This window comes from Scardinius erythrophthalmus (assembly GCF_964197995.2).
Source record: "Scardinius erythrophthalmus genome assembly, chromosome: 18".
Lineage (NCBI taxonomy): Eukaryota > Metazoa > Chordata > Actinopteri > Cypriniformes > Leuciscidae > Scardinius > Scardinius erythrophthalmus.
The window spans coordinates 31,970,617-32,114,795 of NC_138238.1; the positions used below are offsets into that span (position 1 = coordinate 31,970,617).

At 39.4% G+C, this 144,179-nt stretch overlaps 7 protein-coding genes and 1 long non-coding RNA gene across 12 annotated transcripts; 2 read left to right on the top strand and 6 right to left on the bottom strand.

Annotated features, from left to right (window-relative positions):
* Nucleotides 1-9,487: 9,487 nt before the first annotated feature.
* On the bottom strand, nucleotides 9,488-27,856 carry eef2k (eukaryotic elongation factor 2 kinase). Of its 4 annotated transcripts, XM_081392815.1 has the most exons (19): nucleotides 27,554-27,856; nucleotides 26,869-27,153; nucleotides 26,012-26,068; nucleotides 24,606-24,706; nucleotides 21,866-21,926; nucleotides 21,702-21,739; nucleotides 19,723-19,894; nucleotides 19,433-19,582; nucleotides 19,212-19,344; nucleotides 17,590-17,717; nucleotides 16,121-16,316; nucleotides 14,208-14,263; nucleotides 14,025-14,102; nucleotides 13,547-13,603; nucleotides 12,520-12,654; nucleotides 11,332-11,520; nucleotides 11,106-11,230; nucleotides 10,392-10,570; nucleotides 9,488-10,221 (listed from the first exon to the last, which is right to left on the bottom strand). In XM_081392815.1, exons 2-19 carry the CDS (start codon nucleotides 27,124-27,126, stop codon nucleotides 10,112-10,114), a joined length of 2,223 nt encoding a protein of 740 aa, XP_081248941.1. In that variant the 5' UTR covers nucleotides 27,127-27,153; nucleotides 27,554-27,856; the 3' UTR covers nucleotides 9,488-10,111. The 4 variants fall into 4 exon arrangements, with proteins under 4 accessions (XP_081248941.1, XP_081248943.1, XP_081248942.1 ...); XM_081392817.1 differs by lacking the exon at nucleotides 13,547-13,603; XM_081392816.1 differs by lacking the exon at nucleotides 26,012-26,068 and having other exon boundaries at nucleotides 27,554-27,855.
* A 3,608-nt stretch (nucleotides 27,857-31,464) lies between these two features.
* On the bottom strand, nucleotides 31,465-36,188 carry mosmob (modulator of smoothened b). The gene is made up of 3 exons (XM_081392416.1): nucleotides 35,568-36,188; nucleotides 32,081-32,293; nucleotides 31,465-31,981 (listed from the first exon to the last, which is right to left on the bottom strand). Exons 1-3 carry the CDS (start codon nucleotides 35,671-35,673, stop codon nucleotides 31,797-31,799), a joined length of 504 nt encoding a protein of 167 aa, XP_081248542.1. The 5' UTR covers nucleotides 35,674-36,188; the 3' UTR covers nucleotides 31,465-31,796.
* A 1,200-nt stretch (nucleotides 36,189-37,388) lies between these two features.
* Nucleotides 37,389-47,206, bottom strand: uqcrc2b (ubiquinol-cytochrome c reductase core protein 2b). Its single transcript, XM_081393435.1, has 14 exons — nucleotides 46,821-47,206; nucleotides 44,670-44,756; nucleotides 43,239-43,388; nucleotides 43,092-43,156; nucleotides 42,781-42,837; nucleotides 42,559-42,683; nucleotides 42,125-42,222; nucleotides 41,719-41,776; nucleotides 41,533-41,628; nucleotides 39,342-39,541; nucleotides 39,177-39,257; nucleotides 38,627-38,703; nucleotides 38,364-38,517; nucleotides 37,389-38,142 (listed from the first exon to the last, which is right to left on the bottom strand). The coding sequence occupies exons 1-14, from the start codon at nucleotides 46,851-46,853 to the stop codon at nucleotides 38,059-38,061; spliced, it is 1,365 nt and encodes a 454-aa protein (XP_081249561.1). The 5' UTR covers nucleotides 46,854-47,206; the 3' UTR covers nucleotides 37,389-38,058.
* Nucleotides 47,207-48,357: 1,151 nt separating this feature from the next.
* Nucleotides 48,358-50,833, top strand: snu13b (SNU13 homolog, small nuclear ribonucleoprotein b (U4/U6.U5)). Its single transcript, XM_081392415.1, has 3 exons — nucleotides 48,358-48,773; nucleotides 49,045-49,165; nucleotides 50,132-50,833. Exons 1-3 carry the CDS (start codon nucleotides 48,771-48,773, stop codon nucleotides 50,392-50,394), a joined length of 387 nt encoding a protein of 128 aa, XP_081248541.1. The 5' UTR covers nucleotides 48,358-48,770; the 3' UTR covers nucleotides 50,395-50,833.
* A 550-nt stretch (nucleotides 50,834-51,383) lies between these two features.
* crym (crystallin, mu) lies at nucleotides 51,384-58,413 on the top strand. The gene is made up of 8 exons (XM_081392605.1): nucleotides 51,384-51,631; nucleotides 51,718-51,868; nucleotides 53,284-53,346; nucleotides 53,430-53,531; nucleotides 53,619-53,802; nucleotides 56,738-56,859; nucleotides 56,988-57,072; nucleotides 57,893-58,413. Exons 1-8 carry the CDS (start codon nucleotides 51,465-51,467, stop codon nucleotides 57,955-57,957), a joined length of 939 nt encoding a protein of 312 aa, XP_081248731.1. The 5' UTR covers nucleotides 51,384-51,464; the 3' UTR covers nucleotides 57,958-58,413.
* Nucleotides 58,214-64,268, bottom strand: rac1a (Rac family small GTPase 1a). The gene is made up of 6 exons (XM_081392606.1): nucleotides 63,899-64,268; nucleotides 63,217-63,288; nucleotides 62,511-62,628; nucleotides 61,071-61,133; nucleotides 60,464-60,623; nucleotides 58,214-60,266 (listed from the first exon to the last, which is right to left on the bottom strand). The coding sequence occupies exons 1-6, from the start codon at nucleotides 63,931-63,933 to the stop codon at nucleotides 60,136-60,138; spliced, it is 579 nt and encodes a 192-aa protein (XP_081248732.1). The 5' UTR covers nucleotides 63,934-64,268; the 3' UTR covers nucleotides 58,214-60,135.
* A 3,624-nt stretch (nucleotides 64,269-67,892) lies between these two features.
* On the bottom strand, nucleotides 67,893-100,900 carry LOC308707346 (SUN domain-containing protein 1-like). The gene is made up of 4 exons (XM_081393738.1): nucleotides 100,646-100,900; nucleotides 69,366-69,481; nucleotides 69,075-69,242; nucleotides 67,893-68,536 (listed from the first exon to the last, which is right to left on the bottom strand). Exons 2-4 carry the CDS (start codon nucleotides 69,423-69,425, stop codon nucleotides 68,420-68,422), a joined length of 345 nt encoding a protein of 114 aa, XP_081249864.1. The 5' UTR covers nucleotides 69,426-69,481; nucleotides 100,646-100,900; the 3' UTR covers nucleotides 67,893-68,419.
* A 2,454-nt stretch (nucleotides 100,901-103,354) lies between these two features.
* LOC308706750 lies at nucleotides 103,355-112,593 on the bottom strand. Of its 2 annotated transcripts, none has more exons than XR_014032083.1 (6): nucleotides 112,412-112,574; nucleotides 112,049-112,111; nucleotides 107,072-107,187; nucleotides 106,818-106,965; nucleotides 104,795-104,887; nucleotides 103,355-104,148 (listed from the first exon to the last, which is right to left on the bottom strand). It is a non-coding gene; the product is annotated as an uncharacterized lncRNA (long non-coding RNA). The 2 variants fall into 2 exon arrangements; XR_014032084.1 differs by having other exon boundaries at nucleotides 103,360-104,148; nucleotides 112,549-112,593.
* Nucleotides 112,594-144,179: the final 31,586 nt, after the last annotated feature.

A 144,179-nucleotide genomic window follows, 5' to 3' on the forward strand; every position in this document is an offset into this window, starting at 1 on the left:
GGTTCACCCTTCCCGGCTCAGGCGGAGCTCGACCTGCTCGAAATGTGCCGGAGGGCGGCGGCAAAACTCTCCATAGACTGGCCATCACAGCAGTCGGGCCAGGGGGCAGAGAGAGATCTCTATGACGGCAAGAGACTGCCGTCACGTGCCCCACCAGCTAAGCAGCTCATTCCAGCGGTCCCCGCGTGCGTTTCGGAGATGAAACGTTTCTGGGATAAGCCATTTTCTCACAGAGTTCCCGTAAAGGGATTTTCTAGGCTGGATGTGGATAAAATGGAGGAGTTAGGGATGTCAAATTCCCCTCCTGTCGAGCTGTCGGTTGCACACCATCTCCACCCTAACCGCAAGACAGCTTTTTCCTCGGCTTCAGCCTCACTGCCAGGACGCACTGATCGTCTAACGGCCTCAGTGTTTCAGAAAATTTATCGCTCTTCTGCACTGGCAGTGAGAGCTCTTAATGCCACCTCTCTCCTCACTGCTTATCAGGCAGAGCTAATGGAAGAGATGGGGAGGCAAATGGATGCTGGGTCTCCAAACCCAGCCCTCTGGGAAGAGATTTGTGTTATTGCAGATCTCAACCTGAGAACTTCCAGAGGTGCGGTCCAGAGCTGCGGCCGCAGCATGGGCTTGGCAGTGGTCGGCGAGCGAGCTCTCTGGCTGGGGCTGTCAGGCCTGTCAGACAGAGAGAAAGCAGACTTCTTGGATGCTCCAGTTGAGCCCAAAGCCCTTTTCGGGGCATCGGTCACTGCAATGAGAGAACGGTGCGATCAAAAGAAGCAGGAGGGTGAGGCTTTCCAGACCTGCCTCCCTCGCAGATCCACCGTTAGGGTTTCTCATCCACCACGGCCTAGGTTTGAAGCCCCACAAGGGGGTGGTCGGCCAGATTTTAGAAACCCCAGACCTTCTCAGCCTCAGCGTTCTGAGCCACAGTCAAAGCCAGCTCAGCCGAGGGGTAAACCTTCCTTCGCGGCGGCTGCAGCCAGACACCGTCCGGCAAACCCTCAGGGAGGGAAGAAACGGCGGGCAACCTAGTATTTCGTCAGGTTCAGAACGAAGGGATGAGCAACAGCACTCACGGAGTATCTGTTGCTATCCTCCCTCGAAGAGAACGGTCATTTTCTCCCCCTCCAGCCAAGAGAAGGCGTCGGACAGGGAAATTGTTCACAAGTTCTATAATGACCAGTTCAGATGTGAAGTTGGCACCAGTTCCCCCAGTGCCTCACAGAAAAGTTTCCCTCCCTCCACCCACGGGGTTACAACAGAGGGCAGAGGGCTGTTTTCCAAAAGACATGTGTGCTATGGAAATAATAAATACGTTCCCTGTGCATCCAGGCAGTGTGCCGAGGGCACAGCTATGTTTGAAAATAAAAACACACACAAAAACAAAATTGTCAAAATCAGAGCTGCAGTCCCCAGCTCCACCACTAGTGGGCGCCGCCGCGTCACTAGTGGACGAGAGCTGCTGCGGTCCGCTCGCTGCTCAGGCGGAGAGCTGGCGCGCATGCGCAGTACACCCCTGGGTTTTATCCACAATAAGCCGGGGTTATCGTCTGCAATTTGCTGTAAAACCTCCACTTTTCAACAGTGTGTTAATGTCAGCAGCAGAGGGGGAGTCAGCTCAGGTTGTGGAGGAAGAAATAGCCTCTTTATTGAGCAAAAGAGCTATTCGAGTTGTGCCGCCGGAGGACAGCCATCAGGGCTTTTACTCCCGGTACTTCGTTATTCCCAAGAGAGGGGGAGGTCTCCGTCCTATTTTGGATTTACGGAACCTCAACAAACACCTCAGGAAATACAAGTTCAAAATGTTGACCTTAAAAACGTTATCTCAAACTATTCGTCCCAAGGACTGGCTTACGTCAGTCGATCTGAAAGATGCATATTTTCACATAAGCATCTACCCAGCACACAGGAAATTCCTCAGGTTTGCCTATCGAGACACAGCCTACGAGTTTTTGACAGTTCCCTTCGGCTTGTCTCTAGCGCCCAGGGTATTCAGCAAATGTGTGGAAGCAGCGCTCACACCGCTGAGAGTGATGGGTCTCAGAGTGTCAGCATATTTGGACGATCTGCTGCTGTGCGCGCCGTCATGGCAACAGGCAGAGAGAGAGACAACAATGCTCGTGTCTCATTTGCAGAACTTAGGTTTCAAGATAAACGAAACGAAAAGCTGCTTGGTGCCTACACAAGAGATAATTTACCTGGGTCTCAGACTAAACTCAGACCTGTATCGAGCTTCTCTGTCCGAGGAGCGCGTCAGGTCTATTCGCGGCTGTCTATCCCTTTTTCAGAAAGGAAACAGAGTGTCATTCAGACTGTGTTTACGTCTTCTAGGTCTGATGGCCTCGACAGTTTCTGTCATTCCCCTGGGACTGCTGCGAATGAGAGAGTTTCAGAATTGGACGGCGGCGCAGGGCTTGTGTCCAAAACGTCACCTCAACCGCAGAGTGATAGTGACGTCACGCTGCATGCACGCTCTCCGTCAATGGAGAGATCGGTCCTTTCTCGAGTCAGGGACTCCGCTGGGAACAGTTTCTCTGAGAAAGGTGGTTACGACGGATGCGTCGCTCACAGGTTGGGGTGCAGTGTGCGAGGGCAGGATAGCGAAGGGGAAATGGCCCGTCTCGCTACAAAACGCACACATAAACTTCCTGGAACTGTTAACAGTTTTTCTGGCTCTGAATCATTTTGTGCGGTTCTTAAGGAACCACCACATTTTGATCAGGTCGGACAACACAACGACGGTGGCATACATAAACCGCCAGGGAGGCACACGTTCCCACCGGCTTCACAGTCTAGCACAGAAAATAATCTTGTGGGGCGTGAAGCATTTTCATTCACTACGGGCAACCCACGTCCCGGGAATAATGAATGTGGGGGCGGATCTCTTGTCCAGGGGGAATCCTCTGTATGGAGAATGGACTCTCCACCCTCAGGTAGTGAGCCAGTTGTGGGAGAGGTTCGGCCGGGCTGCCGTAGATCTCTTCGCCTCGCACGAAAACACTCATGTGTCCTCTGTTCTTCTCTCTGGCGAGAAGCGGTGCGCCTATGGGTGTGGATGCTCTGGCGCACCCGTGGCCAAACGCGCTACTGTACGCGTTTCCTCCACTGAGTCTGATCTTTCCAACTTTAAGAAGGGTAAGAGAGTTCGGTCACTCGGTTATAATGATTGCCCCGAACTGGCCAGGGAAGTTGTGGTTGACGGAGATAATACAGCTCCTTTACGCACAGCCCTGGCCCCTCCCGTTGCGCAGGGACCTTCTCTCGCAAGCGCGCGGGGAGATATTTCACCCAGCCCCAGACAAAGTGGCTCTTTGGGCCTGGCCCGTGAGAGGTTAAACTTGAGTGTAACAGGTTTGCCTCCTAGGGTGATTGAAACAATTCAGAACGCGCGAGCAGCTTCAACGCGCTCGGCATATGATCGGAAATGGGCTGTGTTTGAGCGATGGTGCGCACACAGACATATTGTTCCTTTTCTCTGTTCTGTCGCGGATACGTTGTGTTTTCTGCAGGAACTTTTGGATAAAGGCAGAGCCTTTTCAACTGTTAAGGTTTATCTTGCCGCAATTTCGGCGTGTCATGTGGGGGTTGACAGAAACACCCGTCAACACCCGCTTGTATGCAGGTTTATGAGAGGTGCACGGCGTTTGAACAGGGTTTCAAAGCCACTGATTCCGCCGTGGGATCTGTCGGTGGTCCTTAACGCACTATCTCAGCCCCCTTTTGAACCTATAGAGAGTGTTGAATTAAAGCTCCTTTCGCTAAAGACTGCTTTGTTATTGGCTCTTTCGACCGCTAAGCGGGTGAGTGAACTTCACGCATTTTCGGTGCATAACTCCTGTATGCAGTTCGCTATGGACTACTCGAGAGTAACTCTCAAAAGTAATCCAGCGTTTGTCCCTAAAGTTAGCGAGTCAGCTCTCTCCTATAAACAGGTGGATTTACTGGCTTTTCATCCACAGCCTTTTCTCTCGTCAGAGGATGCGCGGCTTCATTGCTTGTACCCTGTCCGTGCGTTGCGTCACTATGTGGACAGAACAAGAGCGCTAAGGAAGAGTAATCAGTTGTTTGTTTCATGGGCTGATTCTCATAAGGGGAAACCTATTTCGCGTCAGCGCCTGTCCCACTGGGTAGTGGAAGCTATTATATTAGGTTATAATAGCAGTGGTCTCTGTCCTCCGGAAGGGCTGAGGGCACATTCTACCAGAGGTCTGTCTACCTCATGGGCACTGTTTAAGGGCGTTTCAGTTCAGGACATATGTGCTGCAGCAAGCTGGGCTTCGCCTCACACATTTGTTCGATTTTATAGAATGGATGTCACTGAGCCATCTCTGGCTCATTCCGTCTTAAGTGTATAAAAAAAAAAAAAAAAAACCTCTTCGGGGATTGTTATGTTACATACATCACAGTTGGTTGACAGGCCTGCTTCAGACAGCATATCTGCAATACGGGAGTTGTCTATATCCCATAGTGAGATACCGAGCGAATGTTTGAAAGAGAACTTTAGGTTACTCACGTAACCCCGGTTCTCTGATAACATGAGTGAGGTATCTCACCACACGTCCCTCCTTGCGGTGCACGGAGAAGAGATATGCAGAGAATGAAGTAGGGACCACTACAGTGGTTTATATGTGGGTAGGGGACTCCCGCATCACTGTCGTGATTGGTCTGTCAACTGACAGACGTGGTGTAATTGGTACTTCCAGATCTGTCACGCCCAGAGGCGTTTCCCATAGTGAGATACCTCACTCATGTTATCAGAGAACCGGGGTTACGTGAGTAACCTAAAGTTTTTTTAGCGCAATTTTCCTCCGGACAAAATTGCGATTGTTAACTCATGATTTCTGTTCTGTGCGTCTGTGCGCACCAATCTTGCACTTCTATCTACTCCTAAACCAGACCACCTAGAGACTTCGGGTTTTCGGTATTATGTTAAGGAAGGTCTAATCTCGGGAACGCACAAAAAAAATCCAGGAAAAGATTTACTATCTCTTAGTGTTGTGATCCCATGAGGTGAGAAAATTGCGCTACACTCACCGAGTTTTTATTACTTGTTTTTATAATAACAACTTTATTTAATGATATAAGTAAAAGTATAATAAATATGTAATATAGTAGCCTACACATAGTTAGCAAAATACTCTCTATAGCTCTTTTTTTTTTTTTTTTTTTTATAGTGCTATAGCCCATTATGGTCATTAAATGGCTTTTCTGGTAAATGTTATGTGACATAATTGCTCTGTTTGATTGATTGGTCGGTATGAGGAATATGCATTTCGGTAAGTTGTTCTGTATCTTTCAACAGTGTTCATTCGTGTTTATTTACTAGCTAGAGATGATCGGTTCACGTGCCGCTATAGGGATCTGTCGCGTCACATTTACAAGCGCCAAAACGGCATTTATTTGAATTTCGTAATAAAATTGACAGAATCTGAGAGCTGAGATTTTTTTTATATCATAAGACAAGTAACCCGCTCTGTCTAGTCTGTCGGTCTCCGTGTCCTCTTTGCTTCGCAATTTTTCTGTGCGTGAGAAAATGGACGTGAGAGCGTGTGAAAAGTGTCAATTGTGCAATTGCGTGAGTCTCACGGTGAATGCGTGAGGGTTGCTGCCTTTTATTTTGTGAGTATACTTCACATCATGTCTAAAAACAGCAGTGAATATGGACAAGTTTCCATATGACAAAAATTATAGTGGGATACAGATTTTTTCAGACCGTATTTTCGACCTGCCAAAATACGTTGGCTATCCCCCCTCCAAAATCTACAGATGATGGCCTAAAATTGTAGCCTACATCTGTAAATAGCATCTTAAACTGTACACCTTTAAATAACATATCTGTACACTCATATAGGCCTATTTCTATAACTGTAGCCTACTATCTTGCATTATTTAAATTTTGTTTTATTTTTAATATTGTTATTGTGTTATATTTCTTTATTATTATTATTATTATTATTAATTATGTATGCTTGCACTATCATGTATGTCTCTGCACTATGTCTCTAGCTTTCGTTCTTCATTAGAAGCACCTGTAACTATAAGACAAATTCCTTGTATGTGACAACATACTTGGCAATAAAGATTTTTCTGATTTTGATTCTAAATATTCTTCTTTGCGGCACTGTGGTCCAAGTGAAACGATATTTCGTTCCCCTGTGTATATGCGCGGAAATTACAATAAAGCTGTCAAGTTTCTTCTTTCCTATAGCAAAAGTTAAGTGTATTTTCACCCTGCCATAAAATGTAATAATATACTTAAATTGTACTATACTAAATGCGTATTAAATGTATTATTTTGAAACAACTTTATAAGCTATTGGCAATATTGTGTTAGGCCTACTTTTAGAAATATATTGAAATACAATTCTATATATTTTTGATGCACTTCAAATAAGCATGCTGGGAAATAGCCTATAATGTATCAAAAACATAGTCTACTATTTGAATTTCAAGTTTATTTTTAATACAAATAGGCTAGGCTACTTTTCACCTATACATAGGCTATATTACACAAGTATGAAGGAGTTTATAGCTTATATTTAGGCTATATAAGTTACAGTGGTTTGCAAAGTAACAAGTGTCCTTCGCCAACAAACCATACATTTTTATAACATTTATACTACGTATCACGTGGTTCCGTCCTCATTAATAATGCAAATCAGTTAAGATCGCGCCACGGGTAGGCCTATAGGTTACCAGTCAATTATCTGCATTTGATTCTTACGTTTTTAAAAAAATCCCACAATAACTTTTGTCAGGAAACAAAATAATTGTCCATATTCACTGCTGTTATTAGACATGATGTAGGCTACAGTACTCACATAAAACACTTGATAGGCAGTCATCTGTACAATCACTTTTTATGACATTTCTCAATATTTAAGTGCAATGCATTATTAAATGATTTTGATAATAATTCACCGTGGAAGGAGGAGGGGGGATTCAGTACAATTTAATATCCAAAGGTTGTGAAACGGTATGGTCGTCTTAATTTTTCAGTAACTTTAGATTCTCAATTCAGTGCAATGAAGTTCGATCTTTAGCCTACAGAAGAATAAAAGCATTTATTTTGATAGATGTAGGCTACCACGTGATAGCTGTCTTTGCTAAACCTCGTTGATGAAACAACATTAGTAAAACGATAACTTAAACAATTCACGTGTTATAGTTTCATTTACTTTGGTCAAACCAATGGGGCCCGCCTTTACTGCTAAATGCGTGTGCGCTCCCGTGACCGGGGATACATTTCCTTTCAGGGGTAAGTACCTTGCACGCCACCTGTCATTTTACGGCTCTACCCTCTCCTGTCAAGAGTCAAAACGAGAGCGAAGGCTCTTTTGTGCCTCCGCTCTCGTTTTCCGCTCGAGTTTAATGCACAGTTGCACCGCACGCTATTATTCCTCTTGCGACTAAGCGATTAAACAACGAGTAGGCTTTAGTTAAATTAGGACATTTGTGTAGCTTTTATTAACATGCCTTAAAACATTACTGTGTGCATCTTGAGACAAGACAATGGCACTGACATATTTTAAGATATTAGTGCAAGTTGGTTCCAGTTAAAACAGCTCAATAACGCATTTTATTCTGGGACTAGCTTAAACTTTTTCTGTGGCTGTGAAAATTAGCCTAGGCTATATGGTCACTGAAATTGTCCATTATTGTATTACAGTAAGTGCACTATTTTCCTGTTATTTCTTTTTAATTGCAGAACAAGAACAAATCCAATATTGCTGTATACAAAAGCAGTAAAAAATATATAATACAAATTTAGATATCAAAATAAAACACTTAGGGTAAGTGTAATTAAGCCCATGTATCTTTAAGCCCACTCTCCACTCTGAAGTAAAAAAAAAAAAAAAAAAAAAAAACTTCCCTGACATTTTTTATTGCATACCAATCACATTTGGCAATGTTGAGTTAGCACCACCCATGTGCTTGCTGTCTCAGGGGACATCACACAAAATCACCCCAAAACATTGGTGTTTCGGGACCCTTCAGAAATCAACACATTTCTGCAAATTTCAGCCATTTCTTTGGTAACTACATTGATATTATGTAAAATAAGAGATAAATGTATTTGTGTGTGTGTGTGTGTGTGTGTGTGTGTGTGTGTGTGTGTGTGTGTGTGTGTGTGTGTGTGTGTGTGTGTGTGTGTGTATGAACGAATAGTACTTTATCATTTTATTTAATTTTCTTTTAAATTGAAAGATGAGTTTTATTAGCTTGCGCTCAGAGCTAATCTCAAGCTCAAACCATTAGCCCTACAGAAAGGCTAGACTGCCAAAGAATTAAGCATGTGAACTGCAAACACTAAATGTTTTGTGATCCATTTTTCTGAATGCAAATTGTATCATAGCAAAATGATTTTTTTTAATACTTCCCTGTCACTGAATAAATATAGCCTATTGATGTTTTACTTCTTAAAAATCAATTAATTTTTATATTTTGGCTTATTTGGAACACATGCCGCTTAAATGGTGCCAAAGTTCCAATTAAGCCCATGCCAGATTTCTGACTTTATTCATAAAATATCTTAATTTTATATTCTAAAATGTACATCAACGAATTAATTCATTTTCAAAGGAGAGATAAACCTTGCATTTTAACAAATGATTTTTGTTAAAATGCCAACGAATTAATTCATTTTCAAAGGAGAGATAAACCTTGCATTTTAACAAATGATTTTTCTTATAAACCATGTCAATATCAATGAAGAAAACGTAGACTTAGATTTTGGTGGGCTTAATAGGTACACTTACCTCTACCTGTACAGTAAGGAATAGAAATGTGGATAAATTTAGATTCAGATAAAATTTAGATTTAGATTAGCCTATTGATTATTCCTGTAGCTCAACCAATACAGCATGGCGCAAGCATGCTGTTCATAACATTTATTAACATAAATGTTAATGTTGTTGAAATTTGCAATATTATACTTAGCATGTAATGATAAGTGGTTTTATGGAACTAACGAGGGTAGTAACAGGCCCTTTTAATTTTATTTGAGGATAATAGTTTCTAACTTCTTTTGCCTCACAAATGTGTCAGTAATAACAAAACGTTGTCATTGAAATACGATACATAAGTAATTATCACATAAAATAATTTAAATATTTACATTATGTCCAAGAACTGTATCTGAAATTGAAATGAATGCTGATAAAATCTAGAATAATGGGCAATAAATAAATCCTACAACTGTCTACATAAGAAATGACATTGTTGCACACATTATGCTGGCATTATTGTAAAACTCCAGACTCAGAGATCAGAATCTTATACCACCCTGAAGGAATGTATTTTATCTTTGTGGTGTGCATTGAAGAGCTAGAGTTGCTGGATGTCCTTGTCATGCCTGAAATTCCATCTTATTCCATACTTTATTTTCTCCTACCATTCATTTATCTGCAAAGACATCTTGGTATGAACTTAAAAGACAACAGATCATATTACTTTCTAGTTAAACAGGCATATTGTGAACTGAAACTTACTTTTTAAAAATATTTTATTATTATTATTTAACTTAATACTCATTAAAAAAAGCACAATCACACACACTGGTACAGCCCTTGATTATGGTGAATTCCGAAAGTTAGTTTTGACAGTATCAATGCAAAAACAGGTTAAAACTCACAGCAATAACTTTTCATGCTTAAAATCCTTACACGTCAGATCTAACAATATAGTAAATTAATTTTACAGAAGTATGTTAAATCATCAATGATGTCTTTTTTTTAACAGTCACAACAGGTTTATTAAGAAAACATCCAGTTGACCTTTTAGAATAAAAATAATTAAATTACTGACAGGTAATGCGCATATCCCAAATTCCCATGAAGCAGCTAGAACAGGCTGCAGACACTGTGCAACTATTTTTAATTAAAAAAATTAACCATGTGAGTGTGTGTATTTAGCACCTCAGTATATTACTGATATAGAATCAGCGCATGCCCTTGTCACATTCATTAAAAACTCGATCCAGGATCAACATTATCAAGACCAAAATGGAACATTTGTCAAATAGACCATCGAAAAAAGCATGTAAACAGGAGCTGGATGCAGAAAATGAACCATTTCGTGTTTGTTTGTTTTTTTTGGCTAATCTGCGCTTTCATTCTTCCATCATAGCCCATGCTTCCTCTGCTTTCATGTAGTACTGATTGGCCAGTCTACCCTTCATGGCCTCCATTGCTGCATCAGCTGCCTCAGTGAAAAGATCACCTACAAAATGCATGCAATTCCAATTTAAAACATTACAGCAAATTCAAGACGCATTTAAAAACTAAAATTGTCAATCTGATATCATACTGTTGTAATATTTTCTGATGTTAAATCTGAAGTACTGAACCACTGTGTTGGATGTTGATGAATGTAGCGTGAGATACACTCACCTGCTCTTTGGGGGTCTGCATCCAGGTTGAACCCTCCTTCCTGGTACATCTCAGCCAATCGTGCCAACAGAAGGTAGCGTGGCTCGTCCTGCATCCCATCAAACTCTCCGCCCTCATCATAATCTGTCATTTTAAGGGCAGAGTCGTACCAGTGCACGGCGTGCTTCCAGTCCAATGCCCTGCGTTTTCAAAATAAAACTTTCAGTTCTAAAGTGGGTTCCAACAGATTTTCCATTTTAAAATTCCATACTTTTCCAGACTTCTCTGTAGATTTTTCAGACCATATTTAACATGTGATAAATGGTTTCAAAATACAAAATTGCTATTACATATGCTATTATGTTGCCAAATAACTGCTGGAATACGGTAGATAGTATATACTGTAGATAATTCAAAATCAATGAACACCAAACCCAGTTCATAAATTTATATACCTCTGACATATCAGTTTCATTCTGTAATGATGGTTTAATGTTGCAGTCCCTTATCTGTTGCTGGTATGTAAATATGCATGTAATATCATTTATTCAATTATTTATGTTTTAGACAACTAAATAGGAGCAACAGTCTGAAAAATTAATCTGGAAATTATCTTTTTTTAATATTCTGTCTGATACTAAAAAATTCCATACTGAGTAGGAGAATCCCTGTCTAAACACATTTTGGTCCATACAGATAAAAATTTATGTGAATGATGTGAAAAAATGATCTTACCTATCAGAAGGGAGTTTCAGACCCGTGTCGAATGCTCGTGCCACTTGAATCATACAGGGCCGATCTCCTGCCTCGGCGGCCTGCAGCAGGAGGCCGAAGCCCTTCTTGCTATTTTCTTCAGACGCCTGAGATTAAACAACACAGACATGACAGAGGAAGAATAAGCAGGGCAGAGAGATAAAATAATATATGTTATCATCCATGAGACCATTTGGGGAAAAAGCACCTCTAATTCTATCTCTGGTAGAATGTGATGTGGCAGCTGAAGATAACACTGGCCAAGGGCAACTATAGCCTCGAGCTCCCCACACATGGTGGCCCTCTCCAGATGGTATATTGCAGAAATCTCGTCCCACGGTGCATCCTTCTCACAGAAGCGCCCGCCCTCGTGGTAGCGGACCATGGCTAGATGAACCTAAAAAGGGATAGTTCAACCAAAAATTAAAATTCAGTCATCATCTACTCATCCTTATCTTGTTCAAAACCCATTAGACTTTGGTTCATCTTCAAGGCACAAATAAAGATGATGTTAATGAAAGGTTTCTGTCCCTCCACTGGAAGTCTGTGCAAACAAAACTTTCCAAAAAGATACAAAAAGTTCATAAATGCGTTGTAAAACTAATCCATATGAACTAAGTGTTTTAATCCAAGCCTTCTGAAGAGATACATTATATGATCAACAGATTTAATTTAATTGAACAAAAAATACATAGAGCACATCAAATATGGTAAAAACAGAAGCTCAAACGTGTATATGCCTCAGGAGAACCAGTGAGGTTTGTTCTAGTGTATGACACATGCAAGTTTGAGCTTTCATGTTAAAGTCAAATACACGGCTAAATTAAATCTGTTCATCATATAAAGCGATTGTATCTCTTCACAAGACTTGGAATAAACTTAATTCATATGGATTAGTTTTACGACACCTTTATGACCTTTTTGGACCTTTTCAAAGTTTTGGTTGCATGGACTTTCAATGGAGGGACAGAAAACTGACAGAATTTTCATTAAAGGTAAGGCAGGCAATGTTTTTCATAAACACTTTTTGTTATACTGGTTGAAACTTTCTTCAAATCCTTATAGCAATCAATAAGAAAAGTAGTCTATTTACAGTATATATATATATATATATATATATATATATATATATATATATATATATATATATATATATATTTTTTTTTTTTTTTTTTTTTTAATTACATTTATCTTCTGTGGAAAAATATTTCATCCAATCATTGTATTCAGTTTTAAATGCCTATCTAATTGGTAGTCTCTCAAGCCTCTCCAAAATTGCCTACCCTATCTTTAAAGCCTGAACTGAAGCCTGAGTCAGAAAGTCAGAAATAAAGTATAAAAAATATATTTGTCAGTTTCAGGGCCAGGTTTGTATACACATGACACAATTTCTTACCTTGCCTAGGATGGATTTGCCAATTTTCCTTTCAAGAAGCATATTGTTCAGTCTCTCCACCTCCATTGCCACACAGGAGGATCTGTGTATGTGGGAGCGAGATGAATGGTAAAAACTCCATTTTTCTTCTGTCAGCTGAGAGAGACAACAAAAATACATATTATCCCTAGAGTAATAACTGAGGCAAGAAATGACAACAACACTGACTTTATGAATTGTCCCATGTCCAAATTTTAAATATATCCACACTTTTTTATCCATTACTGGCCAAGACCAAGGTCAGAAATAGACTGGGTTTAGGAACAGCATATAGCTTAGAGCGCTAGTCTGTTGTGATATAAAATACAGTGCTGGTCTGTGAAGTGGTCCTTTATTGTCAATGAAAACAGTTTGTCATTCGACAAACTGTTTTTAGATGTAACTGCTTTCACTTTTTTTTATATATAACATTCCTTGAATCCTTAAATATGGATAGCAGAAGAACTAACATCTGTGAGACTTAGAAAACCACAAACAAAATAAACACTTAAAGTCACTTGAAATATTTCTGCACAAAAAAGCAATGCATGCAGGAAATCACATGCAGGGTTCCCACATTACTTACTTCTCCAGTCATTCCAGATTTTTTTTCCCAATTTATTTAATTTATTGTAATAGAAATTTCACTCACAAGCAACAACTGCTAGTCAATGAAATATCTTTTGAGCACAACTGCATGACTTTTACATGCCATTCAAAAATCACAATTTTAAGGTTTTCCATGATTTTGGGAACCCAGCATATGCGTGTACAGTACGGGAAAGAAGAGCTTGCCACTTGTGAGGGGGTTAAAGTAAGATGAGATAAAGGGGTTTAGATGAAAGAATAATGAGATGAAAAGGTTTAGAGGTTTAGATAAAAAAGAAGTAGATTACAAGACAGCACCACTTTAAATCAATGTTCTACGAGAAGAAAGATTAGGAATCAATGGGTGATGGGTGACTATCGTGATTAGATACAGGGATTTTATCAACGGTTTTGTAGTTACCCGACGAACACTGTCCTCATCCGATTCTGAGAAATGTCTGTTGTAGAAGGGACGTCCCTAAATAATGATGAATGAATTAAAAACCTACCATCACATATCTTAGGAGCCCAAAAGTGTATAACTGCTGCGTTTCATGATGCACGTAAGCACAGCACACAACAAGTTTATAATGCAGTAGAAAGGAAATTTTGTTATGGAGTAACAAAGAAATCAAGCAAGAACAGATTATAATTTCAACTACATTTCTCAGCAGCCTGGCACTAAACATATGAAATATCTTTATTATTAACATAATCTATATCCATCTATATCTAAAAAACAAAACAATAGTAGTAAACTAGTTTAATTTAAATGTTCTGTATTTGTTCAGATTTAATGCTGACAATCATCCAAAACCCTGTGCTGGATACAAATACTGTTGTGATTAATAATAAATAAAAAAAATAATAAAAAAAAATATCCAGGTGATATTCGATACCTGGCTGTGATGTTCCACTAAGTCTCCTTCACTGCGTTTCTCACTAGGGTAACCGCTGTCTCCTCCATTCTCAGAGTCCTGTGAATGCAAGTACAGTTAATAGTATAAATCAGTTTCCACAAAATATCACTGAATTTAATACCACTGTCAACAATGGATATATATTCTTGTTCACATACTGACCTTTTGATCTGTGTTAGCTCGATGTGTCTCATTCATTTCATTCATAAATGACCAGCCTGTTATGAAACATAAATCGAGAGACATAAGTGGTGGTGAAATTAATAAAAATGAGAGTGCATTTGTCCCAAAACAAAATATGCAGTGCTAAGGCTGTTCAGCATGCACCTGACATACTGTATGAGAGCTAACTTTATATATGAGCTTGAATGCCTTGATATGTTGCAGTTGTTTTGCACATGAATTGAGGAAAAGCTTAAAACAAATCAATGTGTTTTAACTCAATTTAATTACATTGGCGCTATTGGTAATAATTGCTTAAACACTTTTGTCGATACTGTTTCAAATCAATGTTAAATTGCTAACATGACAGTTTTGATATTTTGGACAAGTGTATATTCTACTAAAGCTGTGTAGAGCTACTGTGTAGGTAAATTAGAATATGTGTCCTCAGTTATAATATTCATCAAAAAGTAAAAGGTCAGTGCAAACAGGTCCAGGAAGGTTACTTAGCAACATCAGCACCAGCTAATTAATATTCATGAGCTAAGCCATAGATGCAGTCAGCAGTGCATCATTCTCTAGGGGGAACATCAATTAGCATTAGGGAAAATAAACCCTAACTACCTACCATAGTTACTCATTCATTGTCATTTCTAAGGGGAAGTTTCTGATAATTGTGGCTATATTTAGACAAGTCACACTGCTGCAGACTTACACATTTAGAGCATCCCTTATTTCTATAGCAGTTTTCTTTTACCCACATTGCTGTCAAAATAAAGATGGTTCTGGATTTTTGCTTTATAAGTGTCAAACACAACTTTTCTCTCTAAAAATGGCCAAAGCCATTAAGTATTTCCTTGTTTTCCCATAGAAATGAATTGGTAATTATATTAACATCACAACCAGCCAGTCAAAGGCCCACTTCAGTTATCGGCCAGCTGACAAGAAGTGGAGGTACTTCTAGTACTTTAAATACATATATTTAAAAGAAAATGTCCAGGTGGTTGCAACATACTGACAGCTAATAAATTCTGACTGCATGAGGTTAGCTAAAAATAATAATAAATAAAAAAAACTATAGATGCAAGGATTCATTCCTTGTTATGTCTGTTGTCTTCAGTAGAGGGCAACTAACACACTGAAATTACCAGAGACAGTCTATGGAGGAGGCGGATAACTGCATTAAACGTTAATTAGACCTGTCTGAAAAGTATACAGTAAAGAAAGTGAAAATTATGATACCATTGTTGTCAGATTGTATTGTTCACAATAAATAAATTATCAAAACAATCTTAACAAAACAGTTTTGGATATTTCAGTTATTTCTCCAATCAAGATTGAAACTGTATGCTTGTTACCTACGTAAAAAATATCTGTCACCAAAGTGATCTGACTTGCCTTAAGGGGGATTTGGTATTCCTCAGGTGGTCTACTTAAAGGGATAGTTCACCCAAAAATTCAAATTAGCCCATGATTTACTCACCCTCAAATCATCCTAGTTCTTCTTTCAGACGAATACAATCAGAGTTATATTAAAAAATGTCCAGGCTCTTCCAAGCTTTATAATGGCAGTGAATGGCCATATATTTTTTGAAGTCCATCAAAGTGCATCCATCCATGATAAAAGTGTTCCACACTGTTCCGGGGGGTTAATAAAGGCCTTCTGAAGTGAAGCGATGAATGAATAGATGCATTTTTATGGACTTAAAACAGAAACGGCCATTTACTGCATTATAAAGCTAGGAAGAGCCAGGACATTTTGTAATATAACTCCGATTGTATTCGTCTGAAAGAAGAATGTCATATATACCTAGGATGACTTGATGGTGAGTAAATTATGCGCTTCTTTTCATTTTTGGGTGAATTATCCCATAAGTGCATTCACACACAGTACCGGGTTAGTATAGAATTACCCATGGATGATCGGTCTGCAGAGACGCCAATACTAAGTGGAGAACAGGGAACCGAGTCTGTCTCGCTGTTTTCATCAACTGAGGAAGTCTCAGAGAGCCGGGACAGAAGAACAGGCATGTGGCCGAGAGAGATTGTCCGAACCCTGGGCGAACCACACTGCTCTTCACATCCACGGAGGACAGTCTGAGCTGAATTCTGCTTAGAAAAAATGTATTTATTTAGAAAACTCTCAAAAATATTTGTTTAAATAATCCAAATTCATAACCAATTTCAACAGATTGTGAATGCAGGGCTGAGAGACATGAATTTTATTCTGTTGGTCTGATCGGGTCAGCAGTTCCACTGATATTTTCACTGGCAACGCCACAAAACACCCATACTTTTAAATTAACTATCAGAACCAAAGTATATTATTTTAGTACAGAATGTTTAATTAAACATGGAAAAAAAGAAGGGATCGACATTTCAGCAGGAATGATGTATTTTTGTAGGCCAAAACCCGGAAACGATTTAGTATTTTAGCACTTCTGTCCTGAAGTTTTTGGTTAAATGCCTGAAAAAAGGTCTGTGGTGAACATAAGTGTAACACAGTTCAAGCTCAGGGAAGGAGGAGGCGGGAACCGGCAAATGGTTAACCTAAAGTTTTAATCACAAAATTAAACGAACAACAAAACAAAACAAAGTGGCAGCCGCTTCAAGGCCGACTACCACACACAAAGCATTAAAGGAATAGTTCACTTCAAAATGAAAAAACTGTCATCATTTACTCACCCTCAAGTTGTTTCAACCTGTATGAATTTCTCTCTCCTGCTGAACACAAAGGAAGATATTTTGAAGAATGTTGGTAACCAAACAGTTGATGGACCCCATTGACTTCCATAGTAGGAAAAAAAAAAATATGGAAGTCAATGGGGTCCATCAACTGTTTGGTTACCAACATTCTTCTTCAAAATATCTTCCTTTCTGTTCAGCAGAAGAAAGAAATTCATACAGTTTTGAAACAACTTGAGGGTGAGTAAATGATGACAGAATTTTCATTTTGAAGTGAACTATTCCTTTAAATGTCCCAAACCTGGTCCTCTCGCTTTCCATTGTCATCACTCCTCCTTTTATCCTTATGGAGCTCCTCCGTGGGACTCGAAATTCAAAATTAATAAAAGTTGTTTTCATTTGTGATGTTTACCATGATGAACAAAATGTCTAAGAATCATAATCTTTCGTTGGTCAGAGCTTATTTTCTGCATAAATCCAAAAGCTAATGGTAAAATCCGATTGGGTTTTTGTTGAGGGAACCAGGCTGATGCTACTTCCAGGCTGTCATGGTGTCATCACTGCAGCATATAAATACAGCACAGTCTATATTGGGCGGTTCCATCAACTAGCCCAAACTTTTCACACTAGCCCCAGGCAATCCTACTGTTGAGCCCATGTTACGTATATAGAGCTTACATAAGGATCTTGTACAAACCAGCAATTTGTTGGTGCAGTCCAGTTGTGCGATTTCAGCAGGGGACAGGTCAAAGCGAGTGAGACTCATACTCCTACAGATCTTATTACACAGGTGAGAGTGGAAGAAAAGAGCCATGCCACGCACACCTGAAACACACACAACATACATAAGACAACCATTACTAGTGATCCACAGAAACAAATTTTTCCCGAAAGCCAAAATATTTCAAATGCACAGAATAAAAAGGAAGTTTTATATACATTTTTAATAATATAAATTATGTTTCTACTCCAATTCGTTGTTTAAAAATAAATATTTATTCGGTGGCTGTAATAAAAACTTGTTTTGATGAGAGATTTGTTCAAACATACATAACATAATGAAGTCACAGGTTAAGTCAAATTATAATGAATGTGTTATATATTGCATATATTTATTTAAATGCTCCTCTCTAGAGTTATTTTCAGAAAACTTAGATTTTGTTCCATATCATAGATCCGATGGCGACGCAATGCAGAGCCAGGCGCGACACTAGTATTTTTTGCTAGTTTCAGCCCGACGCAGTTATCATTTTCACGTCTTGCTCCACGTTGTTTAAATAGCAAATGCATTTGCGCCCATCTGTGCACCCGTGAGCGTGCTGGTCTGAAAACGAGGTGTGTGTTCAGGTGCATTGTTGGCGTGTTGCTATTTTGAGGCAACAGAAATAGACAGCACCATTGACTTTAGACCAGGTTTCAGTTGGTCAATGGCGCAGTCTATTTCAGTTGCCTCAAAATAGCAACGCACCAACAATGCGAACACACCTCGTTTTATTCACAATATTTGTTTTGTTATTTAAAGAGCGCGTTAGTAAAATGCGTCTATAGGTGGGTCAACAACGCACGTACACTTTGTCCAGATCCGTTTCCTCGCTAGAGAAGTGTTCAGTTTTTCCGCATTCAAATTCCACCATGTAAATTGCGAATCCGCCATGGGACGAGCGCAACTGGCTTTTAAGGGGAATGGGAGATGAGACTCTGATTGGTTTATTGCACGTTACACCCAAAGCACACCCATTACTCATTAAGAGAATAGGGACAACCCTTTTAGACCATGCGCCGGGCACACCGACCATTTTTCCCCTCGTTAAACTAGCGAAAGTGGATTCGGACACCCCCTAAGTGCGCTTACGCTGTGCGCTTTAGACCATGGAGCTTAGATCGTTAAAATAGGGCCCCAAAAGTTACAAAGCTTGATGGTAGGTGCACTACAAATAATGTTTTGTGCTTTGAAAACAGCATAGACTAAAACATCTTGGTTCATCAAAATGAAGATCGAATAAAAAACGAAAAATGTATATAGTCCACACAGCTGACATAATTACCTGTTGTAGTTTATCCACATCGTGTGCATGAAAAAGACACTTACATTAAAAAAAACCCCGCATCATCGGAGAAGTACTAATTAAACTTCACTGTTTCAGTCAATGTTTCATCCATAACTGAAAATTAATTTCGGCCAAATATTTTCAGTTGCCAAAATTTCAGTGCATCACTAAAATGTTCCTCATGCTTAAAGTACTTGTGCTTAAGACAAATCAAATTTATAAGAAGTCTTCAAGTTTATAAGGAGAAAAAATGCAGGATATTGATAAATACCCAGGTTGCCATCTCCAAAGTCAGTCCCCTTCTCAGTGTGGATCTGAGGATCTGTATAAAGGTCCCCAACACCCTGAATGTCCACCACTATCAGCTGGTGTCCAGAGCGCTCAAATGTGAAATGACTAAATGCCTAAAGCCACAAAAACATCATTGCCAATAAATAATCACACATCATTTCACTGGGACAACAGATTTAGATTTGATACATCCTTGACAACCTGGGGTGTAAGCCGTATGTTATCGTCCCTCACGAAACCAGAGTTGGAGTTGTACTTTGTGTACTTCCCCTCAATGTAGTGTTCCAGGTGAAACAAAGGGCTCCCAGGGCGACTAGTCATTTCCACAACACACATCTGCATGATGTCAACCTAATAATGATGGGATATGTTAAAGTAGTACATAATTATCTGATATGATTGTTCAAACCAGTTTTGAATGGTAAAACCTAGTTTACATTCAAACTGTGACAGTGTTTTATGAAAATTTACAACATTCACCAGAGAAGTACCTGTTTGGGAGGCCTGTGGCGATTGAACTCCTCGCCCCATAATTTAGCCTCCATTTGTAACTTCACATCCTCAAAGTAAACCTCTCTGTCCACAGTCTCCATGTAGCGCTTAGCCACGTAGTTTGAGGCTGATTTCCATTTGCTGCTGTGGGAAAAGTTTGATAACTTCTTCCTGTGAACGATAGAGAATAGAAGGCTACAGCTCAACAAAAATCCATTTTAAAACAAGAGATGAGAGTATCAAATTTAGGGCTGCCCCTGACTAAAGAATTTCCTAGTCGACTATTAGTCGTTCATTTAAGCCATTAGTCGATTAGTTGGGGGAGAAATACTAAACCATAATAATGAGCATTTAAAATTTTAAATTAACCCCTGCTTTCACAGACAAGGTTTAAGCCTATGGTCCCAGACTAAAATGCATGTTTGATCTGTTTTAAACGTTTAAAAAGTAAAACAAAAAAAAGTTGGTTATGAAGGTTTGATTTATGAACATTATTTTATATAAAATGTATATTTTATGAAACATGTTGAACTATAAAACTGCTAGAAAATCAAAGCCATAAATCTAAACAAGTTGTGTTCCAAATGTAAGGTTGATATCTCAAAGAATGAGCTTTCAGTAAGATTTTGTTTGGGCGCAGTACCAAATTTTCCTCATTAGATGCCAGCAAAACTCACTGGGACACACAGTGGTTGGATTTGGGATTTGCAATAGAGTTTTTCTCTCTCAAACAGTGTTTCCCCAACCATTGTTTTGGGGGGCTGGGTAACCCTAACCTAGCCCTAACCTCCCCAATCCTTGGGGAAACACTGCTCAAATATTACAGGCACATACACGCACACGTTTGTTTTATTACACACATACAAACCACACTCTGACATCCATACCAACACACCCACACAATTATCGCTGCATTATTTATTCAATTGGCTCTATTATATGCAGAAGCAGAAAACAGGAATAAAGCGAGTATTTGCTTTATAGGCTAAACCTGAAAAAATGGCACCATCTGGTACAAAGATTGCATCATGTTATAGTCAAATGGCCCTGGGATTAAAAATTGCAATTTTAATGGGTTTCAACTGGGACATTTTTTGTCTAAAAGGTCATGAGAGGAACTATTTTGTGTACCTAGTGCAAAACTGATTTTTTTTAAAGGAAATGGCGGTGAAATAGTAAAATTCCAATTAAAATACACACCTGCCAAAATGTATGCATTTTACATTAACACAGGCAAAATGATCAAAAAAACAAAACTGAAAAAGACAAAAATGTCCATAAGGATGCGCAAGGGTTAAATGTCTTGAAAGAACTAAGGCCTAATCCTGGCTTAATCTAAACCAGGATTAGACAGACGGACAAGTATAGCCTTAATATCGAACGAAAACTCAGGTTTCAGTAATAACACAAAACAAATATACATTATATAAAAACTAATAAATAAAATACAGCAGCAAACTGAAACACTAGAACAATATGGACAATCAGGCTCTACCTGATTCACCGTCGCTATTTATTCCCTCTGATATCAGTCTCTTTGTTGGGGAGAAGTGAGCTCTGTGTTTAACATTTAGTCGATTATTAGGGGGCAGCCCTGATAAAATTATCACTTGAATGGAAGATACATCAATAACAAAGTGACATACTTAGGGATTTATTTTTTTGTACAGGATAACAAATAGAATCTTCATTGGCATTGGTCAATTGACTAATTTGGCTTGACAAACTAAACTATTCTATACAATATTTTCCTAATCCTTTTAATATAGTAATGTGCAGTTTTTATGACAGCAATTACATGGACTATTCATACTTTTAAAAAAGTATACCTTATATTAACTGCAAAAAGGCTAAAAAGGTGAAAAAACCTGAAAAACTGAATAACACTTTCACTTCGATTCCAAATTTTCATTAACAAACAGTAATATTTACCTAGGCTATGGTATATATATATTCAATATATATTTGGTTGACTCACGATCTGAAGCATTCTCTCATGGCTCCTCTTCCAAATGGCTGTAAAAGAAATATATCCCAATTAATCCAAAAGAATACATAATTAATCAGTATTAGCAACATATTTACATATAAATGCAACTTCCAGCTCATACTGAAAACAAGTGTATGTTGGCACCAAAGTACCTGAGAGGAAATCTTGATAAATATGTCGTCTTTTGCCCATTCACCAGTAACCGCATTGTATCTAAAGAGCAAGAATACATGTTTACACAAATGTAAATCACTTTAAATGTAGCTTTCTATTCCCTTTCATTCTCAGGAAGAAGTTATCAAACTTTCACCCACAGCAGTGACTAGAAATCGGCCTCAAACTACGTGGCTGAGAGCTACAAGATGTAAATGCATTTTACCATTAAAAAAAGTATCTTCTATATTATGAAAATAATATTTGTAAAATACACAAGTGATTTTTCTTCTTCTTTGGGACAGCAAGTGAAAGAGTCAATACAGCAAATACTACATGATGGGAACAGTCCTAAAGGCACACGCCCAATATTTACATAAGTGTGTGTTATTTTTTTCCATGGCCCAGAACACTGTGTACCATGTAGACCAACCCATCAAACACAGTTATTTAATGGCACACACAACCATTGGCAAGCAGTCAAGGGATATTTTTAGAAATGTGAAGTTACAAATGTTTAAAATTAGAGTCTGGAACTGTGAGACATCTGACATTATGTGTCTCTTATTTAACATGCTTATTTAAATTTTATTTAAATAATTTTTTTTTTTTAAATCAGGCTCCTATGTCTATTCAGTAATTTTACTTTAATAGCAATGAAAAGCTTATTAGTCAGTTATTGAAATGCCTTAATTTAAAAAATGTCACTTTAGTTAATTTATTGGTATAACAAATTTTATTGTCTTTTGCTGCAAAACCAGCTAAGTTCATGTTTGCTCTTCATTGAAAAACCTCTTAGAACAACAAAACATGATAATCAGTTGTAAAATCACTAAAGATGCTACTGGAAACATTGCAAATGATGAAAGCAGAATTCAGAATGTAACAATGAAGAAACTGATCCAGTAGGGGGAACTGTGATGCAAAGTGGCTGCCATGTCCATCTCGTATTACAGCTGATCTTTAATGTAAGTTATGGCAGTTTCTGTCAGTTACAGCAGTACACAACACATTGTTGTGTTTACATGCTACTCGTGAAATCCTGTCATTATTGCCACTGTAACTATTTTCTTTACAAGCACGGCATTGTCATGACAAATCAGGTCCTTCTGTGAAATCGGGTCTCCATCAACTATCAGAAGACCTTTCTCACAACTTCCGTATTTGTGACCGGAAATTGTGGTAATCTACTTCCTCCGCAGTCAAGGCAACATAAACAAATGGCGCAAGCAACTAGCAAGAGCTATTGACACGCTAATGATGTGTCATTTTAGTTAACAGTTCAGTAACAGTTAGCCTCGCTCTCTACTTACCTTGATATTTATGGACAAATTCCGTGTGGAAAATTTTTTACCCTTTATTTCGTTTTTTCTTTTTGGTGAGTTTTCCTCTACGAGTCGTCACATCAGCAAATGTAATATTTGGCAAATCCGTTAATGAAGTTGTGTAGACTCTTTGATCCATTTTAAACTTGCCCGCGTTTATGTTTTTCTGGTGTGTTGACGCTTGACAGGAACTCCGCTTCCACAACGATTACGTATTTCCGGTTATTGTGAGAAAGGTCAATTAATGATACTACTAAGTACATAAGAATGATAATAATTAAAAATATGTATAGCTTACTATATTGTGCATAATAAAACAAATTGTACGTAATTTCTTTCACTTGATTAAACTGTTAATTAATAAATTAATAATAATAGCCTATTAAGTGAATAATTGAACATTACATTGTTCTTTTTATAACTTAAATATTTTGACATTTTACACTTAATTGAACACACAATTACATTAAAGATGATTGTGAATACATGCGAATACATTTGTCAGTGCAACCGCGTGTTTAAACTAAGCTATCAGGCTAATCTATATGTGTGCTATGCTAGTACATAAGCTAACTAATACAGATACATTAAATGGTCATTATACCATAGTTAAAACAGCTTTCATTATCACATGTTTTGTGGGAATTGTAAACAGGCTTTAAAGAGAGTACCTATTAAAAGTAATTTGAGCCAATGGGATCGTTTGGGGGTCTTAACAGAGACCCGATTTGAGGGAGGACCCAATTTGTCACCCTACCTGATTTTCCTGACGAACTGGTGTTTCTGAATGGGCTGAGGCTAGAATTTAGCAGATTGGAAAAGAAAGTATTTGATGAACACATACTATGTGCGGAGAGAATACGCTCAATATCATTATCTAATTTTTGTCAGAGGTGGCATTTAGCGGCTTTTGCATCTGATGTCTTCATATGTTTTTAGATGTGCTTGCTTGATGTTAAGCAAGTATGTTTGATCTTATAAGTGAATAATATCCTAAATTAAATCTGTTTATCATATAAAGCAATCAGGCCTCTTCAAAACACTTGGATTAAATCACTCCATTTATATAGAATATAGGATACTTTTACAATCTCCGTATGAACTTTTGAACCGTCAAAGTTTCGGTTGCATGGATTTTTAATGGATCAACAGAAATATCTTCATTCGTGTTTCAAAGTCTTATGGGTCTGGAATGTTTTAACCCTTTTAGTAGCTGCAGTGTAGATGATGTTTGTTGGTAGGTGGGAGTATAGCTGTAGTTGAACATCTTGTAGCTTGGCTGTCTACAGATTCCAACTATCTTCCCCAACTCTGCTTATGTGTTGAATTTTGACTGAGTCAACTCTTTGAGCTCTTTTGATGGATTCAACCCTTTGAGTAGGATAACCATCCAAAGGGACTCAAAATCACTCACCTGTATCGAGTACAGCGATCTGTCTCGATTTCCTCCAGATGGAACTCAGCCCAAGGATCTGGCATGGCTTTGGCTTTCTCAATAGCATGTTTCCAAGTAGCCTGAGTATGAGAAATTGAAGTTGTTTAAAAAACTCCTACATCTGTCTATATGGGTTGAAGAGTGAAAATGGTAGCGATCCACTCTATACATTATGGATGCGAGAAAAGAACAGGAGGAAAAGAGGTATGCTACAATAAAGGACATGCAAGAATAAAAGGACAAAGAAAGTTTGAATCAGAGCTTGAAAGTTCTTAGTAGACTTAATGTAGGGGATCCTAATACCAGCCTAATAAAAATAAAGAAATACCATCAGCAAATAATTTTAATGACATCTTGCACCCTAAAGGAATCAGAATTGGAACCAGAATCGTTACATATCTTGATTTCCGGAGTCACAGAGTCACTGTTCTGTGATCCCACAAAGAATTTGTCAGGAGTAGACATCAGGCTTGGTTATTTTATCAACTTTGTGCTGCAAATTCTGAATAACAACTGCAAGAGAGCTAGCATACTATACTATGCTGTAGTAAACGTCTCAAATCCTGTCATCAGTGAAGTAAACCTGCCCATATGCTAAAATAACTAGTAAGCCTAGATCCTGTGGCCAAGTATATTCAGCCAATTATTTATAGAAAGGTCAAAGTGAGACAGAGTTCAAATATATGACGGACACTAGGAAAATGTGGGCACCTCTTTACAGGGAACCCCTTAAGTATAGAAACGTTACCCATGTGTCACAAGACATCACGTAGACATCATCTCCTAAACAGTACAGGACTACCACTGATACCTAACCTTACATACTATATTGGAGTAGGAATTCAATAGCATCATGAACAAATAACTTAAATTAATTATATATTAACATTGCTGGGCTTGTAGATAATCAAAAATGAAAACACCTATGTTTAAATTAGGCAAGTATTTGTGTTTTTCAAATAGTAAATAGCTAGGTTAAATGAGCACTAAAAAGTAACATCACTGCTGTACATTATAATCAGATTTTATGCTTGTAAATTCTAGATTGGAGCTTTAATTGTGCTTGAAGTCATGATGAAATGAAAGTAGCAACAGATCTTTTTTATTCTCTTACTGTGACGTACTTCCTAATGTAACAGATTGTCGAAAAAGAAAGTAGGGCTATGTATGTATCGTTTGTTGAGTGATTTTGAGATTTGGGTGTTGGACTCAAAGATGGAGGCAGATGTAAGAAGCAAATGTAGGAGTGAAAGGGAAAAAAGGCATTAGGATAAATATGGGAAAAGCACACATTCCATGATAGATGCCAGTCCAGATGGATTAATTAAAATTGGGGAAAGACAGAAAATGTGAAGGGTAAAAACTGAAACTTGTATTAAACATACCCGGCCTTTCTCAGTTAAAGATCCAAACCTGACATCATGCTCTTTGTCATTTTTGTTCTAAATTAGAGGAATAGACAAACCCACTTGTTTAAACACACACAAAAAATATGAGTATAAATGCAACCTGACATTTTTACAGAAAGATTTACAGTACATGAGGTTAAGGAAGTGCGCTCGAGAGCTCAAGCTCCATATATGGAAGTGAGTGTGTCACAGAGATGGAGGAAAACTGTTTTTGCATACTGTACATTAGTTTACTACTACTTCTGGTAACAACACAATCTTTTTCTGTGGTTAAGAAAAAATATTTGTTCACTTGTTCTCTGTGGTACAGGCAATCTTGTTTACCATTATAGAGAGGTCATTGTCTAACTGGACATGCACAATCTAAAAACGTTCTTGGATGACCTCCAAAAGGCCAGTATGAAATGGATAGTTCAAATATCAAAATATTATAAATGTTCTAACTTGATCTATGATCTAATTTGGTGTTGAACTACTAGTGGGATACAGTACTTGCTGTAAACTGCACGTTTTTGCAAAAATATAGAAAGTCATGCAGGTATCATGTACACGCTGTAGTGTGAACTACACAAATAATGAATAGTATTGGCAGCTATGCTGCTCCTAAAATAGTATGTCAGGGACTATATTTTTCCATGAATGCTGCTACTTAATGAATTTGATTCATAAATAACGTTGTAATGAAAGATTGTGCCCTGGCCACTTAATATTTTTATTATGTAGTAACAGGTTTATAAAGTTGTGCTGTATTGTATATTCATATATAACTATTCAAAATCGATTATAACATCTTGCAATTTATATTTACTGCATATTAACTGGGAAATTCTCACCTTGTATGTAAAGGAGTTTTTGGGCAATGAATTAGAAAGCTGCTGGTTGTGAACAAGGTTCTTTGGGTAGTCACAGAAGCCTTTGGTTGGACTTATGGGGTCATCGGTTATAGGGCATATGCGGAGGTCATCTTCATCATCGTCATCACTTGCATTGGAATCTTTAAAAGTCACTCTATTCTTACTACACCCATTCCTAGGTCCATCCAGAGGGCTGCCCACCTCCTCCATAGTAAACATGAGATCCTCCTCAGCCATGATGTCCCACTGTGTTGTGCACCAAAACTACACACAAGCATGTAAGAAGACGTGTCAAATATTACATTATTAGATGCATTGTCAACAAACATGCAAACCCCCTTTAAGAGTAGCGGTGAAACAAATGATCAAGAACAGGTTGATCAAATGTGAAGGTATTGGTTAATGTAACTCTAAGATAAACCTGTCCCTGCTCACGCGGTCCATTGTCCCGTCAACTAGACTAGTCGTTATGCCACATTCCTTAAAAAACTTCTGTTTGCAATGACACAAGTGTTTTAAAACCTTCAAAAACGATGTCATTTAAAGCTATAGAATAATTTATTTTTATGCATTCTAACTAATAGCAACAAAACATAATAACAGCTCAAAGGTAGTAACACTACAGAGCACAAGAATAAGCAATAGTGCGTGTCACATTACTTACATTAGAATGAATAAAGTCGCTAGATTGAAGACATGATAACGAAAACAAGACACATATGCTCTATTCTCACGAATCCTCTTCACACCCTTTCGGACAAGGAAGCCAGCTCAACAATGAATCGCGCGTTTGCACGGAAGTTTCAGCTGCGGTTGTGTCTCAAGCACACTGGACAGTGACAGGTTTACTGTGCCTCTGCAGAAATGTGTACTACGTGTCGTAGCCTGCGAGCCAATGTTCCCTTATGTTGTTGATTCCTCCAACCTCGCATTACTCAGGACAGCGACGAAACTGCATTAGCCCTCTAGTGGACTTTATCAAAAACACAGCTCGTTCAGAGAAATGTTAGTATATTAACAAATACATTTAAAAGACAAAAGCCAGTTTGCATTGAAAAATAGAAGAAAAATATCTTCAAAATGTTATTCAGAGAGAGCCATTTGACAGTCGATCACATGGCCTTTTACGGAGGAGCTCAGGTTGTTAATCGATAGCTGGGGTAACGTTATATTACGAATTCTACTAAGGCAAAGGCACGTCTCATGAATAATATTAATTTATTCATTCTAACCTTTCCTGGACACGTCAGAAAATTAATATTTATAAGCCAAGCCTTCAAGTAGCAACATTCCAAAATCAAATCAAGCAGGCGTACTCTATGGGCGTATAGGCAAACGTCTCGTTACGTAATTAATATTAATGAGAACACCCTTCGCCATAGTAGAGTCGTACTCGCAGGGGCAGGGCGCGAGCCTCCACACTGGTGAGGACTGGCTGCACGTAGCCACTGTGAAAAAGAACAGATCTGCCCAGCCAAATCAAGTACAAAGCGAGCGGCTATTTTCGTGTTCTTGGTTTTCATTTTATTGCCAGTGTCAGCATCGTCAAATGTGAGACGTTAACCGTTGTTCTAATACTTTTTTAAAGGATTTAATTTCATGAAACGTATGACACCTGCAGTTTAACAAGTAAAAACAATCAACGATTGGCCTTGCATTTGTTAAAAGCGAGTAAACATGCTCTCCGACTAACATCTGTATCAAACTGAATTTGTTTATTATGAGCGCTAAGATTTTGAGGTACTTAATCGGCATAATAAACATTTTAGGAACACGAAAGTAGTTTGTATAATATATTAAGTTAATATATCACATCTATTAACGCTTTAGTCTCGTGGTAGCGTGGCCGAGTGGTCTAAGGCGCTGGATTTAGGCTCCAGTCATTTCGATGGCGTGGGTTCGAATCCCACCGCTGCCAGATTCTTTTCTGTTTTTCGTCTATTAAATAGGAAATCAAAATATAATTCATCAGAAAAACTATAACTATATTAAAACCGTATATATGAAAAAGTGAAAATTAGTGAACTTAACTAAATTCTATGGACTCTAAAATGTCATGGACATCATGCAATCGTTTTTACTAACTTAATGGTACTTAACATAGTCTCTGTTTACTTGATCCTATCAATATTATATGGGCATTTGTAATGCCAAATGTAGGCCTACGGGAAAGGCTGTGAGATGGCTGGCAGAAATTAAAACATTCAACTCTAATTTAAAAAATACTGTACTTGGGAGATTGCTTTAACGCTCTCTGCTGGTGCTGCATGCATGTATAAATTTTAGTTTATAATTATTACAGGTAGCCTATTATTAATGCCAATTTGCCTATGACATGCGTTATTACGTCACATCTGTCCACATAAAGAAGTCTCGGCTAGTAGGCTAAGCTGCGTGTGATGATGTTGGAGGTGGAAATTTATAGCCTTTTCTCACAGCACTTGATATAATTAAACTTATCAATTTGATGGCAGATCCAGAAAGATTCAAACGACAATCACCAGTGACAACTAAACTGGAGATTCACCCGTTGTAAAATGCAAAAGACTTCGGACTTCGGAGTGGCTACAGAAAAAAAGAGACTGCAGCCGGGCCCATGTGAAAAGAAGGGCATTAAATGTACTCACGCAATGCTGATGTTGTTAACATTTAACAATTTGAGAACAAAGTATAATTTGCACGGTTTGACGTGATATGATAAGCGATCGTTAGATTTAATCAGCGCGATTTATTGCAATGCCTTTTCCCCTTAGTTGGTCAGAACAAAAGTGGATGTTACTTACTTGTTCGGATGACATTTTTCGGTGAAAATTATTATGTTGGTGATTGCGAATGCCAGTATCCACACCGGCGCGGCGACTGACAGCCGCACATTCTCCTCAAAACATTGGATTCATCCGCGCTGTGCCGTGCCGAGGCACAACCCACGTAAAGTTGATAATTCCGCGAATAACTGCAATTGCAGATTTCGAACAGAGATGGCGACAAAGAGGAAACACTACTGCAGCTCGTTTAAATCTTTATGGTATTTTTTGGCTTCAGATCAGCTTATTCGGCAAGTAAGTTATATAACGGTGTCAATCGCCAGTTGGCTGTTAACATTTTTATGAATTTTAACAATGCGATGTTGTGAGAACATGAACATAAACGTGAACGACGCTCTGGTCAGCTGACGGGCCAGTGCTGCATCCTCACATGCACATCAATTATAATATTCAAGCGCAAGACGCTAGCGTTTAAAAACAAGGCGCTCAAGTTAAAAACTTTCAAATAAGGCGTCTCTAGAGACCATTGGCTTTTTTTTCGTACCACTGACAGCGAATAGCGTTTTGAACAGCAAAAACGTGTTCTGTGAGAACCAGCCCTTAAAGTGACCGCAGCCTATTAATCCTGCTGCTGTCTGCATTACTAATGCTAATCAAACAACAAAGGACAAAGAAAAAAATCACTCACTGCTCATGACTGAATAACTTTTGTAACTTCAATGAGGATTAATCTGTTTAATTTATACATTGAATATTATGCAGCGTTATTTTACATTTGATTACTTGAATTTGAATTTCTCTACCTGTAAACTACTGTTAGGTCTACCTGAAAAACCTACTTGAAAAGCAGTTTATTTCATTTGTATCTTTGTTCTACTGTGTCTTTACTTGTCTTTAATAATGTTTTCATTTTATATTAGGCTAGTAGCTTTAGCTGTGGTATTAAAATTGAAATAGAGAATTTTCACTGGTATCTAAACTTGTCATGGCCGGTAAAAATATTTATGGCTAAATTTTCACCAATGGTCATCGGCCATTGGCAGGTGTGACAAATTTTAGTTTTAGGCCCTGTGTGTGTTCCATTGTCTTTCGCTCTTTGCATCACTCAACAACACTACGCTACCAGGGTTATGATATCCACAGAGGCGGCAACCGTGGCGATTCTCTCCGTCGTGTATTGACACAGCGGGTCATGTAATTTCGACATGGCCAAATACATTGAGGGGGAGGAGCGCCTTTAACATCATTAAAAAACACTTTTCATAGAAAACTATTGTGTGTAGTCTTAAAGGTGCATTGCGCAAGTCTCTGAGTTTTTGCAGAACTATGCCCCCTCTGGCGGCAAGCGAAACTGCAACCAGAGATGTGCATGCTCATGGACAAAAGTTTTCTTTTTTTATCTTACGTGGAGTTTGCGTTGGTGTTTGAAATGAACTACAAGCCGGTCTCTTAGAATCCATCTTCTACGGAGAATGGCGGCGAATACACAAACCTGCCAGACATAGCCAGGTGAGCGTGCCGTGAACGCGCATGACGTCACACCCAGTCTAAAATTCCAGCCCGAATCCCTCTTATTTATTTTACTTTACAGGATTATAGAGACAATCTCAGTGATCAGAGAAGGGCTCATTCAGCCCATCAGGCAATTGTTTAAGCATGTATGGGTTAGAAAACGGGTATTTTTAACATGAAATGTTGCTTAATGCACCTTTAATTTCACGTGAGTGTACACCATTTTTATTTCTAAATTTGTAGAACTGAAAGTACCTTTAAAGCATTGAACAATTTTATAAATCATTTAAACTCAAATCAGTGTTTCATGTCCATTTATTCATTTGGTGAGTAGCCATGTCATAAGCAGGATAATGTACAGTCAGCTGGTCATTACAGCAAAATAAACCCCCACAGGATGATATAAGGATCATTTATTTAGTGTTAATGACTGTACATTATCGTAAATCTGACCAAAATTTTGACCACAGTACAATTCGATTCAAATCTCCACTGCGAAAAGGCCCTTTTGTGTCAATGAGTAATCCGTTTGAAGTTGACCTATTTGTCATCAGTTGAACCACACTGGCATTGAAAAAGTCAAGTAGTTCAAATATTTAGCATAAAAAAATCTTAAAACCAGAAGGATTGTCAGCCAGGCAGACAGACTTTACCAGCAAAAAGAAGTCCAACTATTGTGAAAAATATTGATAAAACAAAAAGTACATATGAGGATCCAACAACAGTATTATTGGGTAATTTGTAAGGTTGTCCTCCGACTTGATTGATGTAAAATCCAACTGGAAATATGAGGGCAGCCATGCAGAAGAGGATCACTATGAAAAGTAAAAAAAAAAAAATAACATAAGGTTATTAAAACCAATCAACAGATTTGGATTATTTGTGCACATCAATTTTCCCTTTAGGTAACCTACTTGCCATGAAAGCAATCCAGCGGGCATACTTTGTTGCCTCTCGCCGCCAGTGTGAGATCACAAGCAGGCCACATGTGATAGAGAGCGAGATGATGCCCAAGATAATGAAGAACAGGGTAATGACCCATTCTGGAGGAAGGCTTGGGGAGATGCATACCCTGCTTCGACCATGGATGGTCTGGCATTGCTTCACTAGACCCACAGTAAGAGCTCCTACATGCAAAACACATGAAAATGTCATGACTTTAAAGAGTAAAACAAGTCTTTGATTAACACCACATAACACAAGAAGATAACAGCATACATGAATGACATAAGGGTGAGTAAATAATGTCATGTTCCTTTAAGTATTTTACAAAAGGGCATAATGATGATATCAATATGCAGATTTCCTGTAACATGGACAAAGGCAAGAAGAACTAAAAGTTATAGGAGTCTCTTATAATATTCAGAAATGGTGTCATTTAAATTGAGCTGAGGAAAGAGGGTGAATTCAATCCATTTCTACAAATACACAATTGATTAAAATATATCTTAAATCATGACTTTATGACTCCTAGCCTGTAACTTTGCAGTTGCTGATATTTATATGACAAAAAGTAGGTTGAAATTATGATAGCTTGTAATGTAAATCAATGAGATCTTTATAATAGTACAGCAGACTACTTACATAAAATACATAAATATAAAATATCACTCTATATCTCCCAATAATGTCTTAGTATGATGATATTTAAATGCTTATTAGACATAATGCTTATTTAAATCAAACCTCTGCAGTTTTAATTGCGGGGTCAAAAACATATAATGCAGTGCAATTCTGACTGAGAGATTTACAAATGAACCTTCCTCAAAATCCTAATGTCTCATATTTGATACTCACATTTTACCATGATATTTTTCTGAAAAATTATGTTAAGATAATCAAGCAAACCTAAGTTGCTTCACTTTAGTAGGTGTTCAGCAAGTGTTCAACTTGAAATTTTACGAATATAAAAGTTAATCTTACATTTACTTTATAAAAATCAGTGAAGATTTCACAGCAAAACTGTTTGACAATTTACTAAAAGGCTTTTTACTTGCTAAAAGGTATAAACAATAAATCAGAAGACATGTAGCAGATTGTGTACAACAGTTTTTTTAGATTTGATAACTTCGATAAAAATGTGTGTATCAAATGTGACCCTGCATCACAAAACCAGTCATAAGTCGCACGGGTATATTTGTGGCAATAGCCAACAATACATTGTATGGGTCCAAATGATAAATTTTTCTTTTATGCCAAAAATCATTAAGATATTAGGTAAAGATCATGTTCCATGAAGATATTTTGTAAATTTCCTACTGTACAACTTTAACAACTTTAAAGGCGATTTTCTCAATGTTTCGATTTTTTTGCACCCTCAGATTCCAGATTTTCAATAGTTGTATCTCGGCCAAATATTGTCATATCCTAACAAACCATATATCAATGGAAAGTTTATTAAATCAGCTTTCATGTGATGTGTAAATCTCAATTTCATAAAATTGCTCCATGTGACTGGTTTTGTGGTCCAGGGTCACATATATGATACAGTAGGCTTTATAGGGTTAAGCTGCATGAGCAAGATAAAAGACTAATGTAAAAATCTAATCTGGACACTCCAACAAACACTAACAAAATGTGAGTAATTGGTTGAAAAACTGCCAAATCCAGCTTTACCATGGGAAAGTTGTTTTTAAAGTCATTTCACAGGATATCCTGTTCTTTCCCTACACATCTTTAGAGTGACGCCATAAGAACAGTTGTTTAACCCCTTGTCTCAAAATCTCCCATCAGCTTTGTTAATGTAGTGCACAAGTCTTTGAAATATATTGTTATTTTTATATATATATATGAGTAAATTTTGTGTCTCATTTGCTATATCATTAAAATGTAAATGTATCTATATATATCTATATATATATATATATATATATATATATATATATATATATATATATATATATATATATATATACAAAGTTTAACACACAGTACTTTTTATGGAATGTTAAACAATTATATGGATGTGAAATACTGATTTGGATTGTTTTATTGCGGGAGAACAAAAAGAGCTGGAGTGATCCGACAGAGATGAAAGTAGCACAGCTACATAAAACATAGGTTGCGTGGGAGAACGGCCAATTATCCATCTTATTTTTAACCTGACAGCAAGAGCGGCCATTTGTAAATTGAATGCGTCTCGCTTCCGGTGTCATCCGCTGCCAGTTATTTTTAGCTGTACAAAACAGCTTGTTATCCTGCTTGATTTTGCAAATTGGTATTTCTTAACATAATATTTTAATGTATTGTCGCCATTATAAACACACTGGTTTGTAGCACTTTTTTTTTCTTCCCATTTACTGAACTTTCCTATTCTTAGTTATTTACCTATAGTAGCTAATGAACTGGAAGTCTTGCACATTCACAGAAAATAGCTTACTTCCGCATTGCAGCATAGTGTGTACAGTTTAGCATCATTATGCAAAAATATTTTAGATAGATAGTTAGATAGTTAGATAGATAGATAGATAGATAGATAGATAGATAGATAGATAGATAGATAGATAGATAGATAGATAGATAGATAGTTTCTCCAGTAAGATTGTGCTGTGAATGTTTTCAGCATTCAGTGAGCATTGTACTTTTTGTTCTCTGCTACATCTCTATGGGACAAAAAAAAAAAAAAAATCAAGAAACGGCTGGTGAACATCTGTTTTGTGACATATTCGTCTGGGAGAGTATCTTCATAATAATTTGTAAAATAAAAAAAACATTAAAAAAAAGTTCTTCAACAAAACTAATGTCTGCAGACCCTGCAGGGCCCATAATGTGTTAAAAGTCAGAAAGTTTAATGAATATTTTGTTGTCTTTTTTGAGAGTTAAAATGGAGTGGAAATGTTAGGATCCATTGTAAGATCATTTGCAGCAACAACATTCTATTAATATTATTCCCACGTTTGCATAACAGAACAATTTTCCAACTAATTAACTGCTGTGTAGATCTCATCTCTGTGGAAGACAATTCCCAACAGACTTCATTAATACAGCAACAAACACACTGAGTAATCAACAACACATTTCCCTTAAAAGCGTTCTTCTGCACATCTCACTAATGCAAAACATTTAATCACTGGCTTTTAACAGCTAATGCCAGATGCGTTATATATTTATATGTTCTACCCATAAATGGTTGTGTGGAGAAAGGAAAATTATAGTGCCCCTTTTTGACCTGCAATGTGTCCCAACATCTACAGCAGGGAAAATGTGCTTGTTTAATGCATAAATAAATGTATTAGAGTCAGATGAATTGTTTTACATGGATTAAATGGATGTTTGTGTTGCAGACAGACACAATACTCTTTATGCTCAAGTATAAAAACATTGCACATGCAGATACACGTGTGCTCTACCTAAAGAGTTAGTGAGTTACCATAGTATTTGACTGAACATTAAGTTTCTTACCCTCTTGGCCGCCTGTATTGATCCAATCTGGATTTGCAATACTTGCAATAGCAAAGATATCTGCTGCGAGAAAGAGACATCCTGAAATAATAGTGAGTTTATCCATTTTTCATACTTCAGATTGTGAACTTCATGAGTTGAGGTCTGTTAGATGTTTGGGATTGTATGAGACAACTTTCACTCCCTCTTTCCAGTGGGAACCTCATGGAGATGATCTCAGTTCATCACAGTAAGATAGCATCTGAATGTCAGATGAGGGATTATGATGCAAACAGCAGTGTGACATTCAACACACAGCACATCATCCCATTATGAAGTATCAGGCTACTCCTCACGTAACGTTACCCCAGAGCTGACCATTAACAACATCTAATACTTGAGCATCAATGTTAGGAAAATCAGAAGTATTCCGATGTTACGTCCGTGCTGGATCTTTCCCTTTTGATTTATGGATATCGCACGAGTCTGTTCACGCATCACTATCGGATGTGCTGGCAAATATGTCGTGCTTTACCGATAAATGCAGTTGTCCTTCTTGTCTTATAGTCTTCCGCGTTTCGGTTTAAACTAATATACCGTAAAACAGCGTCCGCGAAGCTTTCAAAACAAAACCCTGCTCGCGAGATGTTTTCCCTTTGTAAGGAATAACGGAGGGGGCAGGAGAAGATGACGCAACACATGACGTCACCAGTCTGATTTTGACAGTTGTTGTGCTCTCATTAGAAATGCCAATGAACAAAATAGAAGTTTTATCTAATATTTGCTTGAATGTATATCTCTGCACAATTACATGCAACTGACCTAAACTAAACACTAACCCTACAGTAAATACATGTTATCAATATTACTCAGTAGGCCTATGTACAATTCCACTAACAACACTGTAAATGGGTCATTCCATGTTAATGACTAGCACAATAAAGTTGTGATTTTAGTTAAACATCTAAATTGAATTTTTTTTTTTTTTTTTACAAAAATAGACCACAGACACACACTATTCTATTTTTAACTTCAGTCCCATACAAATGTGAAAATGATCATAAATGTTACATTTGTAGTCATTACATTTTTATGAGAGGCACATAGGTAGATGTTCCTTTTTAAACCAATTCCATTTTATCCGTTTACGGGGTTGAGTATAAAAGGTGTTTAAATCTATATTAATAATAAAAGGTCTTTAATGTCTGAGGTGGGAAAATATGATTTGTTGGAGGTTTAATATGTGACTAATGATGTGATCCCTGATCATCTGTGTGAACATGCCATAGACATACTGCAGGTCTCTCTGGGAACATAGCAATAAACTGCTGTATCCGTAATGTAGAGGCCTGTTAGACAGTGCTAGAGGCAGACAGGAAGGACAGCTGATTTTCCTTGCAGTGCCAAACCACATTTAACCATATGTTCCCACAGACATGTTTCGAGAACCTTGGAGTAACAGCTCACAGAAAGAACTGGTAGATCTTGTGCAGTCCATGAGGATGAGATGCACTGTAATAAGACTTAAAGCAGCTGGTGGCCACACACACCACATATTGATTGCTTCTTTTGACACGGACTTTTGCTCTGTTCAGGGAGTCATTATTCCATTTCTGTTCGTCAAATATCTGTGAAATTTGTTCAGTTTATGTCCCAGTTTAAAAAATAGCATTTGAAAGTGAAAGGATTTATAATATATATATATATATATATATATATATATATATATATATTATAAATCCTAAAACCTTTCACTTTCAACTGCTATTTTGTTGAAAAGAACAGCATTTATTCTAAATAGAAATCTTTTTAAACAATATAAATCTTTACTATAATTTTTTTGATAAATTTAACACATCCTTGCTGAATAAAAGTATTGATTTCTTTAAAAAACTTTGAACTGTAGTGTATATTGTTACAAAAGATTTCTATTTAAAATAAATGCTGTTCTTTTTAAACTTTTTATTCATCAAAGAATCTTGAAAAATGTATCACAGGTTATAAAAAAATATAAAGCAGCACAACTGTTTCCAACATTGATAATAAATCAGTTAGAATGCTGTACCATATATGTTTTTCATTCATGAATAATGTATATGATTTTAAAAATTATTTTACAGAGACTGCACTTACAATGAATCAAAATCTAAAAAACACTGACATTTACCAGGTTTCATGTTGGTTTGAAACCTGTTTATTGTACAAACATCCCAGTTATACTCCACTGGTCAATTACCATTATTCTTTTATATTCAGATCTCAAGGTTTAAGTGGTAAGAGGATCAAAATCACAACTTGTTTCATAAATATTTGTTGGTGTCGGCAGATACTTTATTAATTTACTTCTATACATTTCAAATGGACAAGTGCTGAGTTCTTCTCTAGAAGTATCAAGAGTATTTTTTTTTACAGGAACAATAAAGATATCATGGACATTTTCTCATTTCATTTTAGTGAAATGAAGAGTTAGATACTGTTGAAAGATAAAATGTGCGAGAGTACTGATTGCCCATCAGATTTCATCAACAAAAGGTGTGTTGATCAAGTTTCCACTGGAGGCCATAGTCTTTTTTCCAGACATGAATTTCTTTGCCACCTGAAAAACAAATGAGACCAAGTTTGTTATGCAAAATTCCAATCCAAATGATAAAAGCCTTATGGGAAAAAAGCATGATGAAAGCCTTAAATACACTACTATTATCAAAAGATACACTATCAATGAACATGTTGGACATACCCACTTATTTATTATTACTATTTTTCTGAATACATTTTTTTCTTTATTCAATTTTATTCAAAGAGACAACAGTTGCTTACATTGACAACATCAGCCGAAGACACAGCATCAATTTTCTGGGTCACAGCCTCAGGGGAATGGTAGGAACCCTCTGCCAGCGCCTGTGATCCAATAGCTTCCATTAAGCCCTCCGAACTCTCAATAGACATCAGGTACTCGGCCGTCAATTGATTCCTGCTCACACCAAATTCATTAATAATCGCAGGAAAACAAATATTTAATGTGTACAATATAAAAAGTATTGCACTTTAGTTCTCAAGCTATCAAGATGATGAAAACTTACTTAGCTCTAATGAGGTCAGCCGCTGCGAGGTTTCCTTGTGCAATGTCATAAACTTGACCGACTGCTGCTTTGATTACCTGAACAGAAGAAGAAAAAAACACTTTAAATAGAAAACTTTTTACTCTCATGGGTAACACCACTAGCTTTTGTTGTTAAATCTAGCCTAATTTGTTATTACAAACAAAATGTTGCATGTACATTAAAATCACTGGCTATTTTAATAAAGTTTCACATTTGTAAGATAGACAGACAGAATCACAGAACGATAGATAGATAGATAGATAGATAGATAGATAGATAGATAGATAGATAGATAGATAGATAGATAGATAGATAGATAGATAGATAGATAGATAGATAGATAGATAGATAGATAGATAGATAGATAGATAGATAGATAGATAGATAGATAGATAGATAGATAAGCTTAATTATGACTTCTTCAATCATAAATGAGATGTTTCTTGGAAATCAAACCCATGGTCTTGGCTAGCGCCACGCGTAGAATAAATTCATGTTAAAACCGGAGTGTAATGTAAATCACACGTACGTCTTTGGCAGCGTTAGCCTGGCAGATGGTGTACACTCCAAACAGACCAGAGTCAGTGTAGTTGGCATTGAAGGCAGAGGCCTGCAACAAAGCCAGACAGACACAGTTACAGAGTCCTTCATAAAAGCCTTTTTTGAGCTGAAGGTCTCATAAAGAGATACTCACATCAAAGGGCTGAGCTGTGACCTTTGAGATGGCCTGACTCAGTTTGCTTGTAGTGTTGGAGCCTCTCTTCACACGTGGTCCTGCTCCGAGCACATGCTGCAGTATGCTGAACGCTGTGGCGTCAGCTGATGTTACACTCGCACCTTCACTCGTCACCACCGCATGAACCAGTCCTCGTCCAATCTGATGCCTCAGCTCACCTGGACAACAGAGCGAGAGACTAACATTACACAGCGAGTCAGATGCGGCATTCCAATTCACCTACTTAAAATATGCCCTAAAATTATGCACAGTTTTTGTGAAGAAAACGTACATACTTTTGAGTGTGCAGCAGAATAGCATTTGTATTAACTTGCCACAGTCGCCTCTGGTTTGCTTAGTTGTACTAACGTTGCCGTATGAAACTGAGCTGAGCTAAATTATGACAACAACAAAAAATTTCTGCAGAACTGCTTTATGTATGAAATGAACTAATTTAATAATAGATGATCTTTACAATGGAAATGAATCAACACTAAACTGACTTCAGCTGAACAACAGACAAAATGCATCATTTTTGGGCCGGATCCGCACGGAATGGAACGGTTCAGCAATGAGAACAGTTTGGCTCGAAGGTGGAAAAGTAGCATATGTTAATATGTATTATATCTTTTCATAAAGAACTGTAGCCAAATCTAAAATGCATTATAATATTTACATCTGAAATTGGTTGTTTGTCATGCGTTTTAATGCATTATATTTTCAAAAGGTGTAACAATGAATAGATAAGTATTATAATGGACTATAACTGTGGTTACAATTATTCATTAAAATGTACAATGCATTATAAGGTGTATTAAAAGACATTATTAATGCACTAAAAATATTTTTAGAATGCATTACATATAAAGGCTTTAAGCTAATTGTTACTGAGAAAGCCTATAAATTGTAAAATATTTTTTTCTCAAAGTTAATTGTCAACTAAAGCGTGCGCTAGCACAAACATTACCCGGAAGCAAAAAGATATGGACTACAAACCCCAAAAGTTAATTTTTTAAGAAAAGTATTGCATTGTTATTCAGTTCTCATGCGTTTTGTCTGAGGAACACTATCTTGCATAACTTAGCTGGTACATCACGGTGCTAGAACTATCAAGTGAACGTACAAACTGAGAAAACATACACCTTGAATATGCTGCAAGTTGCTTTGCATAAAAACATCTGCCAAATGAGTAAATATAAATTGTGTGAGAGTGACGGTTGAAGGCATAGTTTACCCAAAAAAATGTAAATTCTCATCGTTTACCCACCCTCATGTCATTCCAAACCCGTAAGACTTTCATTCATCTTCGAAACACAAATGAAGATATTTTTAATGGAATCTGAGAGCTTCCTGTTCTTCAGCTGACAGTCTGACAATCAACTCTGACAGTTCAAAATGTTCTTAACGAGATCGTAAAATAAATCCATGTGAATTGAGCAGTTTAATCCAAGTCTTCTGAAAAGACACAATAGCTTTATATGATGAACAGCGCATCAAGCAAGTATGCTTGAGCTTCCGTTTACCACATTTCAGTGCTGTACGTATGTTCTCTGACCAATGTTAATATGTGAATAAAAGCCTTAATGAAATCTGTTCAACATATAAAGCAATTGTGTCTCTTCAGAACACTTGGATGTAGAAATATGGATTTTAAATGGATTACTTTTACAATCTCTTTATTAACATTTTGAGTTTTGAGTGAATAGACTTTCAGTGGAGGGACAGAAAACTCTCAGAATTCATTAAAAATATCAAAATGAATGAAAATCTTATGGGTTTGGAACCACATGAGTGTGAGTAAATGAAAGAATTTTCATTTTTTGGGTGAACTATTCCTTTAAGTCAGGGTTTCTCAAACTCGATCCTGGATGGCCACTGTCCTGCACAGTTTAGCTCCAACCCTGATCAAACAGACCTGAGCAAACTAATCAATGTCTTCAGGATCACTAGAAACTCACAGCTAGGTGTGTTTGATCAGGGTTGGAGCTAAACTGTGCAGGACAGTGGCACTCCAGGACCGAGTTTGAGAAACCCTGCTTTAAGTGTTACTGTCCATTTGCTGTCTATGTAGGCAGCAGACAGCAAGATCGTTCACTAGGTTCTACAATAACGTCATGTGTTTTGTATTTTTTACATGTATTACTGTTCTAGTAGTAATAATGCTCTCTACCTCCACGGTACACGGCTTTGGATCCAAGAGTGCCTGTTCCACTGCGGATGTTCAGGAACTGCTCGCCAACCTGCTTAAGTATGTCATGATCCACACCTACACAATAACATACAGTACAAATGACTGAATTCATTGCCTTTTTTGGGGTCAGATTAAATGTTTTTCTTTAAAAATATAATTACATACCAAGACCAACAAGGGCCATTCTTGCACTTGTAAAGTTGTTCTGAACAAAGCTGTGCATCTGTGTAAGAGGACATAAAAATACAGAAAACAGCAACGTTTAACTTTTATTTGTAATGCGTTAGCGTTATACACAATTATTTGCTGTGGTAGATATATTTGTGCTGTTGCAGGATTGTTATTTACCGTTCTTAAGCAACATCATAACTTGGTGCATTAATAAAGAATGTTGGGATTGATGTGTGGTCATAAGCGTGTATATCAGCTATTATACAACTAAATTAAACTTTAAAGATTGAAGAATGGATTTTTATTATGTTAGTGTTACCCTTTTGAGTGTTTTACTGAGTGTTTAGGCATTATACAAATTAGACTTATTAAGTGACTTATGTAAAATATGTTGTTTTACCTGTTCTGTGGTGATTTGGCCAATCATGTAGTCTGGACAGTACAAGGAATTGGACAGGGCATTCTTATAAGCTGCAGCATGCAAATTCTCGATGACACCTGAAGCACAAACAGATGAAAAATAGAAACAGGAAGTGGAAACATTAGAACTGCCATCCACCGAAGTGTATCATAAACCAATGACAAAACTATACAGGTCGTTCTCCTCCAGTATTCCTCATTTAGATGTCAAGCTTGTAATCCTTGGTTGTCAAAACAGACCAAAGACATTAAGTGTAACATATATTTCCCATTCATTTCTTTCGGTGGAAGATCACAAGTTTGACTATTTTAAGGCCTTTTCTAAGTCTTCTAGTGTGATCATATTCATATAGCAGTTTTGCACCATTCAAATTAAGGTCTAAAGTGAGCATTAAAGGGTTAAACACTACATACCAATCTGTGGAGTCTGATTGGCAAGTGCCTTATCCACTTTCACCCTGGCAGTGAGGTCTGACACTTCCCATTGACGAAACTCCGGTGCAGTGGTCACATTGATCAGGTACTCCATTACAGTGTCACTGTGAGAGGACACACAGACAACATGATTTCAGTGGAAGAAGAGATCACACTAATCTTTACACATTATCAGACAAACTAATAATGTGTTCTACTCACATATGATCTCTCAGGCAGTCTACGGTGTACACCACGTTCTCCCTGGAGCTTGACACACTGTACATAAAAATATATAATACATACATTTACTTACAAAGTATACCATAACAGATATGCTTTGATCATAATAATGCACCAAATATATAATGCCAGTGATTGGCAGGTCTGTTCTGATAAGGTCTTGAACAGCAAAAGGGCAAAAAACAGAAGGTAAACCTGGATCCTGAAGCAAAACCAGCTGAGAATCACTGTATTATGTCGCAAATAACAGAAGTTCAGAAGACAGTATTCTGTGACGCTGTCAAACCGACCTTAAGCTTCCCCCGACAGTCTCAACGCCACGGCAGATCTTGAAGGCGGATGCTCCCTTGGTTGTCTGGAATCAGCAGGATAGAGAAGTCAATGCTAATAGAGTCACAGCACACTAGCAGTCAAACAGAGTCGTGATCGATGTATACCAGACTGGCAGCCAGACGAAGCATGTGCGTAACCCCAAGGTTGTCAATCGCCTCATATCGGCTTCCGGCCCTGACAAGCACACCAATCCGAGAAGCAGGAGAATAGTTTTCCAAGGAAGCAATCACCAACCCACTGGGCAATTTTGTCACCTGGAATGGGGAAAAGGATGAGTGTATTTACACCTTCTAATTTGTACCAATTGCTTACTAATATCATTGTTTTGGCATTTTCAAGTTAGGCTAAACATTAATAGAATTATTGATGTCACACAATAGACTAGAAGACTTGTTTTGACTTATAAAAAGATGTCAAATTGTCACTGAGCTGTCATCAGATATTTGATAAGTTTTAACACCATTATGTTTGAAATGTATTTTTTATTTTCATGTATAAATGTATTTTTTCAACAACCGGAGTACCTCGTTTAGTCGTTTCCTAATAGGGATCCAAGATTTGGACACTTTAAAGAGCACATATGACTAAAACTGTTGTAATAAATGTTCTTCCTTAAAATACAGGGTGCAAAAGTCTGGACACCCCTATGTTAAATTCCCATAGAGGCAGGCAGATTGGCATGGAGTACTTTCCATAAGATCATCTCTCAATGCAAATCAAACTAGCTATTAGGCTAACTGAAATAAAACCATGCCAATCTCTAGGTATGGTGAAGGCTATGTGATGATGTGGGGCTATTTTAATTCCAAAGGCCAAGGGAACTTTATCAGGATGCATAGTATCCTGGATCCATGAAGTAACTGGCCTTTAAAAATAAAAATCTGCCGGAATTTAACATAGGGGTGTCCAGACTTTTGCACCCTGTATTTTAAGGAAGAACATTTATTTATTTACGATACATTATTCATTCACAAAGAAAATTGGTGTCCTTAAAGGTTGGATTTTTCCTATTTTTTTTAATTAAGGCATTAAGTTAAATTTCCAAAAGATGATTTTTTATTCCTCTTTTTAGTCAACTTTAGCATGGGTGTCTAAACTTATGCATAGCACTGTATTTAAAGTTACCTGAAAACAATATGACAAAAAAAATTATTGGAACATATCTTTTCAGTTTAAAAAATACACATTGTACATTTCAGGGAATACATTTGCATAATTAGTATTAAAATAATTTGAATAAAATAATTTGTTTAATCACAAACTTGCATTCAACTAGTTAACTCTTTCTGGTATAGCACAAATTTCAAATTCAATATGGGCTCGGCAAATTCAATTCAAATCCTATTTCATAGGCAGTCCCTAATATCAGAACAGAAACCCTCCCCAGCACCACACATACATGAACATCCTGGTACATGTGAGGAGCACCTGCCGAGAGCTTGACGCCCGACAGAGGCACAGTTAAGGGCTGGTCCCTTTGAGTGGCCGCATAGAAGCGTCTCTGTGGAGAGAGAGACAAATCATCATCCACTGACCTGCACTTCCTGCGGCAGAAACTTTACTGGCTCCACGGCTGCCGCAACCTCCACCTTACGGGCAGCCTGGGCTGCATAAAGCCTCCTCTGAAAATCACAAAAGACATCACGCCTCTGAAGAAAGAGTGTGTGCAAAAATAACAGAATAAAGAGGGGAAGAGCGAGGCATGGGATGGCTACTTAACCCGTGTTTCACACAAACAAAAGGGGTGACGCTTGGGAAACTAAGAGAGTTACTAGCCCTTCTTTTCATGTGAATTTCGGTTGAAGTCATAAAAACACCAGAAATATGTAATTAAACATTCGATGTTGTATAGAGTGATGATCTCATCTAATAGAGGTAAGAAGTAAAATGATCATCATACTGTTGCTCTTACAACCCTATATATATATATATATATATATATATATATATATATATATATATATATATATATATATATATATATATATATATATATATATATATATTAGTATAGTATCGGTCATGACTCATAAGTTTGAAAACATTACTATTTCATATTTTTGAAGTCTCTTATGCTCATCAAGCCTGCATTTATTTAAAAAAAAAATATTATTACACTTTTAAATAATGGTTTTCTATTTTAATATACTTTAAAATATAGGCTAATTTATTTCTGTGATGCAAAGCTACATTTTCATCAGCCATTACTCCAGTCTTCAATGTCACATGATCCTTCAGAAATCCTTCAAATACGCTGATTTATTATCAATGTTGGAAACAGTTGTGCTGCTTAATATTTTTTTGTAACCTGTGATACTTTTTCCAGGATTCACTGACGAATAAAAAGTTAAAAAGAACAGCATTTATTCCAAATAGAAATCTTTTCGAACAATATAGACTAAATCTTTACTATCACTTTTTATCAATTTAACATCCTTGCAGTATAAAAGTATCAATTCTGTCAACAACAAAAAAATTCAAATAAAGAAAAAAATTACTGACCCCAAACTTTTGAACGATACAAAAGATTTCTATTTTAAATAAATGCTGTTCTTTTTTCAATCTTTTTATTTATCAAAGAATCCTGAAAAAAAGAATCACAGGTTATAAAAAAATATTAAGCAGCACAACTGTTTCCAACATTGATAATAAATCAGCATATGAGAATGATTTCTGAAGGATCATGTGACACTGAAGACTGGAGTTACGGCTGATGAAAATTCAGCTTTGCATCACAGAAATAAATGATATTTTAAAGTATATTAAAATAGAAAAACATTATTTTAAAGTGTAATAATATTTCACAAAAATATAAAAAATAGTATTGTTTCCAAACATTTGACCAGTACTGTATAATATATATATATATATATATATATATAGCCTAGTTTATAAAGAATTACACGACACATTATACTGTACATAGTTGTGTGTGACAAATAAAACTTATATTTGAATTTATCTAAAACTCTATCACTACTCATTTTTAAGCATAAACCTTCCACTCAAAAGGTTTTTAATATCATGAAAAACATAAATACAGAGAAGTGTATGAACTTTTCACTCGTAATGTAGGTAATAAAAAAAAGCTATTAAACTTTAGAATTAATGAATCGCATGACAACTAAGATAAGTAAACCTTTCTCTCTCTCTCTCTCTCACACACACACACACACACACACACACACACACACACACTAGATCTTCATTATGTCACTCTTCCTGCTCTAGTACAGCTGACTTCAAAGTGCTGTCATATCAGGAAAGGAAAGCTTATGAGTCCATGGAAATGTTTAGAAAAAATATCGTAATAAATAAAATAATACTAAAGTATAAATCAGATAAAAAAAATTATACATGTAACAGTACTGTACTATAATGGGTATAAAAACCATCATTAGTCTTTATACAAGAAACTATACAGATGGCTTTTCAGTTTTAGGATGTGGTTCCGTTGAACTGAAAGCCGCTGCTATAACTTAAATAACTGAATTTAAAAATATGGATACAATGAAGTTAATAAAATGACATGTTGAGAGCTGAACTGACAACTGTATCTCTTGTGAACCGGGTATATCATCGTGAGAACCAAGGCCACAATCAGTGCCACCTTCACAAAATACGACACTAAACTATGCAGCAGAACCTCTACTAGTCATCTTTAACCATGTTAATGAAATTCTCACCGATAACTGGCTTATTCCCCGGATCCCCCTCATCTTCTCTCTCTCCTTCAGACAGACCACAGCAATATGGCTGACCTAAGGATGTCCTACCCAAAATCCTTCGCTCTCTGCTTCTTCTTCTTCTCTTGTTTTAATGGCGGGCTGGTGTCATGAGCACACAGCCACCTACTGTTCAATTCACTGCATCGTATTCAATGCCTTTTCCCTTAAAAAATCAAAAATAAATAAACAAAATCAAAAACCCGCTGACGCTGCGTGTTCAGTCGCTCTGAGTCTGAATCCAGACTGACGCATTACATTACTCTCTCTGCTTCTTCTTTTGATGTTTTATGGCAGTTGGCAAACCAGCATGGTGTATATTTACTGGGATGGACTGTGAGGCGATGACATCATGGGGAAAAATTGATAATAATAAAAAAAAATCTACCTATATTTTATATAACTTTGTTATTTCCAGGAAATGTATAAGATCTTTATAAATTGTTTAGCACATTCTTTAATGTTAGAGAATTAATGTAAAAAAATATATATATATTTTTAAAATTTTCCTCATATTTTGTACAAATGGATACTGAAACTATTTTACAAATCATTTTTTATGTATGTTATATTATTTTGGATTGATATTGAATGTGCATTTAATACTTTAAGTGGAATTAAAATGAACATGCAGAAAAGATAAGTTATTTTTATTATGACAAAAAAAAAGATACAGACGTCACATTTTTATGTTAAATGTTAATAATAATAATAATACCATGTAATACTATTACTTGTACAATTTGTACTTGTACTTCCAGTACTTGTATCACTATAAAATTAAGTTTTACATGTAAGTGGTCTGAAAGGATACCCATATAACCCATTTTAAAGCGGACATAAAGATTTATTTTTAAACGACTTACAAGCAATAAGCAATCAGAACTATGGACATATACAAAAATAAATAAATTGCTCCTTATTATTTAGATGTTTCATGTAGGCTGTACCCATTTTCTGTTATTTATTAAACTTTTTTCTTCTGTTTTTTAGTATTACATGTGCAACATTTAGTATTTTTTGAAATGTCACATGCATGTTTTTGGAAATAAATGTAAAAAAAAAACCTGCTTTTAAAATGGATTGATGTTTTTAAGTTTAAGGTTTTAAGTATAGTTTAATTTACAATACTGTTTAAAAAAAGCATTTATACTATTACTATACTATTAGTGATAGGAGAAACTAAACTTTTCAAAACTAAATAAATTAGCAAAATGTTCTGTTTTGAAGCACTAACGTGCATGAAGACACCTTTTATAAACTAATTACGTGTTTTTATGAAGATTTTACTACTAAATGTAAACTACAACTCATTAAATACCATTTGAATTGTCTGCATAATTTGTTTATTATTTTTTAAAAATGTTTTAAACAGGAATTGTGTATTTAAGTCAATTAGAAACAATTAACTGTAAGTCTCCTTTTCCTTAAATGTTAATTAAAAAATTCATTAAATTAACCTACATGATAAAACTGACCCGAGATCAGGTAAAACCTCCAGTAAAGCTCCAAACAAAAGATTCATGAATGTTCAGAAGAACTAATAACTAATTATTATTACTACGCTAAATACAATAGTACACTTCTGAATACAGTGCTTTTAAAATATTGTATAAGCCATGACTTTAAATAAAAGATAAAAAAAAAAAATCGACTACAGGAAGTGGTTTGAAACGTGAGCATGCGCAGTGTGTCTTTCACAAACACGTGTTGCGAGACGCAGGGAAGTAGGTAGCAGGGAAGATCTCAAAGCTGCGTTGGTCATTAAAGTCACTAAAGCGATTTATTTTGTTTATTTGCTCAACCTTAGCCTTTTTCTGTTTACTTAAATCGTACTCTCCTCCGTGAAGCTACTGCCGAGAGGATCCGTGTGTATCTAAGTTAGTCACCGGCTAAAACGCAACAAACACGATGGTGAGTATCACGTGTGGGACATCTTACTATTTATCTTGATTCGTTCACTGCATTCAACGTTTAGATGTTTTAATTTTGCCTGCCGAAAGTGTGACTAAACACTAAACATTATTTTAAAAATATAAGGTTTATGTTTTTATCCATTTCAGCTGTAGATCTATATACAAACATTGTTGACCAGATGCTAAGTGTCGCTGGGTTAACTTTATGTAACGTTAGTTGGGTGTTTTGTTGATAACTCTTTGTTCTTTTGTGTGTCCTCTTTACACAGACTGAAGCTGAAGTGAATCCTAAAGCCTATCCTCTGGCAGACGCCACGCTCTCCAAAACCATTCTGGACCTTGTGCAGCAGGCGTCGAACTACAAACAGCTGAGAAAGGGGGCCAATGAAGGTAAAGTACCGCAACATGATCAATGTTTCTCCATTAAGACCATTAACAACATTCATTATAAAAAAAAAAAATCGTGCATTTTAGGCTACTAGTGATAGTGATGGGCGCTTTCGAAACACTTCTTCATGAAGATGAATCTTTTTTTTTTTTTTCTCGAATCAGTTGTTCCGAATCTGGTATCAAACTCGCCAAGTCCCGCGTTTTCAGCAAATTATGCTTCGCTACGTCATACCGATATTCGGAACATTTCAAAATTTGGTTTATACATTTATGTTTATTAAATTATAAAAAATAAAAAAAAAATCGGTGAAAAAATTTAAAATTCCGATGGTTCGCCGCTGGATGGCGATCTGGTGAACGCATGGATGAGTGTTTAATGGTTTTAACTTATCTCAGGTCAGTTATATAATGTAGGTTTATTTAATAAATTGTAATACTTATTCAAATAAAAGAATATTTAATTGTTTGTAATTGACCTAATTACAGCCCAAAATAACACTTAATATTCAGATTCATATTTAAATGTATTGTATTTAATAGATTCCACTTTCATGAAAACATTTGATTGGTTTTGTAAAATGTGTCACTTATACATTTCTGTTGCATTTGCATTGTTTAATGCACATTAAAAAGAAAATCACTGCTTGATCAAAGTGTGTAATTTGTGTGGAAGTGCAAGTTATATTTGCATGTCATTTGTTGATGGTGTATTGATACAACAATTCTGGTTTTCATTTAATATATTTGTTCATAGTTATTATATATATTTAATTTTTCATATATTTACTTGACTTCCTAACTTGCATTTTCAGGCTCTTTGGTGTTAAGTCAGAATGGGAGACAAAAATTACACACTTCAGCTTTAATCAGAGAAATTAGTAACTTAATAAAAAATAAGATCAGCTAAATTATCTACATGTTGGGAATGTTAGTTTTGCCAGCTCTGACTTTCATTGTCTTCCACAGCCACTAAAACTCTTAACCGTGGGATTTCTGAGTTCATTGTGATGGCGGCTGATGCTGAACCTCTGGAGATCATTCTGCACCTGCCGCTGCTGTGCGAGGATAAGAACGTGCCGTATGTCTTTGTGCGCTCTAAACAAGCTCTCGGACGTGCATGTGGAGTGTCAAGACCAGTCATTGCCACATCAGTCACCATCAAAGAGGGATCGCAGCTGAAACCTCAGATTCAGTCTGTGCAGATGTCTATTGAAAGACTCTTAGTTTGAGCTCATACCCTGTACACTTTTACTTTCAGGTTTTTTAAACAGTGATCCCTTTTGTACTTTGTTTTTTGTTTAGTTTTTTTTTTCTTGCATGCTAAAATCAAGCAATGTTGAGTATTATCCTCAGTTTCTGACAGCCGAAATAAAGTTCGGTTAAAATTAAATGACATCTGTTTGGTTGTTTGTGCAGTATGAAGATTTATCAAACCCATCTAACATTTTTAAACACTGGTGTTTTTAAAATGGTCTTGTACTTTTCTGGTGTTACCTAAAGCAAACTGGAGAATGTTATTGCAAATAATTTTTCCCCATAGTATAAGTATATATATATATATATATATATATATATATGTATGTACAATAAATACTGACAGATCTACACAAAAGATATAGGCAAATGTATTTTAATTGTATATTAAACATTGGAATTCACTGTAGTAAATTGAGATTTGAAGATTATTTTGGTGGACATAAATTTTAACCTTGTCTATTTTTTTTTAATGCTTAATTTTTCTTGACTTTCAAGTCACCTAAAATGAAAGTAAACAAAACTAAGAAGCATTTAATCTTACTTCCGATTAAGCAAATGCGTTTTTTTTTTTTGTTACGTCTGCAAATAAAACATTTTAGGTTAATTGTCATAGGGGCTTTTTAATTTTTACTAATTGTGCATTGCGGTTTGAGAAAAAAAAAGACCACGACGCAGTTTTGTTTGGATGTACACTAAGCCATGTGACTTCAAAATAAGAAACGATGTTTGTACTACATTTAAATTTTTGTTACATAACTTTGGACGATAGGGTCTGAAAATGACACCAGTGAGCTGCTGTTGACACAAAAAATTGTGAAGCCACGTGTTGTGTGAGGGTAGATTTATGCATATTTAACATAAACGTTTAAAGTCGCGATTAAAATGTTTTTTTTTTTTTTTTTTGTGGTTTTGTATGAAGACTTTTGTTTTAGATATAAGGTGAAAAACGCGCGTCGGACTCGAACGAACCAACCACGTGACTTTGGAACCAAAGTCCAAAACAAACAAACCGAGAAGTTTTTGATAGCAAGACAGACAGACTATGACAGACTCTCCCGTCTTATTAAACAAACATGAGGTGGAACGTTGCCTCAGTTACGAGGATCTGATTCCCAGACTGGAGTCTGTCATGGGAAAGTTTTCTAAACGGGACAGTTCAGAAATAATCCAGCCTGTGAGATCTGTGGTCCCTATACAGCAACACAATGGGTATGAATGAATCCATGTTTCAAAATATTGCTATCGTTTACTGACATATTTCTATAGAAGTAAACACTTGATCATGCATCTGTCAGGTTTTTAGGCGTGATGCCTGCATATCTGGCCGCTGAGGGTATTTTATGCACAAAGATGGTGACTTTCTACCAACGTGCAGAGGGCTCCAGTTTACCATCAACTCAAGCCACAGTGTTACTGTTCGATCCCGAGCATGGGCATGTCACAGCGGTGAGACAATCAAACCTCATTCCTTTGAGAGACAGATTACCTTCATATCATGTGCACATCTGTGTATTTCTGAGATTTACTGAATGACCATCTGTGTCAATCACATAAGAGTATGATAAAGAAAATGAAAAATCTGTTAAAAATGTAGTTTAAAACATGTGCCTAGACACGTGCACGTTAAATTCATCTTAATTGGTTTCGAAAAACATTTACATCATTTTCAAGAAAATTTTACATTTAATGATAATTAAAGGGTAGAGTCTTATGTGGCATAACTATCAATAACAATATTGGAACCATTACATTTGCTATGTATTATTATATATATACATTTTACTCATATCTTGGATACATTTGGGAGTACACACTGCAGGTATTATTTTAAAAAATGTTTGAAAGGTGTGTTTTTAAAAATATAAACAATTATTAATTAATATATTATTGTTATGACATATTTTAAAAAACTTGAACCAAAGTTGTCTTGCATTAAAAAATTTAAATGATCTTATATTTTTAGAGAAAATCTACATGGACGGACTGAGTGGCTCCTCTCTGTGATGTCATGCTGGTTGAACCCTATGGTTGAACTACATAACATTATTTTTGGTGTACAAAAGATTTCAAAATATTAATAATAGCATTTTTTTTTTCACTTAGTAAAGTAAAGTTATTTAGAGTTGTATAAGCGGTGGGAAAAATAACAAGCTTCTGCTTCATCCTGCTCCTTTTCGGACATATCGTAATTATTGTTTATAATACTTGATTAGATATAGTTTTTTTCCTTCGGTATGTTGCAACATATTTATTGTATTTTGTTTTATTTTTATCGTGTCTTGTCTCTCAAAAAATAATAAAAAAAGTTTATTTTTAAGAATGTATTATTTAATTGGTTTATTTTAATATAGAAGTTAAAACATGTTTTATTAAAATTATTGAATGTATGAATTGCATTTTCATTGATGACTTATTGATGAAGGTTATGTGGTGTAACCTTCAATAACAGAATATTGGAACCATTAAATAAAAATTAATAACATTTTCATTACTCCTTAGAGATACAATAATTATTTTAAATATATTTTTAATAAATATAATCAATTACTAATTTGACAAATTACAGATTTATTTTTTTTGTAAGTAGGTTTTCTTTATTAAGAATGTATTAATTAATTGGTTGATTTTAGTATAGAGGTAAAAACATGTTAACCACAGAAAATATATAATAATATCATTGTATGTCTGAATTTTATTTATCCTCCCATCCATCCATTAGTGATCAGTCATTTTACCATTGAGGATGACCACACTACCATCCTACAAATAACTGTATAAATCCAGAGCATATTAAAGGAAAGGAAATGTTAGAACAGCATGCTGGAAATGCTTTAGTTCTGTAACTGTATCTCTAATGTCAGATCATGGATGGAGAGGCCATCACAGCCAAACGAACCGCAGCAGTGTCAGCCATATCAGCTAAAGTAGGTTCCTCTGAAACTGACCCCAAATTTGTTATGGTTTTATATATAAAGTCACTTATTCTGAATATGTTTTATCTCTCCAGCTGTTCATGCCAGCTCTTTCAAAGGTGTTGTGCATCCTTGGTTCAGGGCAACAGGCTAGAAGCCATTATAATGTCTTTACTAAGGTCTTCAAGTTCAAAGAGGTAATTAGTCTGAACATGAGAAGTTTGTCCATATATCCAGGTTATAAACTATATTTTGTGTGTCATCCAGTGTTGTGTTTATTTCAGGTCCGTGTGTGGAGTCGAAGGAGAGAAATGGCTCATCGGTTTGTTAATGATCTCCAAGGCCCTGTTAGAGTTTGCTCTTCGCTGAAGGAGGCCGTGACGGGAGCTGATGTAATAGTCACTGCCACAGGTGCTAGTGAACCGATACTCTTTGGCGAGTGGGTCAAATCAGGTGCCCACGTAGCAGGTCAGTTGGCCCACAGATTTCCAATAGATATATTTTGTGAGGATACTGCTAATTGTTAAGCAATATGCTACAAGAGGCCATGTTATACTGTAAATATAGTCACAACTAAAGGAAACTGTAAAGATGCAGTCATATTAGCTATATTTATGAGAAATGTAGCAGGCAAAATAAGGTCTATTGTCAAAGGTGTAGCAATATTTCGGAGCCATAACCATCTGGGCAAGTGCTCCAACATATTGTGTGGGTGCACGTTGGGCAACCCCAGTTCAAGTCCCAGCTTAAGGTCCTTACCTGGTCCAGTTCCCCTCTCTCCTCTCCTATGATTTTCTGTATGTCCTCCTACTGTCCTATCTTAATAAAGGCAAAAAAGCCCAAAAATATAGCTTTAAAAATAAATTGTGTAGTAATGTATGTAGCACAGCTCCCACAGAAATCCCTTTCATAGTTCAGGGAAGAAGGAGCAAAACAACAAAGCAAAAGCAAAGCTCCAGCCCCTCACGGATAACTGAAACAAAACATAAACTAAAACAAAGCAACATAAAGTCCAAGCCTGGTCCTCTCTCCTCCTTCACGGTCGTCACTCCTCCTTTTATCCTTCCCGAGCTCCACCGTGAGACTCGAGATCGTTAACACTTGCTCCATCGGCTTTGCTCCTTTCCCATGACTCTCGGCCCAGCCCTGTTTCTTGCCACATATACCCATAGCCCTTCGCAGGCCGGGAGGTACCCTCGATACTGCGCTCAACATCTGGTCCTTCACCTGCTAAAGGAACTCCTCTGCGATGCCTGGTGGAGGTGCTGGATACCCCTCGGTGTACTGCCTTTGACTCCTCTGCCCCCTGGTGGACGGCAACGGCTCTGGCTTCAGGCGCCCGGCTGCAAGCCTCCCGTTTCCTCCCTCGCCTGCTCCTCCCCATCAAGGCAAACGGTGGCCACTCTTCCGTCCCTTTAAGAATGACAGATGCCCCTCCAACACCCTGGTGGACGGCAGCGAGTTCATCCGTCCCCCGGCAAGTCGTGTCGAGCGCCCATGGCGGCAGACTCTGCTCAGCCCTACTCGATGGCGCTACCGATTTCCCACAGCAGCAAATGCCCTTTGACAGTGCGTTCCCTCCTTCCTCCTGGGTTTTGGCACCAATGTAACAATGTTCATAATTAAGGGAAGAAGGAGGCAAGAACCGGCAAAAGATGAACATAACTTTGGTAATAGTATAAACATAAACAACAACGACTGCCGCATAAACTAAAATAAAGCAACAACATAAAGTCCAGACGTGTCACCTGATCCTCTTTCATCACTCCTCTTTTTATCCTTCTGGAGCTCCTCCGTGGGACTCGCGACCAGTGTGGCGTGTGTGTTGCTCCATTCCCATGGCTCTCTGCCCCGCCCTGCTTCTCGTCACAATCTGCGTGTGGAACATTTTCACCTTCATGTGAAACTCCCAATTGCACAGAATATCCGCAAACAGTGATTGACTGTCGCATGAAGAAATTCAATGACTTCAAGGCTGTTGGTCAAGGCACATATTATCCAATTTGGCCATTATGCTTTCTCCAATGGCAGAGCCATGGACCCTGGTATCTCCCAAAGAAGGCCATCTCTGCTTTGCCTCACATTTTGGCTACATTTCAAAGAGGATAAATCCACCTCCAAAGGGCACTTTGGAGAGAGAACAGTCATGGCCGACATATTGAATGGTCGTTCAAAACTAGTTACTTCAAAGGGCCCTTCAGAATGAAGGATTTTTAAGGGTACAGCAAATGGACACTTTGCTTCCATGATTATTAGCAGCATCTAAATACTGTTTCAGTAGTATAGTCATAAGAAGTAAACAATGTGCACATTAACATGATTTTAGTTTAAAAAATCACTTTCTAACCATGTCTTTGTAAAGCTGTATTAAATTTTACAACTTTTTTCCTTGACAGTATAATTCTGTAAGCTGTGAATTGAAGAACAACTTTACATCTCAAATAAAAGTTTAAAGTTTTACCAGAATAGTTAAATATAAGTAACTAACTTTTATAATAAAAAAAAGCTTTACATTTCTGCTTATATCCTCAAAAAACTGGCCCCATTCACTTCCATTGTAAGTGCTTCACTGTTACCTCGATTTTGCTTCTTTTAAAGGACGAGTTGAAATTATTCTTGTGGTAATCAACATTGCTGTCAATTGAGCTTAAAGAGTAACTTTGCCGATTTTCAACCCACTTTGTCTTGTTAATGGCTAACAATGTTTTCTTGTTCTCTGTGTTTTACCTTCTACCTAGTAACAGAAGGGTTTGCTGAATTATGCATATGAAGAACCTGTCATACTGTAGGAAAATTATGTAATGTATCATGTCAACTTTGCCATACTCCTATTCTATAAAACTGTTGTATTTTTTTTGCTGGTGGGATTCTCTCTGAAATTGGTCTGAGATCCTCCGGCCGCGATTAAAGCATATCCGAAGACATTGTCTGGAGTCTGTTTAGTTATTGCTGTGCAGCAGGTTAGTGGAACACTAGAGACCTTATTCACAAGTGATAGTGTTCAAAAAGCAACGAGACGTCTTTCGACTAAGTGTGAAACTGATGTGCAACGGGGGTTGAATAATTTTGATTAGAACTGTAAACCCCACCCCTGCAAGCTCAACATCTCAAAATCCAATCAACAACCGACGCATAGAACCAAGTCAGGTCTTATATATTTTTTACATCACAATACGGAAAACAATATCATTCGCTACTTGCGTTTCATGGCGACTTTAACATGTATTGAAGCCGAAATGTTCTTCCAAAATAAAAAATGACATGACCAGATTCAGTTTCGCTGCCTTAATAGTGGCCTCTCTGGGTGCTGTGCAGGAATTCAATAAGAAAGTAAACTGATATTTTACATCATAGTTGTTTACTACATTGTTTTTTTATATATTGTGGTGCTGTTTTGTGACAGCGGTTGGCGCTTGTCGTCCAGACTGGAGGGAATTGGATGACGTCTTGATGAGAGAGGCTGTGGTGTATGTGGACAGCAGAGAGGGGGCTACAGCAGAGTCAGGAGACATAGTTCTGTCTGGAGTATGCATCACTCCCTTTAACACTGTCTGATTAATAAAATACAACTGATTTCACCAACATCTATTTGAGTTAACTTACAATACATGTCCAAATTCCTAAACATTTAAATGCTCATTATTTTTCCCTAGGCCCAAGTTTTCGCAGAGCTCGGAGAAGTTATAAATGGATCCTTTCCTGCTCAGCGTGAGAAGACTACGGTATTCAAGTCACTGGGTAACTTGTTTTTCCACAGCTGTGATCTAAAAATCAAGATCAAAATGTACTGAAGAGAAAAAAAGCATTCTCATCACTGATAGGAATTCATATAGTAGCTGAATGTGCCTTAAAAAGCTTGATGTTTGCATTTCAATCCTCTCGAGACAAAAAGGACATTTTGCTATTTATAATTTTTATTATGTAAGTTAAAGCAACCCCTGCTGATCTTTAACCAGAAATGTGGGCCTGTCATGTGGGAGTTGAGTTGTGTTTCTTGGTAAGCACAATTTAGTCCAGGGGCCTCAATTATAAAACACACACATGTGATCAGATTTGATTCTAAATTCAATGAATTTCATTCTACATCGAAATTAAGGAACAAATCACAGGATTTATAAAGGAAAAAATTTATGTGAAAATGTTGTGTACATCATGCATTCAAACTTTTTGTGCTCATATATACCAGTAATTCAAATAAATAAATGTAAATATAATTAGACAATCACAATATGCATTATTATTAGTATTAGTATTAAATTAGCAACTGCTTTGTAATTAGTACAGAGCTTAATATATACATATAATCACATACACACACTCACACATATAACATTGATAAACATATGCACTTGAACTTAAGATGATTTATAAAGGGAGATGCATTTAGGAACATTTTTGTACATATGGACGTTCTAGATATTGTTGTACGTTCACATTTAGGATCATTCAATGCGCATCTATAAAAATAAGGCCCCTGGAATGATAAATTTGGCCTGTGTCAGAGGAAACTAGAGAAAGTAGTGTTGACTTGCTGAATATTTTGCATTTTTAAATGCAGGCATGGGGATACAAGATGCTGTCTCAGCCAAACTTGTTCTGGAGAAGTGGAACAGCGAACATTGAAGAACCGGCCAGCAGTTTCCTCCGCTGGTTGCACAAGAGGAGAACTGGCCCCACGACTGAGCCTGCTTTCTTTCTCCATTCTGTCACCTGATGGAGTTCGGGTTCCTTGCCACTGTCACCTCTGGCTTTCTTAGTTGGGTACACTGTACTGACGCTGCTGTATGAGAACTGAACTGGACGATGACATCATTTTTTGCAGAGCTGCTTTATAGGCAAATTGAACTAATTTAATAATTAATGATCTTTACAATGAAGCTGAATTAACACTGACTTAAGCTGAAATGCATAATTTTCCTGTTATCACTGTAAAGTTGCTTTGAAACAATCTCCTATGTAAATAAGGGTGACTTGACTTGAATAGTCTCATCTGCCATGATGGTAGCGGTGTCTTTTCCCCAATTTACGATTATGCGAACAAAACTGTTCTCGCTCTTTACATAAAAAATTAGTTATGCTGCATCCGAAATCACATATTGTATTGTGTGTACTACATTTGGTTTGAAACAGGATGAATGTTTGTAGTATGAATCAAATTTTGGATGTACCACATCTTCCATGTTGTCATTGTCATGTGACCTATAGGGTCAGTTGCGTCGCTTCACCTCCATTCACAAATCTACTCCTGTGGCCTCATGGGATAGTAAAGTGTCCATTAAATACACACTTCAGCAACTCACTGGAAGTAGTAGGTCATCTGGGGACTTTTCGGCTACCGTTTTAAATATTCGGACATACTACATGGCTCACATACTGTTTTTCACCTACTACCGTATACAGTATGGAAGTAGTCATATTTGGATGCAGCCTTAATCTGTAAGAAAAAATGAGGGCACACTAATAGCAATTATCTTTTTTTTTTTAATACAATTTGAGGTATAGCCAACACTGTATGCTGAACAGGCACAACCTAGACAAATTACTTGCTGGGTTGTACCCAGTTACGTGTTATGTGGATAAACTAATTATTTCAGCAGACATGGAAAACAAAAGACAAAGGTTTTTAGATTGGGTTTCTATTTCAGACATAAAGGTTAATACACTGTCGTTTTAGTGGAGACAGTAAAAGCAGGAATAAGCATTTCAAACTGCCATTGTTACAGAATTTTCTAAATGACACATTCCATGTGCCGAATTACAACCGTTTTCTTTTTAACCAAGACCAATTGTAAGTTTAATACTTGAGGTCCGTAGTCTAACAACAAATCAGTTGAATTACTGTTCTCAAGTATCCACTACATTTCAGCAGTGTTCATGGGAGTCTTTAGAGGATATAAACCCCATAACAGTGTCTACTGTATAGAAATTTCTGACATGCTCAGCTTTCCAACAAAATCCTGGTCTGATACTAGGCACTGGTAGAGCTGTAGTCTAAATACAATACTGGGACTGTAAAATGGATAAAACACTGCCAGACTCCTCTAACAGACTGACTAAAATACAGAGAGATTAAACAAGAGATCTGCCCTTCGGAATATTCAGATACGGTAGTGAAAATATGCTATATGCTGACAAAACAGAGCTATTATCTGCAGTTTAACTAGGTTTGTTTCTTATACAGTTAAACAAAATAAACTCTCAGACATGGGAACCATAACACATCGAACCAATAAAGTGTTTTCTTCAGCTGTCCTCTAGTAAAATAGTTCCTTCAATATTACTGCAACCTCTGACTCTTACAAGTACACAATTAAAAAAAAAAAAAAAAACTCCCTTTAGGAAAAAGAACAAAAAAGAAGAGATTGTTAGTGAGCAAATTGAAATCCACGACTTGGTTTAACTTTTGGCAATAATTAATTTTCTACAAAAATGCAGATTGTAAACAATATATATGGGCTCACAAAGATGGAGAAACAGAGAAACTGAAAGGAGTATTTAGTTTCTTAACATCAAAATGAGGGGAAAATAAAGAACATCATTAGAAGGCAGCAGGAATTTCTTAGTGTATGATGGGAAACAACTATGAATGCTGCTCCCATCCTTCAGAAGCAAATACTCAGGCGTCTTAACAGCTAGTTAGTGGCATAATTCTAATTACAATGCAAGAGAGAGAAATATCTGCATGCATACACTGTGCAGACCGTTTCTTCTTCCCCAACACGCATTTCCCATCATCCCTGCCTCCATTGTTCTCCTCTCAGATGAGCTCAGATTGCAGTTGGTGCTGTCTGTGCAGTCAGTTCAGAAGATATGACACCTCCTCTTTCTTTTCTTCACAGGAGGCGGGCACAGGACCGCACGGATGGCTTCATCGAACACCGTCTTAAGGCCGCGCTGCGTTAAGGCTGAGCACTCCAGGTACTTCACAGCTCCTGAGGCCGAAACAAAAGAAAACCGTAAGTGGATCCAGACAGCTAAGGCTGGGCAAAGTATACTCAAACTCAGTTTATTACAACTGAAAATGATGATTTTGAATTGAAGATGAAATAAAATCGATTCATCAATATTGTCAACCTAGCCCTAACATACACACGTGTAAAGGCCAGTGTTTTACTATTGAAGTGCTGACCTATTTCTTTGGCCATAGCGAGGCCTTGAGGGTAAGTGATGGGAGTGAGCTTCTTCTCTTTCAACTTTTCAATGGTGTCCTTGTCATCTCTCAGATCAAGCTTAGTCCCAACGAGAATTATGGGAGTGTTGGGGCAATGATGTCTGACCTCTGGATACCACTGTCGAAAAAGAAAAGAAAAATCAAAACACACATGTTGAGCTTCCATTGAATTCAAACACATTCAATGGGTAGAGAAAATTTGCACAATATACATAAGCAATACTCTAGAAATATTTATAGCATGTTAGTGTGCAATTTCCAAACCTAGCCTATGTTTTACCCGTGGATAAACACCACAAACTCCTCATTACCAACAACAGCAAATGTCACTTGATCCTTTGAAATGGACGTCACTGGACATTTTGCAGACACAGTAGATTAAAAGAACCTTCTGTCTGCTTCATTAGACGTCAACATGCTATTTTGAGGCTTTGAAATCACATTTGCTCAATCTTTCAAGCCAGACAACTATTCTTAGAGCTTCTTCCTCTTTTCCATTCGCTGCAATCATTTCGAAAGTCGTCTACATTGACTTAAACAACAAAATAGCCGAGGGCTTGCTTACCTTCGCACGGACGTTCTCAAACGAAGCTGGACTCACAAGAGAGAAACAGATCAAGAACACATCCTATAAGAAATGAAAAACACAAATCAGACAAAACCCTCCTTTTATTCCGTCTAAATGTTCAACAATTTTCTTTTAGAATTATATGACTATCTGTAAAACACAGCATTAACTAGACTGTTGCATTAATGAACTGTAAATTGACTTCACTTGTTTCCCAATGAAACAGAGCAACAAAAAAAACACAGTGAGGTTTGTGCCTAGATGACAACAGCAAACAATTGAGCCATTCACTCTCACAGCCTTAGTAACAAAGACAACGACAACACAGAGCTGCCATTAATGCTCTGAGTAACATAAGAAATCACTTTAGCCTGCCAGGAATCAAGACCTGGGCTATTTTTAAACATTTCACCGTCCTAAGGCTTAGTGTTTATTACACTTCCTAAGCAGTATGTCATCAAACTATTTTTGAGATCCTTCCTGCTCTCAAAACTTAAAGGGATAATTCACCCAAAAGTGAAAATTCTGTCATTAGTTACTCACCGTCATGTCGTTCCAAACCCGTAAGACTTTCGTTCAATTCAGAACACAAATGAAGATATTTTTTATGAAATCTGAGAGCTTTCTGTCCCTCTGTTGACAGCTACGAAACTACTTTGGTACGCTACGCACTTTGATGCTTCAAAAAGTTCATAAAGAGATCATAAAACAAATCCATATAAAGTGATCGTGTCTCTTCAGAAAACTCAGACTAAACTGTTCGATTCATGATGAACTGGTTGAATTTAGGCTTTTATTCACATATAAACATTCATCAACTCACACATCAGTTGTGGTAAACAGAAGCTCAAGCATGTTCGCTTGACGTGCGAGAACCAATTAGACTCATTCTCGTGTTACGCACAACGTTTGAGCTTCAGAAAGAACCAATGAGGTTTGTTCTCGCGTGTCAAGCAGTTTCGGGTGAGCTGTTTGTTCATCAATGTTCATATGTGAATAAATAAAAGCAAAGCGATCGAGTCTCTTCAGAACATTTGGACTTAACCACTCAATTCATATGGATTAGTTTTACGATCTCTGAACTTTTTGAAGTGTCAGTGTTTGTTGTGTAGAGTAGACTACCAATGGAGGGACAGAAAGCTCTCAGATTTCATCAAAAAGATCTTCATTTGTGTTCTGAAGATGAACGAAAGGCTTACAGGTTTGAAACGACATGAGGGTGAGTAATGACAGAATTTTCATTTTTGGGTGATCAAGCCAAAGGCAAAGAGTCAAAATTCTCAAAAATGTTATCCTATGGCTTTTTGCTGTAACACAATTATAATATAATATATATAATATAATAATGGGTCCACTGATAAAACCTCAAATAAACATCTAATTATTTAAGAACAATATTGTGATGCATCTGTTTTAGCTCTATTATTATGACAGTACCGTCTGAGGGTAGGAAAGCGGTCGAAGTCTGTCGTAATCCTCCTGTCCTGCTGTATCCCACAGTCCCAAGTTCACCGGCTTTCCATCGACCATCACATTGGCAGAATAATTATCAAACCTGAATGAAAGTTAATAGCATATACTTCAGAGACACTAATGTCATATCTGACATATTTATGAATAAAACAGATTATTCAATGGGGAAACCAGGTAGATGAAGGGGAGGAGTTAAAAAGAACAGTTGTTTTAGTGGTGGAGATAGTTATAACATTTTGATGAAAGATAACAAGACTTTTTTTACTTAGAATAACATGCACAGTTGAAACTGGCACAATAAGACCAGGAATGTGGATTTATAACATAAATGTTGGAATCAAGAACAGAAACATTAATTATACAAATGTATAGTATAGTAATATAATATTTACTACTGAAAATACAACATATTAAAAATCATTATTTTATATTCAATACTCATACTAAACTAAAAACTTTTTAATGCGTTTTCTTTTTTACTTTAAAAGGGACAGGTGACCCCGAAATAAAAACTTGTTCCAAACCTGCATGATTCTCAATCTGCAGAACACAAAAAAATATTTTGAAGAACATATGTTTGAAAGAAATGTTGGCGAGTAAATGACAATAATGTTCATTCTGGCTGAACTGTCCCTTTAGGAAACTCAGGGTAAGAGTGAGGTCGCCTTACACAGTGGGAATGTACTCCCCAGGAAAAGCATTGGTGGTGTAGCTGATCAGAAGGCATGTTTTTCCCACAGCCCTGAGGGAAGAAATAAAACATCTCAAAAATCACCAGATACAGATCTGATTTTATGATATAAACTGAGGTCATCTCTTATAATTGCTTTTCAGCTAAACAATGATTCATTTCCCAATTAAAATTAAATAGGGCAAAGAATTATAAGTGGGTTTGGTTGACTTTATTAATCACTGCAACACTCCCACACATTCAGACAGCATTTGCTCAAGTTTACTGTATATGAATGACGTAAGCCTAACATTTAAAGGAATACTCAGGGAAGGGCTTCAGTTTAGCAACAGCGAAAAACACTGATAAAGCAGTTTGACTCCAGACTATAAATACACGGACATTTAAAAAGTCCAGAATCAAGTAATTTTCGCTGGCACAACATAAAGTGTAAAACAGAATTAATGATATATATACACACATGGGAACTTTTATTCGTCTTTGTACCTCACATTACACATACATAAACGCTCTTTTAAAATATCTGTGAGCTACAAAGACGAACAAAAGTTCCCAAATCAAAGGCCCTCAAGTTACCTAAACTCAAAACACAAGAAACGGCTAATACGTGTAAAACATTATTCCACGAAAAATATAATAGTGAAAATAGGGGGAAACTCACCCGTCCCCGACGACCACACACTTTATGGCCTGCATTTGTGTTCACTTAGCAAGCTATCCCGCTAGCTTTATCTGTGAATGAATCAATAAAAGCTGCTCTGACCGGGATAACCCGTCCTCAAAATTCAACACGCACAAACCAAGAGATGAGTCGATAAAAGTTGAACGATAATGTGAAATTTCACTCAAACTCGACGGAGTAAAGTTAGCTAGCCGACCGCATTCCAGCGCATTTGCTGCTGTTGTTGCTGCTCCAGTTGAACAAACAGCCACCACCCTAAAATCTCAGTCAGATCCCGGTCTGCACACACGCACACACACATATCCCGACCCGTCCCGAACAATAAACACACTCTCTGCTGCCTCTTGATGGACTGGAGCGGATCTACGTCTCGTATAACTCTAACCAGGAACAGTCCTAGTTCGATTTTAAATATTATCAAAACTTTCATGCCTTGAAGATGTAATTAGTAGCTAGTAATTACATTCTTTTTTTTTTAGAGAGATGTACCCAACACTATGCATAAATTATGTTTGGAGAATAATGTTTTGAATATATCAGTTTCAATGTAGAAACATTAATTGATTGAAAAAAAAAAATGAAATAATAGGCTTCTTTTTAAATATGAAACTAAAACCAGGGAAAATTAATTTCCACTATCTCAGTTTAATATTCAGTGAGGGGAAGGAGTGTGTGGGAAACAGTCAGTATTTCATCTGATGCCAGTATTGTGAATGTTTGTGTTTGAACTGAGCAGCTCCAGATGCAGCAGAGCTCTAACTGTGGTGACATCATATGGAGAATGCGTCATGGCAACTCTAAACGACAACTCTGACTCTGGTCTAATGTTGGTGTGTTAGAAGTAAATCGATTGAAAGACTTCGAGACTTTCTGCAGATATTGAATTCTTTAACATTCGGTGTCCATAATGGCGCTGTTTAGCAGTATATTTAGTAAATTGTTTGGGTGTTTTGCTCCGTTTTTGCGCAGAAGGGAGACACCTCAGAGAGCACAGCAGTGTGCAGCGCAAGAATCAGCGGCTGGATCCAGAGAAGCTGGAGAAAAGAAAAGGAAGGTGAGAAAACGGAGGAAACAGAAGATCACAGGGCCAACGCCACTTGTGGAGGTCAAACCTCTGCATTCTACAGTAAGATCTTCCTTCTTAAAGCCAATAGAGGGAGAACTCCCAAAGCTTCCAAGTGTCTCCGGACACCTCGCTCTACCAGGCGCTCGCCTCAAACCCCTGCCGCCAGTGACAAAACCAGCCGTGCATCCTAAACCAGTTCCAGCACCTGAGGATGTGTTATCCCTGCCATCTTCTCCGCTTCAAGTGAATCCTCCCAAAACGTCGGCGGCTCCATGTCCAGATGAAGTTGTTTCCTTCCGACGCTCTTCATCCCAGATGCATCCATTGGCGGTTCCTCCACGTCCCACTCCAGCACCTGATGCACTGTTTTCCATCCGACGCTCTTCATCCCAAATGCGTCCTACGAAACCACAGATGGTTCCATTGGCGGTTCCTCCACGTCCCACTCCAGCACCTGATGAACTGTTTTCTATCCGGTGCTCCTCATCCCAAATGCATCCTCCCAAAGGACTTCCTCCGAGGCCCACTCCTGCACCTGATGAAGTCGTTGCTCTGCGACGTCCTCCCACCCGGAAGCCTCAGCCGTTCACTTCCCCGTTTGAGCCACTTCCACAACTCATGCTGGTTGACATCGAGGATGAGGAGAACGAGTATGTGGAGTACAGAGGGAAGACCATCCAGGCCAGTGACTTACTCGAGACTGAACGCTCCCAAACGCCGGAGGCTGAAATGAGAGTGAGAAAGATGTTTGCTTGGTTGGAGAAGGACAGCGAGGTGCAGGAGGAAGCGTGGGCGAGCGAAGTGGAGGAGATCCAGGGATTTGAGGAAGAGGAAGGTGACCCCAGGGAAATGGGAGACTCCAAGGCCATGCAAGGCCATTCGGATGAGGCGTCTCAGATCGATGAGCACATGACGAAGCTCTTCTGTGTAGCCTCTCCTGACGGCCCCAAGACTGAGACCCAGCACAAGGCCAACGTCCAGAAAATGTGCAAAAGGAAAGTTCCACTTTTTCTGTTCACCTGGGCAGAGGAGAAGGCCAAGAAACAGGAGGAGAAGAAAATAATCAAAGAGGAGGAGCGAAGAGAAAAAGAGTTGCTGCTTGAGCGCTACACGAACGATCCGAGACTGAAGCACTTGTGGATCAACAAGCACAACCGCAACTACAACTCCTCCTAATGCGGATCATCGTCCCTCCTCACCTTTAACCTGTGTAAATAAAAAAGATTGCAAACTAAAATTTTAAAGATCCATGACTCCTCCTGACTATAAAAAAACATAAAACACGTGTAATATGAAGTGAATCAATTTGAACTAATTTGAGAAAAGAAAATATTTGTTAATCAAGTAAACCATAGTTGCTTCAATCCAGTTTATCTCCATCTTGAAATAATATCAAATGTATTCTTATATTTACTTTATAAACGTAAGTAAAAAAAAAAAAGATTTCACTGCAAAGAGCCACAACATAAAGATTGACATCTTTACAATAATTATAAAAGGCCTTTTACTTCCTTATAAAAAAAAGACAACAGAAGGCATTTAGTAGATTGTAATCAACAGGTTTTCCAGCTAAGTTGATCATGCTGACGATTCAGAGGCCTTCAGATATTCTGATATCAAATATGATGCAATAGACTTTATAGGGCTAACTAACAAATTACATATAAATTATATTTTTTGCCACCATTTTGGGAATAAATTCAGTGGAGAATGAAGGGAGTTGAAGGACGATTTTAAGGTTTCATTTATGACGTGGAACATCATATTATAAAATCTCAGTCTAGTGTTGGCAAAGTACCGGTACTTCGGTATTGAAAATGTGACGATTCCAACATTTATGTAACGTTAGTACCGCACCGGGTATATTCGGTACCCACTACAGCTGCTTTAAGTCGCTTCCGTGTTTTTCTCTAAGCGCGGGCTCCAGACTAACTTTTTGACTTGGAGCATGCACTGTCTGTATCCGTTATATACCAAGATATATTTAGTTTCTGTGTATATTAAACTGCAAAAAGAATATTTAAATATTAACCCTGCATATTCTGCTTGTCTCTGTGCGAATGAATGGCGCAGACGCGCGGTTTCATTTACCTCTCACACACACACACACACACACACAGACACACACACTGAAGCACGAGTGATGCTCGCGCTGTTTTCAATCTCTGCTGCCTCACGATATGATGACATGATGAAATTCATCTCCAGAGCCACTCTTAGAGTCACTTCATGAGCATTTTACCGTTCAATTTGAGAAAAAACTATCGTCATATTATACACACAGAAACTCAAAGGTCTTCACGACAACCCGTCAAAATAAAAGGTCGGTTTAACTTGAAAAAAAAAAAAAATAATAAAAACTTGAATAAAATAAATAATATGTGCAGTAGATTTAGCTACGTCTCCATGGGATTTTTTTATAAGCAATATTTAAGTTTAAACAGCATGTAGCCTTTAATGCTTATTATTATGATTACCATCATAAATAAAGTCATTGAATTGAATTGAATATTTTTTTCAAGTAGTTGAATAAAATAGAAAAATAGTTCCAACAGATTTTGCTGTGATACCGAAATTGGTACTGATCGTAAAATTGATGGTATTGGTACCGACTACTGAAATTTTGGTATCGTGACATCCGTAGTCTAGTGCATAACTCTTAATGCATGTCTGTCTACTGTTTAGAGAACTTGACCTTTTTAAACTAAAGATTGGTTAAAAATAATACAGATACTAGACATAATTAATCATAACTAATTATTTATTTTATTGATCAGATGGCAGTGAAGTTTGCCACAAAGCAGAAAGACTTGCTTTATCAGCACTAAGTAGGCTGTACTCTATTTTTTCCTGTGTCAAAAATTACTGCACCACCTTATCCACAATAATAAACACACAATCCTTTTTAAAATAATAAAAAATAGAATTTTATTTGAAAAGCCAACCTATAAAGATCACATGGCAATTCCCTTACAAAATCCCTTGCATAAAGATCATGAAAATCCAAACTCACCATATCAACTTAAATACAAAAAAAGCCATTTATAAATAGGGCACATATCAGCTGGCAAAAAAAAAAAATGAAAACAAAAAAAGCTCAAAATTGAAGAACTTAACAAAACATTTAGTCTAAAATACATTCTTCACTGTTTTGTTTGTAGAATTTTGTGGTGAATAATAATAATAATAATAAATGAAAAAAAGCATAACCCTGATGACAGACAAAATTGGAAACAGTGTGATGCATCAGAATGAGACGAGTGCAAGTGCTGAGTCTGACCTTGAGGCCTAACAGTACATGTACCAGCATGCAATCGTATTTTAACTGTAGCTCTATGGCACATTATTTGTTTCTTAAGAGTGACTATTCCTCTTTTTTCCAGTGCATGAGTGACGAATTGTCAGGAGTTCATAATGTTCCAAGTGCTTGCAAGTCATTCATCAACAAGCTTCCCATGCACCCGGAAACGGTACACACAAGTGTATTCAGGATGACCCCAGTTAGACAGCACTCTCATCTCAATGATCTGAAAAGCTCTCGTCACCTCCTCCTTGAAGACAGAGATACAGAATTACAAGTTTAGGCAAGATTTATCAAAATCCAATAAAGATTACAAATAAACACTAGTTTAGCCACCTCTGGTGTTGAGACAAAGATTAAAGAATACTAGGGCATGTGAATTTAAAAATAAAAAAAGGTGCATGGATAAATCCTTTATAATAAATAGAATTGATTGACCCTAGGCGGTGTAGCTCTGTAGCTCTAGGCATTTATGAATTTCTTCTTTCAGCCGAACACAATCATCATATTAAATAATATCCTGGCTCTTCCCAGTTTGGTAATGGCCGTATGGATTAATTTTATGATGGATGGATGCGTTTTTTGGAACTTCAAAACTCTGGCGCCATTCAATGCCATTACAAAACTGGGAAGAGCCACGATATTTTTTGACATAACTCCAATTGCGTTTGGCTGAGCAAAGAAAGTCATATACACCTAGGATGGCTGAGGGCGAAATCTTATTCATTAGTATATTCATTGGAGAGAAGTAGAAACCCTGATATTATTTGAATTCTATGTGTTCTTACATATACATTGAAGTCTCGTGGGGCACTGCTAATGTTGCCGGTGGGCGACAGGGATTTGGGCGTATGATCCAGAGAAAAGGCTGTAGGCACAATCTTCATGGACAAGCCGATCACCAGATAACCATATGAACCTTTAAATGCCCAGCAGTTCCCAGGATGCACGTCTGGCTGTAGGGACAAATGGATGAAGAGAAACAGTGATATAGACAGAAGAGAAAGAGACCATTGGAAATCAAAGCTTGACTTTACAAATGAATACACACAAAATGAGAATTCTCAAAGGTGTCAGACCTGTATGACTACACGTGGTGACTGAGAGAAGTACCACAGCGGGAGGCCAAACAGACTCATCAGTGCCGTTTTGGTGTTGAAGGACTCTGAGCAACGAGTGCTTATGATGCCCCCTCCTACAGACACAAAGAAATGCAGATCTTGTCATATTTAGGCTAGTACCATGCATTAGACGTTCACCCAACAGTCTGTGGGCATGACGTCTGAGGCAAAGGCACACAAAATTCTTTCCACAGGCCATTTCCCTCCTGAACACGTAACATGCCCCCCAAGCATATGCCTGTAAGTGCAATACTCCCACTGTCTAGTGCAATAAACTCAGGTGATATTTATATCTATATTATTCATACTACAAAAAAACTGTAAATATGTTCATAATCTGTAACATGCACTAGACTCCCACTGTCTAGTGTAATATTCTCTAATTCAGGTGATATTTATATTTATATTATTCATACTACTCAAATACTGTAAATATGTTCATAATATGTAAATGTTTATTCGGACTAAACCCAACTGTGACCCTACTTTTTTACTATTTATACTATTTGTATTTTTATTCTTTTAAATATATTTTATTCTTAGAATTGTATTACTATGTTTCTTGTTGTATTTGTATATGTGCACTGGAAGCTTCAGTACCAAGAAAAATTCCTTGTGGGTGCAAGGCAAGCACACTTAGCAATAAAGCTCTTTCTGATTCTGATTCTGATTCTGATTCTTTCTGATTCGAAATAAACACGAGATTTGAAGTCGTCATGTGATTGGTTGAATTCTACAGGATTTCAAGGAGACGTGTATCGCGTGTCCGCCTGGAAACAAAGTCGTTGTGATGCCAAACCCCCTCATGGAATAAGAAAAGTTGTGTTCACAGCTGTGACAATGAGCACTTATCAGGATCAACTAAATCATTGGTCGTTGCAACAGAGTGAATAGCGGTTAGTGCTCTGCATTTATCGGCATTGAACAGCAATCACACCGAATCGTTGTTCAGACCGTCACCTTTGAAACAAGCCCAACATAGAAGTTGCTCGCCATAAAAAAGCACCTCTTCAGAGGAACGAATCACAAGCTGCTATTGTGAACGCGCCACTCCGCCGCTGTGTGTGTTCTGGTGAGAAGAAAAACTGTTTTATATTGTTCATCCAAAGCATCACTAAATATTTAAATGTTAAGTTCTGATCTATCATTCTCTTACTGTTATATGATTCAATGACATTACAAAGTGAATCTATTGAAGGTGTTTTTCACTGCACGTTTTTCAGTTTAAAAAATCTTTCAGTTTTTATAATTTTTTGTGAAATGATTTGGTAGTCAGAGGTGTTGACTCAATAACTACAACTGTTAACTAACAATAAACTCTTTATTGTTCCATCACGTTCAACAAAGCCGCTCTTCCTCTCATAGGACGCCAGACCGAACAACCAAAAAAGAAAAACGCGCTAACCCATAAAGGCTGCTCTTCGCACATGTGCAGTAAAAGAAACATAACTTAACAATCTCCCTTTTTTTTCTCCATTTTTTTCATGTTAAAGTTTTAGAACATAAGTATTTGTTATTATTATTACAGGATAACAGGTTAACTTAAGTGCTTCAGCTTCAGTTTAAATGACAAGACATTGACAAAACATAAGCAATTCATTGTCAAATCCGTTCAGTGCTTAAGATAGCAAACACCTGTGCTGAGAGCTTTCAGAAGGCCAAGTGCAGATGCGCCCTTTTTTGTCAAGCAGTTAGCTATCTGCTCTTTAGCGGCTGACCACAAGATCTGCTCAGTAGTTCCAGAATGTATCTTCATACTGCTGATTTCTAGGCGCAGTCTCTTTTCGGTTACAGATTTTGTAGATTTGAGAGCATCGAGAAGGGAATGATTGTCTATTACACACACAATAGGCACATTGATGCATGAGCAGCCACCAGTGGTAATCTCAGAGTATAGTGTAGCGAGGAAAACTGCAGTCAAGTGCCAAAGTCTCTCCTGCTAAGGTACTCCGTACATCTCTCCTGATCCATTTTGACTGCCAAGATATAGGTGAAAATTTTCCATTTTCCCCTATAAGCATGATGAAATGTCCACCCTGTGTGCCACCGTCCGGAAGATTTCCCATTGAGGAATCACTGTACACCACCAATTTAACAGAACTGTTTTCCCATAAGTCCTGGAACCTCTTCTGATTTCAGTTTTCTGATTAGTTTATTTGCATAATGCAGGGTCTGAGCAGTAGCATGCTTTGTGTTAGATGCCAACATGGATATGTCATATATCATGTCAGGTCGGCTTTGCCTGGCAACCCACAATATTTGTCCAATCTTTGATTTTAGCATATCCATCTCAACATCTGTCAATGACGCTTCATGTTGTGTTGCTCTGGTGGAGTCCACTGGGATGGGTAGCAGATTTTTTATGTACAGTATGTTCCTTGTTGTACTTGTATTTCATCCTCCTTAGAATGTACTTCTACTCCAATGTAGCTGAAACTGTCATGTTCTTCCCGTCCGACTTGAAAGGCAGCTTCAGTTGAGGAATGATATTTATGGAGAATGCATCTGTACCAAATAAAGTCATCCACATGTGACGCAAGAATCCCTATCACCTTGCAGGAATCATCCACCCAGTAAAACACTGCTGTTGCATGGTGTCTTTCACTCTATTGTACCAGAATAAAGAAGCATCTGTTAGGCCATAAACACATTTTTTTTTCAACTTCCATATGGTAACTTTGTTCTGCACTTCTTGTGGTGGGTGAATGTAAATATCTCTGGTTAACTCTTTACCTTGTAAAAAGGCTGCTTTAATGTCCATGGAGTTAAGCTGCCATTTATACTGACATATGACTGCCATGATCATTTTTAGAGACTCCGAGGCACTTGTCGGTGAGTCTTTGGGAAAGTCTTGAGTGCCTTATGTACAATTCCAGTAGTTGTTTCTTTAAGTGTGCACACCCACCTCATGGAGACACACTTCTGGCCTTCATCTTTCACTTCTTCAAATACGTTATTTCTCTTCCAGGTGCTGAGTTCTGTATTTTTTGCAGGCATGAAGAGATCATCATGTACTATCAATATATCATCTTCATTGTAGTCAGTGCTCAACTTAGCATGTTCGGACCTGAACATTGTCCATTTATCTTATTACAGATTGACTGATGCAGTTGTGCCAGCAATTTCCTCAGACTCACTGTACTGCAAATTGTACCAGTGTTTGCTTGCCGGTTGCCTTTCCTGCTCGGCCGAGGATTTTTCCAGTATGGATTTGTCCACTTTGATTATCTGTGTATTTAACTATTTGATCTTTTTTTAGTCTTAGACCTTCACAGTTCGTGGATGAGCAGGTTTGTGGCGTGTGGGATTGATCAAGACTATCCCCTCCAGGTAGCACTGATGCAGAAGGTTCACTGACATCTTCAGCATATAGAGGTTCATAATTTTCTGGTGTCATTTCCGCATTTTCACTTTCAGTATCACTGAGATCTGCTGCTGGTGTTATTTGGGGATTTTCATCTGTTTTCATTTGTTCTCCTTCTGTCTCCTCCAGTTTTGTTTGTGGGTCATCAACCTTTCTTAGTCTGGACTGATGCACTCGAACATAGGTTCCACCATGCCTGATAAATACAACCACACTATCTTGGCCTATGACCACAACTGGACCTTTACACTCATTACAATCTACTCGCTTATAATATACTTTGTCACCCATTTCATATCTGTCATCAACGGGCTGCAGTTGCTTACGAACGGCTCTTCTAATTCTCTCTGAGCATTCGGCTTCTGTGAATGCTGTTCTCATTGCATGTAGTGTGGTGATCTGTTTAGCTATCCAACTACTCATACTTGTTTCCAGAGCTGGAGGCTTATCGGTGAGGACTGACGGAAGATTTGGGTTCTGCCCAAACACTAATTGGTAGGGACTATAACCTTGCACATTGTGCATGGAGTTCTTTGCCATTAGTGCCCAATGTAGAGCGGTCTTCCAGTCACAGTTGTTGTCCCTCTTCAGTTTCATCAAAATTTCAGTTAGGGTCAGATTGTGCCTTTCAACAAGGCCATTGCTCCATGGACTGTGTCTGCTACATGTATCACAGTTTTTAACAATGTTCTTGAGAATTGTGTTGCTTTCATCATCATGATTACCTGAGCAGGCCAGTAATTTTTGCAGTCTATCAGCTGAAGCACGTCCAAATTTTGTGTATAGTTTCAGTAGGACAGTCTCTTTTTCTTTAGTTGTCATGTTTTGTCACAGCAAGACTTTCATTTTCATATTGTGTCTTGTTCTCACTTGTCTCCTTTTTATCTGGATGAATGTTTTCTCTCAAATTCACACAGTAATGTCCTGAAGATGTTAGTTCAAGTTTAAGAGGTTGTTTAAGCATCGTTGCTTTGTCATGTGCAATGTCCAGAACTGCACTTGCTCTTTTCAATGAAGTCTTGCTTAAAAGCATTGGTATTTCTGCAGGAACAACAACTGTCTCTATTTTGCATCTGGTATGTCCTATCCTTAATGGAATAGTAACTTTCCTTGTGGAATAAACAACCTTGACATCACCTTGCAACTTTGTTTGTCATCTATTTTCAGTAACTCACTCTGTGGCAGCCCACTTGTGTAATCCTCAAGCCATTTTTCTCCACACACAGTTCTTGTGCAGGCTGCGTCAATCACAGCTGATCCTAAAGACTCCATGAAACTTTCTGTGTTAGACAAAGATTCATTTGAAAACAAAGTGATGTTACATTCTTCTACGTCACATTTTAGTCCTTCAGCTTTTGTCAGTCTTACGTGTTCCTTTTTATTTGGACAGTCCTTTGCCCAGGGATACGTGCTTTAGCAAATTGCACATTTCGTTCTTCTTCCATATTTATCAAGGGGGGTTGTGCCTTGAGCTATGGTTTGGGGTTGTGGTGTCGTGTTTGACTTGTGTCCTCATTATAGGCAGTGACACTATCTGCGTTTTGCAGTGCACTGCCGCCCTCTCGTGGTAAAGCAACATTATCGCCCAAATTTCTTTTTAAGGCTGGTTTTATATCAGTGAAAGAAACGCTAGAGCAAGCTGTAAGTGCTAAGTTAACTGTTTATCTTTACCAGTAAGTCCGGCAGTATCGAGTAGCTTAAAGGCTAGTACGGCGTCAGGAAGCTCCATTTTGAACTTACGTAGCCTGTTGTATCGATGCTCAAACTTGACGATGTAATCCACCATAGAAACACAGCTCTCTCTGGTGATTTGGTCAAACTCTGTGTACGCCGATCTTTTTCTTCTTTTAAAAACCAAAAAGTCAAATTTCGCTATGAGTGTTTGCATTCCAGTGTCATCATTCAAATCCTCAGTGGAAATTTACACAGCACTGTCCCTTGCTCTGCCGTTAGTCAGAAAGTAACTGCCAAGGCTTTTTTTTTTTTTTTCAGGTCAGTAACACGTCTCCAAATTTCAGTCACACTTATCCAACTTTCGTAAGCAGTCTTCTCGTCAAACGATGGGGAATTTTTGTAATTCCCAGCAGCAGCCATCCTCTGCTACCAGTGTTGACTCAATAACTACAAAACTGGCTCTATATATTGTTCATCCAAAGCATCATTAAATATTTAAATGTTTTTGTTAATTTAAATAAAAAAATTTAAGTTCTGATATATCATTCTCTTATGATTACATGATTCAATGAAATTGCAAAGTGAAACTATTGAAGGTGTTTTTCACTGGACATTTTTTCAATTTAAAAAATCTTTCAGTTTATATAATTTTTTGTGAAATGATTTGGTAGTCAGAGGTGTTGACTCAATAACTACAACTGTTATCTGACAATAATTCCTCAATTAATTCCTTAATTCCTCTCATAGGACGCCAGAGCGAACAACCAAAAAAGAAAAACGCGCTAATGCTAACCCATAAAGGGTGCTCTTCGCACATGCGCAGTAAAAGAAACAATAGGTTACTGTCGTAACCCCGGTTCTCTGAAACATCGAGTGGAGAGATCCACCTATGGGAAGGACATCCTGTACCTGACCTCTGCAGAAGCATCCAATTGCACCAAGTCTGGCTAACAGACAGAAGCGCGCAGCCAATGCCATGTAAGGCCACACCCCCTTACCTAAATCATATAGCTGTCAGGCGTGCTCCTCCCTCTCAGTAAGTATATTCGCTTCTCGTGCGGCAAGCTGGGCAAAGCTGGTGGGTCTCTTCACTCGATGTTTCAGAGAACCGGTGTTACGACAGTAACCTATTGTTCTCTTTCATCATCTCATTTCGAGATCCACCTATGGGAGAGACATGGACAGCTCCCCGATTGCCCAATACACGCACAGTGAGGTTCTGAAGGCCAGAGAAGGACGGTCACCTCGACACGTCCCACAAACATGACTCTGCAAGGGTGATGCCACGTTAAACTGCTGTGGGCAAGCAGGGCATGAAACATGCATGAGACACATACATGATAATGGCCCCCGCACCACCAATGCACATAGCTAAACCCAAGAAGGAATGCGAATGCTTGTTGACAGGAATGAACATGGCCAGCCGGCCCATTCACTCCTCGTTGGTTAACCCAACGGGGCTGTGGGAAAGGGCTAAGAGGACCCTACCCCTAGGACCGAGTGTGCCATCGAGGTTCTGGTGACATCCAACCGGTAGTAACGCTCAAAGATATGAGGAGAGGCCCAGCTGGCCGCGGAGCAGATGTCATGCAGTGGCACTCCCCTGAACAAAGCCCAAGAGGCGACTAAGCCCCTTGTGGAATGAGCTCTGATGCCCCCTGGGGGCTGCACTCCCTTTGCTTCATAAGCCATAGTATAGCGTCCACAAGCCAATGTGAGAGGCATTGCTTTGAAATGGGACTCCCCTTGTGCGGGGGAGCCCTTGAAACAAAGAGCTGGTCGCTCTTGCGGAAAGCACTGGTCCTGGTCATATATGCTTGCAGAGCACGGACGGGACACAGAGCATTCAGCCCCTGATCCTCCGGGGAGAAAGGGTGGAGGGTGAAAAGCGGATAGCTCCAAAACCTCCGAAGTGAACGCAGGGAAGCATTTTGGCATGAAGGCCGGGTTAGGCTTAAGGGAAACCTTATCTCCACTTAGGGAGAATTTGTCGCACGAGGGGTGAACCTAGAGTGCATGTAGCTCACTGACCCGTTTAGCAGATGCCAAGGCCGAGAGCGAAACTGTCTTGAGGGACAGCAGCTTACGGGAAATACTCCCCAGAGGCACAAAAGGATACAGAGACCGCGCTTCCAGCACCATGGAGAGGTCCCACTCTGGAACAGATCTCCTGATGACCGACAAAGAGCGGCATGCACCCTTCATAAAACTGCGGGTTAGAGGGTGCTGCCTGACGGTGGAGCCCTCAAAACCCACATGACATCGCAGCCAGGTAGACCTTAATGGTGGAAAAGGACCTGCCTCTTTCCATGAGGTCTTGCAGGAAACACAAAATATCAGGCACCGAGCACTGATAAAATGTGAGACCACGCCCATCACACCACCCTTTGAACACTTGGCAGTTACAGCCATATATGGATCACGTGGAAACGGCCCTGGCATTCTGAGTAGTGGCGATTACACGCGGCGGGAGCCCCAGTGCATTTAGGTTCGTCCTCTCACGGGCCAGGCCCAGAGAGCCACCCTGTCCGGGTGGGGGTGGTAAATCTCCCCCTTGGCAGAGGGATTATCTCTGCCAGCCATGGGGCTTTGGGCCACCTGGGTGCTATCAGAATGAGAGACAGGCCGTGCTCTCTCACCCTGGCCAGTGTGAAATTATCAGGCACAGGGGAGGAAAAGCATACAGCAGCACTTTGGGCCAGTGCATCTGCCCGAGGGGCGCGTCCACGTCCTTTAGCGAGAAGAACATAGAACAATGGTGGTTTTCGCGTGAGGCGAAAAGATCTACGGCTGCCTGTCCGAATCTCAACCATAACATCTCCACTATCTGCGGGTGAAGACACCAATCCCCGTAGATTGGGTTTCCCCTCGATAACAGATCCGCGCCTCTGTTCAGAATGCCCGGAACATGAGTCACGCGTAATGACAGAAAAACCCGTCTGCTCCACACAAAAAGCCTGTAATCTAGAGCGTGGAGTTTCGACAAGCGCATGCCGCCCTGACGGTTGATATAAGCCACTGCCGTGGTATTTTCGCACCGTACTAGAACGGGATGTCCCTGCAGGCAAGGCAGAAAATTATTCAGAGCTTTCCAACTGGTAATAGCTCTAAATAGTTAATGTGCGCTGAACGCAGTCTGCTCAGCCACAGACCGTTCACCGTTCTGCCTTCCTGGGTGGTTCCCCAGCCTGTTAAGGACGCATCAGTCGTCAAAACTTTCCGTATCGTAACCGTCCTGAGGGGGGTTCCCCGTGCGTAAAAGTTCTCGCTCTCCCAATGGCGCAGGGCCGCCGAGCAGGTGCGCGTCACCGTTACCGAGCGGCAGAGATCGCGAATCTGGCTGAAATGTAGTGACAAAACCCATTTCTTGAACGCTCTCATTCTCAGGAGACCCAACGGCACAACTTGGATAGATGAAGCCATGAGACCCTGCAGCCTGAGGCATGTGCGATATTGTACTCGCGCCCCTTCACTGAACTGAGACAGACAGTCCATCAGCGAGTGAACGCGCTCTTGAGAGAGACGCGCTCGCATGGAGACTGAGTTCAATTCCAAGCCCAGGAAAATGACATTCTGACTGGGAGTCAGATTGTTTTTGATCGCATTCACCTTGAACCCGAGGATGTGATGTGCGCGAGCACCCGGCCGGAGTCCAGCAGCACCTTTTCCTTCGATTTGGCTATGATGAACCAATCGTCTATTTAAGTCAGAATTCTCAGCCCTGATAGTCTCAGGGGCGCCACGCCCGCCTCTGCACACAGACAAAAAGTTCGGGGACTCAAATTGCGCCCGAACGGAAGAGCTGTGAATTCGTAACAATTGCCTTGGTAGGCGAAACGAAGATATTTCCTGTGTGGAGGGTAGATGCTTATGTGAAAAAAAGCATCTTTCGGATCGACTGATGTGAACCAGTCGTTCTGCTTTATGGCACAGGCGAGAGAGCCTTGTGTCACATTCTGAAATTGTATTTCCTCAAATGTTTGTTCAACACTCGAAGATCCAATATAGGGCGAGGGGCGCCACGCCTTTAGGAACATGAAAATACCAGGAATAAAAAACATGGTTTATCAGATTGGGTGGCACCATCTGAATCGCTCCCTTGTTTAGGAGGGAGGAAATTTCCTCTTTCAGAATGTGTGAGCCGTTTTCTTCTGTGTGAGAAGAGAGAACGCCGTTGAAATGCGGAGGTTTTATTGCAAACTGCAGCCTGTAACCCTGGGTTACGGTACGCAAAACCCACTCGGGTGCTGAAACGGCTTGCCAAGCCGCTTCGTGACTCGCGAGCGCCCCCGCTCGGGCCGGAGAGGGGCTGTATGGGCCCAGCTGGTTCATTTGTGATGCAAAGGCGCCATCTAGTGGGCACACTAGAGGCGACATGCAGGGGTTCGGAGGGATTTCCTCTCTTTGCAGTGAGAAGTTTTCTCTGCGGAGAGAGGTCTTCTCTCCAAAACGAATTCATTTGATTCGTAACTTTGTGTGTTTTGTGTTGGGCAAACACTGGGGCTGAAGCCTTTATTGACAGAGTGAGGGGAACATAGTGTGGTGTCCACTGTGCTAAACTTTCCCCCACAAGGTGTCCCCTGAAAGTGGGGGGAAAACACACATCTCCTGAACACATGAACTGGGCAGTCTCAAGTGCAGGCAGAAAAATAATATCCGCGGAGAGAGATACTCTCTCTGTAACGGATTTATTTAATTTGTTTGTTTAAAAGTGTTATTTAGTTATGTGTGTGTTTTGTGTTGGGGAACACAGGGGCCGAAGCCTTCCACACACAACGTCCACTAAAAACACATGGGCTGGGCAGCGCAACTGAGCTGTGTGAGCCCAGCTGGTTGATTTGTGAGGCAATGGCGCCCTCTTGTGGACGGACTCAGAGCGACATGCATGGGATCAGAGAGATTTGCTCTCTATGTTGGCAGTAGGGCTGCAACGATTCATCGAGTTACTCGATTTACTCGATTACAAAAATTCCTCGAGGCAAAAACTCTGCCTCGAAGCCTCGTTAAATTCCTATGACGCGCACTATACACGCAGGGATCTGATTTCACACGGACCGTTGTTCAGTGTTCAGGAAGCACACCATAGCGCGTGATACATTTTGAATTTATTTGGCGCGATGGCGGAGAGTAGATGTCCATAAACGGCAGAGAATGTCTAAAGTTTGGGATCGCTTCCTTTCAGCGTCGCTGAAACAAGGTAACGATTCTGTCACCCGCTTTTTTTTTTGACCCAGCGCCAATATTTCCGCCCGTGCCGAAGCCTATACATTGATGTTCGCTGATTTTAATCCCAAACTGTATTTGTAGTGATGTCGTGATGCGGGTTGACTAGATATGATGTTTAGCTTTGATGTTTTTAAGAAGTAAACGTATAGCCTAAAGAAAGAACCCCGTCACACACACACACACACACACACGCACCCTCGTCTCTCTCACGCGCCAGTCAGACCAATTGCGGCAATGCATCACATATGCTTAAACTTTTATGTAGCCACGCAACAATAATTTCAGCGTGCATTCACTGTATACACCGGGACGTGATGGAGGAACAAATATTGTATTGCAGTCTTTGCGAGACCTTGTTTGTAGGCTATGTCACGTCTACCAAATAGTTACAGACAACAACAAAAAAATGAAACTCCCCACCAGCCTGCTTCTCCAAATCCACTCGTACTTTTGGGGAAGACATAATCGGCTACCTAAGTAATTGAGCATAGAACATTTTAAATTAACAAAAAAATATAATACTACAAAACGTGCTAATATACTTCAACTAGCCTAAGTGAAAAACAAAATGCTGTTCTTTTTCTATTAAACAAAATGCATATTTGCAATAAAACATTCCCCTTTTCAAAGCTACACTTATTTTTTTAATATAAATTGTATACATTGTGTACCTGTTTGGCTTGATATTTTATATTCATTTCATTTATTTTTGCTCTCCGATGGGTAATTTGCAGAAGGTGCAACCCTTTTTTTGTAATGTTGTATTAAGAAGACAAAACTAAGACCAAATGGCCTTTACTATTTAATTTTGTATTCATAGTTTTACATGTTATACATATTTTACAGTATAAAGTTGACTTAACTGTATTGTTATATAATTGTTGGCACTGGCACTTATAAACACTAAATGGGTAAAAATGACAATAAATAGGCTTAGTTTTGGAGCCAAATGTTGGACTTTTTTAGCCACATCATATTCGTTATGCATTATTTGTTTTGGTTGTTTAAAAAAAACACACTAAATTTTTTTATCCGATTACTCGATTAATCGATCGATTAAGTGCTAGATTAATCGATTACAAAAAGAATCGATAGCTGCAGCCCTAGTTGGCAGATATATAAATCTGCACAAATTCATTTGATTCGTTTGTTAAATGTGTTGTTTAGTAATGTATGTGTTTTGTGTTGGGAAACACTGGGGCCGAAGCCTTAATAACTGGGTGAGGGAAACTAAGTGCGTGCGGTGTGGTAACACTGCTTATGTACTTTTCCTCACGACAGCCCCCCTGTAACTTGGGACAGTATGTCCCGCGAGGGGCGAGGCGCCATGGCTCGGCGTATAACAGAGGGATTATCTGTTAACTCTTGCCTTAAGGATGCCGTGTGTTCCATGGCCTCAACAGGAGGCTTCGAAGCATCCAGGACATGTGCTCACTCCAGCATCAAGGACAACTTCAGAAGTTCAGTGACGTCATTCAACACGGACGAAGTCCCTCGCAACTCTCACCATGTGCTCTTCGTGTCCTGCCGGCCCAGAGCGTGCAGGCCACAATCTGCATTCCAGCCATGAGAGCAGCGACAATACAATCTCCTTCATCCAACGGAGAAGAAATGATTGCAACTCATAAAGTGACATTTGACACTCAAGGACCCAGCGACGAATTCAATCTTCAACCACTTCAAGAATTGATCATGCAAGGTATACATTTAATGAGGTGCTCTGAAATAAGCTGATGGTTCTTTTTTATACTAAAATAGATCTTGTTCCATAGTTCTATTTCCTGTTTCCGTTTCCACATCACTCACCCCTTTACCTATGCATGTATGTATGGATGTATGAATGTATTTATTTTTGTTTAGTGTTATTTATGTTTGTGATTTAGTTAATAAAACTTGTGCACAATTATGAATTTGATTTCTGATCCTCTGTTTGCATACAAAGTCCCTTTTACGATTTTGATTTTGTTACAGTATGCTCTAATTTCTGTACATGCTAAGGAATAATTATTTTTCAGTGACGATGAAAGATACACTTTTCTTAGAATAAATGAATAATCAAAAGAGTTCATTGGAACTGATTAATTGATTGTAATATTAATTAGCTTACCTCAAAGTTAATCTAATTAACTGACCCAAATATTAATAATTAATCATAATTGGTAATTATGGATTATTATTAATATTTCCCCTTTGAGTTAATGTCATTCATTACATAACCTCCCTTTAAATACTTTGGTCAGTTCAAAAATATTTTTTTGCAATTTTATATCATATATTTGAAAGAATTAAAAGAGCAGTTTCATGTTGTATTGTTCAACTGGTCGAGGTTGATATGGGATTTAGAAAATAATTAGTAACAAGTAATGGAATAGGATACTATAGAGAGAGAGAGAGTAACTAGTAGTAGTAGGCTAAATTACACTGTTGAAGATTAGTAGCTAGTAATTACATTCTTTCTTTTTTTTAGAGAGAGATGTACCCAACACTGTGCATAAATTATGTTAGGAGATTCATGTTTTAAATATAACAGTTTTAATGTAGAAATATTAATTGATTAAAAAAAAAAAGAAATAATAGGCTTAAACCAGGGAACATTTTATTTCCACTATCTCAGTTTAATATTCAGTGAGGGGAAGGAGTGTGTGGGAAACAGTCAGTATTTCATCTGATGCCAGTATTGTGAATGTTTGTGTTTGAACTGAGCAGCTCCAGATGCAGCAGAGCTCTAACTGTGGTGACATCATATGGAGAATGCGTCATGGCAACTCTAAACGACAACTCTGACTCTGGTCTAATGTTGGTGTGTTAGAAGTAAATCGATTGAAAGACTTCGAGACTTTCTGCAGATATTGAATTCTTTTGCAGCATTCGGTGTCCATAATGGCGCTGTTTAGCAGTATATTTAGCAAATTGTTTGGGTGTTTTGCTCCGTTTTTGCGCAGAAGGGAGACACCTCAGAGAGCACAGCAGTGTGCAGCGCAAGAATCAGCGGCTGGATCCAGAGAAGCTGGAGAAAAGAAAAGGAAGGTGAGAAAACGGAGGAAACAGAAGATCACAGGGCCAACGCCACTTGTGGTGGTCAAACCTCTGCATTCTACAGTAAGATCTTCCTTCTTAAAGCCAATAGAGGGAGAACTCCCAAAGCTTCCAAGTGTCTCCGGACACCTCGCTCTACCAGGCACTCGCCTCAAACCCCTGCCGCCAGTGACAAAACCAGCCGTGCATCCTAAACCAGTTCCAGCACCTGAGGATGTGTTATCCCTGCCATCTTCTCTGCTTCAAGTGGATCCTCCCAAACCGTCAGTGGCTCCTTCATGTCCAGATGAAGTTGTTTCCTTCCGACGCTCTTCATCCCAGATGCATCCATTGGCGGTTCCTCCACGTCCCACTCCAGCACCTAATGCACTGTTTTCTATCCGGTGCTCTTCATTCCAAGTGCGTCCTTCCAAAGGACTTCCTCCGAGCCCCACTCCTGCACCTGATGAAGTCGTTGCTCTGCGACGTCCTCCCAGCCGGAAGCCTCAGGCGTTCACTTCCCCGTTTGAGCCACTTCCACAACTCATGCTGGTTGACATCGAGGATGAGGAGAACGAGTATGTGGAGTACAGAGGGAAGACCATCCAGGCCAGTGACTTACTCGAAACTGAACGCTCCCAAACGCCGGAGGCTGAAATGAGAGTGAGAAAGATGTTTGCTTGGTTGGAGAAGGACAGCGAGGTGCAGGAGGAAGCGTGGGCGAGCGAAGTGGAGGAGATCCAGGAATTTGAGGAAGAGGAAGGTGACCCCAGGGAAATGGGAGACTCCAAGGCCATGCAAGGCCATTCGGATGAGGCGTCTCAGATCGATGAGCACATGACGAGGCTCTTCTGTGTAGCCTCTCCTGACGGCCCCAAGACTGAGACCCAGCACAAGGCCAACGTCCAGAAAATGTGCAAAAAGAAAGTTCCACTTTTTCTGTTCAACTGGGCAGAGGAGAAGGCCAAGAAACAGGAGGAGAAGAAAATAATCAAAGAGGAGGAGCGAAGAGAAAAAGAGTTGCTGCTTGAGCGCTACACGAATGATCCGAGACTGAAGCACTTGTGGATCAACAAGCACAACCGCAACTACAACTCCTCCTAATGCATATCATCGTCCATCCTCACCTTTAACCTGTGTAAATAAAAAAGATTGCAAACTAAAAGTTGAAAGATCCATGACTCCTCCTGACTATGAAAACATAAAACATGTGTAATATGAAGTGAATCAATTTGAACTAATTTGAGAAAAGAAAATATTTGTTAATCAAGTAAACCATAGTTGCTTCAATCCAGTTTATCTCCATCTTGAAATAATATCAAATGTATTCTTATATTTACTTTATAAAAGTTAAAAAAAAAGATTTCACTGCAAAGAGCCACAACATAAGATAGATATCTTTACAATAATTCTAAAAGGCCTTTTACTTCCTTATAAAAAAAGACAACAGAAGGCATTTAGTAGATTGTAATCAACAGGTTTTCCAGCTAAGTTGATCATGCTGACGATTCAGAGGCCTTCAGATATTCTGATATCAAATATGATGCAATAGACTTTACAGGGTTAACTAACGAATTACATTAATAAATTCTATTTTTTTCCCAGCATTTTGGGAATAAATTCAGTGGAGGATGAAGCGAGTTGAAGGATGATTTTAATGTGGAACATCATATTAGAAAGTCTCAGTCTAGTGCATAACTCTTAATGCATGTCTGTCTACTGTTTAGAGCACTTGACCTTTTTAAACTAAAGATTGGTTAAATACAGATGCTGGACATAATTAATCATAACTAATTTTCTTTTGTTGATCAGACGGCAGTGAAGTTTGCCACAAAGCAGAAAGACTTCAGCACTAAGTAGGCTGTACTCTATTCTTCCTGTGTCAAAAAATACTGCACCACCTTATCCACAATAATAAACGCACACAATCCTTTTTAAAATAATAATAAAAAAAAATATTTGAAAAGCTAACCTATAAAGATCACATGGCAATTACAAGATCCTTTGCATAAAGATCATGAAAATCCAAACTCACCATATCAACTTAAATACAAAAAAATAAATAGTTATATTTCTCTAGCCATTTTTAAATAGGGCACATATCAGCTGGCAAAAAACAAATGAAAACAAAAAGCACAAAATTGAGGAACTTAACAAAACTTAGGCTACATTTAGTCTAAAATACATTCTTCAATTTTGTTTGTAGAATTTTGTTGTGAATACTACTACTACTAATAATAATAATAATAATAATAAATGAAAAAAGCATAACCCTGATGACTGACAAAATTGGGAACAGTGTGATGCATCAGAATGAGACGAGTGCAAGTGCTGAGTCTGACCTTGAGGCCTAACAGTACATGTACCAGCATGCAATCGTATATTTACTGATCTTTCCGTTCAATAAGCAATTCATTGTCAATTCCGTTCAGTGCTTAAGATAGCAAACACCTGTGCTGAGAGCTTTCAGAAGGCCAAGTGCAGATGCGCCCTTTTTTGTCAAGCAGTTAGCTATCTGCTCTTTAGCGGCTGACCACAAGATCTGCTCAGTAGTTCCAGAGTGTATCTTCATACTGCTGATTTCTAGGCGCAGTCTCTTTTTCGGTTACAGATTTTGTAGATTTTAGAGCACCGAGAAGGGAATGATTGTCTATTACAGTGGTTCCCAAACCTGTCCTGAAGGACCCCCAACACTGCACATTTTCTTTGTCTCCCTAATCAAACACACCTTATTCAACTCATCAGCTCATTAACCCATGTGATAATGAGCTGATGAGTTGAATCAGGTGTGTTTGATTAGGGAGACAAAGAAAACATGCAGTGTTGGGGGTCCTTCAGGACAGGTTTGGGAACCACTGGTCTATTACACACACAATAGGCACATTGATGCATGAGCAGCCACAAGTGGTAATCTCAGAGTATACTGTAGCGAGGAAAACTGCAGTCAACTCCATCGGCAAGTGCCAAAGTCTCTCCTGCTAAGGTACTCCATACATCTCTCCTGATCCATTTTGACTGCCAAGATATATGTGAAAATTTTCTATTTTCCCCCATAAGCATGATGAAATGTCCACCTTGTGTGCCACCGTCTGGAAGATTTCCCATTGAGGAATCACTGTACACCACAATATTTGTCCAAACTTTAGGTTATTCAGAGGAAATTTATTAGTGACTGGCAGACAAGGTACAAAACTCAAAAACTCAGATAGCAAGTGGGAAGAAAACACCAGGAACAAGTAACTTGGACAAACGAACCAGCACAGGACTACAAACACAGGGAGGCTAAATAAGGGAACAAACAAAGGAGGGTAACGAGAAAGACAGGTGGGACAAATTAACCAATAATCAGATAACAAGATGGGAGGGGCTAGACAATAGACAGGAGAGCACATGGGGACTATTCAGTTCTCACCCCTACTCATAAACACTGCCCGTTCAGTGTCACACACACACTAAGTGCTTCCACTAATAAAAAAACTTCCCCGCTCTCACGGCGAGTGTATCATGTGTAAACCAGGCGCCTGTTACTCAATGCGCGCCTCCTCAAATAAGCGCTGTATGTACAGTGTCACAAGCACAAGTCGATCAGTTTACCGGAACACACAGCGATCCGAGCCCAGACATCATTCTGCCCCTAGCCTTATGTGCAAAAGCATGGGAAATCATCCCGGGTGTGTCAGAATGGGTGTTAAACATAATAAAGCGAGGCTTCTCACTGCAGTTCGCTCGCAGACTCCGCGCTTTTGAGCCATAGTCGAAACTATGGTGAAAACCGAAGTAACACACCTACTTCGCGCTGAGATAGCGAAACTGCTGAGAAAAGGTGGAATCAAAACTGTTCCTCTAACACAGAGCGAGTCAGGTTTTTACAGTCGCTATTTTCTCGTTCCAAAGAAGGATGGCGGTCTTGGACCTATCCTAGACCTCAGACATTTGAACAAAGCGCTTATGAGGCAATCGTTCAAAATGCTGACGACCAGACAAATCCTTGTGCAAATTCACCCGGGGGACTGGTTTATATTAGTGGATCTGAAAAATGCGTATTTTCAGATACAAATAGTGCCCCGTCACAGGCCATTCTTGAGATTCGCCTCCGAGGGCCGAGCTTATCAGTACACTGTCCTGCCGTTTGGCCTGTCTTTAGCACCCCATACATTCACAAAGTGCATGGACGCGGCGCTCGCCCCCCTGAGACAACAGGGTATTCGAATACTGAACTATCTATACGACTGGCTAATTCTAGCTCAGTCAGAGACGGAACTGATGACTCACAAAGTTTTGCTACTCAGTCGCTTACAGAATCTGGGTCTCAAGATCAATTTGACCAAGAGCTCGCTGTTACCCAGCCAGAAAATGTATTTTCTGGGAACAGAAATAGACTCTGTGTCAATGAAAGCACGGCTTACGTCACAGCGCACGCTCTCCATCCAGCACCTAGCGGCGTCATTCAAAGTTGGCAACGTCACTCCTCTCAAAATGTTTCAAAGGATTCTGGGCCGCATGGCATCGGCTTCAGCAGTACTTCAGCTGGGTCTGCTACAAATGCTCCCCCTCCAGTACTGGCTAAAGTCCCGTCCCGAGTCCTGTCTCGTGCGTGGACATCGGGTCACTTTCGTCTCAGGGTAACCCAGGGCTGTATCGAAGACCTAGAACCTTGGAAGACAGCCGACTGGTACCAGTAAGGTGTCGACATGGGGACGGTATAACTAGATATTACAACAGAAACGTTTAACTCTCTCTTTTCCAGCACTTTAGACACAGTTGCTCCGTTGCGCTTAAAGAAGATTAAAGAAAATAGTCTAACGCCGTGGTACAACGAGCACACTCTGGCCCTTAAGAGAGCAGCCAGAAAAATGGAGCGCAACTGGAAGAAAACAAAACTAGAGGTATTTCGCATTTCATGGAACGAGAGCTCAATTACTTACAGAGAGGCTTTAAAAGCTGCTAGATCTGCTTATTTTTCAACCCTATTAGAAGAAAATAAACATAATCCTAGGTATTTATTTGAAACGGTGGCTAAACTAACGAAAAATAAAGCTTCAAGCCCAGAAGTTTCCAAGCAACACAGCAGTAATGATTTTATGAACTTCTTCACTAATAAGATTGATAATATAAGGGAGAAGATTATAACTATGCAACCGCCCACTACAGTATCACATCAGGCAGTGCATTGTAGTGCAACTTGATCCTACAGAATTAGTCAATTACAGGCCGATCTCGAATCTACCTTTTCTGTCAAAGATATTAGAAAAGGCAGTATCCTCACAACTGTGTTACTTTCTTGAAAGAAATGATATCTGCGAGGATTTCCAGTCCGGATTTAGACCGTACCATAGTACCGAGACAGCTCTCGTTAGAGTCACAAATGATTTGCTCTTATCATCCGATTGTGGTTGTATCTCTCTATTAGTGTTACTCGATCTTAGTGCTGCATTTGACACCATTGACCACAACGTTCTTTTAAATAGATTAGAACATTATGTTGGCATTACGGGAAATGCACTAGCATGGTTTAAATCATACTTATCTGACTCTCATAACCCCTTATCTGACTTATCTGAAACTTATCAGTTTGTAGCAGTAAATGATGAGATGTCTCATCGATCACAAGTTCAGTATGGCGTACCTCAAGGCTCAGTACTAGGACCGCTGCTGTTCACTCTGTACATGCTACCATTAGGAGATATCATTAGGAAACATGGAATTAGCTTTCAATGTTATGAGGACGATACTCAGCTGTATATTTCTTCAAAACCAAACAAAACATACCAATTCACAAAATTAACGGAATGCATAGCTGATATAAAAAATTGGATGACTCGTAATTTCCTACTTCTAAATTCTGAAAAAACAGAGTTTCTAATTATTGGACAAAAAACTTCCTCACGTAATAACCTAGAATACTGTCTAACACTCGATGGCTGCTCTGTTAAGTCTTCGTCGTCGGTTAGGAACCTGGGTGTGCTCTTTGATACCAATCTTTCATTTGAAAGTCACGTGTCTAGGCTAGTATCTGTAAAACTGCATTTTTCCATCTTAAAAATATATCTAAATTACGCCATATGCTCTCATTGACAAATGCGGAACAATTAGTTCATGCGTTCATGATCTCAAGGCTAGATTATTGTAATGCTCTACTAGGTGGTTGCCCTGCACGCTTAATAAACAAACTACAGCTGGTTCAAAACGCAGCAGCTCGAGTTCTTACTAGAACCAGGAAGTATGACCATATTAGCCCAGTTCTGTCAAAACTGCATTGGCTCCCTATTAAACATCGCATAAATTTTAAAATATTGCTGATCACGTACAAAGCACTAAATGGTTTAGCTCCGCAGTACTTGAGCGAGCTCTTAACGCATTATAGTCCGTCACGTCTATTGCGATCTCAAAATTCCGGCCAGTTACTAATACCTAGAATATTAAAATCGACTGCTGGCGGTAGATCCTTTTCCTATTTAGCACCAAAACTCTGGAACAGTCTTCCTACCATTGTCCGGGAAGCAGTATTTTGTATACTATTTGTCTTTAGACCATTGTCTGTCAATACAGAGAACAACGACAAAAATCGGTGTTGTCTACACCGTGTTATCCTCTTTTTAAAATTTGCACCCTGTTGACTTCAATGGGGCAAGTTTTAAACCAAGTTTTTAATGTGTCATTACAAGTGCACAGCCATGTGAGTGATTCCTTCAGAGTGATCACGGGTGAATCTGACTGCAGTAGATGTGAAAGATATGAATAAAAATTATGTTTATTCAGCCAGCGCACATACCTGTATTTTCTTCCTGTTTTCGGTTGAAGTCCATAGTAATCGATTGTCGAGTTCATGCACGTGATCATAGGTAACTAAACCTATGCGTGTGAACTCGACGATCGATTACTATGGACTTCGACCGAAAACAGGATGTAAATAAAGGTATGAGCGCTGCCTGAAATAACATCATTTTTATTAATATCTTTCACATCTACTGCAGTCAGATTCACCCGTGATCACTCTGAAGGAATCACTCACATGGCTGTGCACTTGTAATGACACATCAAGGATGTTAAGAGGCTAAAAGCAGGTTTAAAACTTGCCCCATTGAAGTCAACAGGGTGCAAATTTTAAAAAGAGGATAACACGGTGTAGGCAACACCGATTTTTGTCGTTGTTCTCTGTATTGACAGCACTCCAAATTTACAAAAAATGAGCTCAATGTTAAAATTGACCGGAGTTCTCCTTTAACATCCATAATGTGAAAACGTCACATCCATAACAGTGGTTTTCCCTACATAATGTATTACAAAAATGAGTTTCAAAACACACTTATTGTGTTCAGGCAAGTCTTTTTCATGCTACATCGGCAGTTTGTTTAATAATTCACAGACAATTTCTACAAACCTCTACCAAACGTTTGAGGTGCCTGTTGATAGTAAAAGTCAGTTATCTGACTTTGGCATGGGTTTATTGTGTTGTTGTGTCTTATTCACATATACAACATTTTTTTACATCTATCCCCCCCCCCCAAAGTTGAACATGCAGCACAGCATAGTCAGTCACAGTCATGGTAGAATATCTTATGGTAATTGTAATGACAATAATTAAAGCAACAACATGGAACTTTTCCTCTGCGGTCGCCCTACAGATTGGAAGCGGAATTATCCATTACCGCTGTCGTAAAATGATTTACGGTTACTGTATATGAAGCATGTAGGTTTTTTTTCATATGGGCAATGATAATCTTATTAATCTTCCTCCTTTTATATTTTATACATATTTAGTAGACTAAACATTTTAACTCAAACATTTGCGATTTGCATGTCGATTACAATGCTCAAATCTGAACGAGAATAATAGCATCCTAACCATCTAAAACTAACGCATGTTAGTGTTTACTAGCTACCAGATTGATAATTCGCTCATCTACTAGCTGATTCATGAAGATAAATAAATGGCGGACCAGATAGTTTCCGTAACGTAGCCAGGCACACAACAGATTAGAAAAACTAAAGATAGTATGCAAGCAATTTACAGTTACTTGTTACTAGTTCAACAGCATGACGGCCAAGTCAGCATCGGTCTGGTAACACTCCTCCTCCATTAGCTCACGCCAGCGAGCAAACGCTCGACCCATATTGATCCTCGTCCTGCCTTTCAGTTTATCACTCTCCCTTTTCCTCTTCCGACTCTACTTCGACAAAACCTTGGACTTCTTACGTTTCGCTGCTGCTTCAGCCATGACGAAAACAGACGCACGAAAACAAACGCGCTGGTTGGCCACATTTGAGGAAGTGGTGGGCGAAGTGACGTATGCCGTAAAGCAGTCGAATTTTGTAGTTCTTTTTGAGCGCTGGTTACTACCCGCACCGCGAAGTTACATAGTGCCAGTAAAAGCGATACAGACCCCGCCAGGCTCTGGCAGACGTCTCATTCAACCTATTGTAAGTCGATGTACTATCACAAGGGTCTTGGAAATATATTATGAAGGTTGAAAAGCTACATGTTGTTACTTTAACAATAGTTTAAAATTAAAAGATAATAATAAATAAAAAATAAAATAAAAAAAGAATTATAAAATGAAGTATACATTAGGTGCAACAATTAGACAATTATTACAACAATTAGGAGTTAAGATAGAAAGTAAAAAACAAAACAACCAAAAGTAGTACCGTATTACAAACAGCAAAACTTCTCCTTTAACATTTAACTATTATTCCTTGGTCTGGGAAGCACCTTCCAAAATCTAAAATATGGCAGATATTCTAGGTCCTACATAATCAAGAAACGTGGTCCATATATGATAAAATAAAACAATTTTCCCTCTGGACCAGTATGTCAAGTATTCCATGGGTAAAAGTTCAAATATTACCTTATGCCAGTCTAAAACTGTAGGTGGTTTATTTGAAATCCATTTCAACAATATAGCTTTACGTGCAGCATATGTTAAGCATTCCACAATTTTTGACAGTGTGATCCTCTTATTTGTGGGTGTGGTAATCCCAACAGCAAACACACTGGGTCCAAGTCCAACTTCTTATTAAAAACCAAATCTAATTTCAAAGCCACTTCTACCCAAAAATCCTGAATATGCATACAGGTCCATACAGTATGTATAAAGCTACCAACTTCCCTGTTACATTTCATACAAAGAGCTGATTTCCTTGGGTCCATCTTATGTCTGAGTTCAGGTGATATCTGAAGGCGATGCAGTAACTTAAATTGTAATTCCTTCGCTCTATTACACATGGATATGCTATTAGCATGCTCCCATATGTCCGCCTCCATAGCTTTATCTATTACCGCCCCAAGGTCCTGAGCCCATGTTTGAATAATTGTATTATTAGTCTTAATGGACTTATAAAAGGCCTCATAGCATCGCCTTACTATAACCTTATTGCTATGTATTTTGTATAGTAGTTGCTCAATTGGCGACATTTCCAGAGTAAATTTATGCCGAATTGGATTCTGTATAAAGCTTTTGATTTGTAGGAATCTAAGAAAATGTGTGTGTGATAAGTTGTATTTCAGTCTTAGTTGGTCAAATGACATCATTTTGTCCCCTTCAAATAAGTCTTTCAAAGTTGTGATACCAGCATTTTCCCACAGAGCAAACCCATTATCTGTCATGCCAGGGAGAAAATCTGTATTTCTTCGTATTGGAGTAATTGGAGATAAAACATCTGTTCTCTTTTCCCATTTCTTAATCATGTCCCAAGCCTTTAGTGTGGATTTAACAATGAAATTACTAGGGCTGGGTATTGTTAGGAATTTCACAATTCGATTCGATTCGATTCGATATTAATTTATTAGCTTCGATATCGATTCAATAATAAGTAAATACACAAGTAATTAAGCACCTGAGCATATTTTTTAATAATATGTGCAGTATTAACAATGTTTAAGAACAAATTGACCCCAGTATGTTTTCCTGTCATGGTTTATTTAGCAAAACAAACTGTACAATATATTGTACAAGTGTTGAATACAAAACACAGCTGTAACAAACAGGTGCTTTATTAACACCTCTAAAGTGCATGTAACTGTAAGTAGTAGAAAGTATATTTCTGTCTTCCTATACATTCAAGTTATAAAATAAATGTAAACATAAGCACAAAATGTGCATACTCATAAAAAAAAGTGCAACCATAGATATTATAACATTACAAAGTGCTATTTTGTCAACACAATAAATAACACTGCCAATTAAAAGTTCCTATTTTTGCCCTTCGAAATATTATGATAGTTAAAAGACATGGCTGATACCAAGTGAGAGTGTGTATCGTGATTCTGTACTATTCTGCTAGTTGAAAATGTATTATGCAGTAACATAATATTACTCTGAGTGTGTGTGTAGGGAGCTTAGTATGGAAGCTTGTTTCCGCCACAAAATAAAAAAAATAAAAGATAATTGCGACTTTTTATCTCACAATTGCGAGTTTACATCTCGCAATTCTGACTTTATTTCTCAGAATTGCGAGATATAAAGTCAGAATTGCGTGAAATAAAGTCAGAATTCTGAGATATAAGGTCAGAATTGCGTGATATAAAGTCAGAATTCTGAGATATAAAGTCAGAATTGCGAGATATAAAGTCGCAATTGCGTCTTATAAAGTCAGAATTCTGACTTTTTTTCTCGCAATTGCGACTTTATATCACGCAATTCTGACTTTATATCTCAGAATTCTGACTTTATATCACGCAATTCTGACTTTATAACACATAATTGCGAGTTTATATCTCGCAATTCTGACATCTTTTCTCAGAATTGTGAGATATAAAGTCCAATTCTAAGGGGGGAAAAAAGACGGACTTTTTTTTTTTTTACCTCAGAATAGTTTATATCTCACAATTCTGAATTTATAACACGTAATTGCGACTTTATATCATGCAATTCTGACTTTATATCTCGCAATTGCGTGATTGCAGAATTCTGAGATATAAAGTCAGAATTGCGTGATATAAAGTCGCAATTGCGAGAAAAAAAGTCAGAATTCTGACTTTATAACACGCAATTCTGACTTTATATCTCAGAATTCTGACTTTATAACACGCAATTGCGACTTTATATCATGCAATTCTGACTTTATATCTCCCAATTGCGTGATATAAAGTCAGAATTCTGAGATATAAAGTCAGAATGCTGAGATATAAAGTCAGAATTGCGTGATATAAAGTCGCAATTGCGAGAAAAAAAGTCAGAATTCTGACTTTATAACACGCAATTCTGACTTTATATCTCAGAATTCTGACTTTATAACACGCAATTGCGACTTTAAAACACGCAATTCTGACTTTATATCTCGCAATTCTGAGAAATAAAGTCAGAATTGCGAGATGTAAACTCGCAATTGTGAGATAAAAAGTCGCAATTATCTTTTATTTTTTTTATTTTGTGGCGGAAACAAGCTTCCATAGCTTAGCCTATTCAGTCCATTTTAAATTCTGATTTTGGCCGCCTCTCAAATGGGTTAAATCACAGATATATTGCCTATGAAGTTCAAGTAAATGCGCTAGAAAATCTGCGCTCATTCAAGGATGTGCATTTATTGCATGAACGGAGAAAGCGCCGACACCTGCATGATTTCATCTGACGGTTCATAAGCATATTATAATCCATCTGTTTCGTGAGAGCAGAACGAACGAGCCTTTATTGACGTTTTTAAATCTGAAAACTCCAAAAAGCAACGAAATTGTCAGACATCCATTAGTGCATGTTCACAGAGGAAAACAACTGAAATACAGCGCTGGTTGTTCTCTCGAACGATACAGATACAGACTTGACTCACTTCTGCAGCCGCGCTTGTACAACGCTGTCGCTGAACGCTCTCACTAGTGTGTTGCCCACAGCGCCACCATTGGCCGGCGGGCTGAATCGATTCATAGGATTTGATGAATCGATATTGAATTGAGAAACAAATAATTGCAATGCATTGATGAATCGATATTTTTACCCAGCCCTAGAAATTACCCTCTGCAACCTCAAGTTTATTCCGATTCAGGATAAAAGGGAGACTAGCTAATTGTAATGGCTTACCTAAATTATATGCCTCGATATCGAGCCAGACAGAGTCCGAGTCACTCCGTACCCAATCTACTAGATACCGAAATTGGGAAGCCACTTGATATAGTCTAATATTGGGAACTGCCAATCCCCCCTGACCCGATGACAATTGCAATTTTGTTAATTTAAGTCGTGGTCTCTTGCCATTCCATATAAATGATCTGAACCAACCGTTAACTGTCTTAATAGTATTATTATTTAGTAGGACTGGGATCATTTGGAATTTGTAGAGCAGTCGTGGTAAGATATTCATCTTAATTAAAGAGATTCTTCCCCTTATTGAAAGTGGTAAAGAAGATCTCTCTAGGTCATCATGGATGCGTTTAAGCAAAGGCTGAAAATTTGCTTTAAACATCCTTTGCAGCAGAGGAGTAATAAATATACCTAGATAAAGAAAACCTTCTGTTGCCCATCTGAAAGGTGACAAGCCGGGGGGAAAGGAGTGATGCACCCGACCCAATGGCAAGGCCTCTGACTTACTGAAATTTATTTTGTAACCAGAAAACTTACTAAACTCGTTAATAACAGTAAGGACTGACGTAACAGATATTTCTGGTTGTGTGATAAACAATAAAACATCATCAGCATACAGAGAAATCTTATGTTGCCTCTCATTACTCGATATACCATGAATAGAAGGGTGGGTTCTAATGGCTTCTGCTAGTGGCTCGATTGCGATTGCAAACAACAGCGGTGATAAGGGGCACCCTTGGCGAGTGCCCCTTCCCAAAGCAAAGTATGGAGAGCATTTACCATTTGTGATAACAGCCCCTACTGGGTTATGATAAAGCAGCTTGACCCAATCAATAAAATCCTTACCTAAATCAAATTCCTTGAGTGTGAAAAACAAAAAATCCCATTCTATACGGTCAAAGGCTTTTTCTGCATCCAATGACACTACCAAGATTATTTTGCTGACACAGTTGAATGATGTTAAGTAACCTTCTAACATTATTACATGAGTTCCTTCCAGTAATAAATCCTGTCTGGTCATTATTAATGATAGTTGGGAGGATTTTCTCTAGTCTTAAGGCTAGTATTTTAGATAAAATCTTAAAGTCTAAGTAGACTGATAGGTCGGTAGGATGAACACATATCCGCTGGTTTATCCTTCTTAAGAATCAGGCTAATGTTCGCTTCTGTAAGTGTTTTGGGAAGAGCTCTCTTCTCGAAGGAGTCATTAAACATGGCAAGTAGGGGTTTCACCAACAGCGGCTTAAAACATTTGTAAAAATCCGAGCTAAAGCCATCAGGGCCTGGGGCCTTTCCTGATTGTAAAACACCAACAGCTTTAGCTACTTCTTCCAGTGTTATCGGTCCATTCAGTACTGTCTTTGTTGGTCATTTGGCTTGGGCAGATTCAGATTGGAGAAAAAGCCCTCCATAAGTCTGGAGGACCCTGCTGGCTGCTCACTTGTATATAACTTTGCATAAAATTCTACAAAAACCTTATTTATGCCATTGCTATCCAGTTTTGACTGCCCCAAGACATCTTTAACTGAAGATATGTTCTGAGAAATAGGTCTATTCTTAACCAGGTTGGCTAAATATTTGCTAGGTTTGTTACCAAATTCATATAATTTCTGCCTTGCGAATCTTATAGTCTGCTCTGCCTTCTGAGTGAGCAGTGAGTTAAGTGCTGCTCTTGTGGTCAAAGTTGTTTTAAGATTAGTATCCGTAGGGTTCTGGTTATATGCCCTCTCACACTCAGCTAGCTGTAGCCCCAGTTTCCGTTGCTTTTCTTGACACTTCCGTTTTGTGCTTTTTTCATAGGATATTATCAAACCGCGTGAATAAGCCTTTCACGTCTCCCACAAAATAGAAGGAGATACATCAGGTGTATTATTACACGAAAAGAATAGCTGAAACTCAGTCCGAAAAAAAGATATAAAATTTGGGTCATACAACAGATGGTCATTAAACCGCCATTTACTTGATCGTTGCTGGGTCTCTCCATGTGAGAACTTTATGTAAACCGGGGCATGGTCCGATATTGTAATGCTCCCAATATCACAGGATGAAACAGAATACAACATTGCTTTAGGGACAAACAAGTAGTCTATTCTAGAGCTACTTTTATGCACTCCAGAGAAGAATGTGAATTCTGTGTTGTTTGGATTGAACGCTCGCCACACATCCAAATAACCTAGTTCTTCACATACCTCAGCGGTTGCTCGCGCCCGTTTAGTAGGGTTAGTTCTTTCAGCGGGTAACTTATCAATGCGAGGGTCTAATATGCAATTTAAGTCACCACCAGCAAATGACTGAGCACAGTCCAACTCCGCTAATTCTGAAAAAGCTTTTGTAATGAGAGCAGGAGGATGACCTGGTGGAGCAAAAACATTTAAAATAGATATATTTTCGCCAAACAGGTGTCTTTTTATTGCAACATATCTTCCTGCATTATCTTTAATACAGGATTCTAGCTTAAAAGGAAACCGTTTGTTAATGAGGATGCAGACTCCTCTACTATTGGACGTGAAAGAAGAAAAAAAAACTTGTCCCACCCATTCCCGTTTAAGTTTTTCATGTTCTGTGTCTTTTAGGTGTGTTTCCTGCTGTAGTGCTATATCAACCTCTTCTTTTTTTAAATACGTCAATATTTTTTTTCTTTTCACAGGATGATGTATGCCTCTAATATTCCATGTACATACCTTAAGTACAGAGTCAGTCATAGTGGTTGTAAAGAATTAAATAGAGCGAGGATTGGTTGTTGCCTTAAGTCTGTATGCATTATACTATCCATAATCTAATTCCCTCCATGTACCATACATTGTGACCGGAAAAAAGATAAAACAGAATGAGAAACTCAAAGTGCTGCGCTGTCTTCCCTAACCCTAGAATAACCCCCTGGTCAAAACTATATACACACAGTCTCCCATGAACAAACAGTCAAATAGAACTTGAAATAAAGAGAAGGGTGGAGACCCCAACTTCAGAAGAGAAACCCTTGCATGGCCCTCTTAACCTTACTTCAGATGCGACTATGATGTTCCTGAACCCACAATATCGAGTGCAATCAATTATTCAATCAGCCCTATGTTCACTGAGCTGATGTTCAACCATCACTTGTATTTTTCCACCTAGTATCACACAAAAAGAACAGGGATATCTCTGGTATCCATACAGTCAGAAAGTTAATAATATAATGACTAAATGAACCCGATCGCTGTAGTGGTGAAACCTTACAATCATAGCGCGGGGGTAAGGTCTGCGTGATTCAGCTCCGCTCCTCACCGGGCCCGACACCCGATGCGCCCTTTCCAACTTTATTTTCCCATCCTTGGTGGTCATTGTCAAAACTTTGGGGAGCCACATCTCCATGAAACTTACAGCAGATGAGCCCTCTGAAGATTCTGGCAGACCGATTATTCTGAGGTTTTTACGTCTGCCTCGATCCTCCTGGTCATCCAGCCGCTCCTGCAGAGAGGCCACAACTTTTTCCAGGTATGGAAACAGTGTGATTTTTTACGTCCTCCACCGCGGAGATGCGATGTTCAGCTTCCCCAACACGCTTAGTTGTGTCTTGCAACTCTTTCGATATGTCTCCAATCTTTTGCAGGAAAGAGTCAAACTTAGCCTCTATCACCCCGGATATATTTGCTGTAAGTGTGGTCATGGCCTTGGTCATTGCGGGACTCAACACATCCGTCTCTGCAGTCTCTGTGTTGCCATCTTGTGTCTTATCCGCGTTGCTAGCCGTGACGTTCTTCTTCTCCTGTGTCTTTTTCACAGATTTTGAAGCCATTTTAACAAAAGCTTTACCCCAGAAGTGGTCCAATGACATCAGCTAAATTCTGCACGTGTTTTTTTATCGACTTGGGCTGAATTAAGCATTAGTATCAGGATATTTCGCATCGACAAAGCGGGAGCTCACACCGAACGCATCACCGGAAGTCTCCCCGGTTTGTTGTGTTTTACTGAAATAAAAAACATTTTTCCCCAAAAAAAGTGGTTTTATCTTGTAGCCCTGGTCCCAGAGTTTTAAAAAAAACAATGTTAACAAAATTAAACTCATTCCCACTGTACCTAGTAGAACACTTAAGTAAATGTCCCATTGAAATTAATGGCATTTTATGGATTTAGGTGAAGAAATTAATGGAATTTTATGGATTTAGGTGAAGAAAGTGTACACATAATACATTTTGTACCATGTACCATGAGGGGAAAACTGATTCAACTATATAAACTATATATTTTCTGGATGTGATCTAACATGGCATGAAACATGTCCCACCCACCTCATTAGTATACTGCCCAAGCATAACACATTGGGTATTGGTAAATCGGGTATATGGCTGATACCTAAAAAAAGTAGTAGTATGTGTCTGTCTGTGTGTGTGTGTCTGTGCGTGTATGTATGCGTGGCGTGCGTACATGTGTGTGCGCGTGTGTGTTTGTGTGTGTGTGTCTGTGCATGTGGATTTGTATGTGTGTGTATGGGTGTGTGTCTGTGCGTGTGGATGTCAGTGTGTGTGCATGCTTGCGTTTGTTTGTATTCCTGCATGTGTGTGTGTGACAGTATCATCCTAAACCAGCAAGCCTTCGCTCAACCGCACCATCTACAGGCCGATGAGTGTACAGTCACTAAATGTGCACATAAATTAATTTATTTTATACCCCCCCATGGATGAAATTCTACGAAACTTAGCAGAGGATACCCCCAGAGGATGTCAAGTTAACCATACACATGAAATATGGTGCAGTTCTGAACATCTCAACTGAAGATAGGGGCGATTAAAGCAGAATAATATTGCATTTTAATTTTTTATGGGAAGGGGCGCAAATCACAAATGAGTGATTATGGGCTAGGTTGATGTGGGCCCTTAAGACCAACATACCATAAAAATTTCTTCATCCTCGGTGCCACGGTTCAGGTAGTTATTTAGGAAAAACTGCATTTTTTGGGTTTGGGGGGGCCCAGCGCGGGGGGGGGAGTGGCCCCCGGGGACCAAACGAAATTTTTCCGTAAAAGTCTAGTGGGGCTACATGCCCAGCACATTTCATGTTCCCCGGTGTTTTGGTGTCCCTGGTATCGTTGACGAAAAATTCAGTAGATGACGGAAAAAAAAAAAACTTTGACAATCCCTATATGACCGCTTTCGCTAGATATGCTAGCGGCGGTCATAATTAAGGCGAAACTACTTTGGTACACTACGCACTTTGATGCTTCAAAAAGTTCATAAAGAGATCATAAAACTAATTCATATAAAGTGATCGTGTCTCTTCAGAAAACTCAGACTAAACCGCTCAATTCATGATGAACTGGTTGAATTTAGGCTTTTATTCACATATAAACATTCATCAACTCACACATCAGTTGTGGTAAACAGAAGCTCAAGCATGTTCGCTTGACGTGCGAGAACCAATTAGATTCATTCTCGTGTTACGCACAACGTTTGAGCTTCAGAAAGAACCAATGAGGTTTGTTCTCGTGTGTCAAGCAGTTATGGGTGAGCTGTTTGTTAATCAATGTTCATATGTGAATAAATAAAAGCATATGCGATGGAGTCTCTTCAGAACATTTGGACTAAACCACTCAATTCATATGGATTAGGCCTAGTTTTACGATTTTTTGAAGTGTCAGTGTTTGTTGTGTAGACTACCAATGGAGGGACAGAAAGCTCTCAGATTTCATCAAAAAGATCTTCATTTGTGTTCTGAAGATGAACGAAAAGCTTACAGGTTTGAAACGACATGAGGGTGAGTAACTAATGACAGAATTTTCATTTTTGGGTGATCAAGCCAAAGGCAAAGAGTCAAAATTCTCAAAAATGTTATCCTATGGCTTTTTGCTGTAACACAATTATCAAAATCATGGGTCCACTGATAAAACCTCAAATAAACATCTTAAGTTAATTATTTAAGACCAATATTGTGATGCTGCATCTGTTTTAGCTCTATTATTATGACAGTACCGTCTGAGGGTAGGAAAGCGGTCGAAGTCTGTCGTAATCCTCCTGTCCTGCTGTATCCCACAGTCCCAAGTTCACCGGCTTTCCATCGACCATCACATTGGCAGAATAATTATCAAACCTGAATGAAAGTTAATAGCATATACTTCAGAGACACTAATGTCATATCTGACATATTTATGAATAAAACAAATTATTCAATGGGGAAACAATGAAAATAATGACAAATGTTCAACTGTCCCTTTAGGAAACTCAGGATAAGACAATAAACACACTCTCTGCTGCCTCTTGATGGACTGGAGCGGATCTACATCTCACAGGCATCTAACCAAGATGAGTCCTAGGTCGATTATAAATATTATCGATTATAAATATCAAAACTTTCATGCCTTGCATGATCGGAAGTATAGGCATAACTGTAATTAAAATGAGTCAATATTAAATCAGATCACAATAATTTAATTTAATTGAAATGATAAAAAAGCGTAGCTTACCAGAAATTGTACCATGTAAACACATAGTGTAAACATTGTAACCCCCCCCCCCCCCGCGTCTCGTTTAAAAACGGAGACCTTTTGCTACGTTTGCACCTCCCGTCCACACTAAAACGGCAAAAACGGTGACCCAAAACGGAGAAGTTTAGAAACGCTGCCGACACGTATGATTGGGTGTCATCAGTCAATAAATGAGCTATAGAGAGAGAGAGAGTAATTAGTAGTAGGCTAAATTACACTGTTGAAGATGTAATTAGTAGCTAGTAATTACATTCTTTTTTTTAGAGAGATGTACCCAACACTGTGCAGAAATTATGTTAGGAGATTAATGTTTTAAATATAACAGTTTTAATGTAGAAATATTAATTGATTGAAAAAAAAAAGAAATAATAGGCTTAAACATTTTATTTCCACTATCTCAGTTTAATATTCAGTGAGGGGAAGGAGTGTGTGGGGAACAGTCAGTATTTCATCTGATGCCAGTATTGTGAATGTTTGTGTTTGAACTGAGCAGCTCCAGATGCAGCAGAGCTCTAACTGTGGTGACATCATATGGAGAATGCGTCATGGCAACTCTAAACGACAACTCTGACTCTGGTCTAATGTTGGTGTGTTAGAAGTAAATCGATCGAAAGATTTGAGACTTTCTGCAGATATTGAATTCTTTAGCATTCGGTGTCCATAATGGCGCTGTTTAGCAGTATATTTAGTAAATTGTTTGGGTGTTTTGCTCCGTTTTTGCGCAGAAGGGAGACACCTCAGAGAGCACAGCAGTGTGCAGCGCAAGAATCAGCGGCTGGATCCAGAGAAGCTGGAGAAAAGAAAAGGAAGGTGAGAAAACGGAGGAAACAGAAGATCACAGGGCCAACGCCACTTGTGGAGGTCAAACCTCTGCATTCTACAGTAAGATCTTCCTTCTTAAAGCCAATAGAGGGAGAACTCCCAAAGCTTCCAAGTGTCTCCGGACACCTCGCTTTACCAGGCGCTCGCCTCAAACCCCTGCCGCCAGTGACAAAACCAGCCGTGCATCCTCAACTAGTTCCAGCACCTGAGGATGTGTTATCCCTGTCATCTTCTCCGCTTCAAGTGGATCCTCCCAAACTGTCGGCGGCTCCTTCATGTCCAGATGAAGTTGTTTCCTTCCGACGCTCTTCATCCCAGATGCATCCATTGGCGGTTCCTCCGCGTCCCATGCCAGCACCTGATGCACTGTTTTCCATCCGACGCTCTTCATCCCAAATGCGTCCTACGAAACCACCGATGGTTCCATTGGCGGTTCCTCCACGTCCCACTCCAGCACCTGATGAACTGTTTTCTATCCGGTGCTCCTCATCCCAAATGCATCCTCCCAAAGGACTTCCTCCGAGCCCCACTCCTGCACCTGATGAAGTCGTTGCTCTGCGACGTCCTCCCACCCGGAAGCCTCAGGCGTTCACTTCCCCGTTTGAGCCACTTCCACAACTCATGCTGGTTGACATCGAGGATGAGGATAACGAGTATGTGGAGTACAGAGGGAAGACCATCCAGGCCAGTGACTTACTCGAGACTGAACGCTCCCAAACACCGGAGTCTGAAATGAGAGTGAGAAAGATGTTTGCTTGGTTGGAGAAGGACAGCGAGGTGCAGGAGGAAGCGTGGGCGAGCGAAGTGGAGGAGATCCAGGGATTTGAGGAAGAGGAAGGTGACCCCAGGGAAATGGGAGACTCCAAGGCCATGCAAGGCCATTCGGATGAGGCGTCTCAGATCGATGAGCACATGATGAGGCTCTTCTGTGTAGCCTCTCCTGACGGCCCCAAGACTGAGACCCAGCACAAGGCCAACGTCCAGAAAATGTGCAAAAAGAAAGTTCCACTTTTTCTGTTCGCCTGGGCAGAGGAGAAGGCCAAGAAACAGGAGGAGAAGAAAATAATCAAAGAGGAGGAGCGAAGAGAAAAAGAGTTGCTGCTTGAGCGCTACACGAACGATCCGAGACTGAAGCACTTGTGGATCAACAAGCACAACCGCAACTACAACTCCTCCTAATGCGGATCATCGTCCATCCTCACCTTTAACCTGTGTAAATAAAAAAGTTTGCAAACTAAAATTTTTAAGATCCATGACTCCTCCTGACTATGAAAACATAAAACACATGTAATATGAAGAGAATCAAATTGAAAAAAAAAATTTCTTTGTTAATCAAGTAAACCATAGTTGCTTCAATCCAGTTGATCTCCATCTTGAAATAATATAAAATGTATTTATTTTCTTTATAAAAGTCAGTAAAAAAAAAAAAAGATTTCACTGCAAAAAGCCACAACATAAAGATAGACATCTTTACAATTATTCTAAAAGGCCTTTTACTTCCTTATAAAAAAAGACAACAGAAGGCATTTAGTAGATTGTAATCAACAGGTTTTCCAGCAAAGTTGATCATGCTGACGATTCAGAGGCCTTCAGATATTCTGATATCAAATATGATGCAATAGACTTTATAGGGTTAACTAACGAATTACATTAATAAATTATATATTTTTTCCAGCATTTTGGGAATAAATTTAGTGGAGGATGCAGCGAGTTGAAGGACGATTTTAATGTTTCATTTATGACGTGGAACATCATATTAGAAAGTCTCAGTCTAGTGCATAACTCTTAATGCATGTCTGTCTACTGTTTAGAGCACTTGAGCATAACCCTGATGACTGACAAAATTGGAAACAGTGTGATGCATCAGAATGAGACGAGTGCAAGTGCTGAGTCTGACCTTGAGGCCTAACAGTACATGTACCAGCATGCAATCGTATATTAACTGTAGCTCTATGGCACATTATTTGTTTCTTAAGAGTGACTATTCCTCTTTTTTTCCAGTGCATGAGTGACGAATTGTCAGGAGTTCATAATGTTCCAAGTGCTTGAAAGTCATTCATCAACAAGCTTCCCATGCACCCGGAAACGGTACACACAAGTGTATTCAGGATGACCCCAGTTAGACAGCACTCTCATCTCAATGATCTGAAAAGCTCTCGTCACCTCCTCCTTGAAGACAGAGATACAGAATTACAAGTTTAGGCAAGAGTCATCAAAATCCAATAAAGATAACAAATAAACACCGTCTCAACACCAGAGGTGGCTAAACTAAAGATTAAAGAATATGAGGGTGTGTGAATTAAAAAAAAATGTGCATGGATAAATCCTTTATAATAAATAGAATTGATTGATTTCATGGTGACTTAGGAATAGTTCACCCCCCCAAAAATGGTCCCATAATTTACTCGCCCTCAAGTCATTCTAGGAGTTTATGAAATTCTTCTTTCAGCCGAACACAATCGTCATATTAAATAATATCCTGGCTCTTCCCAGTTTTGTAATGGCCGTATGGATTAATTTTATGATGGATGGATGCGCTTTTTGGAATTTCAAAAACTCTAGCGCCATTCAATGCCATTACAAAGCTCGGAAGAGCCACGATATATTTTTACATAACTCCGATTGCGTTTGGCTGAGCAAAGAAAGTCATATACACCTAGGATGGCTGAGGGCGAGTAAATTGTGGGATATTTTAATTTCTGGGTAAACAAATCCTTTAAAGACAGTCCATCAGCCAATCAGTTACGCCTTGATTTAATATTTATGTAGCGACAGGCTGATTAAATGACTGAAATAACAAAATCACAATACTTACAGAGACCAAGAAGGTCTGAAGAGCATCTCCATCTTCTTCATAGACAAACTGTCCGAGCAACTGCCCCTCTTCCTGCTGCTCGTCATCAAGACCCTTTAACAGAACAGAGACTTCTTTTTTTTTCTTTGACCAAGATAAGTCATCCTTTGTCTAATATGTAAAAAGAAGTTAGTCAGTGCTGGGTAGTAACTGATTATATGTCACCTGGATTACGTAATCCGATTCCAAAATTTAAATACTTGTAATTATGTAAGAACAGTTACTTTTTTTATTGAGTTCATTACTTAACGTAATCATTGATTCTTCCTAATTTTTATATTGTTTCAATTTTCCCTTCTCAAAAGTTTTGTGGAATTGCACACACAGATCAGCCACTAGTCAGGCCAGGCGACTATAAATACATGGTAAATTGAGAGCACAGCATAAAATATAAAAAAATTTTAGTTAGTGAAAAAACACATTCTATTATATTCAAATCAGTGTTATAAACAAGTCAGGTCAAAAGTAATCAAAAAGTAGTCAGATTACACTATAAAAATTGTAGCTAGTGATGTAATCTATTACATGACACATTTTAGGTAATGCAATTTGTATTCAGTAATGGACTTCAATTTGCAATCTACCCAGCACTGAAGACATTTGAAAACCAGGAAACTTTATAAAATAAAATAAAAAGGTTGACTTCTAGCCTAGGTTTGGGAAATTATGGATATTAATAACATTTCTACAGTGGATACACACTACTGGTCAATTAAATCAAATAAATGCAGCCTTGCTGAACAAAAGATACATTCAAAAACAAAAATCAATTATTCCAAACAAATGACTGGTAATGTATATTCTAGTTTTACTCTACAATATGTTATTTGCTGGAAATTGCTTAAAAAAAAAGTAAAAACAAATCTTATTCATTAGTATATTCATTGGAGAGAAGTAGAAACCCTGATATTATTTGAATTCGATGTGTACTTACTAGGGATGTCAACGATTAATCGACGATCGATTAATTGTCGATAATACATTTAATCGATAAAACTTATCGATCATCGATTAAGCAGGTCTTCATGCGCGTGTGCGCTGCTCAACCGCGAAACATGTAAAGCGAGCGCGCCGGAGTTGTGTTTGGGACCATTTTACACCTTCATCATGACTATAAGCTTGCGTGTGCATTCGCAGCCTTTTGTTTTGTGCAAATGTAAGTTGTTATACTTTTTATTTTGTGTAGGCCTATCTATATCTGATTTATCTCATATTGGATGCATTTGGTTAAGAATTAACTCTGTAGTAAAGCGTCAGCTTCAGCGCGCGCAGCTCAAACGGCAGTGCACGACTAATAATGACTATTGGGACTGTAATATTACATAACATTATAAAGAGAACAATATTGTAATAAAACATTGTGAATTATTTGGGTTTAGTTGCCGTGTCGCGTTGCTCCAGGAAGCGCGCGTCCACAACATGAGTAGTTCTGAATGATAGCACGTAACGTTAACTTAGTTCAAGTTCACTTGTGCATGAATTTGCGTCATTTTGTGCAGATATGATTTGTAATATTATGTTTATTTTTAATATATCTGATTAATCTCATATAGGATGCGTTTCTTTTAGATAAATAACGTGCTAGCAAAGTGCTCCAGTTGAAACGGTAGCAGATTCATTCAGCGCGTGCAGTTGTTCCAGGAAGAGCGCGTCACACATTCTAAGCGAATATGAGGCGGCGTTGGTGACACGTTGTATTAGTAGTTATATTTGATTATTAAATAATTAATTTAATTATCAATCACATCGAAACATTTTACAATCCTATTAGCCCTTTATTTATATTTAAAACCATTCTCATTGATTTGGTGAGGATTATAGCGTTCTGAGCAGCATTTGCACACCCTGTCATGCTGTTGGCCAAAGCCACTGCAGTAGACGCATATCGCAGTATTACGGCTAACGATTAATCGATTAATTGATCGTTAATTTAAATGACGATCGATCATAGGAATTTGTGAAAATTGACATCCCTAGTACTTACATATACATTGAAGTCTCGTGGGGCACTGCTAATGTTGCCGGTGGGCGACAGGGATTTGGGCGTATGATCCAGAGAAAAGGGACAAGCCGATCACCAGATAACCATATGAACCTTTAAATGCCCAGCAGTTCCCAGGATGCACGTCTGGCTGTAGGGACAAATGGATGAAGAGAAACAGTGATATAGACAGAAGAGAAAGAGACCATTGGAAATCAGAGCTACACGTGAAATGAGAATTCTCAAAGGTGTCAGACCTGTATGACTACACGTGGTGACTGAGAGAAGTACCACAGCAGGAGGCCAAACAGACTCATCAGTGCCGTTTTGGTGTTGAAGGACTCTGAGCAACGAGTGCTTATGATGCTGCCTCCTACAGACACAAAGAAATGCAGATCTTGTCATATTTAGGCTAGTACCATGCATTAGACGTCTGAGGCAAGGGCACACAAAATGGGAAACGCTTTGAAGTCGTCATGTGATTGGTTGAATTCTACAGGATTTCAAGGAGACGTGTATCACGTGTCCGTCTGGAAACAAAGTCGTTGTGACGCCAAACCCCGTCATGAAATTAGAAAAGTTGTGTTCACAGCTGTGACAATGAGTGCTTATCAGGATCAACTATTTTCAATTTTAACGTTTTTCAATTTAAAAAATCTTTCAGTTTTTATAATTTTTTGTGAAATGATTTGGTAGTCAGAGGTGTTGACTCAATAACTACAACTGTTAACTGACAATAAACTCTTTGTTCCATCACGTTCAACATAGCCGGTCTTCCTCTCATAGGACGCCAGACCGAACAACCAAAAAAGAAAAACGCGCTAACCCATAAAGGCTGCTCTTCGCACATGCGCAGTAAAAGAAACATAACTTGATCTCCCTTTTTTCTTAAAAAAAAAAAATACTGTTACAAGTTTTAGAACATAAGCATTTGTTATTATTATAACAGGATAACAGGTTAACTTAAGTGCTTCAGTTTAAATGACAAGACATTGACAAAACATAAGCAATTCATTGTCAAATCCGTTCAGTGCTTAAGATAGCAAACACCTGTGCTGAGAGCTTTCAGAAGGCCAAGTGCAGATGCGCCCTTTTTTGTCAAGCAGTTAGCTATCTGCTCTTTAGTGGCTGACCACAAGATCTGCTGAGTAGTTCCAGAGTGTATCTTCATACTGCTGATTTCTAGGCGCAGTCTCTTTTCGGTTACAGATTTTGTAGGTTTGAGAGCATCGAGAAGGGAATGATTGTCTATTACACACACAATAGGCACATTGATGCATGAGCAGCCACCAGTGGTAATCTCAGAGTATAGTGTAGCGAGGAAAACTGCAGTCAACTCCATCGGCAAGTGCCAAAGTCTCTCCTGCTAAGGTACTCCGTACATCTCTCCTGATCCGTTTTGACTGCCAAGATATAGGTGAAAATTTTCCATTTTCCCCCATAAGCATGATGAAATGTCCACCCTGTGTGTCACCGTCCGGAAGATTTCCCATTGAGGAATCACTGTACACCACCAATTTAACAGAACTGTTTTCCCATAAGTCCTGGAACCTCAAGATGACCTCTTCTGATTTCAGTTTTCTGATTAGTTTATTTGCACAATGCAGGGTCTGAACAGTGGCATGCTTTGTGTTAGATGCCAACATGGATATGTCATATATTATGTCAGGTCGGCTTTGCCTGGCAACCCACAATATTTGTCCAATCTTTGATTTTAGCATGTCCATCTCAACGTCTGTCAATAACGCTTCACGTTGTGTTGCTCTGGTGGAGTCCACTGGGATGGGTAGCAGATTTTTTATGTACAGTATGTTCCTTGTTGTACTTGTATTTCATCCTCCTTAGAATGTACTTCTACTCCAATTCAGCTGAAACTGTCATGTTCTTCCCGTCCGACTTTAAAGGCAGCTTTCAATTGAGGAATGATATTTATGGAGAATGCATCTGTACCACCCCAAATAAAGTCATCCACATGTGACGCAAGAATCCCTATCACCTTGCAGGAATCACCCACCCAGTAAATACTGCTGGATCTACCTTTGATACTGTAGCTCCCAATTGTTGCATGGTGTCTTTTACTCTATTGTACCAGAATAAAGAAGCATCTGTTAGGCCATAAACACATATTTTTCAACTTCCATATGGTAACTTTGTTCTGCACTTCTTGTGGTGGGTGAATGTAAATATCTCTGGTTAACTCTTGACCTTGTAAAAAGGCTGCTTTAAGGCCCGTTCACACCAAGGACGATAACTATAAAGATAACGAAAAAGATATAATTCTAAAAATCGTTCTCCATATTAAAGAAGAACAGAGTTCACACCACAACTATAATGATAAAGATATGAGGAACGATATCGTTGGGATCACTTTCAGAATGATTTTTTTCCAGCTGTCGAACGATAAAACACTGACAGCCAATCAGAATCCATTCTAATTTAAAGGTCTCGCGCATTTAAAATGGATCTGGATCATCCGGGCGCGCGCGTGCTTAGAATAAAAAGACGTTATCGGTCGCTGGTGTGGACACATATATAGTTATCTTTATCGTTATCTTTATAGTTATCGTGCTTGGTGTGAACAGGCCTTTAATGTCCATGGAGTTAAGCTGCCATTTATACTGACATATGACTGCCATGATCATTTTTAGAGACTCCGAGGCACTTGTCGGTGAGTCTTTGGGAAAGTCTTGAGTGCCTTATGTACAACTCCAGCAGTTGTTTCTTTAAGTGTGCACACCCACCTCATGGAGATACACTTCTGGCCTTCATCTTTCACTTCTTCAAATACGTTATTTCTCTTCCAGGTGCTGAGTTCTGTATTTTTTGCAGGCATGAAGAGATCATCATGTACTATCAATATATCATCTTCATTGTAGTCAGTGCTCAACTTAGCATGTTCGGATGGAAACACCTGAACATTGTCCATTTATCTTATTACAGATTGACTGATGCAGTTGTGCCCGCAATTTCCTCAGGCTCACTGTACTACAAATTGTACCAGTTTTTGTGTTTGCCGGTTGCCTTTCCTGCTCGGCTGAGGATTTTTCCAGTATGGATTTGTCCACTTTGATTATCTGTGTATCACAGTTCATGGATGAGCAGGTTTGTCTTCCCCTATGGGTGGAATCCCGTAAGCTGGCTCCACGATACATCGGCCCCTTTAAGATCCTCAGAAAGATTAACCCAGTTTCCTTTCGACTTATTCTGCCCAGTTTGTTCCACTTTGTCTCCAGCCAGGACGTCTGCCCCAGCTCCCCGCATGATTGATGGACAGCCAGCTTACACGGTCCGCAGGCTGCTGAATTGCCGCCAGATACGCGGAAGGGTGCAATACTTGGTAGACTGGGAGGGTTATGGCCCGGAGGAGCGGACCTGGGTTCCAGCTCGGGATATCTTGGATCCGGCTCTCATCTCAGAGTTTTACCAAGCCCGAAGAGACCATCTAGGGAATGTCAGGAGCCGTTCTTATGGGATGGGCTCCTGTAATGGTCTTGTCTCCAGAGCGCATTTTCATCCTGGCCAGTAGGGGTCGCTCTCCTTGAGCTCTCCATATCATGCTCCCTCCAGAACTGTGGATGGCGCTTGACTATAATTGACACTAGACTCTCCACTCCTGAAGGAGGCTGTATCTGCTACATGTATCACAGTTTTTAACAATGTTCTTGAGAATTGTGTTGCTTTCATCATCATGATTACCTGAGCAGGCCGGTCATTTTTGCAGTCTATCAGCTGAAGCAGGTCCAAATTGTCTGTGTAGTTTCAATAGGACAGTCTCTTTTTCTTTAGTTGTCATGTTTTGTCACAGCAAGAATTTCATTTTCATTTTGTGTCTTGTTCTCACTTGTCTCCTTTTCATCTAGATGAATGTCTTCTCTCAAATTCACAGTAATGTCCTGAAGATGTTAGTTCAAGTTCAACAGGTTGTTTAAGCATCGTTGCTTTGTCATGTGCAATGTCCAGAACTGCACTTGCTCTTTTCAATGAAGTCTTGCTTAAAAGCATTGGTATTTCTGCAGGAACAACTTCTGTCTCTATTTTGCATCTGGTATGTCCTATCCTTGGTGGAATAGTAACTTTCCTTGTGGAATAAACAACCTTGCCATCACCAAATCTGAAAGGTCTTGCACTTTGTCATCTATTTTCAGTAACTCACTCTGTGGCAGCCCACTTGTGTAATCCTCAAGCCATTTTTCTCCACACACAGTTCTTGTACAGACTGTGTCAATCACAGCTGATCCTAAAGACTCCATGAAAATTTCTGCGTTTTTCAACGTCATATTTTAGTCCTTCATCTTTTGTCAGTCTTACATGTTCCTTTTTATTTGGACAGTCCTTTTCCCAGTGATACGTGCTTTGGCAAAATCAAGGGGTGTTGTGCCTTGAGCTATGGTTTGGGGTTGTGGTGTCGTGTTTGACTTGTGTCCCCATTTTCCTGAGTATCTCGTGTAATAGGCAATGTCACTATCTGCGTTTTGCAGTGCACTGCCGCCCTCTCGTGGTGAAGCAACATTATCGCCCAAATTTCTTTTTAAGTCTGATTTCATATCAGTGAAAGAAACGCTAGAGCAAGCTGTAAGAGCTAAATGTTTATCTTTAACAGTAAGTCCGGCAGTATTGAGTATTTTAAAGGCTAGTACGGCGTCAGGAAGCTCCATTTTGAACTTACAAAAATGGAAGTTGTTTAGATGCTCAAACTCGACGATGTAATCCACCATAGAAACACAGCTCTCTCTGGTGATCCGGTCAAATTCTGTGTACTGTCGATCTTTTTCTTCTTTTAAAAACCCAAAAGTCCAATTTCGCTATGAGTGTTTGCATTCCAGTGTCATCATTCAAATCCTCAGCGGAAATTTCCACAGCCCTTGCTCTGCCATTAGTGACAAAGTAACTGCCAAGGCTTTTTTTTGTTGTTGTTGTTGTTTTCCAGGTCAGTAACACGTCTCCAAATTTCAGTCTCATTTATCCAACTTTCGTAAGCCGTCTTCTCGTCAAACGATGGGGAATTTTTGTAATTCCCAGCAGCAGCCATCCTCTGCTACCAATGGGACCATATTTTTTTTAAAGGTTTAAAGGGGGGCGCGACCAAAAAAAGTTTGAGAACCACTGAACTAAACACTGGATTTTTTTAATTATGCACCATTGTTGCAGTAAACTTGCACAATGTTCTTGAATGAATTTCACACTGATCTGTTATTGACTACATTGACTGAAACAACAAAATAGGGCTTGCTTACCTTCGCACGGACGTTCTCAAACGAGGCTGGACTCACTAGAGAGAAACAGATCAAGAACACATCCTATAAGAAATGAAAAACAAATCAGACAAAACCCTCCTGTTATTCTAATGTTCAACTATTTTCTTTTAGAATTATATGACTATCTGTAAAACACAGCATTAACTAGACTGTTGCATTAATGAACTGTAAATTGACTTCACTTGATTCCCAATGAAACAGAGCAACAAAAAAAAAACACAGTGAGGTTTGTGCCTAGATGACAACAGCAAACAATTGAGCCATTCACTCTCACAGCCTTAGTAACAAAGACAACGACAAAACAGAGCTGCCATTAATGCTCTGAGTAACATAAGAAATCACTTTAGCCTGCCAGGAATCAAGACCTGGGGTCCGTTCTTCGTACGTTGCTTAAAACATCCGAGATCAAATGAGACATCCAAGATGATATAATCGTGCTACTCGTGATCTGGCTAATTAGGTTCTTCGAACACACTTGCCGGATATGATTAGTATAGCTTCTTCTTCTTCTTCTTTTTTGTTTTACTGGCAACCGCACTTAACAGTGCATTACTGCCATCACCCGGTAGCTTGGAGCTTGGAGCTTGGATCAGAAACATTCCTAAGCACCCCCCCCCCCCCTTCCCGAAAAAAAAAAAAAAAAAAAACCCACTGGCGATTAGTATAGCTGGGTTGAGTTATCTGAGATAATTGCGCGTTCATGCGAAGTTTAAAAGGGGATATGTATCGATAGTAGAAACATTGATCAGCAACGCTGCTATTGGCTGTTCAGCGTGGCCGAAGAGCGCGCTCAGTTTTTCTCCTCAGCAGAGCAAGAACTAATAGTCGAAGTTTATTCGGATTTTTTATGTTTCATCAAAACGCCAGGGAACACCTCAAAGTCTGCAAAAGCCAGGAGAGAGGGTTGGCAAAAAGTAGCAGACAATTTAAATCCGTTAGAATTGGCCATGTTAGATGTTTTTATCACTTATTAGCCTATATTTTTGTATTTTAATAACTGCATAATTACTTTGTTCATTGTAATGTCAGAGTCACCACACTAGAACATGGGAACAAATAAAAGTGAAGTACAAAAATATTCTACATAATGGTAATTTTTTGTTATATTATAGTCTCTTTTATAAAAGGCACTGTTAAATGGTGTTCTGTTTATAAAAGCAACCAAGAAAAAGGCTGAAAAAAAGAAATAAAAGATCTTCGTAGCCTACACTGTAAAATACTTTTTGCTGCATTAAATTAAGGCCGTATAGTCATTTCAACTGTTAAATCTTGAGTAATGATGAATTGCTTTGACTTGTGAAAGTGAAAACTGATAAACTTATGTTAATGGAAAAATGTTTTGCCATGAGTTATTGATCACATTCACTTGTATCTGTTCCCAAGAAAGTGGTGGCTGAAATATGTGCAGTAAGTGGACATTTTCTAACTTTCCAAAGGAAAGAAAGTATAAGACTTTGTAATGTCCATTTGTTTCCATTGCACTGGACAGTGAAATAAACCCTCTCAGATACAGTGCTATGCATAAGTTTAGACACCCATGCTAAAGTTGACTAAAATGAGGAATAAAAAGCATCTTTTGGAAATTGAACTTAATGCCTTAATTTAAAAAATTAGGAAAAATCCAACCTTTAAGGACACCAATTTTCTTTGTGAATGAATAATGTATCGTAAATAAATAAATGTTCTTCCTTAAAATACAGGGTGCATAAGTACAGATTGGCATGGAGTACTTTCCATAAGATCATCTCTCAATGCAAATCAAACCAGCTATTAGGCTAACTGAAATAAAACCATGCCAATCTCTAGGTGTGGTGAAGGCTATGCGATGATGTGGGGATATTTTAATTCTAAAGGCCAAGGGAACTTTATCAGGATGCAGAAAATTCTGGATCCATGAAGTAACTGGCCTTTAAAAACAAAAATCTGCCTGCCTCTATGGGAATTTAACATAGGGGTGTCCAGACTTATGCACCCTGTATTTTAAGGAAGAACATTTATTTATTTACGATACATTATTCATTCACAAAGAAAATTGGTGTCCTTAAAGGTTGGATTTGTCCTAATTATTTTTAATTAAGTTCAATTTCCAAAAGATTATTTTTTATTCCTCTTTTTAGTCAACTTTAGCATGGGTGTCTAAACTTATGCATAGCACTGTAACTGTCATATGGAGGAACTAGCCTACCTGCAAGTGCATAAATAACTTTAAATACCTAATTTATACTTGTATGCTGTATGACTGCAATATAAGTTGCAGGATTCCACATCTACAGAAAGGCCTACAGAAGAGCCTGCACAGACAGAGGAGACATTGGCCTACAGGTGGGCAGTGTATAGCCAACTTTTCCTTTTTATTTGTTGCATGTGGCATGTGTCTAATATCTCTTGTTGCAGGCACTTGGCCACTAGCTTTTCTTTAAAAAGAACAATTGAAATAAAACTCAATGAACTAAGCATATTTGTCTTTTATTAAACATTTAATGAAAAGTTTTTTTTTTTTTGGCATTGTTGTGTAATATGGCACATGCAACAATGTCACAGGCCCTGTCAGGTGTGCAACACTCAGACTTTTCAGACACTGAAATCTTCCCTTTAGTTAGCCAAAGTTCATTTCATTGTGTGCCCTTGTCCTGGCTAGAGCTGCATTGTAACTGGTTTGGGTCAGGGAATGGGGCCATAAAACACCTGTCTGCAGGCAGGAACGTGTCATAATCACCAATGAAAAAAAATGCAGTTCTGTTAGGATCAGCATAAGTGTATGTAATACAGTGAGCTTGATATTTAATTGTGGAACTTTTCCTACCAGTTTCAAATAATATGCATAAATGAGAATCTCTGAAAATGCTTAAGTCATGCAGAGATCCTGGCCATTTTGCTTTCACATTTGTGATATGGAAGATTTTAGTCAACTGCCTTTTTTAAATTTGATATAATATTACTAATCTGCAATATTAAGAATCACAATAGTAACTGGGCTGCACATTTACATTGTGAACCCCCTTTCTGTTCACATAATCCCCTTCATTGAGGCTTTGATGGCAGTCTATATAGCCTATAGTCTGGTACCAATCACATTAGTGAAGCCTGAGTGACATACTGTAATGGCTTGGTCATGATTGCATGATCTTCATAAAAAATTATAATAACCTAAAAAAAAAAAACTGCTTTAAAAAAAACTGCTTTACAACATTGGGTCTTAAGTGGCTTGGAAATGCCACAAAAAAAAAAAAAACTAAAACTGTTTTTTTACACCTAAAAGCGCCAGGTAAACTCCGAATGACACGACAGACAGCACTTTCCATCAAGTTCTCCGCATCTCCAATAGTGTAAAGGAAAGAGACACTCGCAAATAATCTTAGGGCGATGCAAACAGTTTGTGCTGTAGTTAAAGCCCGACTCCGACAAGTCGAAAATAAATGTGGGTTTCCAACAAATTAATAATGTTAACGACAATCTCACAAGTCACGAGAAAAATATATAGCCTATCTCAGAAAGTGCACTATCGCTGCGCTGGACTTCCTATCAGCTCCGCTTATGAAGCCATGCACAGTAGGCTATAATCCTGTTAACATGAAATAAGCCTGCTCGCGAGCAGGTTTAAGATTGCGCACCTGTTGCTATGACAGCAAGTCCAGGATGAGCGCCGAAGAACCAAACAATCCAAGATCATGCCAAATCGCCAACAATCAAATCCAGCTAAGTGAGTTAGCGACGTACGAAGAAGGGACCCCTGGGCTATTTTTAAACATTTCACCGTCCTAAGGCTTAGTGTTTATTACACTTCCTAAGCAGTATGTCATCACTTCGCGCCCTTCGTGCGTCACGGCCCGCCAAAATGGCCGTGGCTATGGCTATATAACCCGCGCCGTCCATAGTTGCCTTGATATTTCATCTCCTTTCAGCGAATGATCCTCTTCGCTGACTCTGGAAGAAGCCTCGTGCCGTTGAAACAGCACTTCAGCGGGACGAGCCACTGCACTGCAGGACTGAGAAAGCCGGCTTCGACACTCTCCCTACGCCGCCTTCAGCCGCCGTCTCTCGCTGCACCATCCGGCGTGCATATTTCCTTTAAGCTCCGTGTGTGTCGCCGCTGCGTTCACTCACGTTTTCTAGAAGAGTCGTTTTATAGCCGAGCCCCCCTCACGGCTGGAGACCGCCACATCCTTTGCGTCTCCTGCCTGGGGAAGGACCACGCCGACATCGCTCTCTCTAAAAGCGGCGGCCCGGAGTGCGACATGATGGATTTATCGACCCTGCGGGCTCGATTAGCTGTCTTCGGTGAGGACACACTTCCGCCTCTCTCTCATGGGCCGCGCCATAAAAAGCGCCGTTCTCAGAGAGTACCGGATGCCTCTATAACACACAAGGTCACGCCAGGAGGATCTCCGCGTGCCTCGCCCTCACCCGGTCTTCTTCACCGATGGCCAGCGCCCGGCTGTTTCCGCGATCGCTCTTGGGAAGCGATTCAGTCCCGCTGAAGCGCAACTGACCTAGCCCTGCGAGCGACGAAAACCACCGCTCAGGCTATCGGCAGAAACATGGCGGTCCTCACCGTCTCGGAGCGCCATCTGTGGCTGACGCTAACAGACATGAAGGACGCGGACAGAGCCTCCTTCCTGGATTTGCCGATCTCACCATCCGGTCTGTTCGGCCCGTCTGTCAAGGGCTTCACGGAACGCTTCACCGAAGCACAGAAAGCGTCACAGGCCTTGCAACACTTTCTTCCCAGGCGAGGTGATTAAGACGATGGTTAAGTCTCGCTGCGGCCGGACCACCGTCGAAGAGCTCGCGCACACTTCTCGCAGTTCCTGCATCTGAGGCGACTGGAGATGTTTATATTGCAGTACTGTTCATGAGCCTATTACACAACATGCACGCCTGCACACAAACGCCGTTTTCACGGCGACCCAAATAAATCCCAAAAAGAGCAAAATGTCTGCCTTTTATCCGGCTCACGTCGACTGTGTTTTAACTGTAGGAACTGTGCCCACTATTCAGTGCTCACCCCTACTCATAAACACTGCCCGTTCAGTGTTAGTGTCAGTGTAAAAAACTTCCCCGCTCTCACAGCGATTGTATCATGTGTAAACCAGGCGCCCGTTACTCAATGCGCTCCTCCTCAAATAAGCGCTGTATGTACAGTGTCACAAGCACAAGTCGATCAGGTTACCGGATCCCTAACACACAGCGATCCGAGCCCAGACATCATTCTGCCCCTAGCCTTATGTGCAAAAGCTAGGGAAATCATCCCGGGTCAGAATGGGTGTTAAACATAATAAAGCGAGGCTACTCGCTGCAGTTCGCTCGCAGACTCCGCGCTTTTGAGCCATAGTCGAAACTATGGTGAAAAGCGAAGTAGCACACCTACTTTTTTACAGTTGCTATTTTCAAACGAATCAGGGAGAGCAAGTGCGCTGTGCTCCTAGTAGCTCCGCTTTGGAGGAACCAAGTGTGGTTCCCGGAGCTGATGCAGCTACCGGGAACAGCCCCGTGGCCGATCCCAGTGAGGAGAGACCTCCTCTCTCAGGCCAAAAGGACGCTCTGGAATCCCCACCCCGAGCTGTGGGCCCTGCATGTATGGGCCCTCAACGGGTACCTGTTAACCTCCCAGAGGGAGTGTTAAACACTATACCGTCTTCCCGATGGCTCTCGCTTCAGTCAAGCGTGTAGGTGACCTGCACGCGCTCTCCGTGAGCACTACCTGTATTGAGTTTGAGCCTAATGATTCTAAGGTCATCCTCAAACCAAGACACGGTTATGATCCTAAGATACTTGCCACTTCGTTCAGAGCGCAAGTTATTTCCCTGTCTGCTCTCCCTATATCTGATGACGAGAGGGACGCAAATGTTCTCTGCCCTGTTAGGGCTCTTAGGATTTATGTGGAGCGTTCTGCTGTTTTCAGACAATCAGAACAGCTCTTTGTATCCTTTGGTGGCCGCACTAAAGGGTTGGCTGCCACTAAACAGAGCCTTTCACGTTGGATAGTCGATGCTATTTCATTGGCTTACGCATCCAAAGGCCTCTGTTGCCCCCTGGGCGTCAGGGCTCACTCTACTAGAGGCATGGCCTCGTCCTGGGCTTGGTCCAGTGGGATTTCACTTCAGGATATCTGTATGGCGGCAGGCTGGGCATCTCCGTCTACATTTATCAGGTTTTACAACCTAGAAGTTCCCGCTTTACAGGCTAGACTGTTATCAGTTTAACCATGCTGCTGCAGTTACTTGCCTGACTTAGATCTGGCATAACTGTACTATAATGTATCAAGCATTATTCATTCATGTTAGCTTACTCGTCTTATGAGCCCCGGGCACTTGCCCTGGGACGCTGACTGAGGAAGTTTTTTGAGCACGCACTGCGTTTCACACGGGGTTCCCGTAGCGTAAGCTAAGGCTTATGCAACACGAGAGTACTCTCGAAAGGGAACGTCTCGGTTACTAACGTAACCTCGGTTCCCTGAGATGAGGGAACGAGTGTTGCGTTACCTTGCTGTGCTTGTGCTCCGATACAGTATCGCTTCAGTCGATGAAACCAAGGCAACTATGGACGGCGCGGTTTATATAGCCATAGCCACTCCCATTTTGGCGGGCTGTGACGCACGAAGGGCGCGAAGTGCCCTCATTGGTTCGTACGTCACAGCTGCCTCTCCATAGGTTGCAGCAGTTGCCGCAGAGCAGCCAATAAGCGCAAAGCCGTCTCGCTTAGGTCTGCTTGCTGCAGCAAGTGCGTTTTAAATTAAGGCGAAACTACTTTGGTACGCTACGCACTTTGATGCTTCAAAAAGTTCGTAAAGAGATCATAAAACTAATTCATATAAAGTGATCGTGTCTCTTCAGAAAACTCAGACTAAACCGCTCAATTCATGATGAACTGGTTGAATTTAGGCTTTTATTCACATATAAACATTCATCAACTCACACATCAGTTGTGGTAAACAGAAGCTCAAGCATGTTCGCTTGACGTGCGAGAACCAATTAGATTAATTCTCATGTTACGCACAACGTTTGAGCTTCAGAAAGAACCAATGAGGTTTGTTCTCGCGTGTCAAGCAGTTTCGGGGTGAGCTGTTAGTTCATCAATGCTCATATGTGAATAAATAAAAGCATATGCGATGGAGTCTCTTCAGAACATTTGGACTGAACCGCTCAATTCATATGGATTAGTTTTACGATCTCTGAACTTTTTGAAGTGTCAGTGTTTGTTGTGTAGACTACCAATGGAGGGACAGAAAGCTCTCAGATTTCATCAAAAAGATCTTCATTTGTGTTCTGAAGATGAACGAAAGGCTTACAGGTTTGAAACGACATGAGGGTGAGTAACTAATGACAGAATTTTCATTTTTGGGTGATCAAGCCAAAGGCAAAGAGTCAAAATTCTCAAAAATGTTATCCTATGGCTTTTTGCTGTAACACAATTATCAAAATAATGGGTCCACTGATAAAACCTCAAATAAACATCTAATTATTTAAGAACAATATTGTGATGCATCTGTTTTAGCTCTATTATTATGACAGTACCGTCTGAGGGTAGGAAAGCGGTCGAAGTCTGTCGTAATCCTCCTGTCCTGCTGTATCCCACAGTCCCAAGTTCACCGGCTTTCCATCGACCATCACATTGGCAGAATAATTATCAAACCTGAATGAAAGTTAATAGCATATACTTCAGAGACACTAATGTCATATCTGACATATTTCTGAATAAAACAGATTATTCAATGGGGAAACAATGAAAATAATGACAATAATGTTCATTCTGGCTGAACTGTCCCTTTAGGAAACTCAGGATAAACCAATAAACACACTCTCTGCTGCCTCTTGATGGACTGGAGCAGATCTACCTCTCACAGGCATCTAACCAAGATGAGTCCTAGGTCGATTATAAATATTATCAAAACGTTCATGCCTTGCATGATCGGAAGTAGGCTATAGGCCTAACTGTAATTAAATGAATGCCTGATTCAATTCCATGAAATGCTGTATAGACATCTATAGGCTATATAACAATATATTTAACATAAAAGATTTACATCTTATGTTATAATGTTATGTAACCTTCTCCCTTTAAATACTTTGGTCAGTTCAAATTTTTTTTTTGCAATTTTATATCATTTATTTGAAAGAATTAAAAGAGCAGTTTCATGTTGTATTGTTCAACTGGTCGAGGTTGATATGGGATTTAGAAAATAATTAGTAACAAGTAATGGAATAGGATACTAGAGAGAGAGAGAGAGAGAGAGAGAGAGAGAGAGAGAGAGAGAGAGAGAGAGAGAGAGAGAGAGAGAGAGAGAGAAATTAGTAGTAGTAGACTAAATTACACTGTTGAAGATGTAATTAGTAGTTAGTAATTACATTATTTTTTTTAAGAGAGAGATGTACCCAACACTGTGCATAAATTATGTTAGGAGATTAATGTTTTAAATATAACAATTTTAATGTAGAAATATTAATTGAAAAAAAAAAATGAAATAATAGGCTTAAACCAGGGAACATTTATTTCCACTATCTCAGTTTAATATTCAGTGAGGGGAAGGAGTGTGTGGGAAACAGTCAGTATTTCATCTGATGCCAGTATTGTGAATGTTTGTGTTTGAACTGAGCAGCTCCAGATGCAGCAGAGCTCTAACTGTGGTGACATCATATGGAGAATGCGTCATGGCAACTCTAAACGACAACTCTGACTCTGGTCTAATGTTGGTGTGTTAGAAGTAAATCGATTGAAAGACTTCGAGACTTTCTGCAGATATTGAATTCTTTAGCATTCGGTGTCCATAATGGCGCTGTTTAGCAGTATATTTAGTAAATTGTTTGGGTGTTTTGCTCCGTTTTTGCGCAGAAGGGAGACACCTCAGAGAGCACAGCAGTGTGCAGCGCAAGAATCAGCGGCTGGATCCAGAGAAGCTGGAGAAAAGAAAAGGAAGGTGAGAAAACGGAGGAAACAGAAGATCACAGGGCCAACGCCACTTGTGGAGGTCAAACCTCTGCATTCTACAGTAAGATCTTCCTTCTTAAAGCCAATAGAGGGAGAACTCCCAAAGCTTCCAAGTGTCTCCGGACACCTCGCTCTACCAGGCGCTCGCCTCAAACCCCTGCCGCCAGTGACAAAACCAGCCGTGCGTCCTCAACCAGTTCCAGCACCTGAGGATGTGTTATCCCTGTCATCTTCTCCGCTTCAAGTGGATCCTCCCAAACCGTCGGCGGCTCCTTCATGTCCAGATGAAGTTGTTTCCTTCCGACGCTCTTCATCCCAGATGCATCCATTGGCGGTTCCTCCGCGTACCATGCCAGCACCTGATGCACTGTTTTCCATCCGACGCTCTTCATCCCAAATGCGTCCTACGAAACCACAGATGGTTCCATTGGCGGTTCCTCCACGTCCCACTCCAGCACCTGATGAACTGTTTTCTATCCGGTGCTCTTTATCCCAAGTGCATCCTCCCAAAGGACTTCCTCCGAGCCCCACTCCTGCACCTGATGAAGTCGTTGCTCTGCGACGTCCTCCCACCCGGAAGCCTCAGCCGTTCACTTCCCCGTTTGAGCCACTTCCACAACTCATGCTGGTTGACATCGAGGATGAGGAGAACGAGTATGTGGAGTACAGAGGGAAGACCATCCAGGCCAGTGACTTACTCGAGACTGAACGCTCCCAAACACCGGAGTCTGAAATGAGAGTGAGAAAGATGTTTGCTTGGTTGGAGAAGGACAGCGAGGTGCAGGAGGAAGCGTGGGCGAGCGAAGTGGAGGAGATCCTGGGATTTGAGGAAGAGGAAGGTGACCCCAGGGAAATGGGAGACTCCAAGGCCATGCAAGGCCATTCGGATGAGGCGTCTCAGATCGATGAGCACATGATGAGGCTCTTCTGTGTAGCCTCTCCTGACGGCCCCAAGACTGAGACCCAGCACAAGGCGAACGTCCAGAAAATGTGCAAAAAGAAAGTTCCACTTTTTCTGTTCACCTGGGCAGAGGAGAAGGCCAAGAAACAGGAGGAGAAGAAAATAATCAAAGAGGAGGAGCGGAGAGAAAAAGAGTTGCTGCTTGAGCGCTACACGAACGATCCGAGACTGAAGCACTTGTGGATCAACAAGCACAACCGCAACTACAACTCCTCCTAATGCGGATCATCGTCCATCCTCACCTTTAACCTGTGTAAATAAAAAAGTTTGCAAACTGAAAATTGAAAGATCCATGACTCCTCCTGACTATGAAAACATAAAACTTGATGTGTAATATGAAGAGAATCAAATTGAAAAAAAAAAAGTATTTGTTAATCAAGTAAACCATAGTTGCTTCAATCCAGTTGATCTCCATCTTGAAATAATAAAATAATAAAAATAATTTTTTATTATTTTTAAATAATAAAACGTATTTATTTTCTTTATAAAAGTCAGTAAAAAAAAAAAAAAAAAAAACATTTCACTGCAAAAAGCCACAACATAGACATCTTTACAATTATTCTAAAAGGCCTTTTACTTCCTTATAAAAAAAAAGACAACAGAACGCATTTAGTAGATTGTAATCAACAGGTTTTCCAGCAAAGTTGACCATGCTGACGATTCAGAGGCCTTCGGATATTCTGATATCAAATATGATGCAATAGACTTTATAGGGTTAACTAACAAATTAAAGGGTTGGCACTAAAGGGTTGGCTGCCACTAAACAGAGCCTTTCACGTTGGATAGTCGATGCTATTTCATTGGCTTACGCATCCAAAGGCCTCTGTTGCCCCCTGGGCGTCAGGACTCACTCTACTAGAGGCATGGCCTCGTCCTGGGCTTGGTCCAGTGGGATTTCACTTCAGGATATCTGTATGGCGGCAGGCTGGGCATCTCCGTCTACATTTATCAGGTTTTACAACCTAGAAGTTCCCGCTTTACAGGCTAGACTGTTATCAGTTTAACCATGCTGCTGCAGTTACTTGCCTGACTTAGATCTGGCATAACTGTACTATAATGTATCAAGCATTATTCATTCATGTTAGCTTACTCGTCTTATGAGCCCCGGGCACTTGCCCTGGGACGCTGACTGGGAAGTTTTTTGAGCACGCACTGCGTTTTACACGGGGTTCCCGTAGCGTAAGCTAAGGCTTATGCAACACGAGAGTACTCTCGAAAGGGAACGTCTCGGTTACTAACGTAACCTCGGTTCCCTGAGATGAGGGAACGAGTGTTGCGTTACCTTGCTGTGCTTGTGCTCCGATACAGTATCGCTTCAGTCGATGAAACCAAGGCAACTATGGACGGCGCGGTTTATATAGCCATAGCCACTCCCATTTTGGCGGGCTGTGACGCACGAAGGGCGCGAAGTGCCCTCATTGGTTCGTACGTGACAGCTGCCTCTCCATAGGTTGCAGCAGTTGCCGCAGAGCAGCCAATAAGCGCAAAGCCGTCTCGCTTAGGTCTGCTTGCTGCAGCAAGTGCGTTTTAAATTAAGGCGAAACTACTTTGGTACGCTACGCACTTTGATGCTTCAAAAAGTTCGTAAAGAGATCATAAAACTAATTCATATAAAGTGATCGTGTCTCTTCAGAAAACTCAGACTAAACCGCTCAATTCATGATGAACTGGTTGAATTTAGGCTTTTATTCACATATAAACATTCATCAACTCACACATCAGTTGTGGTAAACAGAAGCTCAAGCATGTTCGCTTGACGTGCGAGAACCAATTAGATTAATTCTCGTGTTACGCACAACGTTTGAGCTTCAGAAAGAACCAATGAGGTTTGTTCTCGCGTGTCAAGCAGTTTCGGGATGAGCTGTTAGTTCATCAATGTTCATATGTGTGAATAAATAAAAGCATATAAAGCGATCGAGTCTCTTCAGAACATTTGGACTAAACCACTCAATTCATATGGATTAGTTTTACGATCTCTGAACTTTTTGAAGTGTCAGTGTTTGTTGTGTAGACTACCAATGGAGGGACAGAAAGCTCTCAGATTTCATCAAAAAGATCTTCATTTGTGTTCTGAAGATGAACGAAAGGCTTACAGGTTTGAAACGACATGAGGGTGAGTAACTAATGACAGAATTTTCATTTTTGGGTGATCAAGCCAAAGGCAAAGAGTCAAAATTCTCAAAAATGTTATCCTATGGCTTTTTGCTGTAACACAATTATCAAAATAATGGGTCCACTGATAAAACCTCAAATAAACATCTAATTATTTAAGAACAATATTGTGATGCATCTGTTTTAGCTCTATTATTATGACAGTACCGTCTGAGGGTAGGAAAGCGGTCGAAGTCTGTCGTAATCCTCCTGTCCTGCTGTATCCCACAGTCCCAAGTTCACCGGCTTTCCATCGACCATCACATTGGCAGAATAATTATCAAACCTGAATGAAAGTTAATAGCATATACTTCAGAGACACTAATGTCATATCTGACATATTTCTGAATAAAACAGATTATTCAATGGGGAAACAATGAAAATAATGACAATAATGTTCATTCTGGCTGAACTGTCCCTTTAGGAAACTCAGGATAAACCAATAAACACACTCTCTGCTGCCTCTTGATGGACTGGAGCAGATCTACCTCTCACAGGCATCTAACCAAGATGAGTCCTAGGTCGATTATAAATATTATCAAAACGTTCATGCCTTGCATGATCGGAAGTAGGCTATAGGCCTAACTGTAATTAAATGAATGCCTGATTCAATTCCATGAAATGCTGTATAGACATCTATAGGCTATATAACAATATATTTAACATAAAAGATTTACATCTTATGTTATAATGTTATGTAACCTTCTCCCTTTAAATACTTTGGTCAGTTCAAATTTTTTTTTTGCAATTTTATATCATTTATTTGAAAGAATTAAAAGAGCAGTTTCATGTTGTATTGTTCAACTGGTCGAGGTTGATATGGGATTTAGAAAATAATTAGTAACAAGTAATGGAATAGGATACTAGAGAGAGAGAGAGAGAGAGAGAGAGAGAGAGAGAGAGAGCGAGAGCGAGAGAGAGAGAGAGAGAGAGAGAGAGAGAATTAGTAGTAGTAGGCTAAATTACACTGTTGAAGATGTAATTAGTAGTTAGTAATTACATTATTTTTTTTAAGAGAGAGATGTACCCAACACTGTGCATAAATTATGTTAGGAGATTAATGTTTTAAATATAACAATTTTAATGTAGAAATATTAATTGAAAAAAAAAATGAAATAATAGGCTTAAACCAGGGAACATTTATTTCCACTATCTCAGTTTAATATTCAGTGAGGGGAAGGAGTGTGTGGGAAACAGTCAGTATTTCATCTGATGCCAGTATTGTGAATGTTTGTGTTTGAACTGAGCAGCTCCAGATGCAGCAGAGCTCTAACTGTGGTGACATCATATGGAGAATGCGTCATGGCAACTCTAAACGACAACTCTGACTCTGGTCTAATGTTGGTGTGTGAGAAGTAAATCGATTGAAAGACTTCGAGACTTTCTGCAGATATTGAATTCTTTAGCATTCGGTGTCCATAATGGCGCTGTTTAGCAGTATATTTAGTAAATTGTTTGGGTGTTTTGCTCCGTTTTTGCGCAGAAGGGAGACACCTCAGAGAGCACAGCAGTGTGCAGCGCAAGAATCAGCGGCTGGATCCAGAGAAGCTGGAGAAAAGAAAAGGAAGGTGAGAAAACGGAGGAAACAGAAGATCACAGGGCCAACGCCACTTGTGGAGGTCAAACCTCTGCATTCTACAGTAAGATCTTCCTTCTTAAAGCCAATAGAGGGAGAACTCCCAAAGCTTCCAAGTGTCTCCGGACACCTCGCTCTACCATGCGCTCGCCTCAAACCCCTGCCGCCAGTGACAAAACCAGCCGTGCGTCCTCAACCAGTTCCAGCACCTGAGCATGTGTTATCCCTGCCATCTTCTCCGCTTCAAGTGGATCCTCCCAAACCGTCGGCGGCTCCATGTCCAGATGAAGTTGTTTCCTTCCGACGCTCTTCATCCCAGATGCATCCATTGGCGGTTCCTCCGCGTCCCACGCCAGCACCTGATGCACTGTTTTCCATCCGACGCTCTTCATCCCAAATGCGTCCTACGAAACCACAGATGGTTCCATTGGCGGTTCCTCCACGTCCCACTCCAGCACCTGATGAACTGTTTTCTATCCGGTGCTCTTTATCCCAAGTGCATCCTCCCAAAGGACTTCCTCCGAGCCCCACTCCTGCACCTGATGAAGTCGTTGCTCTGCGACGTCCTCCCAGCCGGAAGCCTCAGCCGTTCACTTCCCCGTTTGAGCCACTTCCACAACTCATGCTGGTTGACATCGAGGATGAGGAGAACGAGTATGTGGAGTACAGAGGGAAGACCATCCAGGCCAGTGACTTACTCGAGACTGAACGCTCCCAAACGCCGGAGTCTGAAATGAGAGTGAGAAAGATGTTTGCTTGGTTGGAGAAGGACAGCGAGGTGCAGGAGGAAGCGTGGGGGAGCGAAGTGGAGGAGATCCTGGGATTTGAGGAAGAGGAAGGTGACCCCAGGGAAATGGGAGACTCCAAGGCCATGCAAGGCCATTCGGATGAGGCGTCTCAGATCGATGAGCACATGATGAAGCTCTTCTGTGTAGCCTCTCCTGACGGCCCCAAGACTGAGACCCAGCACAAGGCCAACGTCCAGAAAATGTGCAAAAAGAAAGTTCCACTTTTTCTGTTCGCCTGGGCAGAGGAGAAGGCCAAGAAACAGGAGGAGAAGAAAATAATCAAAGAGGAGGAGCGAAGAGAAAAAGAGTTGCTGCTTGAGCGCTACACGAACGATCCGAGACTGAAGCACTTGTGGATCAACAAGCACAACCGCAACTACAACTCCTCCTAATGCGGATCATCGTCCATCCTCACCTTTAACCTGTGTAAATAAAAAAGTTTGCAAACTGAAAATTGAAAGATCCATGACTCCTCCTGACTATGAAAACATAAAACGTGTAATATGAAGAGAATCAAATTGAAAAAAAAAAAGTATTTGTTAATCAAGTAAACCATAGTTGCTTCAATCCAGTTGATCTCCATCTTGAAATAATATAAAACGTATTTATTTTCTTTATAAAAGTCAGTAAAAAAAAAAAAAACATTTCACTGCAAAAAGCCACAACATAAAGATAGACATCTTTACAATTATTCTAAAAGGCCTTTTACTTCCTTATAAAAAAAGACAACAGAACGCATTTAGTAGATTGTAATCAACAGGTTTTCCAGCAAAGTTGATCATGCTGACGATTCAGAGGCCTTCAGATATTCTGATATCAAATATGATGCAATAGACTTTATAGGGTTAACTAACAAATTACATTAATAGATTATACTTTTTTTCCAGCATTTTGGGAATAAATTCAGTGGAGGATTCAGCGAGTTGAAGGATTATTTTAATGTTTCATTTATGACGTGGAACATCATATTAGAAAGTCTCAGTCTAGTGCATAACTCTTAATGCATGTCTGTCTACTGTTTAGAGAACTTGACCTTTTTAAACTAAAGATTGGTTAAATACAGATACTAGACATAATTAATCATAACTAATTTTCTTTTGTTGATCAGACGGCAGTGAAGTTTGCCACAAAAAAAAGGTAGGCTGCTAAGTAGAAACAGACTTTATTTATCAGCACTAAGTAGGCTGTACTCTTTTTTTCCTGTGTCAAAAATTACTGCACCACCTTATCCACAATAATAAACGCACACAATCCTTTTTAAAATAATAAAAAATATAATTTTATTTGAAAAGCCAACCTATAAAGATCACATGGCAATTACAAAATCCTTTGCATAAAGATCATGAAAATCCAAACTCACCATATCAACTTAAATACAAAAAAATAAATAGTTCTATTTCTCTAGCCATTTATAAATAGGGCACATATCAGCTGGCAAAAAACAAATGAAAACAAAAAGCACAAAATTGAAGAACTTATTAACTAAATTTACATTTAGTCTAAAATACATTCTTCACTGTTTTGTTTGTAGAATTGTGTGGTGAATTCTAACAGATAATAATAATAATAATAATAATAATAATAATAATAATAATAATGAAAAAAGCATAACCCTGATGACTGACAAAATTGGAAACAGTGTGATGCATCAGAATGAGACGAGTGCAAGTGCTGAGTCTGACCTTGAGGCCTAACAGTACATGTACCAGCATGCAATCGTATATTAACTGTAGCTCTATGGCACATTATTTGTTTCTTAAGAGTGACTATTCCTCTTTTTTCCAGTGCATGAGTGACGAATTGTCAGGAGTTCATAATGTTCCAAGTGCTTGCAAGTCATTCATCAACAAGCTTCCCATGCACCCGGAAACGGTACACACAAGTGTATTCAGGATGACCCCAGTTAGACAGCACTCTCATCTCAATGATCTGAAAAGCTCTCGTCACCTCCTCCTTGAAGACAGAGATACAGAATTACAAGTTTAGGCAAGAGTCATCAAAATCCAATAAAGATAACAAATAAACACCGTCTCAACACCAGAGGTGGCTAAACTAAAGATTAAAGAATATGATGGTGTGTGAAAAAAAGAAAAAAGTAGTGCATGGATAAATCCTTTATAATAAATAGAATTGATTGATTTCATGGTGACTTAGAGGAATAGTTCACCCCCCCCAAAAATGGTCCCATAATTTACTCGCCCTCAAGTCATTCTAGGAGTTTATGAATTTCTTCTTTCAGCCGAACACAATCGTCATTTGAAATAATATCCTGGCTCTTCCCAGTTTTGTAATGGCCGTATGGATTAATTTTATGATGGATGGATGCGCTTTTTGGAACTTCAAAGACTCTGGCGCCATTCAATGCCATTACAAAACTGGGAAGAGCCACGATATATTTTTACATAACTCCGATTGCGTTTGGCTGAGCAAAGAAAGTCATATACACCTAGGATGGCTGAGGGCGAGTAAATTGTGGGATATTTTAATTTCTGGGTAAACGAATCCTTTAAAGACAGTCCATCAGCCAATCAGTTACGCCTTGATTTAATATTTATGTAGCGACAGGCTGATTAAATGACTGAAATAACAAAATCACAATACTTACAGAGACCAAGAAGGTCTGAAGAGCATCTCCATCTTCTTCATAGACAAACTGTCCGAGCAACTGCCCCTCTTCCTGCTGCTCGTCATCAAGACCCTTTAACAGAACAGAGACTTCTTTTTTTTACTTTGACCAAGATAAGTCATCCTTTGTCTAATATGTAAAAAGAAGTTAGTCAGTGCTGGGTAGTAACTGATTATATGTCACCTGGATTACGTAATCCGATTCCAAAATTTAAATACTTGTAATTATGTAAGAACAGTTACTTTTTTTATTGAGTTCATTACTTAACGTAATCATTGATTCTTCCTAATTTTTATATTGTTTCAATTTTCCCTTCTCAAAAGTTTTGTGGAATTGCACACACAGATCAGCCACTAGTCAGGCCCGGCGACTATAAATTCATGGTAAATTGAGAGCACAGCATAAAATATAAAAAAAAATTTAGTTAGTGAAAAAACACATTCTATTATATTCAAATCAGTGTTATAAACAAGTCAGGTCAAAAGTAATCAAAAAGTAGTCAGATTACACTATAAAAATTGTAGCTAGTGATGTAATCTATTACATGAAACATTTTAGGTATTGCAATTTGTATTCAGTAATGGACAATTTGCAATCTACCCAGCACTGAAGACATTTGAAAACCAGGAAACTTTATAAAATAAAATAAAAAGGTTGACTTCTAGCCTAGGTTTGGGAAATTATGGATATTAATAACATTTCTACAGTGGATACACACTACTGGTCAATTCAATCAAATAAATGCAGCCTTGCTGAACAAAAGATACTTTCAAAAACCAAAATCAATTATTCCAAACAAATGACTGGTAGTGTATATTCTAGTTTTACTCTACAATATGTTATTTGCTGGAAATTGCAAAAAAAAAAAATGTAAAAACAAATCTTATTCATTAGTATATTCATTGGAGAGAAGTAGAAACCCTGATATTATTTGAATTCCATGTGTACTTACATATACATTGAAGTCTCGTGGGGCACTGCTAATGTTGCCGGTGGGCGACAGGGATTTGGGCGTATGATCCAGAGAAAAGGCTATAGGCACAATCTTCATGGACAAGCCAATCACCAGATAACCATATGAACCTTTAAATGCCCAGCAGTTCCCAGGATGCACGTCTGGTTGTAGGGACAAATGGATGAAGAGAAACAGTGATATAGACAGAAGAGAAAGAGACCATTGGAAATCAAAGCTACACGTGAAATGAGAATTCTCAAAGGTGTCAGACCTGTATGACTACACGTGGTGACTGAGAGAAGTACCACAGCAGGAGGCCAAACAGACTCATCAGTGCCGTTTTGGTGTTGAAGGACTCTGAGCAACGAGTGCTTATGATGCTGCCTCCTACAGACACAAAGAAATGCAGATCTTGTCATATTTAGGCTAGTACCATGCATTAGACGTCTGAGGCAAGGGCACACAAAATGGGAAACGCTTTGAAGTCGTCATGTGATTGGTTGAATTCTACAGGATTTCAAGGAGACGTGTATCGCGTGTCCACCTGGAAACAAAGTCGTTGTGACGCCAAACCCCCTCATGAAATAAGAAAAGTTGTGTTCACAGCTGTGACAATGAGCACTTATCAGGATCAACTATTTTCAATTTTAACGTTTTTCAATTTAAAAAATCTTTCAGTTTTTATAATTTTTTTGTGAAATGATTTGGTAGTCAGAGGTGTTGACTCAATAACTACAACTGTTAACTGACAATAAACTCTTTATTGTTCCATCACGTTCAACATAGCCGGTCTTCCTCTCATAGGACGCCAGACCGAACAACCAAAAAAGAAAAACGCGCTAACCCATAAAGGCTGCTCTTCGCACGTGCAGTAAAAGAAACATAACTTGATCTCCCTTTTTTTCTTAAAAAAAAAAAATACTGTTAAAGTTTTAGAACATAAGCATTTGTTATTATTATAACAGGATAACTGGTTAACTTAAGTGCTTCAGTTTAAATGACAAGACATTGACAAAACATAAGCAATTCATTGTCAAATCCGTTCAGTGCTTAAGATAGCAAACACCTGTGCTGAGAGCTTTCAGAAGGCCAAGTGCAGATGCGCCCTTTTTTGTCAAGCAGTTAGCTATCTGCTCTTTAGTGGCTGACCACAAGATCTGCTGAGTAGTTCCAGAGTGTATCTTCATACTGCTGATTTCTAGGCGCAGTCTCTTTTCGGTTACAGATTTTGTAGGTTTGAGAGCATCGAGAAGGGAATGATTGTCTATTACACACACAATAGGCACATTGATGCATGAGCAGCCACCAGTGGTAATCTCAGAGTATAGTGTAGCGAGGAAAACTGCAGTCAACTCCATCGGCAAGTGCCAAAGTCTCTCCAGCTAAGGTACTCCGTACATCTCTCCTGATCCGTTTTGAATGCCAAGATATAGGTGAAAATTTTCCATTTTCCCCCATAAGCATGATGAAATGTCCACCCTGTGTGCCACCGTCCGTAAGATTTCCCATTGAGGAATCACTGTACACCACCAATTTAACAGAACTGTTTGCCCATAAGTCCTGGAACCTCAAGATGACCTCTTCTGATTTCAGTTTTCTGATTAGTTTATTTGCACAATGAAGGTTCTGAACAGTAGCATGCTTTGCGTTAGATGCCAACATGGATATGTCATATATTATGTCAGGTCGGCTTTGCCTGGCAACCCACAATATTTGTCCAATCTTTGATTTTAGCATGTCCATCTCAACGTCTGTCAATGACGCTTCACGTTGTGTTGCTCTGGTGGAGTCCACTGGGATGGGTTGCAGACTTTTTATATATGTTCCTTGTTGTACTTGTATTTCATCCTCCTTAGAATGTACTTCTACTCCAATGCAGCTGAAACTGTCATGTTCTTCCCGTCCGACTTTAAAGGCAGCTTTCAATTGAGGAATGATATTTATGGAGAATGCATCTATACCACCCCAAATAAAGTCATCCACATGTGACGCAAGAATCCCTATCACCTTGCAGGAATCACCCACCCAGTAAAATACTGCTGGATCTACCTTTGATACTGTAGCTCCCAATTGTTGCATGGTGTCTTTCACTCTATTGTACCAGAATAAAGAAGCATCTGTTAAGTCAAGTCAAGTCAAGTTTATTTATATAGCGCTTTTCACAACATAGGTTGTATCAAAGCAGCTTCACAGTAATAAATTAAAACAATACATCAATGTTTGTTTCTAGTGGAACGTCCACGTTTGGTAATGCTGATCAATGGTATCGTTGATTGATTAATTCAATTAAATATCCCCAAATATCCCCAACTGAGCAAGCCAAAGGCAACAGTGGCAAGGAACCGAAAAACTCCATCAGGTGACCTAATGGAGAAAAAAAAAACCTTGGGAGAACCCGGGCTCAGTCGGGGGCCAGTTCTCCTCTGGCGTTTATGAACTAAAGACCGGATTTAACTGTAAGATTAAAAGTATTATATAAATGCCTGGCTGAAGAGATGCGTCTTTAATCTAGTTTTAAACTGGGAGAGCGAGTCTGAGCAGAGAACAGTATCCGGAAGACTATTCCAGAGTTTTGGAGCTAAATGTGAAAATGCTCTCCCTCCTTTGGTGGATCTGGATATCCTAGGTATGACCAAAAGCCTCGAATTTAGTGATCTTAAAGAGCGCGATGGATTATAGGGCGATAGAAGATCGGTTAAATAGACTGGAGCTAAGCCGTTTAGGGCTTTATAAGTCAGTAGCAATACCTTGTAATTAATACGTGACTTTATAGGTAACCAATGTAGTGATGATAAAATTGGTGTTATATGATCATATTTTCTTGATCTAGTTAGAACTCTAGCGGCGGCATTTTGAACTAACTGTAGCTTGTTTATTGAGGATGCAGGACAACCAGCTAATAAAGCATTACAGTAATCTAGTCTCGAGGTCATGAATGCATGAACTAACTTTTCAGCATCAGAAACAGATAGAATATTACGTAGCTTAGCAATGTTTCTAAGGTGGAAAAAGGCCGTTTTTGTAACATATGAAATATGATTTTCAAAAGACAGGTTGCAGTCTAGTATAACACCCAGGTCTTTTACTGTAGAGGATGAAGTAACAGGACATCCTACTATGTTAAAGTTGTATTGTGAGAGGTTTTGTGGGTGGTTTTTTGAACCGGTGGTTTTTTGTTAGGCCATAAACACATTTTTTTCAACTTCCATATGGTAACTTTGTTCTGCACTTCTTGTGGTGGGTGAATGTAAATATCTCTGGTTAACTCTTGACCTTGTAAAAAGGCTGCTTTAATGTCCATGGAGTTAAGCTGCCATTTATACTGACATATGACTGCCATGATCATTTTTAGAGACTCCGAGGCACATGTTGGTGAGTCTTTGGGAAGGTCTTGAGTGTTCATTTCTTCAAAGCCTCTAGCCACTAGTCTAGCCTTACGTACAACTCCAGCAGTTGTTTCTTTAAGTGTGCACACCCACCTCATGGAGACACACTTCTGGCCTTCATCTTTCACTTCTTCAAATACGTTATTTCTCTTCCAGGTGCTGAGTTCTGTATTTTTTGCAGGCATGAAGAGATCATCATGTACTATCAATATATCATCTTCATTGTAGTCAGTGCTCAACTTAGCATGTTCGGACCTGAACATTGTCCATTTATCTTAAGCCCCTTTCACACAGCGATTTGAATCCGGGAAATTGCCGGCAATTTGCCAGAGTGCCTTCTGTGTGAACGCAAACACGACCTGGGATTGATGCCGGGATCGATGCCGGTTTGGGGACCTAGTAACATTGCCATGTTCAGTCCCGGAACGCGCGCTGTGTGAACAAAAGTTATAATGCCGTGTCGTAATGATGATGCTGAAGCCGGGATCGTTCGCCAGCAGTGAAACGGTATGTAATGCGCAAGTTTATGATAGAATCAGAGAAAGAAATGCACAAGCGTGGTTTCTCGAGAGAGAGATCGCAGTCATAAGCAAACTTAAGACGCTGCTGAGACATTACAAGTCACATCGATGTCACATGTCTTTACGGGATTTTTACGGGTTGTGTGTGAACGCACTCTCTGATTCCGGAAAATCACTGGCAGTGTGAATGAACCAAAATCAAACGAACCCGGGTCAAATCCCGGGTCACTTTATCCGTGTATTTTCCGGAATCTCCGTGTGAAAGGGGCTTTAGATTGACTGATGCAGTTGTGCCAGCAATTTCCTCAGGCTCACTGTACTGCAAATTGTACCAGTTTTTGTGTTTGCCGGTTGCCTTTCCTGCTCGGCCGAGGATTTTTCCAGTATGGATTTGTCCACTTTGATTATCTGTGTATTTAAAGGGGTGGTAAAACACGATTTCACTTTTTTAACTTTAGTTAGTGTGTAATGTTGCTGTTTGAGCATAAACAACATCTGCAAAGTCACAACGCTCAAAGTTTAAAGCAAAGGGAGATATTTGGTGTTAAAGAAATCACTTTCTAAGAACTACAAAAACGTCCAGTAGGGACTACACGACATTCCTGCGGACTTGCTGACATCACTAAGCCCAATATTTACATAAACCCCTCCTCCGATAAAGGATTCGCACAACGTCCTGAAAGATGGAGCAGTTCCAACTTTAAAAACAGAAGCTGTTGTTTACGAGCCACAACCAGTAAGTATGATTTTTTCGTTGATGTGTTTTCCTGTAATAGTTCGTATTGTTAATTGCACGTTGTAGCAAGAAAGTAAACGAAGGACAACGCTGTTTGACTCCACCACAAATCAGTTTGTTAAATGCTAATTCATACTTATCCGACAAACACATACAAACTTCTGTTTAATATCACCAGCGCAGCGAACTTGGAATGTTCGTGGTTGTTGTCGTTTATGTGATCAGTGTAAAAGTCTTCGATTATAGCTTTTATGTATTGTTTATCTACATGCTTGTTTATCTAACGTTACAGGCATGCTAAACATGGTTTTGTGCTTGATTTGGCTACTGTTGTAAAGCCAATGTTTAGTGTTTGTATTGGGTTAATAGTTCTGGCGACAGTTTAAGCTACAATCGTTTTAAATGTACAAAAGTAACAGTGTCATATAGCGATCACAATAGATATAGTCTTAAAAAACATCAGTTACCTTTCTGAAACGTCCTTTAACAGCCGTTCTTGAACAGGTTCTGCTCCTCTCCACTAACATTCTCTGGGTCTGATTCGGGCTCAAATTTGTATGGCAATATTGACTCCGTTGTTTACTGAAGCACAAACTACCGGTAAGGGCAGGGGCGTGACGTTTCCGAAACAACATGTACTTGGCGGTTAGCGAATCACAACATACTGGGCCAGCTAACCAATCTGAGCCCATTGCGTGAAGGGGGGAGCTTTATAGACCGCGGAAATCATCCGACCGTTTTTACAAGGAGGGACAGAGCAGTGTAGAATAATGGTTAAATATGTGAAAAATAATGCGAATTTTTAAAAACGAAGCATGAACACATTTTACAGTGCACCCCACAAACACAATCAAGCCTTCGAAAAAAGGTGTTTTACCACCCCCTTTAACTATTTGATCTTTTTTTAGTCTTAGACCTTCACAGTTCGTGGATGAGCAGGTTTGTGGCGTGTGGGTTTGATCAAGACTTTCCCCTCCAGGTAGCACTGATGCAGAAGGTTCACTGACATCTTCAGCATTAAGAGGTTCATCGTTTTCTGGTGTCATTTCCGCATTTTCACTTTCAGTATCACTGAGATCTGCTGCTGGTGTTATTTGGGGATTTTCATCTGTTTTCATTTGTTCTCCTTCTGTCTCCTCCAGTTTTGTTTGTGGGTCATCCACCTTTCTTAGTCTGGACTGATGCACTCGAACATAGGTTCCACCATGCCTGATAAATACAACCACACTATCTTGGCCTATGACCACAACTGGACCTTTACACTCATTACAATCTACTCGCTCATAATATACTTTGTCCCCCATTTCATATCTGTCATCAACGGGCCGGAGTAGCTTACGAACGGCTCTTCTAATTCTCTCTGAGCATTCGGCTTCTGTGAATGCTGTTCTCATTGCATGTAGTGTGGTGATCTGTTTAGCTATCCAACTACTCATACTTGTTTCCAGAGCTGGAAGCTTATCGGTGAGGACTGAGGGAAGATTTGGGTTCTGCCCAAACACTAACTGGTAGGGACTATAACCTTGCACATTGTGCATGGAGTTCTTTGCCATTAGTGCCCAATGTAGAGCGGTCTTCCAGTCACAGTTGTTGTCCCTCTTCAGTTTCAGCAAAATTTCAGTTAGGGTCAGATTGTGCCTTTCAACAAGGCCATTGCTCCAAGGACTGTATCTGCTACATGTATCACAGTTTTTAACAATGTTCTTGAGAATTGTGTTGCTTTCATCATCATGATTACCTGAGCAGGCCGGTCATTTTTGCAGTCTATAAGCTGAAGCACGTCCAAATTGTCTGTGTAGTTTCAATAGGACAGTATCTTTTTCTTTAATTGTCATGTTTTGTCACAGTAAGAATTTCATTTTCATTTTGTGTCTTGTTCTCACTTGTCTCCTTTTCATCTGGATGAATGTCTTCTCTCAAATTCACAGTAATGTCCTGAAGATGTTAGTTCAAGTTCAACAGGTTGTTTAAGCATCGTTGCTTTGTCATGTGCAATGACCAGAACTGCACTTGCTCTTTTCAATGAAGTCTTGCTTAAAAGCATTGGTATTTCTGCAGGAACAACTTCTGTCTCTATTTTGCATCTGGTATGTCCTATCCTTGGTGGAATAGTAACTTTCCTTGTGGAATAAACAACCTTGCCATCACCAAATCTGAAAGGTCTTGCACTTTGTCATCTATTTTCAGTAACTCACTCTGTGGCAGCCCACTTGTGTAATCCTCAAGCCATTTTTCTCCACACACAGTTCTTGTACAGACTGTGTCAATCACAGCTGATCCTAAAGACTCCATGAAAATTTCTGCGTTTTTCAACGTCATATTTTAGTCCTTCATCTTTTGTCAGTCTTACATGTTCCTTTTTATTTGGACAGTCCTTTTCCCAGTGATACGTGCTTTGGCAAATTGCCATATTTATCAAGGGGGGTTGTGCCTTGAGCTATGGTTTGGGGTTATGGTGTCGTGTTTGACTTGTATCCCCATTTTCCTGAGTATCTTGTGTAATAGGCAGTGTCACTATCTGCGTTTTGCAGTGCACTGCCGCCCTCTCGTGGTGAAGCAACATTATCGCCCAAATTTCTTTTTAAGGCTGATTTCATATCAGTGAAAGAAACGCTAGAGCAAGCTGTAAGAGCTAAATGTTTATCTTTAACAGTAAGTCCGGCAGTATTGAGTAGCTTAAAGGCTAGTACGGCGTCAGGAAGCTCCATTTTGAACTTACAAAAATGGAAGTTGTATCGATGCTCAAACTCGACGATGTAATCCACCATAGAACAGCTCTCTCTGGTGATCCGGTCAAACTCTGTGTACTGCCGATCTTTTTCTTCTTTTAAAAACCAAAAAGTCCAAATTCGCTACGAGTTTCCTCAGCGGAAATTTCCACAGCACTGTCCCTTGCTCTGCCATTAGTGACAAAGTAACTGCCAAGGCTTGTTTTTTTTTTTCAGGTCAGTAACACATAATTTCAGTCTCATTTATCCAACTTTCGTAAGTCGTCTTCTCGTCAAATGATAGGGAATTTTTGTAATTCCCAGCAGCAGCCATCCTCTGCTACCAATGTTGACTCAATAACTACAAAAACTGTTATATATTGGCTCTTTTATATATTGTTCATCCAAAGCATCATTAAATATTTAAATGTTTTTGTCTAATTAAATTAAAAATGTTAAGTTCTGATATATCATTCTCTTATGATTACATGATTCAATGACATTACAAAGTGAAACTATTGAAGGAGTTTTTCACTGCACTTTTTTTCCTAAAAAAACATTTTTTAAAAGGTTTAAAGGGGGGCGCGACCAAAAAAAGTTTGAGAACCACTGAACTAAACACTGGATTTTTAAAATTATGCACCATTGTTGCAGTAAACTTGCACAATGTTCATGAATGAATTTCACACTGATCTGTTATTGACTACATTGACTGAAACAACAAAATAGGGCTTGCTTACCTTCGCACGGACGTTCTAAAACGAGGCTGGACTCACAAGAGAGAAACAGATCAAGAACACATCCTATAAGAAATGAAAAACAAATCAGACAAAACCCTCCTGTTATTCCGTCTAATGTTCAACTATTTTCTTTTAGAATTATATGACTATCTGTAAAACACAGCATTAACTAGACTGTTGCATTAATGAACTGTAAATTGACTTCACTTGATTCCCAATGAAACAGAGCAACAAAAAAAAACAGTGAGGTTTGTTCCTAGATGACAACAGCAAACAATTGAGCCATTCACTCTCACAGCCTTAGTAACAAAGACAACGACAACACAGAGCTGCCATTAATGCTCTGAGTAACATAAGAAATCACTCTAGCCTGCCAGGAATCAAGACCTGGGCTATTTTTAAACATTTCACGTCCTAAGGCTTAGTGTTTATTAAACTTCCTAAGCAGTATGTCATCAAATTATTTTCGAGATCCCTCCTGCTCTCTAAACTTAAAGGGATAATTCACCCAAAAATGAAAATTCTGTCATTAATTACTCACCTTCATGTCGTTCCAAACCCGTAAGACTTTCATTCCCTTTCGAGAGTACTCTCGTGTTGCGTAAGCCTTAGCTTATGCTACGAGTTTACGGGAAAGCCCCTTTTCTCGAGAAGATTGAAGCCAAAATTATCCTATAATTTTCTTAATTTAAAACGCACTTGCTGCAGCAAGCAGACCTAAGCGAGACGACTTTGCGCGCTTATTGGCTGCTCTGCGGCAACTGCTGCAACCTATGGAGAGGCAGCTGTGACGTACGAACCAATGAGGGCACTTCGCGCCCTTCGTGCGTCACGGCCCGCCAAAATGGGCGTGGCTATGGCTATATAACCCGCGCCGTCCATAGCTGCCTTGATTTCATCTCCTTTCAGCGAATGATCCTCTTCGCTGACTCTGGAAGAAGCCTCGTGCCGTTGAAACAGCACTTCAGCGGGACGAGCCACTGCACTGCAGGACTGAGAAAGCCGGCTTCGGACACTCTCCCTACGCCGCCTTCAGCCGCCGTCTCCCGCTGCGCCATCCGGCGTGCATATATCCTTTAAGCTCCGTGTGTGTTGCCGCTGCGTTCACTCACATTTTCTAGAAGAGCAAATTAGCGGGCGTTGTTTCAAATGCCCCGCCTCACCTGCGGCTCGTGCCGAGCCCCCCTCACGGCTGGAGACCGCCACATCCTTTGCGTCTCCTGCCTGGGGAAGGACCACGCCGACATCGCTCTCTCTAAAGGCGGCGGCCCGGAGTGCGACATGATGGATTTATCGACCCTGCGGGCTCGATTAGCTGTCTTCGGTGAGGACACACTTCCGCCTCTCTCTCATGGGCCGCGCCATAAAAACCGCCTTTCTCAGAGAGCACCGGACGCCTCTATAACACACGAGGTCACGCCAGGAGGATACCCGCGTGCCTCGCCCTCACCCACTAAAGCTAACTAAAGCATGTTAACTTTAGTGAAGCTAACATGAATGAATAATGCTTGATACATTATAGTACAGTTATGCCAGATCTAAGTCAGGCAAGTAACTGCAGCAGCATGGTTAAACTGATAACAGTCTAGCCTGTAAAGCGGGAACTTCTAGGTTGTAAAACCTGATAAATGTAGACGGAGATGCCCAGCCTGCCGCCATACAGATATCCTGAAGTGAAATCCCACTGGACCAAGCCCAGGACGAGGCCATGCCTCTAGTAGAGTGAGCCCTGATGCCCAGGGGGCAACAGAGGCCTTTGGATGCGTAAGCCAATGAAATAGCATCGACTATCCAACGTGAAAGGCTCTGTTTAGTGGCAGCCAACCCTTTAGTGCGGCCACCAAAGGATACAAAGAGCTGTTCTGATTGTCTGAAAACAGCAGAACGCTCCACATAAATCCTAAGAGCCCTAACAGGGCAGAGAACATTTGCGTCCCTCTCGTCATCAGATATAGGGAGAGCAGACAGGGAAATAACTTGCGCTCTGAATGGAGTGGCAAGTATCTTAGGATCATAACCGTGTCTTGGTTTGAGGATGACCTTAGAATCATTAGGCCCAAACTCAAGACAGGTAGCGCAGAGCGCGTGCAGGTCACCTACACGCTTGACTGAAGCGAGAGCCATCGGGAAGACGGTATAGTGTTTAACACTCCCTCTGGGAGGTTAACAGGTACCCGTTGAGGGCCCATACATGCAGGGCCCACAGCTCGGGGTGGGGATTCCAGAGCGTCCTTTTGGCCTGAGAGAGGAGGTCTCTCCTCACTGGGATCGGCCACGGGGCTGTTCCCGGTAGCTGCATCAGCTCCGGGAACCACACTTGGTTCCTCCAAAGCGGAGCTACTAGGAGCACAGCGCACTTGCTCTCCCTGATTCATTTGATAACCTGTGGTAACAGCAAGATCAGTGGGAACGCATAGAGCGGACGACTGGGCCAGTCATGGGCCAGCGCGTCCCTGCTCTTCGTGAAGTAAATTTGGCAATGAGCGTTGTCTTCTGAGGCGAAGAGGTCGACCTCTGCCCTGCCAAAAATGCTCTATACCAGCTAAACCACTGGGGGTGAAGGGACCATTCCCCTGGGGGAACGTTGTCCCTGGATAGCATGTCTGGACCCAAGTTCAGAGTGCCTGGTACGTGCGCCGCTCTCAGCGAGTGCAGATTGTGCTGAGTCTACATGAGAAGGCGTTTGGCCCTGGTGTACAGGCTCCGAGATCTGATGCCGCCTTGGCGGTTTGTGTAGGACACCACCGACATGTTGTCCGATCGGACTAAGACGTGGTGACCCCTCAAGTATGGGAGAAAAAACTCCAGAGCTAACTCGACCACTCTCATCTCTAGACAGTTTATGTGTAGGCATTTCTCCGGGCCTGACCAGAGGCCGGAAGTTGGCCAACCGAGGTTGGAAGCATCTGTCGAGACTACTTTTAGCTTTGAGACCATCCCCATGTCAACACCTGACTTGTACCAGTCGGCTGTCTTCCAAGGTTCTAGGGCTTCGATACAGCCCTGGGTTACCCTGAGACGAAAGTGACCCGATGTCCACGCACGAGACGGGACTCGGGGCTTTAGCCAGTACTGGAGGGGGCGCATTTGTAGCAGACCCAGCTGAAGTACTGCTGAAGCCGATGCCATGCGGCCAAGAATCATCTGAAACATTTTGAGAGGAGTGACGTTGCCAACTTTGAATGACGCCGCTAGGTGCTGGATGGAGAGCGCGCGCTGTGACGTAAGCCGTGCTTTCATTGACACAGAGTCTATTTCTGTTCCCAGAAAATAAATTTTCTGACTGGATAACAGCGAGCTCTTGGTCAAATTGATCTTGAGACCCAGATTCTGTAAGCGACTGAGTAGCAAAACTTTGTGAGTCATCAGTTCCGTCTCTGACTGAGCTAGAATTAGCCAGTCATATAGATAGTTCAGTATTCGAATACCCTGTTGTCTCAGGGGGGCGAGCGCCGCGTCCATGCACTTCGTGAATGTACGGGGTGCTAAAGACAGGCCAAACGGCAGGACAGTGTACTGATAAGCTCGGCCCTCGAAGGCGAATAGCTTACTCGTCTTATGAGCCCCGGGCACTTGCCCTGGGACGCTGACTGAGGAAGTTTTTTGAGCACGCACTGCGTTTTACACAGGGTTCCCGTAGCGTAAGCTAAGGCTTATGCAACACGAGAGTACTCTCGAAAGGGAACGTCTCGGTTACTAACGTAACCTCGGTTCCCTGAGATGAGGGAACGAGTGTTGCGTTACCTTGCTGTGCTTGTGCTCCGATACAGTATCGCTTCAGTCGATGAAACCAAGGCAACTATGGACGGCACGGTTTATATAGCCATAGCCACTCCCATTTTGGCGGGCCGTGACAGCTGCCTCTCCATAGGTTGCAGCAGTTGCCGCAGAGCAGCCAATAAGCGCGCAAAGCCGTCTCGCTTAGGTCTGCTTGCTGCAGCAAGTGCGTTTTAAATTAAGGCGAAACTACTTTGGTACGCTACGCACTTTGATGCTTCAAAAAGTTCATAAAGAGATCATAAAACTAATTCATATAAAGTGATCGTGTCTCTTCAGAAAACTCAGACTAAACCGCTCAATTCATGATGAACTGGTTGAATTTAGGCTTTTATTCACATATAAACATTCATCAACTCACACATCAGTTGTGGTAAACAGAAGCTCAAGCATGTTCGCTTGACGTGCGAGAACCAATTAGATTCATTCTCGTGTTACGCACAACGTTTGAGCTTCAGAAAGAACCAATGAGGTTTGTTCTCGCGTGTCAAGCAGTTTCGGGTGAGCTGTTTGTTAATCAATGTTCATATGTGAATAAATAAAAGCATATGCGATCGAGTCTCTTCAGAACATTTGGACTAAACCACTCAATTCATATGGATTAGTTTTACGATCTCTGAACTTTTTGAAGTGTCAGTGTTTGTTGTGTAGACTACCAATGGAGGGACAGAAAGCTCTCAGATTTCATCAAAAAGATCTTCATTTGTGTTCTGAAGATGAACGAAAGGCTTACAGGTTTGAAACGACATGAGGGTGAGTAATGACAGAATTTTCATTTTTGGGTGATCAAGCCAAAGGCAAAGAGTCAAAATTCTCAAAAATGTTATCCTATGGCTTTTTGCTGTAACACAATTATAATATAATATATATAATATAATAATGGGTCCACTGATAAAACCTCAAATAAACATCTAATTATTTAAGAACAATATTGTGATGCATCTGTTTTAGCTCTATTATTATGACAGTACCGTCTGAGGGTAGGAAAGCGGTCGAAGTCTGTCGTAATCCTCCTGTCCTGCTGTATCCCACAGTCCCAAGTTCACCGGCTTTCCATCGACCATCACATTGGCAGAATAATTATCAAACCTGAATGAAAGTTAATAGCATATACTTCAGAGACACTAATGTCATATCTGACATATTTCTGAATAAAACAGATTATTCAATGGGGAAACAATGAAAATAATGACAATAATGTTCATTCTGGCTGAACTGTCCCTTTAGGAAACTCAGGATAAACCAATAAACACACTCTCTGCTGCCTCTTGATGGACTGGAGCAGATCTACCTCTCACAGGCATCTAACCAAGATGAGTCCTAGGTCGATTATAAATATTATCAAAACGTTCATGCCTTGCATGATCGGAAGTAGGCTATAGGCCTAACTGTAATTAAATGAATGCCTGATTCAATTCCATGAAATGCTGTATAGACATCTATAGGCTATATAACAATATATTTAACATAAAAGATTTACATCTTATGTTATAATGTTATGTAACCTTCTCCCTTTAAATACTTTGGTCAGTTCAAATTTTTTTTTTGCAATTTTATATCATTTATTTGAAAGAATTAAAAGAGCAGTTTCATGTTGTATTGTTCAACTGGTCGAGGTTGATATGGGATTTAGAAAATAATTAGTAACAAGTAATGGAATAGGATACTAGAGAGAGAGAGAGAGAGAGAGAGAGAGAGAGAGAGAAATTAGTAGTAGTAGACTAAATTACACTGTTGAAGATGTAATTAGTAGTTAGTAATTACATTATTTTTTTTAAGAGAGAGATGTACCCAACACTGTGCATAAATTATGTTAGGAGATTAATGTTTTAAATATAACAATTTTAATGTAGAAATATTAATTGAAAAAAAAAAATGAAATAATAGGCTTAAACCAGGGAACATTTATTTCCACTATCTCAGTTTAATATTCAGTGAGGGGAAGGAGTGTGTGGGAAACAGTCAGTATTTCATCTGATGCCAGTATTGTGAATGTTTGTGTTTGAACTGAGCAGCTCCAGATGCAGCAGAGCTCTAACTGTGGTGACATCATATGGAGAATGCGTCATGGCAACTCTAAACGACAACTCTGACTCTGGTCTAATGTTGGTGTGTTAGAAGTAAATCGATCGAAAGATTTGAGACTTTCTGCAGATATTGAATTCTTTTGCAGCATTCGGTGTCCATAATGGCGCTGTTTAGCAGTATATTTAGTAAATTGTTTGGGTGTTTTGCTCCGTTTTTGCACAGAAGGGAGACA

Coding starts and splice junctions, on each gene's coding strand:
- LOC308707346 (XM_081393738.1), bottom strand. CDS start 69,425: ATGAGTCTGTTTGGCCTCCCGCTGTGGTACTTCTCTCAGTCACCACGT. Junction 69,243..69,365: donor CACCACGTGTAGTCATACAG/GTCTGACACCTT, acceptor TTGTCCCTACAG/CCAGACGTGCATCCTGGGAA. Junction 68,537..69,074: donor CACGAGACTTCAATGTATAT/GTAAGAACACAT, acceptor TCTGTCTTCAAG/GAGGAGGTGACGAGAGCTTT.
- crym (XM_081392605.1), top strand. CDS start 51,465: ATGACAGACTCTCCCGTCTTATTAAACAAACATGAGGTGGAACGTTGC. Junction 53,532..53,618: donor AGGTCTTCAAGTTCAAAGAG/GTAATTAGTCTG, acceptor TGTTTATTTCAG/GTCCGTGTGTGGAGTCGAAG. Junction 56,860..56,987: donor GAGACATAGTTCTGTCTGGA/GTATGCATCACT, acceptor ATTTTTCCCTAG/GCCCAAGTTTTCGCAGAGCT.
- uqcrc2b (XM_081393435.1), bottom strand. CDS start 46,853: ATGAGGGGGATCCGGGGAATAAGCCAGTTATCG. Junction 43,157..43,238: donor TTCGTCTGGCTGCCAGTCTG/GTATACATCGAT, acceptor TGCTGATTCCAG/ACAACCAAGGGAGCATCCGC. Junction 39,542..41,532: donor CAAAGCCGTGTACCGTGGAG/GTAGAGAGCATT, acceptor TCTGTTGTCCAG/GTGAGCTGAGGCATCAGATT.
- eef2k (XM_081392815.1), bottom strand. CDS start 27,126: ATGGCTGAGGAGGATCTCATGTTTACTATGGAGGAGGTGGGCAGCCCT. Junction 19,345..19,432: donor ACATACGGCTTACACCCCAG/GTTGTCAAGGAT, acceptor TTGTGGCTTTAG/GCATTTAGTCATTTCACATT. Junction 11,521..12,519: donor GCAAATCCATCCTAGGCAAG/GTAAGAAATTGT, acceptor ATCCCTTTTTAG/GTTCATCTAGCCATGGTCCG.
- snu13b (XM_081392415.1), top strand. Junction 49,166..50,131: donor GAGAAAGGGGGCCAATGAAG/GTAAAGTACCGC, acceptor TGTCTTCCACAG/CCACTAAAACTCTTAACCGT.
- rac1a (XM_081392606.1), bottom strand. CDS start 63,933: ATGCAGGCCATAAAGTGTGTGGTCGTCGGGGACGG. Junction 61,134..62,510: donor CGCTTTCCTACCCTCAGACG/GTACTGTCATAA, acceptor CATTTCTTATAG/GATGTGTTCTTGATCTGTTT. Junction 60,624..61,070: donor TTGAGAACGTCCGTGCGAAG/GTAAGCAAGCCC, acceptor CTTTTTCGACAG/TGGTATCCAGAGGTCAGACA.
- mosmob (XM_081392416.1), bottom strand. CDS start 35,673: ATGGATAAACTCACTATTATTTCAGGATGTCTCTTTCTCGCAGCAGAT. Junction 32,294..35,567: donor CAATACAGGCGGCCAAGAGG/GTAAGAAACTTA, acceptor TTTTGCATGTAG/GAGCTCTTACTGTGGGTCTA. Junction 31,982..32,080: donor CTGGATTGCTTTCATGGCAA/GTAGGTTACCTA, acceptor TACTTTTCATAG/TGATCCTCTTCTGCATGGCT.